The sequence below is a fragment of the Neovison vison genome, chromosome 12 (assembly GCF_020171115.1).
Source record: "Neovison vison isolate M4711 chromosome 12, ASM_NN_V1, whole genome shotgun sequence".
Lineage (NCBI taxonomy): Eukaryota > Metazoa > Chordata > Mammalia > Carnivora > Mustelidae > Neogale > Neogale vison.
Genome location: NC_058102.1, coordinates 72938211 through 73082389, shown reverse-complemented (window position 1 = coordinate 73082389; position 144179 = coordinate 72938211). Strand labels below are relative to the sequence as shown.

The window sequence follows — 144179 nt, the reverse complement described above, 5'->3', positions numbered from 1 at the left end:
TTCATGACTCTTAAAGGTCCGTATGACTAGAATTACTGTCCCATTTCTTTTCCAACTCACCCGTCTGTCTTTTGTTTACCGAGTTACTCCATAGACAACATTCTCCAGGAAGTGTTTCTTGACCTATACCTCTTTGTCAGCTTCAACTCATACCTTCCCTTCCAGAATAATGATGCCTCAATCCTGATCCAATTATTAATCCTCCTATTTCAGCCCGTTTTCCTCCCCATGTACAAGATCAATTCTCTCTGCCCAAGAATTGCAAGTGCTTTCAGAAGGTATTTGTTCCAGTCCCTCAAAGAAACATCTACTGGAGTAGGTAAATATATGGGTAATCTTGCCTCTGGCAGGCTTCCCCTGGAGTCACCTACTTTCTGGTGGGAACATGAGAAATTCAGCAAGTAAGGAAGTACCTTCCCTCCCTCCCTCACAGGGCAGACCCCATGCATTAATACAATAGAAAAACACTGGCCCTCCTATACCAAAGCATAAAACTGACTGCATCAAGAAGGACGCCTGTTGAGCCCAACTGGAGCCAGCCTCATCTTCAGGGATTCCCTGGTATCAGGTAGAACCGGTTGGCGCTTCTATCAGTTTCACTCCTTCTGGCCCCTCCTCACATCTCATGGGAAGAGTTGGAGCTGGACCAGGGGAGGTCATGTCATGCATTCTCCTGACCCAGGACTGTATTTTCCCTGTTGCTCTTTGGATGAACAACACTGTTCTTACTGTTGGATTTAGAGGAAATAAGAACTTACTCCTTGTCCTAAGAAAGACTCCACTGTGAAGGAACAGACAACACAGTTACTATAACTCAGGCATATCCACACAATGGCAAAACTACAGGTGCCTGGGCGCAGTTCTAGATGCGGGGTACAGACAGCTCTGGATGGAGAGACATTCTGCTTGCCAAGGAAGTCTCCCAGAAGATAGTTGAAAGGAGTAGCACATGCTGGCCTGAAGGAAGGAGAATTTTCCGTACCAATGAAATGCGTTAGTCTCAATTCACTGGAACATGAATTTATTAAATGTTCATTAGATTCCTGACCCCTGCGGGATGCTCTGGGAGTGAAAACAGGATACACTACTTACCCAAGATCTATAATCAGGAGCAAAAAAAAAAAAAAAGAAAGAAAAAAAAAAGAAAAAAGAATCACATATCTGTGGTATGCTATTTTTTTAATTTTCAGATTTATTGGTGTATAATTGACATATAAAATTGTGACATATTTACAGTATACACAGTATTAATTTGATATACATATAATTGTGAAATGATACATTATGATTTGCCCAATGGGAAAGCATTATCAATGGAATTTTAATCTCCATGTTTTGTTAAATGAAGGTGAGTGTACAAAGGGCACCTCTGTTTCCCTCACGTCAACTTTACACCTAAAGAGCCTTTATCTGGAGCTCTGGTGTTCAACAGGTGGTCCCTGGACCAGTGGCATCAGCATCTCCTGGGAACTTGTTGGAAGTATAGGTTCTGGGCCCCACCCAGACCTCCTGAATTCCAAACACTGAGGACAGGGTCCAGCAATCTCTTTCCACAAGCGCTCCAGGTGTCATGGCACCCCTGAGGCTCAAGCACCACTGAGCAGGATACTATTCCTAGCCACTCTCCACAGGGCCCTCTCTCACTGGGACCTTGATTAATGAAGTGAAGATATAACACTGAGTGTGCCCAGTTAGCTTCTTCAAATTTTTGTCAGTTTTCCTTTTTTGTCCAGAACAAAACTTCCCACTGGACCCATGCAATCCAACCTGCTCATACAGGAGAAAAACTAATTAAAGAAGTCTCTCTCCTGTGATGGTAGGCCAGGGACACTCAGCACTACTTGTGATGAGTAGTTCTGTTTAATTTAATGACGTAGGATTAGCAAGTCAACTAGGCTGCAGATCTACAGCTGACAGTTTAGTCATCTGTCACTATGACATGATTATCAATAGGTTCCAAACACAGGAGGGGGAAATAGGGTGTTATTTATTGGAGCTCTACAACTCCAACAATGGGTTGTAGTGAAAAGTAGGCAGGATACAGGTTCAGTCATTTGAAGTAAGGTGACCTAATTGAGAGAATAACAGGACAGAAGAACCAGAGGACTCCTAGAATATTTTAAGGAAATGTAACTTGAAAAAGGGATCAGTTGTGACCTCTCCTGCTACACATAACTAAGCAGAGCATGGAAGGAACTGAGTGGCTTCCTGAAGGTCACATTGCTAATTGTGGTGGAAACAGGCCCAGAACCCAGGACATGTGGCTTTCAGCGGTGCACTTTCTGAACAGGTGGGCCAAAGCAGACAACAGTAGAGAAACTTTAATGTCCAAGAATGCAGATGTTGCTAAGAGAAGTATCAACTCAGGGATTTTCGGCATGGACAGTGAGCTCAAAGCCAAAGTGTTTTTTGTCCAGAGGAGAGCTCTGGCTCCAGTCACCCGTGCATGCTCTGTTGACCCCTCACACAGCCAAGGCTCACGCTACACAGCCTGCTCACTGTGCTCTGAACACAACTTTATTTTCCTGTGCTTCTCCTCCTGGTGCTCTCTCTCGACCTGCAATCTCTCCCAGTGCCCAGATGTGGCAAATCCCACCCCTGAAGTGAGTCAGCTCAAAAGCCATTCCTCTACAAAGTCTCCTCTAATTTCACCATCAACCTTCACCTCTGTACCCACCACAAATGATCATCCTCCACCTTGAATTGCCAAGATATTTTATTTTTATATTACTTATGGCAACACATTCTACTTTGTGTTACAGCAATGCTTTACCTCTTGTATTAGATATAAGCTCCTTGAATGTGGAAGCCATGTTTCATCTTTTTTTTTTAGTCTTTTCTTAGCTTCTTTTTCTTTTTTTTAAATGTAAATATAATGAGCATGCAGTGTTGTTGTATTACTCGCAGGTGCACAATACAATGATTCAACAATTTCACACATTTTTCAGGGCTCATAAAGATTAATGTACTCTTAATTCCCTTTATTTAAATCACCCATTCCCCTACCCATCTCCCCTTTGGCAACCATGAGTTTTTTCCCATTATTTAGGGGTCTAGGGTGTTGTGTTTTTTGTTTGATTATTTATTTATTTTGGTATTGCGTTTCTCTCTCTTTTTTCTTTTTTCATTTTGATTTTTTTTTGTTTCTTTAATTCTCCATAAGACTGAAAACATGTCATTTGTTTTTCCCAGACTGACGTATTTAAATTAGCATGATGCCCACCCAGTTCATCCTGTTGTTACAAATGGCAAGATTCCATTCTTCTTTATGGCTGAGTAATAGTCCATTAGATGTACATATAGAATACATCTTCTTTTTTTAAAAAAATTATTTTTAAAGTTTTTTTTAAATTAACTTATTTGACAGGCAGAGATCACAAGTAGGCAGAGAGGCAGGCAGAGAGAGAGAGAAGGAAGCAGGCTCCCTGCTGAGCGGAGAGCCCAATGCAGGGCTCAATCCCAGGACCCTGGGATCATGACCCGAGCTGAAGGCAGAGGCTTTAACCCACTGAGCCACCCAGGTGTTCCTAAAAAAATATTTTACTTATTTATTTGACAGAGATAGATCACAAGTAAGCAGAGGTGGGCAGAGAGAGAGAGAGGGAAGCAGTCTTCCTGCTGAGCAGAGAGCCCAATGTGGAGTTCAGTCCCAGGACCCTGAGATCATGACTTGGGCCAAAGGCAGAGGCTTTAACCCACTGAGCCACCCAGGTGCCCCTGAATACATTTTGTTTATCCATTCTTCTAATGATGCACACATCTGTTCCTTCCATATGCTGGCTATTGTAAATAATGCTGCAATAAACATAGAGGTGCATATATCTTCTCAAATTCATGAAACAAAAACACTTTTGTACAGAAAAGGAAACCATCAATAACAAAAAAAGACAACCTACTGAATAGGAGAAGATATTTGCAAATGATATATCAATAAAGAGTTAATACTCAAAACACACAAAGAACTTCTACAAGCCGATAACAAAAAGCAAAAATCTGATTAAAAAATGGGCAGAGGACCTTAATAGACACTTTTCCAAAGAAGACATACATCTGGGGGGTTTGAAGTGGCGGGGGGGTGGGAGGTTGGGGTACCAGGTGGTGGGTATTATAGAGGGCACAGCTTGCATGGAGCACTGGGTGTGGTGAAAAAATAATGAATACTGTTTTTCTGAAAATAAATAAATTGAAAAAAAATAAAAAAATAAAAAAAAAAAGAAGACATACAGATGGCCAACAGACACATGAAAAGATGTTTAGTGTTACTCATCATCAGGGAAATACAAATGATTACTATACATTAGCTAACTGAACATAAAAAAATTAAATATATCAAACCCTTTTAAATAAGTGTTGTCAGATGTCACTTTATACCTGTCATGAGGGCTAAAATCATAAAGACAAGAAAAACAAGTGCTGCCAAAGATATGGAGAAAAAGGAATCTTTGTGCACTGTTGATAGGAATGTCAATTGATGCAGGCCTTACGGAAAACAGTGTGGAAGATCCTCAAAAAGATTAAAACAGCACTACCATATGATCCAGTAATTCTGCTACTGGATATTTTCTTAAGTAATCTCTACATTCAATATGGGGCTCAAACTCACAGGCCTGAGAGCAAGAGTCATGGTCTACTGACTCTGCCAACAAGGCATCTCCTTCATTAGTGAATATTTAACTAAAGAAAACAAAAACATTTTATCAAGATTCTTCTAATACTAATTCTGTAAAAGTCAGAAAGCAGCTACAGACACAATTGAAGAGTAGAAAGTAAAAAAAAAGGTAGGGGGGCGGAGAGCAAAGACACATCCTTCACTGTACCATAAATATGAAGCTCTAATAGTGTTCCCACACCAATATCTCATAGGAGCCCATATTTCCATTTGCTCAGGAGTACTCCCCATTGTGTAGGGAACCAGACTGCATTCAGGTGTGATGATGTCAAGCCAAATACATATTGGCACTGCTTAGTTCAAGGTCTAGAGTTTGGGTCCATAAGCAGGGTTAAGCTACCCGGCTTTGCTGGATCCCAGAGCTGAAGTAGAAAACAAACCCGATCAGCATCCAGACACCAAATCTGAGCCAGGTGCCAGCTGACATCTGCATTATAAGGCAAACATTCATAAAGATGCTCAGGAGTGGGAGGAGAGGAAGAGCAGGGACCTTAAAGGAAAGGGGAGAGGAGCTCTGAGGCTGTCTCCAGATGACCCCAGTGATCCCAGTGATGAGCACCAGAAGCAGCACAACCACTGTGATCGGCCCTGGGTCTCCAGAAAGCAGACCTGGCCAGTGGGCCAGCACCAGGGAGAGGAGAGTCATCAGCAGAACCAGCAGTGAGGAGCAAACATAGACAACCCGGCCAGAGAGTGGAGTGGGGGTGAGGCTGTCTGGAAAAAATACTCCTTGTAGAGTCAGCTTCTCTGCTGCAGGTGCGGTCTTCTCCTGCATCTGCGCTACATTTCCCCCATCCTCCTCCTGCAGCTCTTCTTCATTTTCCTCCTTCCTCCTCTCAATCTGGTACCTGACAGTAAGAACACAAAAAGCTACCAGGGAATAGGATATCAGGGTCCCAACTGACCTCAGATCCAGAAGATCAGTGAGTCCAAAGAAGAATAACACGATTGCTGTGATAATGCCAAGGATTAGAGTGGACAAGATACGGCCATATGTGTTGTAAATGAACTTGGCAAGGACTGGGAAGAGGAGACCATCCTCTGCCATCATGTATACCACCTGACGTATGGGGAACGTAAAGCCCAAATAGAGGCCAACAAAAAAACTACCAAAAATTGCAAAAACTACAAGATAGTATGCAGGGACCCAGCCAATATGGAGAAATGCCTCAGGCAAGGTGCTCCCAGGTTGAAGCTGGTAGTAAGGAACCATGAGTGTAAGTGATGCAGAGACACCAAAATACACAAAAAAGCAGATGAGCAGTGAAATCACAATGCCCATGGGGATGGAACGCTGGGGATTGTGGGATTCTTTGACTCTGGTAACAATAACGCTGAAACCTATAAATGCATAGAAACAGGTAGCTGATCCACGGAGAATGCCCTCAAAGCCAAAAGGCATGAATCCTCCAGAGCCCAGAGGGCCCAAGCGAGAGGTATCATTGAGTCCGGCCTGTATGTAGTCCTCTTCTGTGAGCTTCCAGTTGTGTAGGTCCCCCTTAATGAAGCCAGAGATGATGCAAAAGCTGAGAACCAAAAGCTTCACCAAAGTAAACCCTTCAAAAACTCTGAGGAAGCCAAGCCGACCCATAGACAGCAGTTCCGTGAACAAAAACAGAAAGATGACAAAAAAGTAGCCTAGATTGTCTGCAATGACTTGGGGAACATACTGTGAGATGGTCTCTTGCTGGGTCTCAGAGATCCGGTTCCCAATGAAGCTGTCAAAAGTTAAGATCCAGGCCTGGACCACAATGAATGCATCAACAACAAAGGAGAGGATGAGGTTCCAGCCAGTGATGAAAGCCCACAGTTCACCTACAGTGACGTAGATGTAGAGATATGCCGAGCCAGAATGGGAGACCCGGGCACTAAACTCCGCATAGCACAGCCCAGCCAACAGTGATGTTAGACCTGCCACCAAAAAGCAGATCACAGTGGATGGTCCTGCTTGATTACCAGCCACCTCATTAGCCAGGAAGTACACACCGATACCCACTGTGCGGCCCACACCCAGTGCCACTAAATCCAGAGTGCTCAGTTTTATGCCAAATCTATACTCATACACTTCTTTCTCCAGCGGACGTCTTTTTACCAGCTTTTGACGAAACCTGCTAAGCACCTGACGCGGCATTCTAGCTGGAATTGAAGAAGATTCTAAGGATCAGAGAGCTGTGGCAAGCCCAGGGACCAAGAATGCTGGATCTGGTTAAGTGAGGCTGAGTTAAGCCAAGTTGGGTGGGGACTGCGGGGTCCTTTGCTCAGGCTTCAGAGCTGCTGCTTCATATTTCTTCTTTTTTTTTCCTTTTTAAAATTTTATTGGATTTTTAAAATTTGTTTTATTTTTTGAGTGTTCCAAGATTCTTCTGGTACATGCTATCCTTCCAGAATGCCTATGGAAACAATAAATATTAACTGAACAATGGTGTTCAACCAATCAACTGAGAATCAAAGGTTGCATATAACTTGTTGCAGCCCAAGTATCACAGAAACTGACACCAAAAGACACCACAGAAAAATTAATCCTGCTTTCCCTCCAGTAAAAGTACCAAATACCTCCCAACATTCTGTTTTGTTTTGTTTTGTTTTGTTTTAATTTATTTTCCAGTGGGCTCCATGCCCAGCATGAACCCTACATGGGGTCTGAATTCACAACTCTGAGATCAAGACCTGAGCTGGTATCAAGTGTTGGAGTCTCAACCAACTGAACCACCCAAGCATTCCAACAATTTCCTTTTTTACACATAACATAATCCCATGTGAGTTCACAAGTCACATAGCTTTCTGTGTTAATTAGGTGGTAAGACAAAGCAGGGTATGGATGTATTGTGCAAGATTTAACATGCGGGATGTGTGCCCACTGCTTGAGCATGAGTTATGACACATTAATTCATGGACTAGATGCCTCTTTGCAATTACAGACCCATTCTTTATATATCATTGGAGTTTAAATACAAATATTAGTTCTCTCTGTCTTAAAACTCTCAGCCCCAAAACCTGCTACCCAAGGTTAGAATCACTTTGGCCCCCTTTCCCTCGTTCTACATCATCTATTTAGCCATACCGATGGCCAAGAATGTACAGTCCACCCCTTCCCTTTACCCATTTGGCCCACTAGGGCGTGTTGCACAGAGAAGAGAAGGGAGATAGGGACAGGACCTTCATAACTACATGCAAGGAGGAGAGGACCAGACTATCTGTGAAGGAAACACTGGAGAAATGGTGGCAGCAGCCAATCCATGATCCATGACTGAGAAGGGAGAGGAGTCAGAGAGGCTATGTTGTGATTTCTGACACTCAGTAAACCTCACCCAAAGCAACCAGACAAAAATTCACTACCTTTTTTATGTCCACAATATGACTGTGTGATAGGTAGGGGGAAAAGAAAAGTTTCACTTAGCCCAGTTGCTCTCAACCAAGAAAATCCTTTTGTTTCCTCCTTCTCTGGGTATTAGGAGAGGTGAACCCATTTGTGCAGACAGTCTCCTCATTGTCTACACTGTGCTCTGTACACACCTCCCTGTGCCATCTGAGGTGTCAGTGCCAGGGGCCTGGAGAACCTGCCTTGCTCTGTGAGCTTATATTAAGCTTGTATTAATACAAGCTTGTAAGCTTGTATTAAACTCACAAGCTCACTCACTTGTGACTCCCTATGAATTTTTCACAAGGAGTTACTTTTAATTCATTCAAACTTCTGTCTGAATTTTTTTTAATTTATTTTTTATTTTCAGTATAACAGTATTCATTATTTTTGCACCACACCCAGTGCTCCATGCAATCCGTGCCCTCTCTAATACCCACCACATGGTACCCCGACCTCCCACCCCCCACCCCTTCAAAACCCTCAGATTGTTTTTCAGAGTCCATAGTCTCTCATGGTTCACCTCCTCTTCCAATTTCCCCCAACTCGCTTCTCCTCTCTAACTCCCCATGTCCTCCATACTATTTGTTATGCTCCACAAATAAGTGAAACCATATGATAAATGACTCTCTCTGCTTGACTTATTTCACTCAGCATAATCTCTTCCAGTCCCGTCCATGTTGCTACAAAAGCTGGGTATTCGTCCTTTATGATGGAGGCATAATACTCCATAGTGTATATGGACCACATCTTCCTTATCCATTCGTCCGTTGAAGGGCATCTTGGTTCTTTCCACAGTTTGGTGACCGTGGCCATCGCTGCTATAAACATTGGGGTACAGATGGCCCTTCTTTTCACTACATCTGTATCTTTGGGGTAAATACCCAGGAGTGCAATGGCAGGGTCATAGGGAAGTTCTATTTTTAATTTCTTGAGGAATCTCCACACTGTTCTCCAAAGAGACTGCACCAACTTGCATTCCCACCAACAGTGGAAGAGGGTTCCCCTTTCTCCACATCCTCTCCAACACATGTTGTTTACTGTCTTGTTAATTTTGGCCATTCTAACTGTTGTAAGGTGATATCTCAATGTAGTTTTAATTTGAATTTCCCTGATGGCTAGTGATGATGAACATTTTTTCATGTGTCTGATAGTCATTTGTATGTCTTTATTGGAGAAGTGTCTATCTATATCTTCTGCCCATTTTTTGATATGATTGTCTGTTTTGTGTGTGTTGAGATTGAGGAGTTCATTATAGATCCTGGATATCAACCTTTTGTCTGTACTGTCATTTGCAAATATCTTCTCCCATTCCGTGGGTTGCCTCTTTGTTTTCTTGACTGTTTCCTTTGCTGTGCAGAAGCTTTTGATTTTGATGAAGTCCCAAAAGTTCATCTTCGCTTTTGTTTCCTTTGCCTTTGGAGACATATCTTGAAAGAAGTTGCTGTGGCTGATATCGAAGAGATTAATGAAGAAGTCAAACTCTCTCTCTCTTTGCAGATGACATGATTCTTTATATGGAAGACCCAAAAGACCCCACCCCCAAACTACTAGAACTCATACAACAATTCAGCAATATGGCAGGATACAAAGTCAATGTACAGAAATCAGTGGCTTTCTTATACACTAATAATGAAAATACAGAAAGGAAATTAGAGAATCGATTCCATTTACTATAGCACCAAGAACCATGAGATACCTGGGAATAAACCTAACCAAAGAGGTAAAGGATCTGTACTTGAGGAACACTCATGAAAGAAATTGAAGAAGACACAAAAAGATGGAAGACCATTCCATGCTCTTGGATTGGAAGAATAAACATTGTTAAAATGTCTATACTGCCTAGAGCAATCTATACTTTTAATGCCATTCCGATCAAAATTCCACCGGTATTCTTCAAAGAGCTGGAGCAAATAATCCTAAAATTTGTATGGAATCAGAAGAGACCCCCGAATCGCTAAGGAAATGTTGAAAAACAAAAATAAAACGGGGGGCATCACGTTACCTGATTTCAAGACTTACTACAAAGCTGTGATCACCAAGACAGCATGGTACTGGCATAAAAACAGACACATAGACCAGTGGAACAGAGTAGAGAGCCCAGATATGGACCCTCAACTCTATGGTCAAATAATCTTCGACAAAACAGGAAAAAATATACGGTGGAAAAAAGACAGTCTCTTCAATAAATGGTGCTGGGAAAACTGGGCAGCTATATGTAGAAGAATGAAACTCGACCATTCTCTTACACCATACACAAAGATAAACTCAAAATGAATAAAAGACCTTAATGTGAGACAGGAATCCATCAGAATCCTAGAGGAGAACATAGGCAGTAATCTCTGTCTGAATGTTTTCTTAACGAAGGACTCCTGTGTATAATTCCCTCTTACTCCTCTTCCCCTGCTTCTCTTCAGATGGCCCTTCCACAAGGGGAGCAAGGCTCTGGATGAACAATTCACAGCACTGCCCAGGAAATGAGAAGTGGAGAACAGAGTAAACAAAGTCATGCAGCCCGCACTCTCCACCCTACTCTTGCTTAAGTCTTACAAGAATTTTAGGAAATGTTCTTAGAAGTTTTTAAAGGCAGAAATATCAGTCAAAATTGGAAGGTCTACTCTATAGATGATGAAAAAATAACCCTTGGGTTATGGATCAGAACTTCTGTCTACAAATCCACCTAGACTAGTTATTTGCTACTCACCAGTTCCAGTGCTATGATTGATAAACAAGCCTAAAAGATAGATAATGAGTGTCAATTCTTAACTCATGGAAACATTTTACACTATCTGAGGTTTTCCCAATCCACCACCAGGCTTCATACCCTTCCATGGTTCCACACTCCCCTTCCTTTATACTCTTTCCTTTGTTCATAATATGATCTGTGCTTATTCCTCCAGCATCCCCTGCCCAGTTCCTGCTGCAGCTGTGAAATTTGACACTCACACTATTCCCTTGCCTCTATTGCTTTCTTGGCCCCTTCATTAGCTAACCCCACTTCTCTTTCAGTTCACAGCTCAGCAGTTACTTCCTCAGGAAGCCTCCCCTGACTTTATGTTGCCCTTCTTATGTGCTCTCCTAGCAACTGGTTTCCCCCATGTGTCATTGATCCTAATGTATCCAAATTCCAGGTCAGCTGCTGGTCTCCTCCATCAGACTGTGAGGTACATACTCAGTAAGTATTTGTTGAAGAAATGACCACGCTGGGAAGAGAAAACTGACAGAGGCCATAATCCAGAATTCTTATATACTTAACATTAAGATACATACTATGTAGCCAACCAATCCTTATAATTCAGACTCATATAGAGATACAAGTGACATTACCTTCCTTGTGGAAGGAGAGCAAAATGAATAGTGTGAAAGGAAAACCAACTGTGATAAAACCTTGACTGCCCATCATTCATCATACAGGTATGAGTCACACTAGGTGATAAAGAATCAGCCTTTGAGGACACTTGTTCAAAAATATTAGGCTCCTGGGAGTTGTGGGCCACCAACCTCCCACACTGCATTAGAGAATCCCTGCTGGTTTGAAGGCATCATGCTCCGGCCCTATAATCTAGGTAGGATATCCTAAGTCAGAGGTTCTCACTTTGAGGGACAGAGGGGGGCATAATATAGATACCTGGGGACATTTCCTAACTTTAGATCCTCTCCCTCTGGAAATACTTGTCCACACGCCTGTACTTGCCATGACTGCTCAAAATCACCCAACTGACAAGAGATTGTCCTCAAATTCAAGGGGAAGAGATTCTAAAATCTGCCTTCACAGGAAGGCAGTGTAGTTCAGTAGTTAGGGTTAAGGCTCTGTGGGTAGACCATTCAGGTTCAAATCACACCTCAGTCTCACACCCAGTAACTGTGATTAAATTAGTTTACCTCTCAGGGCTTTAGTTTTTTAAACAGTCAAATGTGAGTAAAAGTAAGTACCTCACAGGCCAGCTGTGAGGAGTAAGTGAAATCATGCCTGTAAGTATGTAGCTCAGTGCCTAGCAAACCATACGGACTTAATATCATATACCAAGTACTTAATATTGAAATCTGATCCAAAATAACCAAACACTGAAAATCAACCAGTCTTTATAAATGTGCTGGCTCAATATCATCCACAAAAGCTTGAGCTTCTTAGTTCTCCCTCATGAGACAATGAAAACAGTCTTATTCCATATGATTTACCTTGAAATGCTAAGGACTCTAATTAGACACCTTCATCCATGCTGGTGCTGACACATGGGGGTCCTAAGCTCACTGAATTGAATCAGGCATCTAGAACTAAAAGGCTCCATACAATAACAACAACAACAACATCAACAGCAACTTGTCTACAGATGCCTCATCTGGAACAAGCAGTGCTGAGTACCATAGAGAGAAGAACAATGGACACATGGTCAGAAATGCTGGATGTGAGCCCTGGCCCTTCCTCATGATGACATGAACATAGGTAATTTCCCAATATCTCCATGACTCACCCACTAGGAACCTTACTTAACCTCCCTCACTGGATCAACATGAGAATTCCATAAGAAGATACAAATTAATACCCGCTGCTGGTGGCAGTGTCACCGAGGCCATCTGAAGCACAACCTTAGTGGAATTCAGAATGGACACTGTAGTGGTTGAATGGATGAATGTATCTGAAACAAACATAGAACGTAGACTGGAACAGCATTTGTTAAATAACTAAAGAAAGGGCCTCTAGTGAGGAGGGGAAGTGTGAATAGAGATAAGGATGAAAGAGGGTAATAAAATGCATTGAAAGGGGGCTAACTGGACATAATAAAAAATAAAATAAAAATTAAAAAAAGAAAGAAAAGGGGCCTGACAGGAAGTGATGGTGCAAATATGCCATGACTGAGAGTGGTACTGACTCCATTCTGTGCACTGCAGATTCAAACACAAGACTACAGAAGATAATGTTGTTAGAGCACCTGGTACAGAACCTGGTAAATGATGGACATTCAGTTGATTGAAATTGAAAATGGAAATGGAATCCTATAATTGCCAGGATATGGAGAATACAAAAAAAGAATACCTGTTAGAAAGAGAGTGAAGAACAGGAAAGATGGGGCACCCCTGCTACTAGTTCCCACTGAACCCAATTCTTCTCTCTTCCAGCCCCTTTGACTGTCTTTGGAGGCTTTTGTAGTTGTCACTAAGGATGCTTCTGCCATGTTTCTCTCTGAGAACCATCTGCAGCCACCTACCACTCAACAAAGACACCACAGTGGTTCTCAAGATTTGTGAATCACAGACCCCTCTGAGTTGGGTCACTTCAAAAATTAATGTCATACATTCTTCTAAAGTGCATCCATGGACACTGAGCAGGAATCCTAGAGGAGGACCATCTGCATGGCAGGGTAAGAGGGTGGTAATTCTTGATAATTTATATTTCCTTCAACTGTGTTGTGCAGGGTGGTCCTTGTGCTCTTCCCACATTTTCTGAAGATGAGGGAAAGTGGGCCTACCAACAAAGTATTAAGATACCAGAGAAGCAACCTGAAGAACAAAACATCTGGGAATTAAATAATCATGTTTTATGACTCCAACAGGTTCAGGCAGAACAAACAAAGGAACAACCAAATATACAGAAGAGAAAGGACAACCGTGATTGGAAAGCCTGAGAGAGCCTACCACAAATCCAGTTTGTAACAACACAGAGAAACATCATCCTCAAATACCATGTTCAGATATCTGCATTCTCATGAAATAACCTACAGTTATTCCAATGGTTTATATTCAGTCCAAACTCTCTGACCCAGCTGCCAGAGCCCCACGCTAATTCTCCCCCAACCTTCAGATACATCACTTCCTTCCTGACTCAGCTCCTCACATCCTGACTTACCCTTCCTGGGATGAGCCAGTGGCCAGGATAAGTGACCTGCCCTGCCAGGGATACCCTACTCACTCCTTTCTGCCCAGTCTTGACCCTACAGCCTCTCAGCCCTATTCTACAACCTTTCTTGCATCTAGGAAGCCTTTCCTAAGTCACCCTGACCAATCCCCATCTCCAGCCTTCCTCCCCTTCCCACTAGCCAATACTGCCCATTCTGATGGCCAGCTGGAACTAATTTTCTCTATCTGCCAGCTGGTCACCTGAGTGTGTTCCTTACATTCTTTTATAGTCTAAGAGCTTCCAGAGGGCAGGGCCAGGATCTAAATACCTCCTCCTTCTGGATTCCACACTCCCATCTCCCTACAGAGGACAAGGATCGCTCATAATTGTAACAAGCAACCAAAAGAGGCATTTAGAACAGAGAAAATGAATATATATATGTATTTAATAACTACTATAACTTGAGATTCCTCCAAGAAGTGTTGTTGTTTTGTTTTGTTTTGTTTTTGGAAAGAAAGGACAAAAGAGAGGTATAAACAGGAAACTAGAACATGCACCATCATGTATTTCAGGAGTGTCCTGAGGACATTTCCTAGTGAGGGACCTGGGTCTGTGAATCTCAGTTTCATGGGAAAAAGTCTCTCCCAAAAGAGGTGCTTGCTCAGGGGAGGGCAATATGACACTCAAACTGCAATAACTACATGGAAAGCTAGCCTGCAGAAGGGAGGAATGGTACAATAATCAAAGAATTGAATGGTATAGAATAGGATTTCACTTGTTTCAGGGCATTGGGAAATATCCATGAAATACCCTTATGTAGTAAGCTCCCAGAGAAAAGATCCTTCTGTTTTTGCTACCATTTTCCCTATACTGTCTGTAAATAACTACACAGATGGGTTCTATATACTTTGGATTGGGTCTAAACAAAAAAATTCGTTGGTCTCTCAAGTAGAAAACACAGACGTTTCTAAGTGAGAAAGACTAGATTCATTCTATTAAAGATCAAATTTGAATTAAGTATAAATGAATACAAAGACAAATTCCAAATTAGAAAATTCAGCAACTACAGTGATTTCCTGTACAAAAAAACTTCTTGTACAAAAGAACTCAAGCAAAAGTAACATTTTTCTTCCCTCTAATTTATCAACACCACGACCATTATTCCCAAAGCAGCGCACACTCAGTTACATACAGTGCAAGACAATGCTGGCAAATAAGAAAGTCTCCTTTCTGGGAACTTAAATTCAGTGCGTTTCATGAACACCTCCCCACCTGCCAAAATAAGTAAAAGATAGATTAACTATGAACCAGAAAGGGTATTCCTAAGTAAGAAATGAACAATCAAGGCAAGGGTATGTCAAGATTCCACATGGCTTACCAGTTGATGAAAGGTAAGAGTACTAAGGATGACATCTTCTGGTGTTGGAAAGACCAGTGAGAACCTTGTGTGCACTGTGGGTCAGCCTAAGAAGTCTGCATGGAAAGAAGCTGGAAACACCCCATCTTGGAATTGTGTATAACTGTTTCCCACTAACTCAAGCTATATCTTCAGCTTGGCTATGATCCAATAAATAGAGCTAAATAGAGCCTCTTTAAGCATTCCTTCCATGTACCCCACCAAAAACACAAAACAAACTCCACCACACATTGAGCCAGTAAATCTAGTTTGCCCAACTAGTCAGATCCAGTTAAATATTTGGTACAGATATTATCACAGATCAAGGTACTAAGATATAATATTAATGATAATGATATGAATAATAATTCTCAGCCCTAGTGTGTGCATAAAAGGAAGAGGAAACCATTGCAATAATAATAAATGTGTAACTTCTCTCTTAGGGAAACAGAAGTAAAGGTCAGATAAGTTCCCTGAAAGGTTGGCAAGAAAACTGAAGTAATTAAATTCAACCCATACTGAAGAAAATAAATACCCCAACTTATCATTCAAAATTCATGTAAAAACAACCTCACCAAACTGATTGCTTACCAGGCATCCTCCCACCTAGGACCTTACTTTGTACCATATTCTCTTTGCATGTTACTTAGGAGAATTCTTTGTCTCCCTTTCTAATATAAAAACTCCTTAGGTTAAAACCTGCTTTATGTTCTCTCCATGAGGTCTGAAACTCAAATTGTGCATGTATTTACTACATGCAACCAAGACTTGAACTTGAAGGCATGGCAGCTCCCTAGCTGTCTTCACATTAGACCAAGAGGAAACAGACACTTTGTTCAACTCACCTACCTACCCAACTAGTCCCAGCACTATACATCTCAAATCCCACCCCAGTTTAGCAGAAGACAAATTCCAAGCCAAAGAAAACCCATCCTGACACAGACTAACACACAGCAGACCAACTGTAGGTAGACTGAATATACCCACCCTAATGTAGCCCAAAATCTATGTAGATATAGACCAAAACATCTTGCTTCCTTCCCACAAAATATATAGTGACCCTGCTAGCAGCTAGCATACTATGCTAGTATCATTTCACCATCATTTGGATAAAGAATCAGACAGCCAGAGCTTCTCTAGAGGCTGTATAGACTCCAAGTTATCTAGGGTCTTTCTGCAATGGCTGTGAACACGTGCATACTTGTAGTACCTCTGGGATAATTTTAGAGAAGACAGAGTGAAGTGCATGTTCCTCATTCATGATTTGACACATTTACAGGTTGAGATTCAGTCAGTATCCTGTGTTGGATATTCTTAACATTTCCATCACACCAAAACAAGATGATCAACTTGACAAATCAGAAGAGCCTGAGCTTCTGCTTCTAGAGATTTTCAGAAACTGGATGGGCTACCAGATTGAGATTTTCCAAATGAAGCAGGAAGAGAGCTGGAAAAGCCAGGAAGGGGTGAAAGTAAGGAATTAGAAAGTGATGATATACACTGATGTCAACAGTGAAAATCACTTTCTTCTCTACTTCTCCCTATAATTCTCTGCTCCATTTCTCAAACTAAATCCTATCTACACAGAACACCTAATAAAAGTCCTTGGAAAGGAGTCAAGATGGCAGAGAAGTAGCAGGCTGAGATGACATCAGGTAGCAGGAGATCAGCTAGATAGCTTATCAAACCATTCCAAACACCTACAAATCCAACAGGAGATCAAAGAGAAGAAGAGCAGCAACTCTAGGAACAGAAAATCGACCACTTTCTGAAAGGTAGGACCGGCAGAGAAGTGAATCGAAAGCGACGGGAAGACAGACTGCAGGGGTAGGGGGCCAGGCCCCAGCAAGAGGCAGGGCAATGGAGCACAAAATCAGAACTTTTGAAAGTCAGCTCCACTGAGGGACATCACTCCATAGGCTAAGATGGGGTGAAGCCCATGCGGGGATGGTATATTCTCAAATCCCACAGGGTCACAGAAGGATCAGATGTGTTTGAGTGTCACAGAACTTGCAGGTATTAGAGTGGGGAAGCTGGCTACAGAGACAGAGCTGAGGAGTAAGCTCTCAACTCAGGGTTACCTTAAATTGTGATCTGTGGCACAGGCCACTGTTCTGTGAGCAGGGACACCACAAGATCCAGGGAGACCCGCCCGAAACAGCACAGGGATATGCGGGATTTGGAGACTCCAGATGGGGCTATGTGCCAGAGACAGAGATGCTTGGTCACAGGCTGGGTGAGCTCAGAGCACAGCAGGAGGCCAGGGAGATGGGAATGATTGAGCACTTTTCACCAAGGGCGCACCGAGGAGTGGGGCACTGAGCTCTCAGCTCCTCTGGGCCAGAGATTAGGAGGCCGCCATTTTCATTCCCATCCTTTGGAATTCTACAGAAAGCAGCCAGGGAACATGAGCAAACCAGAGCGGATTACTTAACCTGGCCCCTGGTAAGGGTGGGGAAATTCCACCTCAGGCAAAGACACTTGAGAATCAATACAACAGGCCCCTCCCCCAGAAGATCAGCAAGAAATCCAACCAAGACCAAGTTCACTTACCAAGGAGAACAGTGGAATTCCAGAGGAGGAAGAAGCAAAACATGGAATTCAACTTTCTCCCCATGATTCTTTAGTCTTGCAAAATTAATTAATTTTTAAAAATTTGTTTCTTATGCTAATTTTTTTAACTTTTACTCTTTCCTCTTTCAACGTTTTTTAACTAGTTTATCTTAACAATACCTTTCATTTAAAAAAAATCTTTTTGAAACTTCATTACTATAGTCATATTTTATACTTCATTGTATCTAACTTTATTTTTTGTATGCACATAGGGTTCTTTCTTCTAAAAAATTTGGGATACAACTTCTTCTAATAGATCAAAATATATCCTAAATCTAGCACAGGGCTTTGTTCTAGTCTCCAGCCTGAGAAAATTCTCTCCACTTTCTTTTTCTTTTTCTCCCAACCAACTTACTTCATCAACTCTTTTTGTAGAAATTTTTTTTTAATTTTTTATCTTTAGAGTCATATTCCATCACTGTGTTATGTTTACCCTTATATATTTTTTTAATTCCTTAAAATTTTGGGAGGTAGTTCTTCTAAGTGACCAAAATACTCCCAAAACTAAGTGGGTGACCCTGTTCTATTCACCAGTCTAATACATATATTTTCCTTTTTATATTTTTTCTTTATTTTTTTTCTTTTTTTAAATATTTTTTTCCTTGAACTTATTTTTTCCCCTTTCTTCCCCCCACAATTTGGGGTCTCTTCTGATTTGGCTAATGCACATTTTCCTGGGGTCTTTGCCACCCTTTTAGTATTTTATTCCCTCCTTCATATATTCTTATCTGGATAAAATGACAAGGCAGAAAAACTCACCACAAAAAAAAAAAAAAAAAGAACAAGAGGCACTACCAAAGGCTAGGGACTTAATCAATATGGATATTGGTAATATGTCAGATGTAGAGTTCAGAATGACAATTCCCAAAGTGCTAGCCAGGCTCGAAAAAGACATGGAAGATATTAGAGAAACCCTATCTGGAGAAATAAAATCCCTTTCTGGAGAAATAAAAGAACAAAAATATAACTAAGTTGAAATTAAAAAATCTATTAATGAGGTACAATAAAAAATGGAGGCTCTTACTACTAGGATAAATGAGGCAGAAGAGAGAATTTGTGATATAGAAGACCAAATGACAGAGAATAAAGAAGCTGAGCAAAAGAGAGACAAACAACTACTGTATTGTGAGGGGAGAATTCGGGAGATAAGTGATACCATAAGATGAAACAATGTTAGACTAATTGGGATTCCAGAAGAAGAAGAAAGAGGGGAGCAGAAGGTATATTGGAGAGAATTATTGGAGAGAATTTCCCTAATACGGCAAAGGGAACAAGCAACAAAATCCAGAAGGCACAGAGGACTTCCCTCAAAATCACTAAGAATAGGTCCACACCCTGTTATCAAATAGTAAAATTTACAAGTATTAAAGACAAAGAGAAAATCCTGAAAGCCATCTGGGACAAGAAGTCTGTAACATGCAATGGTAAAAATAGTAGCTTGGCAGCAGACTTATCCACAGAGACCTGGCAGGCCAGAAAGAACTGGCATGATACATTCAGAGCACTAAATGAGAAAAACATGCAGCCAAGAATACTGTATCCAGCTAGGCTATCTTTGAAAATAGAAGGAGAGATAAAAAGATTCCAGGACAAGCAAAAACTAAAAGAATTTGTAAACACTAAACCAGCTTTACAGGAAATATTGAAAGGGGTCCTCTAAGCAAAGGGAGAGCCTAAAAGTAGTACACCAGAAAGGAAGAGAGACAATATACAGTAATAGTCACCTTACAGACAATACAATGGCACTAAATTTATATCTCTCAATAGTTGCCTTGAATGTAAATGGGCTAAATGCCCCAATAAAAAGACACAGCGTATCACAATGGATAAAAAACAAAACCCATCAATATTCTCTCTAGTAGAAACTCATTTTAGACCCAAAGACACTTCCAGATTTGAAGTGAGGGGGTGAAAAACAATTTACCATGCTAATGGACATCCAAAGAAAACTGGGGTGGCAATACTTTTATCAAATCAATTAGATTTTATGCGAATACTATAATAAGAGATAAGGAAGGACACTATCATACTCAAAGGGTCTGTGCAACAAGAAGACCTAAAAGTTTTAAATATTTATGTCCCTAATGTGGGAGCAGCCAACTATATAAACCAATTAATAACAAAACCAAAGAAACACATCTACAATAATACAATAATAGTAGGGGACTTTAACACCCCCCTCACTGAAATGGACAGATCATCCAAGCAAAAGATCAACAAGGAAATAAAGGCCTTAAATGACACACTGGACCAGATGGACATCACAGATATATTCAGAACATTCCATCCCAAGCAACAGAATACATTCTTCTCTAGTGCACATGGAACATACTCCAGAATAGATTACATCCTGGGTCATAAATCAGGTCTCAACTGGTATCAAAAGATTGGGATCATCCCCTGCATATTTTCAGACCACAATGCTCTGAAGCTAGAACTCAATCACAAGAGGAAATTTGGAAAGAACTCAAATGCATGGAGACTAAAGAGCATGTTTCTAAAGAATGAATGGGTCAACCAGGAAATTAAAGAATAATTGAAACAATTCATGGAAAAAAATGATAATGAAAATACAGTGGTTCAAAATCTGTGGGTCACAGCAAAGGCAGTCCTGAGAGGAAAATATATAGTGATACAAGCCTTTCTCAAGAAACAAGAAAGGTCTCAAATACACATCCTAACCCTACACCTAAAGAAGCTGGAGAAAGAACAAAAAAGAAAGCCTAAACCCAGCAGAAAAAGAGAACTCATAAAGATCAGAGCAGAAATCAATGAAATAGAAAGAAACAAGCAAAAAAACAAACCTGTAAAACAAATCAATGAAACTAGGAGCTGGTTCTTTGAAAGAAGTAATAAGATTGCTAACACCCTGGACAGACTTATCAAAAAGAAAAGAGAAAGGATCCAAATAAATAAAATCATGAATGAAAGAGGAGAGATCACAACCAACACCAAAGAAATACAAACATTTTTTTTTAAAGATTTTATTTATTTATTTGACAGACAGAGATGACAAGTAGGCAGAGAGACAGGCACAGAGAGAGAAGAGGAAGCAGGCTCTCTGCTGAGCAGAGAACCCAATGCAGGGCTTGATCCCAGGACCCTGGGATCATGACCTGAACCAAAGGCAGAGGCTTTAACCCACTGAGCCACCAAGGCACCCCAAGAAATACAAACAATTTAAAAACTTATTATGAGCAACTATATGCCAGCAAATTTGACAATCAGGAAGAAATGGATGCATTTCTAGAGACAAGTAAACTACAACAACTGAACCAGGAAGAAATAGAAAACCTGAACAGACCCATAACCAGTAAGGAGATTGAAACAGTCATCAAAAATCTCCCAACGAACAAGAGCCCAGGACCAGACAGCTTCCCAGGGGAATTCTACCAAACATTTAAAGAAGAATTAATACCTATTCTCCTAAAACTGCTCCAAAAAATATAAATGGAAGGAAAACTTCCAAACTCATTATAAGGCCAGCATTACCTTGACCCCAAAACCAGACAAGAATCCCATCAAAAAAGAGAATTACAGATTATAAATGCTATGGTCAACATCAATATCCTTGATGAACACAGATGCAAAAATTCTCACCAAAATATTAGCCAATAGGATCCAACAGTACATTAAAGGCATTATTCACCACGACCAAGTGGGATTTATTCCAGGGCTGCAAGGTTGGTTTTGACATCCACAAATCAATCAATGTGATACAATACATTAACAAAAGAAAGAAGAAAAACCATATGATACTCTCAATAGATGCTGAAAAAGCATTTGACAAAGTAAAGCATCCCTTCCTGATCAAAACTCTTCAGAGTGTAGGAATAGAGAGAACATAACTCAACATCATCAAAGTCATCTATGAAAACCCCACCTTGAATATCATTCTCAATGGAGAAAAACTGAGAGCTTTTCTGCTAAGGTCAGGAACACAGCAGGGATGTCCATTATCATCAATGCTATTCAACATAGTACTAGAAGCCCTAGCCTCAGCAATCAGACAACAAAAAGAAATTAAAGGCATTCAAATTGGCAAAGAAGAAGTCAAACTATCACTCTTTGCAGATGATATGATACTCCATGTGGAAAATCCAAAGGACTCCACTCCAAATCTGCTAGAACTTGTACAGGAATTCAGTAAAGTGTCAGGATATAAAATCAATGCAGAGAAATCAGTTGCATTTCTTTCCACCACCAACAAGACAGAAGAAAGAGAAATTAAGGAGTCAATCCCATTTACAATTGCACCCAAAACCATCAGATACCTAGGAATAAAGCTAACCAAAGAGGAAAAGAATCTATACTCAGAAAACTATAAAGTACTCATGAAAGAAATTGAGGAAGACACAAAGAAATGGAAAATTGTTCCATGCTCATGGATTGAAAGAACAAATATCTTGAAAATGTCTACGCTACCTAAAGCAATATACACATTTAATGCAAGCTCTATCAAAATCCCATCCATTTTATTTTTTAAAAAATGGAACAAATAATCCTAAAATATTTATGGAACCAGAAAGGACCCCAAATAGCCAGAAAAATATTGAAAAAGAAAGCCAAAGTTTGTGGCATCACAATTCCAAACTTCAAGCTCTATTACAAAGCTGTCATCATCAAGACAGTATGGTACTGGCACAAAAACAGACACATAGACAATGGAACAGAGCAGAGAGCCCAGAAATAGATCCTCAATGCTATGGTCAACTAATCTTCAACAAAGCAGGAAAGAATGTCCAACGGAAAAAAGACAGCCTCTTCAATAAATGGTGTTGGAAAAATTGGACAACCACGAGCAGAAGAATGAAACTGGGTCATTTCCTTACACCACACATGTAAATATATTCAAAATGGATGAAGGACCTCAATGTGAGAAAGGAATCCATCAAAATCCTTGAGGAGAACACAGGCAACAACCTCTTCGACCTCAGCCACAGCAACTTCTTCCTAGGAACATCACCAAAGGCAAGGGAAGCAAGGGCAAAAATGAACTATCAGGAGTTCATCTAGATCAAAAGCTTTTGCACAGCAAAGGAAACAGTTAACAAAACCAAAAGACAACTGACAGAAGGGGAGAAGATATTTACAAACCACATATCAGATAAAAGGCTAGTATCCAAAATCTATAAAGAACTTATCAAACTCACCACCCAAGTAATAAATAATCCAGTTAAGAAATGAGCAGAGAACCTGAACAGACATTTCTGCAAAGAAGACATCCAGATGGCCGACAGACACATGAAAAAGTGCTCCACATCACTTGGCATCAGGGAAATACAAATCAAAACCACAATGAGATACCACATACCAGTCAGAATGGCTAAAATTTACAAGTAAGGAAATGACAGATGCTGGAGAAGATGAGGAGAAAGGGGAACCCTCCTATGCTGTTGGTGGGAATGAAAGCTGGTGCAACCACTCTGGAGAACAGCATGGAGGTTTCTCAAAAAGTTGAAAATAGAGCTACCCTATGACCCAGGATTTGCACTAGTGGGTGTTTACCCTAAAGTTACAAATGTAGTGATCCAAAGGGGCACACGCACCTGAAAGTTTATAGCAGCAATGTCTACAATAACCAAACAATTGAAAGAGCCTAGATGTCCATCAACAGATGAATGGATAAAGAAGATGTGGTATATATATACAATGGAATACTATGGAGCCATCAAAATAAATAAAATCTTGTCATTTACAATGATGTGGATGGAACTAGAGAGTATTATGCTTAGCAAAATAAGTCAATTGGAGAAAGACAATTATCATATGATCTCCCTGATATGAGGAAGTGGAGATGCAACGTGGTGGGTTTGGGGGGTGGGAAAAGAATAAATGAAACAAGATGGGACCAGGAGGGATACAAACCATAAGAGACTCTTAATCTCACAAAACAAACTGAGGGTTGTGGAGGGGAGGGGAGGGAGAGGGTGATGGGGTTATGGACATTGGTTAAGGTATGTGGTATGGCAAGTGCTGTTAGGTGTATAAACCTGGGGCTAACAATACATTGTATGTTAATTTTTTTTTAAAAGTCCTTGGAAGAAAGCAGTAGAAGGAAATTGATTTGTCTGTCTACCTCATTTTCCAAACTACACCTATAATGTATGTCAGTAGTGCTCCATAGTCATTTTTTCCAAGGAGACTTACTACACCCCTTCAGTCCACCCCTTCCCCGTCCTCCACCCCACCCAACTGCACCACACCAACTCCTTCCTTTCCTTGTAAGCGCAGAACCTAGAAATCCATCCAGTGGTCCCATCCATCACCATACTCTGTTTTCACTTTTAGACTAACAGTTGTGAGTGGTCAGAGCCCATTGCTCCTCCTTCCATGTACTTCCTCCCAGTACACACTCTCAGTAATACACTGCACACAATGTGGCTTAGGAAAGGCCAACTATCTTTCAGGTTTTCTTCCTTCATATCTTTAAATGTATCTTTCTATTCTCCTTTGTATGTACTTAGCTGTCTCTCTTCAACCTATCTCACCAGGCTTGGCTTGGTTCCTCGAATAGCCCTAGGTGGCTGCTCCACATTGCCACCATCTTCCTTGAAAAGTTAATTGATTTGCTTTGGTTATTTTGTTTTGTTTTGTTTCAAAAAGACACCAGATCCTTTGAGTCACATGAAAATTGTATCATGCCTCAAAGTCCGAGCTCTTCTCCAGCTATAGATCTTCTCCACCAAGACCCACCTGCCTCACCCAAGCTCAGACAACATAATCTACAACAACCAGCCTCTGACACCACTTTTTTAACCCACTGAGCAACCCAGGCACCCCTGACACCACTTTTTAAGGGACACTGTGTATCCCTCTTCCTAGTTCTTTCTCATCACCACTCTGCTTTGTGATTTCTGCGATAATCAAAGAAAAAAAGGGACAAGGATAAACCAAATGAATATCATCAAAAAATCATATTTATCAATCTGGAATATAATTGGTGAAGAAATTAGCTTTTCTACATTATTTTGCTTTAACTAAGGTTAAGATGAATCTGCCTTCTGGAAGCACATACACGAATTAATGATAATAGAGAGAAGTAGCCCAAGAACTGTTAGAGGACAAGAGAAAGAAATCAATATTTGCCACATACAATCCAAAAACTGGGTGTCATGCATGGAAAAGTGTTGTCTGGACTTCTGGTGTTGGGGTGTCATCCACTATGTACTTGGCTGTAGGGAGGCTGGAAGGGTGAACAGTTTAAGGTTCAAAGGGCCTTCAAAATTAAAGAGTTGCAAATATGTTTTATGATAGCAGCAAACTGCCTCTCAGTGACTCACTCTTTTAATGATCACCAGGGAGCCACACCCCAGGAGACCTTGGTAATCTTTCCTCCTACAGGCTGACTTGGCCTATAATCCATCTTCACCATAGCTTTTAAAAATTAGGTAAGAAAGGCAGGGAGATACATTTAGTAGCTATAAAATAGATATCAAGCTTCCTGATCCTAGAGGAAGAAGACCCCAAATCCTGTCTGGTGATGGGGAACCCCTTTTCACACTGGACCTGCTATTCTGCAAAGTGCACACCAAAGTCCTCCCACAGTGACTTTCAGACTCTCCATTGAGAAATGAGGCAAAGCATGAAGGAAGCAGCAGAGCTAGATGGAAAATTCTTCATCCATTCAAAGAATGTGTGTAAGCATACTGTATGCGAGGCCCTGTGGAAGGGAGAAAGATGAATGAGGCAAGCTCTGTCCTAGGCCAGAAAGGAAAGGCATCTAAAGAGGGCAGGGGAAAAAAGTGGGAAGGACACTGGAAGAGAAGCACCAAAAATAACCTCCCCTGATTCATATTTTGCTCATGAGAGCTAAGAACCTTTCTGATCCAGAGAAGAGTGTAGGCTTCCAAAACCTTCTGACCCAACAAAACTACCTGCCCTTGCCAAACTCTCAAGGTACTGGTCTACACCCCCCAAACCAAACTCTAGCTCTGGGTCCATGAAATATCCTCTGCTCCAACACCACACGGCGTCTATAGCCAGTGGTATTCCAAGACCAGCCATCTTCTGCCCTGGCTCTGCCTCAGTTTTTCTGACAACGCTATAAACAGGAGAAATAACTTACCATGGACTTTTTCTGCCTCAGAGGAGAAACACTTAGGAAGAAAGTACAAGACGAAACCAGGGACATGGAAGGAGCTCAGCCAAGCAGAGTTAGGACTTGGAGTAGATCTTAAAGTGTGCCCTCAGAAAATTGAGGCCCTGGGGAGGCAAGGTCCTCATGGAGGAGGGGCCTCAGGAGTGTGAGCACTAAGAAGGCTGGGCCTCAGGGAGTTGGGGCCAAAGTGCAGAAGGGGACTGGGAAGGATGTGAAAGTAGGAAGGAGGTGGTTTAGCTGGAATCCTGGAGCAAGGATAAAGGTTGGCAATGGAAGACCAGTGGGGCCCTGCATGGGTGAGGTGGTGGACTAAGGGCTTAAATGGGGCTTTGCCAGAGACTTTGTTGGCATCAAGATGTGAACTTAGAAGTAAAAAAGTTCTACAGGGATCTGGGTATGGAGGAGGTCTAGCTGGCAAGAGAAAAGTGTGGGTACCTGGTGGAGCCCAGCCTGTGGTGATTTGGAGGCCAATCCCAAATCCAGCTAAAGAGCCCACTCAGCAGTCCCATAATCAAGCACAGAAGCACTTCCCCCCACCCAGCTGCCTCTCCCAGAATCTCCTACAGATTCCTCTACCACCACCATCCATCCTGGCTCCTCAGCCACATTTCCAATCACTCCAGGAGTAAAACTAAAAGGGAACTATCTTAAGCTTTACCCCAAGGGATTTCCTGAGACAGTCACTCTGTTCACAGCACATTCTGACTGAATGTGCATTGATCCTTGTGCTGGAGGAAGTATAGAAAAAGACACAGTCCTTGCCTACAGAGCTTCCTGCCCTAGACAATCTTAACATAGCACTTCCAAGACCCTGAAACAATGACTAAAGGAAAGTGTGTTCTCCTTCCAAGAACATTAATATTCAAACAGAAGCAGGACTTCTCAGAGCTGGAGAAGGTAGGCCTACTTAAAGACCTAGGGCTGACTGCACAAGTGATGGGTCCACAAACCGTGGGTCTCGAGAAGGGAGCACCACTGCCTCTACTTGATAATGTTGACATGCCTCTAAACCCTAAATTATGTACCTCAAAGACTGAGGTTAAGGTGGAGGGATGGGAAAGATGGACAGCAACAGGTCCCTAAAGGACCAGAGTCTTTACTAACTACACTAAAACAGAGCATTGAACTTGGAGCAGGAAGAATGTTCCTGATCTCAGCAACAACCTCCAGCTGAGGAGAACCTACAAATCACACTGACCCTGCCCTAACACATCACCTGTGGGCATGGACCAAGGGCACTAACTGAGCACCTTCTGTGTTCCAGGTGTTATGCGGGGTAGGGGATGAGTGGCGCAGCCAAGACCACAGAACCAGAATTCTAAGAGGCAAAGGAGACAGGCAGGACTGGAAGGCTAGCTGTCATGACAGAACAGTAGGGGAGGGGCATCTGGGTATTTGATATGTGTCTGTTCCAACAGTTCTAGGCTGTGTCCCCTGCCTCAGCTGGGATTTCCCCAGATGTGCACCTGCTTGAGGGCAAGAAGGGAACCTACAGGAGGAGGGTCTGTCTATCCGTACATTAGGTCCCCAGAGCAATCCCTTCTCCTTTCTCCCTGTGCCTTTCGCTGCCAGCTGGGTAGAGGGCGGGAGGATGGGGGGAAGGCCAGGGCTCCAGTCACCAGGTAATGAAAAGAACTGGCCCAGGCCCTTCTCTCTATATCTCCCACTGGCCATCTGCTGTGAGCTGGCAGCCTGGAGGCCCTAGTGCCTTACATTAGGCATGGCCCAGCCCAGCAGTTCAGCAGTGGTGCCTTGATCCTTGGCAGTACAGGTCACATGCCTCCTGCCCCTGCTGAGCCTCAGATGTCCCACTGTAATGCAGTCCCTGTTCCCAGTGTTCCCTTGCACGCTACTGCCCACTCTACCTACCCCAAGAAGTGGGCAGCCTCCTAAACTCCTAGCAACTTCAGTGTCAGGCCTAGAACCCCGGTAATTCTGGGCTGAGTTCCAGACCCCCTTCTTTGCCTCCCAGGGGTGTTCCCAGAGTCCATTCCAGGCAGTGCCAGTGCCTGGAGCCACGTCCTGAGGCCTGTCCCCTCCAGATCCACTTGCTCCTCATTTTCCCTGCTGCCCAGGAGTCCACCGCCACCTCTGCTGCCCTTCCTGCTGCGCCCCCAGCCCAGCCACCTCCACAGTGGACACAGCAGCTCTGAAATGCCTCCTGCTGTCCCTACCAGTGTCCTCCACTGCTGTCTAAGCTGAGTCCTGTCTCTGCAGCCACCATCGCTGCAACCACCACTGGTGACTTTGTAGCCACAACCTCAGTGGTGGCTATGGCCCAGGTCACAGCTGCCTGGGAGAAGAAGACAAAGAGCAAGAGACTCTCCATGTGTGCATACCTGTGAGAGATGCAGCAAGGCCTTCCATGATGTCTCCCATCGGAAACCACAGGAGCTGTGGCACTGAGACTAGGAGCCCTGCCGTGCCATGCCATACCGTGTCCAGTGTGCCCACGGCACCACAAGCAGGAGGACCCCGTGAGCTACTGTGTGTGCGCACAGTCCAGGAGGTGCAGGGCACAAGCCCTAGAGCACAGCAGACAGATAGGAGGAGATAGGGGGGAGACACTGACAGGCTCACAGGGTGAGACTCAGACACTTGTGATGGGAAGAGAGGCCCTCTGGCACTGAGGGAGGGTCCCAAGGAGGGGGACAGCCAGAAGGGAGAATTGAGGGCAGACCCAGTCCTGGGACATCTCAGACCACAGAATATGTGTCAGAAACACAGAAGGCCCACAGACGGACAGACGTGCTGACAGAGATGAAGGTGAAGGAGGCCAAGGTGGAAGGAAGCAGACAGGGCTGCAGGGAGGAGGGGCAGGAGCAAACAGAGAGAGAAGGAGGCAGAGGTGCTGCAGAAGGGGGGAGCTAGGCAGGGAGAGAGCTGCATATTTGCTCCAAGGACCTCTTCCCTCTCACCTGGTTCCTTCTGAGCCCGGGCTCCTCTCAGGAGCTGCTGCAGCTGCTGCTGGATGGACCCAGAAAGCTGAGAGGGCGGGGCTGCCTCCCAGTACCCACCTGAGGGTCCCAGAGGCCCTGCATGGATATGAACACTGCCTCCCCTCCCCCCACAATGCTGCCATGCAAAGAGGCCTGAGCTCAGCCCTCACTTCTGAGGGTTCGTGCAGCCTGACATGCCCAGTGCAGGGGAGTGGGGGCCAAGGAGAAAGAGAAACTGAGGCAGGCAGAAAAGGGAGGCCAACAAGCTCGGGAGAAGGTGCTGGGACAGATTGGTTAGGGATGGCATGGAGGAGAGGGAGGAGAGGTGGAGGCCTGGGACTGGGTCTGCATGGAGAGTTGAAGAAGCACCACAAACAGCATGAGCAAATAACCTATTAGTGATTATCCGTTAATTTGGGGTCAACAGTGTAGACACCTTCTGAGCAGTCATCATCCATGACTACAAGGAGCTCCTCACTAAAGGGCCCCCACAAATACACATATGAACCCACAAAAGGAGAAACTGAGGCAGAGAATTATAACCTTGAGATCAGTATATATGCTGAAACCTAGGTTTTAAGGGACCAGTGATGAAGCAATCAGCCAAGTGTGAAGACATAAGACTTAGCATGTCAAGCTGGACCCTGCCTCTTTCCCCAAGCTTTCTTGGTGCTCTGCGAAGACTAGCTCCCCAAGCTTCTCTCAAGGACATGGAGAGAATTAGTGTTCTAAGAATGTTAACTCAAGGGACATTTGGGTGACTCAGTTGGTTAAGCATCTGCATTTGGCTCAGGTCATGATCCTGGAGTCCCTTTGGCTCAGGTCATGATCCTGAGGTCCTGGGATTGAGCCCCATGTCAGGCTTCCTGCTTCCTTTCCCCATCTGCTCATGTTCTCTCACTATCATTCTCTCTCTCAAATAAATAAATAAAATCTTGAAGAAAAAAAAATAACATTAACTCAGGCAATCTAAAGGGAAGTTGTTCTCCCAACCCCCTGCTCTGGCAACTACTTTTGAAGGTCCCAGAGGCCAGATATATGGTTACAACTGGAATCCAGGGAGTCTCTTTAGCAGCAGGAAGGAGGGAGGATATAGAGAGAACCTTCTGAAGAAGTCCAGCAGAGAAGACCAGGAGGCAAAATCCACCATGTCCATTCCACTCCCATGGACAATTAGAAGTTTACTAAAGTTCAAAATATCCAGGGCTTCCATGTTATTAAAAAGCAGGAGCCAGATTTTCTTATCCAAGTTCTTTTCTTCTCCAAGTTTTACCATTTAGCCTCCTCCTCCCCCATGAACACACTTCCTTTATGAAATACAGTGCACCGGAATCTGGACTTTAGAAACTGCCTCCACTAAGGATTTCTGCAAAAGAAATTTTGAATACTTTAGAATGAATTTCCTTAGAGCTGGGGTTAGTAAATGCTAGAACCAGAGAAACACACACACACACACACGTTATAAAGATCATAAATGTTGCTTGTGTCAGTAGGGTATAGATGGCTGACAAGAGAAAATAGGGGAAAAAGCAAGACAATGGAAGCTATTTGTTTCTCTGAAGCTTCCTCAGACACTATCGGATCCTTGGGAACCTTTTTGTCCAGAGCCCACCACCTACAGAACTAGCCCTGGAAAGAGGCTCTGAAACAGAACCAAAATATTTGAGTACTTTCACGTTCAAAGTCAGCTTCTGGAGCTTTCTTTGAGTCTGAGTTTATAATTAGTATCTATTTATACCCAGGAGATAGTGTCTAAGTGTGTTCAACATCCATAATAGAAAAGTAAAATCAAACATTTCAAGGATGTTCTGCTGTCATGGTGAAGAGAGACAAACCAACAGGACATTCGAAGCTACCACAGGAAAGCTGCTGGAGTAGTGGGAAGCATGAGGTTTTGAATCAGGCTGATTTTTGTTAGGATCCAGGATTTTTTTCAAAACTTTATATACATTTCTTAATTTCTTTTAGCTACAATTCCTTCATTTACATAAAAAAGTTATCAAAAGATAGATATAATGCTACGAAAGCACTTAGTATATAATTATACCTGACTATATTACATTTAGCAACCTTTAGCTGTGATTATCATTTTTTAATTGTGCTATGTTAGTCACCATAAAATACATCATTAGTTTTGTTTTTTTTTGGGGGGGTAGTAACTTTTAATATTCAATATGTTGATAGAAGCTTCTACTTTCCACGAGGCACATAGTTTTTAGAGTGTATAAGGCAGGCAGTTTGATTCATTTCTTGGTTTTTGAGTTTATTTTGCAAACAGTATTCCTATGAGGTTCATATTTAACAGAGTACTACATTTTCTTTTTGATGGAACAATGTCTCTTCCCTGGTGATTCTTTATGAATCCAACAAGAAAACAAGATCAGGTAAGGCCAAATGGCTTCCTAGAAGGGATTCTTAAGTTTTGTCACACTGGAATAAAAAATGAATTTAGATATTCTGGGAAAGATGAATTTAGATGTTCTTTCCTAGAGATCCATTCACTTTGGAGATCTTAAAATTGTAGCCCTAAAATGTGAATTCATAGCAAGAAGTATCTTGATATAGTACAGTAATTTCAGGATTTTTTTGTTTTGTTTTTAATGCCACCAAAGAGTTGTATTTTGAAAGATTTTTTTCCTAAACTGCACTCTTTTTAATTAGTTCCATCTGTGTTATTACCAGTTTTCCATTTAAACATGAATCCAGATTTAGGCCAATCATCCAAGTATATCATAATATTATAAAATTGCATAAATCATTCCTTCCATTATAATGCTACTACATAATGAAGTTAAGTAAAAATACAGCAGTAAACACCATTTATTGCTATGGGTAACTTTATTTTAGCTGTCTCTCTGCATTTGGGTTTGACTGAGTAGGTTCCACTTAGATAGAGGTATCTACTGGAGTTGGGTCAGAGTGAGGTCCATGTCCAGAAAATCCTATGATAAGGCAATTTGTTATATAGGAATATTTTCTAGAATCTTTTAAAGAATCTTTTCAGAGTTTCCGGATAGCATGAGGGCATCCATGTTACTATCCTGGCCTTATATAAAGCAAAGAATGTCGATTTTTACATTTTTCTTCCATAAGCTTATGATGAAATCCTCAAATTCCAGATGTCTAGAAATACTGAAACTAACTCATAAGCCTGTGCTTTTTCTCTTTCACTAACCTGCAATCCTCAGCTGAAAATCATTGGTTTATCATAAAAAGAAAAACAAAAAGAAATCATTGAAAAGTATAGTTTCATTCCAGCCCAGTTATTAGTAAAGCAGGTGGTCTATGACACCACTTTCTACCTCTCATCAACTTTAGTGATCCACTGCAGTAACCATGAGGGCCTTGAACTGGGTAATATTATTGGGTTGCTCCCAGCAATGAGGAAGTCTCCTTCCTATAAGAACCTTTGCTACTTGCTAAGCATCTTGAGAGTTCCTTGACATACATTACATCCATTTAGCTCTCTTGGCAGCACTAAGGGACTGGTATTATTTTTTTTTCCTTCCAATTTATTTATTTTCAGAAAAACAGTATTCATTATTTTTTCACCACACCCAGTGCTCCATGCAAGCCGTGCCCCTCTATAATACCCACCACCTGGTACCCCAACCTCCCACTCCCGCCCCCGCCACTTCAAACCCCTCAGATTGTTTTTCAGAGTACATAGTCTCTCATGGTTCACCTCCCCTTCCAATTTACCCAAAAGCACATACCCTCCCCAATGTCCATAACCCTACCCCCCTTCTCCCAACCCCCCTCCCCCCAGCAACCCACAGTTTGTTTCGTGAGATTAAGAGTCACTATGGTTTGTCTCCCTCCCTATCCCATCTTGTTTCATGGATTCTTCTCCTACCCACTTAAGCCCCCATGTTGCATCACCACTTCCTCATATCAGGGAAATCATATGATAGTTTTCTTTCTCCGCTTGACTTATTTCGCTAAGCATGATACGCTCTAGTTCCATCCATGTTGTCGCAAATGGCAAGATTTCGTTTCTTTTGATGGCTGCATAGTATTCCATTGTGTATATATACCACATCTTCTTTATCCATTCATCTGTTGATGGACATCTAGGTTCTTTCCATAGTTTGGCTATTGTGGACATTGCTGCTATAAACATTCGGGTGCCCGTGCCCCTTTGGATCACTACGTTTGTATCTTTAGGGTAAATACCCAGTAGTGCAATTGCTGGGTCATAGGGCAGTTCTATTTTCAACATTTTGAGGAACCTCCATGCTGTTTTCCAGAGTGGTTGCACCAGCTTGCATTCCCACCAACAGTGTAGGAGGGTTCCCCTTTCTCTGCATCCTCGCCAGCATGTCATTTCCTGACTTGTTGATTTTAGCCATTCTGACTGGTGTGAGGTGATATCTCATTGTGGTTTTGATTTGTATTTCCCTGATGCCGAGTGATATGGAGCACTTTTTTATGTGTCTGTGGGCCATCTGGATGTCTTCTTTGCAGAAACGTCTGTTCATGTCCTCTGCCCATTTCTTGATTGGATTATTTGTTCTTTGGGTGTTGAGTTTGCTAAGTTCTTTATAGATTTTGGACACTAGTCCTTTATCTGATATGTCGTTTGCAAATATCTTCTCCCATTTTGTCAGTTGTCTTTTGATTTTGTTAACTGTTTCCTTTGCTATGCAAAAGCTTTTGATCTTGATGAAATCCCAATAGTTCATTTTTGCCCTTGCTTCCCTTGCCTTTGGCGATGTTCCTAGGAAGATGTTGCTGCGGCTGAGGTCGAAGAGGTTGCTGCCTGTGTTCTCCTCAAGGATTTTGATGGATTCCTTTCTCACATTGAGGTCCTTCATCCATTTTGAGTCTATTTTTGTGTGTGGTGTAAGGAAATGGTCCAATTTCATTTTTCTGCACGTGGCTGTCCAATTTTCCCAACACCATTTATTGAAGAGGCTGTCTTTTTTCCATTGGACATTCTTTCCTGCTTTGTCAAAGATTAGTTGACCATAGAGTTGAGGGTCTATTTCTGGGCTCTCTATTCTGTTCCATTGATCTATGTGTCTGTTTTTGTGCCAGTACCATGCTGTCTTGATGATGACAGCTTTGTAATAGAGCTTGAAGTCCGGAATTGTGATGCCACCAACTTTGGCTTTCTTTTTCAATACCCTTTGGCTATTCGAGGTCGTTTCTGGTTCCATATACATTTTAAAATTATTTGTTCCATTTCTTTGAAAAAGATAGATGGTACTTTGATAGGAATTGCATTAAATGTGTAGATTGCTTTAAGTAGCATAGACATTTTCACAATATTTATTCTTCCAATTCAGGAGCATGGAACATTTTTCCATTTCATTGTGTCTTCCTCAATTTCTTTCATGAGTACTTCATATTTTCTGAGTATAGATTCTGTGCCTCTTTGGTTAGGTTTATTCCTAGGTATCTTATGGTTTGGGGTGCAATTGTAAATGGGATTGACTCCTTAATTTCTCTTTCTTCTGTCTTGTTGGTGGTGTAGAGAAATGCAACTGATTTCTCTGCATTGATCTTATATCCTGACACTTTACTGAATTCCTGTACAAGTTCTAGCAGTTTTGGAGTGGAGTCTTTTGGGTTTTCCACATAGAGTATCATATCATCTGCAAAGAGTGATAATTTGACTTCTTCTTTGCCGATTTGGATGCCTTTAATTTCCTTTTGTTGTCTGATTGCTGAGGCTAGGACTTCTAGTACTATGTTGAATAGCAGTGGTGATAATGGACATCCCTGCCGTGTTCCTGACCTTAGTGGAAAAGCTTTCAGTTTTTCTCCATTGAGAATGATATTTGCGGTGGGTTTTTCATAGATGGCTTTGATGATATTGAGGTATGTGCCCTCTATCCCTACACTTTGAAGAGTTTTGATCAGGAAGGGATGCTGTACTTTGTCAAATGCTTTTTCAGCATCTATTGAGAGTATCATATGGTTTTTGTTCTTTCTTTTATTGATGTGTTGTATCACATTGACTGATTTGCAGATGTTGAACCAACCTTGCAGCCCTGGGATAAATCCCACTTGGTCGTGGTGAATAATCCTTTTAATGTACTGTTGAATCCTATTGGATAGTATTTTGGTGAGAATTTTCGCATCTGTGTTCATCAAGGATATTGGTCTATAGCTCTTTTTTGATGGGATCCTTGTCTGGTTTTGGGATCAAGGTGATGCTGGCCTCATAAAATGAGTTTGGAAGTTTTCCTTCCATTTCTATTTTTTGGAACAGTTTCAGGAGAACAGGAATTAGTTCTTCTTTAAATGTTTGGTAGAATTCCCCCGGAAAGCCATCTGGCCCTGGGCTTTTGTTTGTTTGGAGATTTTTAATGACTGTTTCAATCTCCTTACTGGTTATGGGTCTGTTCAGGCTTTCTATTTCTTCCTGGTTCAATTTTGATAGTTTATATGTTTCTAGGAATGCATCCATTTCTTCCAGATTGTCAAATTTGTTGGCGTAGAGTTGCTCATAGTATGTTCTTATAATAGTTTGTATTTCTTTGGTGTTAGTTGTGATCGCTCCTCTTTCATTCATGATTTTATTTATTTGGGTCCTTTCTCTTTTCTTTTTGATAAGTCTGGCCAGGGGTTTATCAATTTTATTAATTCTTTCAAAGAACCAGCTCTTAGTTTCGTTGATTTGTTCTATTGTTTCTTTGGTTTCTATTTCATTGATTTCTGCTCTGATCTTTATGATTTCTCTTCTCCTGCTGGGCTTAGGGTTTCTTTCTTGTTCTTCATCTCCTTTAGGTGTAGGGTTATGTTGTGTACCTGAGACCTTTCTTGTTTCTTGAGAAAGGCTTGTACCGCTATATATTTTCCTCTCAGGACTGCCTTTGTTGTGTCCCACAGATTTTGAACCGTTGTGTTTTCATTATCATTTGTTTCCATGATTTTTTTCAATTCTTCTTTAATTTCCCGGTTGACCCATTCATTCTTTAGAAGGATGCTGTTTAGTCTCCATGTATTTGGGTTCTTTCCAAACTTCCTCTTGTGGTTGAGTTCTAGCTTCAGAGCATTGTGGTCTGAAAATATGCAGGGAATGATCCCAATCTTTTGATACCAGTTGAGTCCTGATTTAGGACCGAGGATGTGATCTATTCTGGAGAATGTTCCATTTGCACTAGAGAAGAATGTGTATTCTGTTGCTTTGGGATGAAATGTTCTGAATATATCTGTGATGTCCATCTCGTCCAGTGTATCATTTAGCGCCTTTATTTCCCTGTTGATCTTTTGCTTGGATGGTCTGTCCATTTCAGTGAGGGGAGTGTTAAAGTCCCCTACTATTATTGTATTATTGTTGATGTGTTTCTTTGATTTTGTTATTAATTGGTTTATATAGTTGGCTGCTCCCACGTTGGGGGCATAGATATGTAAAATTGTTAGATCTTCTTGTTGGACAGACCCTTTGAGTATGATATAGTGTCCTTCCTCATCTCTTATTAGAGTCTTTGGCTTAAAATCTAATTGATCTGATATAAGGAATGCCACTCCTGCTTTTTTCTGATGTCCATTAGCATGGTAAATTCTTTTCCACCCCCTCACTTTAAATCTGGAGGTGTCTTCGGGCTTAAAATGAGTTTCTTGGAGGCAACATATAGATGGGTTTTGTTTTTTATCCATTCTGATACCCTGTGTCTTTTGATTGGGGCATTTATCCCCTTAACATTCAGGGTAACTATTGAGAGATATGATTTTAGTGCCATTGTATTGCCTGTAAGGTGACTGTTACTGTATATTGTCTCTTTTCCTTTCTGATCTACCACTTGTAGGCTCTCTCTTTGCTTAGAGGACCCCTTTCAGTATTTCCTGTAGAGCTGGTTTGGTGTTTGCAAATTCTTTCAGTTTTTGTTTGTCCTGGAAGTTTTTAATCTCTCCTTCTATTTTCAATGATAGCCTAGCTGGATATAGTATTCTTGGCTGCATGTTTTTCTCGTTTAGTGTTCTGAAAATATCATGCCAGCTCTTTCTGGCCTGCCAGATCTCTGTGGATAAGTCAGCTGCCAATCTAATACTTTTACCATTGTATGTTACAGACTTCTTTTCCCGGGCTGCTTTCAGGATTTTCTCTTTGTCACTAAGGCTTGTAAATTTTACTATTAGGTGACGGGGTGTGGGCCTATTCTTATTGATTTTGAGGGGCGTTCTCTGAACCTCCTGAATTTTGATGCTCGTTCCCTTTGCCATATTGGGGAAATTCTCCCCAATAATTCTCTCCAGTATACCTTGTGCTCCCCTCTCTCTTTCTTCTTCTTCTGGAATCCGAATTATTCTAATGTTGTTTCGTTTTATGGTGTCACTTATCTCGCGAATTCTCCCCTCATGGTCCAGTAGCTGTTTGTCCCTCTTTTGCTCAGCTTCTTTATTCTCTGTCATTTGGTCTTCTATATCACTAATTCTTTCTTCTGCCTCATTTATCCTAGCAGTGAGAGCCTCCATTTTTTATTGCACCTCATTAATAGCTTTTTTAATTTCAACTTGGTTAGATTTTAGTTCTTTTATTTCTCCAGAAAGGGCTTTTATATCTCTGGAGAGGGTTTCTCTAATATCTTCCATGCCTTTTTCAAGCCCGGCTAGAACCTTGAGAATTGTCATTTTGAACTCTAGAGCTGACATATTACCAATGTCTGTATTGATTAGGTCCCTAGCCTTCGGTACTGCCTCTTGTTCTTTTTTTTGTTGTGAATTTTTCCGCCTTGTCATTTTGTCCAGCTAAGAGTATATGAAGGAGCAAGTAAAATACTAAAAGGGTGGCAACAATCCCAGGAAAATATGCTTTAACCAAATCAGAAGAGATCCCAAATCGTGAGGGGGGATTTCTCCCCCCTCACGATTGGGTGAGGGATCTCCTCTGATTGGGATCTCTTCTGACTGGGATCTCCCAATATCTTCTGATTGGGATCTCTTCTGATTTGGGGATAAAAAGTGGTTCAAAAATAAAGAAAGAAAAAAAAGGAATTAAAAAAAAAAGAAAACGAATAAAGAAAAGTATAAAAAAGAAAATATATATATATATATATATATATATATATATATATATTAGATAAACTAGTTAAAAAACGTTAAAAAAGAAAAGGGTAAAAGTTGTCTCCGGCCAGGAGCAGCCGAGAGCCCAGGGCCCCGCTCCCCAGTTTGCCCTCAGCGAACAGCTCCTAGTAACTCCCATCTGCCTAACCTCCGGCCGCGCTCCGAGCTCACCGAGCCTGCAACCGGTTCAAGGCAACACCGAGCTGTGAGCTTACTGTCGGCTCTGTCTCTGTAGCCGGCAGTATCCAGCTCTGCAAGCTCTGCAACACTCAGACACCCCCGATCCTTCTGTGACCCTCGAGACCTGAGGCCACGCCGACCCCGCATGGGCTTCGCCCCGGTTTAGCCTCCGGAGCGATGTCCCTCAGCGGAAAAGACTTTTAAAAGTCCTGATTTTGTGCTCCGTTGCTCCACCACTTGCCGGGAGCTGGCCCCTCCCCCCGGGGTCTATCTTCCCGTCGCTTTGGATTCACTTCTCCGCCAGTCCTACCTTTCAGAAAGTGGTTGTTTTTCTGTTTCTAGAATTGCTGTTCTTCTCTTCGATCTGCCGATGGATTTGCAGGTGTTTGCAATCTTTAGATAAGCTCTCTAGCTGATCTCCTGCTAGCTGAAGTAGTCTCAGCCTGCTACTTCTCCACCATCTTGACTCCTCAGGGACTGGTATTATTCACATCATTAGTTTTTGATGCAGTTTTCCAAGATTCATTGTTTACATACAACATCCAGTGCTCCATGCAATACGTGCCCTCCTTAATACTCACCCATTCCCCAACCCCCTCCCTTCTAAAACCCTCAGTTCGTTTCTCAGAGTCTGCAGTCTCTCATGGTTCATCTCCTCTTCTGTTTCCCCCAATTCACTTTTCCTTTCCTTCTCCTAATATCCTCCATGTTATTCCTTATGTTCCACAAGTAAGTGAAACCGTATGATAATTGACTCTCTCTGCTTGACTTATTTCGCTCACGGTAATCTTCTCCTGTCCCATCTGTGTTGATGTTAAAGTTGGGTATTCATCTTTTCTGATAGAGGTAAAATATTCCATTGTATATATGGACCATATCTTCTTTATCCATTCTTCTGTTGAAGGGCATCTTGGCTCTTTCCACAATTTGGTTATTGTGGACATTGCTGCTGTGAACACTGGGGTACTGAGGACCCTTCTTTTCACTACATCTGTATCTTTGGGGTAAATACCCAATAGTACTATTGCAGGGTGATAAGGTAGCTCTATTTTTAATTTCTTAAGGAATCTCCACTTTTCCAAAGTGGCTGCACCAACTTGCATTCCCACCAACAGTGTAAGAAGGTTCCCCCTTTCTCCACATCCCCTCCAACACATGTTGTTTACTATCTTGTTAATTTGGGCCCTTTGAACTCACATAAGGTGGTATCTCAATGTGGGTTTGATTTGAATCTCCCTGATAGCTAATGATGAACATTTTTTCGTGTGTCCGTTAGCCATTTGTATGTTTTCTTTGGAGAAGTGTCTGTTCATGTCTTCTGCCCAGTTTTTCACATGATTATCTGTTCTGTGTGTGTTGAGTTTGAGGAGTTCTTTATAGATCTTGGATATCAGCCCTTTGTCTGTACCATCATTTGCAAATATCTTCTCCCATTCCATGGGTTGCCTCTTAGTTTTGTTGACTCTTTCCTTTGCTGTGCAGAAGCTTTTGATCTTGGTGAAGTCCCAAAAGTTCATTTTTGCTTTTGTTTCCTTTTCCTCTTGAGGCATGTCTTGAAAGAAGTTGCTGTGGCTGATATCGAAGAGGTTACTGCCTATGTTCTCTTCTAGGATTTTAATGGATTCCTGCCTCACATTGAGGTCTTTTATCCATTTTGAGTTTATCTTTGTGTAAGGTATAAAAGAATGGTCGAGTTTCATTCTTCTGTATATAGCTGTCCAATTCTCTCAGCACCATTTATTTTTTTTAAAAGATTTTACTTATTTATTTGACAGAGAGAGAGATCACAAGTAGGCAGAGAGGCAGGCAGAGAGAGAGAGAGAGAAGAAAGCAGGCTCCCTGCTGAGCAGAGAACCCGATGCAGGACTCGATCCCAGGACCCTGAGATCATGACCTGAGCCGAAGGCAGCAGCTTAGCCCACTGAGCCACCCAGGCGCCCCTCTCAGCACCATTTATTGAAGAGACTATCGTTTTTCCACTGGATATTTTTTCTGCTTTATCAAAGATGATTTGACCATAGAGTTGAGGGTCCATACCAGGGCTCTGTACTCTGTTCCACTGGTCTATGTGTTTGTTTTTGTGCCAGTACCATGCTGTCTTGGTGATCACAGCTTTGTAATGAAGCTTGAAATCAGGCAACGTGATGCCTCCCATTTTGTTTTTTTCTTTTTCAACATTTCCTTAGCAATTCAGGGTCTTTTCTGGTTCTGTACAAATTTTAGGATTTTTTTTCCAGCACTTTGAAAAATGCTTCTGATATTTTGATCAGGATGGTATTGAAAGTATAGATTGCTCTGGGAAGCATATACATTTTAACAATGTTTATTCTTCTGATCAATTGGCATGCAATGTCTTTCCATCTTTTTGTGTCTTCTTCAGTTCTTTCATGAGTGTTCTGTAGTTCCTCAAGTACAGATCCTTTACCTCTTTGGTTAGGTTTATTCCAAGGTATCTTATGGTTTTTAGTGCTATTGTAAATGGAATCAATTTTCTAATTTCACTTTCTGTATTTTCATTATTAGTGTATAAGAAAGCAACTGATTTCTTTGCATTGATTTTGTATCCTGCCACATTATTGAATTGTTGTTTGAGTTCTAGTAGTTTGGGGGTGAAGTCTTTTGGGTTTTCCATATAAAGTATCATGTCATATGCGAACAAAGAGTTTGACTTCTTTGCTAACTTGAATAATTTTTATTTCTTTTTGTTGTCTGGTTGCTGTTGCTAGGACTTCTAGTACTATGTTGAACAACAGTGGTGAGAGTGGGCATCCTTGTCCTGATCTCAATGGGAAGGCTGTCACTTTTTCCTATTGAGAATGATATTCACTGTAAGTTTTTCATAGATAAATTTTATGAGTTTGAGGAATGTTCCCTCTACCCATATACTTTGAAGAGTTTAAATCAGGAATGGATGCCGTATTTTGTTAAATGCTTTTTTTTTTTTTTTTTTTTTTTTGCATCAATTGAGAGGACCACGTGGTTCTTCTCTCTTCTGTTATTGATTTGTTCTATCACATTGATTGACTTCTGAATGTTGAACCACCCTTGAATCCCAGGGTTAAATCCCACCTGGTCATGGTGGATAATCTTTTTAATGTACTGTTGGATCCTATTAGCTAGGATCTTGTTGAGAATCTTGGCATCCATATTCATCAGAAATATTCATCTGAAATTCTCCCTTTTGATGGGGTCTTTGCCTGGCTTACCTGCTCGCTTCATAGAAAGAGTCTGGAAGTTTTCCTTCTGTTTCTATTTTTTGAAACAGCTTCAGGACAATAGGTATTATTTCTTTGAATGTTTGGTAGAATTCCCCAGGGAATCCATCAGATCCTGGGCTCTTGTTTTTGGGGAGGTTTTTGATCACTACTTCAGTATTGTTACTAGATATTGGTGTATTTAGGTTGTCAATTTCTTCTTGTTTCAGTATTGGAAGCTTATAGTTTTCCAAGAATGCATCCATTTCTTCTAGGTTGCTTAACTTATTGGTATATAGCTGTTGGTAATAATTTCTGATGATTGTTTCTATTTCCTTTATGTTAGTCTTGATCTCTCCCCTTTCATTAATAATTTTATTAATTCATATCCTTTCTTTTTCTTTTGGTTTAGTTTGGATAATGATTTATTGATCTTATTAATTCTTTCAAAGAACCAGCTCCTAGTTTTGTTGATGCACTCTACTATATCTCTAGTTTCTAAATCATTGATCTCTCCTCTAATTTTAATTATTTCCCTTCCTGTGCATGGAGTGGACTTAATTTGTTGTTGATTCTCCCATTCTTTAAGGTGTAAAGAGAGTTGGTGTATTCTGGATTTTTCAATCTTTTTGAGTGAAGCTTTTATTTCCCCCTTAGCACTGCCTTTGCCATATCCCATAAGTTTTGGACCAATGTGTCTTCATTCTCATTGGTTTTCATGAATTGTTTAAGTTCTTCTTTGATTTCTGGTTGATCCAAACATTCTTGAGCAGGATGGTCTTTAGCTTCCAAGAGTCTGTATTCCTTCCAAAATTTTTCTTGGGGTTGAGTTCCAGTTTCAAAGCATTGTGGTCTGAGAATACGCAGGGAATAATCTCACTCTTTTGGTATCAGTTGAGCCCTGATTTGTGACCCAATATGTGGTTTAATCTGAAGAAAGTTCCATGTGTCCTCAAGAAGAATGAGTGTTCTGTTGTTTTAGAGTGGAATGTTCTTTATATATTGATGAGGTCCATCTGGTCCAATGTGTCTTTCAAAGCTCTTGTTTCTTTATTGATTTTCTGCTTAGATGATCTGTCTGTTGCTGAGAATGGTGCATTAAGATCCCCTATAATTAATGTATTCATATCAGTATGACTCTTTATTTTGATTGACAGTTGACTTATGTAGTTGGCTGTTTCCATAATGGGGGCATAAATATTTACAGTTGTTAGATCTTCTTGATGGATAGACCATTTAAGAATGATGAAGTGTCCTTCTGTATCTCTGACTACAGTCTTTAGCTTAAAATCTAATTTATCTGATATGAGAATTGCTACCCCAGCTTTCTTTTGAGGCCTGATGGCATAGAAGATGGTTCTCCATCCCTTCACTTACAGTCTGGATGTATCTTTAGGTTCCAAATGTGTCTCTTGTAAACAACATATGGATGGATCCTGTCATTTTATCCAGTCTGCAACCCTTGTTGTTTTGGGGGAGCATTTTGGCCATTCACATTGAGAGTGATTATTGAAAGATAAGTTTTTATTGACATCATGTTACCTGTGAAGTCCTTGTTTCTATAGATTGTCTCTGTAAATTTCTGTTCTGTATCACACTTGGGTTCTTTTTCTTTTATAGAACCCCCATTAGTATTTCAACCTTGCCGGTCTTGGAAGGTTTTTATCTCTCAATCCATTTTGAATGTCAGCCTTGTTGTGTTGGGTCCGTTACCAAAGGAATGAGACTGAGACAAAGTTACGCAAAGCCTTATTCTATGCCAAGCATTAGAAGTTAGACTGACTGGCCAGGGAAACGAGGTTGAGACAAAGTAAAAGTTATGTAAAGCTTTATTCTATGCAGCATTAGAAGTCAGACTGACCAGCCACGGCTGCCTCCGAAGAAAGCAATGCCCCTTGGTCTTACAGGCTAGTTTTTATAGGGCACAATCGCAGACATCTGCATATGTGGCTTTGGCTGATTGGATGTCTCCTACCTGTGTGTTTTAGTAACGGTTACCTGGAACCGAAACTAGTAACTGTTGAGGCATTTACTAAACAACAAAATGGCCTTGTTTTAGGTATGTATTTTAGTAATAGTTACCTGGAACCAATAGAAACAAAATGGCCTTGCTTTAGGTGTGTGTTTTAGTAACAGTTACCTGGAACTGATATCAATAACTGTTGAGGCATTTATTAAACAACAAAATGTCTACCTAGGCAATATGGAGTCACTATGGCTAAGTAGGCCGAAGCAGGCCCTAGGGGGTTAACATGTTTTAACGTGGAATCGACCCCAACAGTTGGATAAAGTATTCTTGGCTGCACGTTCTTTTCATTTAGTGCTCTGAATGGCTTGCCAGTTTTCTGTGGACAAGTCTGACATTATTCTCATGGTCCTTTCTCTGTACCTAAGGAATTTCTTCCCCATAGCTGCTCGTGGGACCTTTTTTTTTTTTTTTGGTCTTCCCTTCAGTGTCTTTCAATACATTACTCCATTTTCTTGTGGAACAAAATACGGCATTCAAAAATGTGGATGACATTCTTATTTCTTTTACTTTATATGTCATCTGCTCCTTTTTCCCTAGATGCCCAAGGATTTCCTTTTTTTTAAAATTAATTTATTTATTTTCAGAAAAACAGTATTCATTATTTTTCACCACACCCAGTGCTCCATGCAATCCGTGCCCTCTATAATACCCACCACCTGGTACCCCAACCTCCCACCACCCCCCCCGCCACTTCAAACCCCTCAGATTGTTTTTCAGAGTCCATAGTCTCTCAAGATTCACCTCCCCTTCCAATTTACCCCAACTCCCTTCTCTCTAACACCCCTTGTCCTCTATGATATTTGTTATGCTCCACAAATAAGTGAAACCGTATGATAATTGACTCTCTCTGCTTGACTTATTTCACTCAGCTCTTGGGACCTCTTATCTAAAGTTATGATTTGTGAATTTCAGAATTAAGTGTCTGGAGGTCTTTCTAGATTAGTTGACCTTAGAGGGTGTACTTTCTGCCTCTAGGACACAAACACTATTCCCCAGACTAGGGAAATTTTCATCCAGAATTCATTCAGCTATATTTTCTAGCATTCTCTCTTTCTCCACTCCCTTGGGGATCCCAATATCTCTGATGTCTGACTATTTCATGGTGTCATTTATTTCCCTAATTCTGTTTTCATGGCTTCTAAGCTGTTTGTTCCAGGCCTCCTGCCAATCCTCCTTTTCTCTCAGTTTATCTTCTAGACCACTAATTCAGTCTTCTGCTTTGGTTACCCTAGCTGTTAGAGTATTTAGATTAGATTGGACCTCACTAATACCATTTTTATCCTTCTGACGGATCAGCCCTCACTTTCATCCTTTGAATTTCTATGTTGCCACTGATTGTCTTCTCCAACCTAGCCATTGCCTGGATAATTGTTACCCTGAATTCCCTTTCTGGCACACTGTTTATATCTATATCCAATAGTTCTGTGGAAGAGGGCACAGTCTCTGAATTTTTCCTCTATTGGGTGTTCTTCCTCCTTGTCATTTTGGTGAGAGGTGGCTGGAGACCATTCTGGGTCTGTGGGCTTAGGCCCATGACCATGACAACCCAGTTCCTCCACTTGCCCCTAAACATCTTTTGCTCTGTTTGAGTGCTTTTAACTAGTCTTCAAGTTAATGCTGGTCCCTAATCACAGGACACTTTCGTATTGGGGTATTACTTTCCAATGGGTCACTTCTGATGGCTTCCTTCCCCTTCTGTAAATCCTCAGATTATCAGTCTGAGGATTCCCACTCCACATTACCTCTCCACTGATGTCTTCACCCCTGTAGAAATCCAGATGTGTATAATCTTACATCTCAGGCTGATTTCATGAGTATTCAGAGTGTTCTGGTAGATATTTAGCTCACTTTAGGGGACCAGTTGAAATAGGGTCTCCTACTTCTCCACCATCTTGCCCCTCCTCCTACGGGTTTGTTTGTTTGTTTTTTCCCCCCTTTGGGTAAAATACTCCTTACTGGAGTCATTCATTGGTAATAAGGTAATTCTAATAATTTTTTGAAGAATCTCCATACTGTTTTTCACAGTGGCTGTACCAATTTATATTTTTACCAACAGTGCACAAGGGATCTTATTTCTCCACACTATTACCAACACTGTTATTTCTTGCTTTTTGATTTTAGACATTTTCACTGGTGTTAAGGTAATATTTCATTGTGGATTTGATTTGTACTTCTCTGATGATTATTGATGTTAAGCATCTTTTCATATGTCTGTTACCAGCTATATGTCTTTGGGAAAATGTCAGTCAGGTCCTCTGCCCATTTTTATTTTGGTTGGTGTTTTTGTGAGTTTTTTTTTTTTTATTTGTTTGTTTTTTTTTGGTTACTGAGTTGTATGAGTATATATTTTGGATATCAACCCTTTATTGGATAGATTGTGCCTTTCAGATTAACCATGTATAAAACATTCAAAAACACATTATATATACATTTAACATTTGATTGAAAGATCCATTTTATAACTCTATATCACAAAATGTTAAAGTAATGAATAAGATGATCAAAACACATAACTTAGTGTAGTCCTGTTGTATAAACACATGAGAATCATAACATTGCCTAAAAACCTTGGGAACACAAGTACTCTCTGCCTGGCAGTTTTTAGATCATTTGAATTTAGAATTGAATTTATCTCTTCAGGAAGGAAAAAGGAAACACAAACCAAAGCTGGTGCTGGCAATATGGGCAGTGCCTTGAGACAAGATTGACAATGAAGGCTTGAATCCTAAAGGTACAAAAGAGCTATGTACTAATATACTAGTTAAATCTAAGAAGCAATTTTAAATTCTTAAACCATTTATTAAAGACTGGTCACAAATGAGTCAAACAACTGTGAGGTCACTTTACTTAAAATTCAAAGTGCTAAGACAGAAAGGACCAATGGCACTTGGCCCAATTCCTTACCAAAGTTAAGTGAGTGAATATTTCATTCATCTAAAACTGATTTGTGCCCTTCTTTTTAGTTCCCCAGGCAGAGATTTCCAGACTTGGACCAGAGTGAATATAACTGTCCTGTTTTAAATTAATCTTTTCTCAAAGGTCACTTCACATGCATTATAATATGTCAAAGGTTATTAGATGAATTCTAAATAAAATACATATTTAACACCATAATTGGAAAACAGATGACTTGCTTTTACTCATTTTATTTATTAGATAATTGTTTTTAAATGGTTAAAAGGCGGGACGCCTGGGTGGCGCAGTTGGTTGGACGACTGCCTTCGGCTCAGGTCATGATCCTGGAGTCCCGGGATCGAGTCCCACATCAGGCTCCCAGCTCCATGGGGAGTCTGCTTCGCTCTCTGACCTTCTCCTCGCTCATGCTCTCTCTCACTGTCTCTCTCAAATAAATAAATAAAATCTTTAAAAATAAATAAATAAATAAATAAATGGTTAAAAGGCTGTGATATTTAAATACTATAAGAAGCATATATGAAGTCCTCATCACTGCGTATGATTTCTTTACAACCTTGGGTAGTTTGGAGGGGAGCTGGCTTCATGGCATATCTAATTTTTGTGATAGAAATTATACAAAATCATTTCTTCCTGCATTTTCAGGTCCAAAGATTAATAGTATTTTTAACCTGAGTACTTCAGTTTGGCTCAGTAAACATTATCTCTTATGTACTTGGCACTTTACTGAGGCTCTCGGATATAACAGTAATTTGGCATGGACCTACCCTCAGGAGGCTTTTATTTTATTTATTTATTTATTTAAGATACTTTTTTTTAAAGATTGTATTTATTTATCTGAAAGACAGAGATCATAAGTAGGCAGAGAGGCAGGCAGAGAGAGAGCAAGGGAACCAGGCTCCCTGATGAGCAGAGAACCCAATATGGGGCTCGATCCCAGGACTCTGGGATCATGACCTGAGCTGAAGGCAGAGGCTCTCACCCACTGAGCCACCCAGGTGCCCCACAGGAGGCTTTTATAGTCTCTAGCAGTTGCAATTTTTAAAAACTGTATTTGAAATTATAAATAAGTATGCCCTTGGTGTTACCCGCCAATACAACCACTTGTCCTCTTAAGTTCTGAATGGATTTCTGCTCATTCCTTTCATGCACATAAATTGAGAGGCTTATTTTGGGGCATTTAGTGTGTTTCCATTTTGTAAGAAATTGTAAGAAATATTTTTATTGTATATTTGCATATTGTATGTTTGTATATTGAATTGTATATCTAATGTATTATAATTTGGGGGGCATGTGTTATGGTGACAAATATTTTCTTTTAGTTTTCTCATAAGGTATACATTGAAACTGTGTGTGAAAGTAAAGAAAATCTACCTTCAGGAAGAATTTAGAATTTCTTTTTTTTTGTTTTAATTCTTTTCTATTTATGTGGAATTCAAATTTAATTAAGCATTCTGTATTTTTTTTTAGATTTTATTTATTTATTTGAGAGAGAGACAGTGAGAGAGAGCATGAGCATGGAGAAGTTCAGAGGGAGAAGCAGACTCTCCATGGAGCTGGGAGCCCGATGCGGGACTTGATCCCGGGACTCCAGGATCATGACCTGAGCCGAAGGTAGTCGTCCAACCAACTGAGCCACTCAGGGGCCCCAGAATTTAGAGTTTCTAATAAAAAGTCCTTGCCTTTTCCTAGAGACCATTCTAATCAGTCAGTCACAACTGATAAAGGTAAGTAATGTAATAAGACAAAAAAACAATAACCACTAATTTAAAAGGAAGAAAACTTATTCTTCCTATATTAAGGAACAACTTCAGATTTCCATATAAAATTTAAACATAAAAATTAAAGATGAAACCATTACTTAATAATGTAAGTCATTTAATTTTCATTGCTTAGTCCCCAAATTTCCTAATAATTTTACATGGGGTTTATGGTGCTGTAACCACAACTCTGTGAGCAAACAAAGTATCTTACAGATCAAAATATAAACTAAAAAAACCTTTATGCTGTCAGAGGTGAAGTGATTTCCTCCAAATCAAACAGAGAAAATCTATAAATTTGGGATTAAGAAACAGATCTAATCCCCACTCCACACTTCCTATGAGAACTACTACCATTTGAAGAAATACACTCAACCAAACTGGTATATGAGATACTCCACTGTTTTTGAATTCTTTGAATTTTTCCATGGGAGAAGGTAGTGTTAATTTAAGGGGAAAGCATTGAAAAGTGAGTAATCTTGTCAGACTAAACTCTCAGTGGAGTATGTGTAAGGGCCTACTTAGCCAGAGCGAGCCATTTTGTTGTTTATGCAGTAAACTTAGATTGAACCTGCCCCTTCCCCCCAAGAGGAAAGCGCTTAGAAACAGAACTGGTGAAATATGACTGACCAGCCCCTGACAACGGAGCCCACATACAAGGACGTGTCTGGCCAGATGGAAACGTCCAATCAGTGAAAGCGCACATATTACCTCCCTACTCACCAAGGATGAGCCAGGCCAGCTGGAGATGTCCAATCAAGGGAAAGTGCACTGTATTACCCGCCAAGGAGTGTGAGCCCCACCTTTTGGGCACCAGACAAAGGCGCCAATTCTAGCCAAGGTCACAGGCTGAATTAGATGACTATCATGGGGTAGAATGTAATTCAGTTGGCCACCTGTGTGTGGCCAGGCTCAACCACATGGCCTTTACTCTATAAAAGTTAGTCTGTGAGACTGGGAGGGGTCGCCTCTTTGCAAGAGACGGCCCTGGCCGGTCGGTTTGATTCTCGATGCTTGGTGCGAAATAAAGCCCTGCTTAACTTTCACTTTGTATCAGTCTCATCCTTTTGTCACGGACCCTTTCAGTATGATGTATGAGTACCTTTAAAAAAATAATTTACGAAGTGATTATCAATTCAAATTTACTTTGTTAGAAGTTGTATGTCTAAATTTAAAGGAAAAATGTTTAGAATGCCATAATTTAGGGGTAACAGGGTGATGGGAGTTAAGGAAGGCACGTGCTGTGATGACACTGGGCTATAGTTATCTAATGAATCATTGAACACTACATCAAAAACTATGTGCTAACATAGTTAGTGGCTAACAGAACATAAAAAAATGCTACATTTTTGTAATCCTACTAAAAACAAGGAGATTATAATGTTGATTGTATTATAATTTTAGCAAAGTTGCCTTATAAAAATTAAGGATTTTTTTAACGTTCAATTAGCGAACATATAGTACATCATTAGTTTTTGATGTAGTGTTCAATGATTCATTAGTTGCATATTAATACCCAGTGTGCATCACAGCACGTGCCCTCAATACCCATCACCCAGCTGCCCCAACCCTCCCCACCCCCCTTTCTGTAACCTTCAGTTTGTTTCCCAGAGTCCGGTCTGTCGGGGTTTTTTGTTTTGTTTTGTTTTGGTTTTGTTTTTTTAAGTAAACTCGACATCCAACCCGGGGCTGGAACTCACAAGGAGATCAAGAGTCGCATGCCGTTAACTTAGTCCCTTAAGGGGTGTTATTTTAAAGTCCTGTCCTGCCTTCTTTCTTTGTTCTAGGCATTTATCACATAATTCTACCAACAACTGGTGATTACATTTGAGAATAAAGGTTTTTTTTGTTTGTTTTGTTCTGGTTTTTTTTTTTAAGTGGTATATATATATATCTGTGGAATTGACTAATGAAAAGAAAAACGGCTCTGATTTCATTGTCAGTGCTGCAGGAATTAACACCAAATATAGACCCTTTTCTCTACGGCAACAATGTAAGGTGAAATTTTTTTGTCTTGCTATGATTATTTTTAACAGTTTATTGTCTTAGTGTAAAACTATAACTTCTAAGAAAGCTGAAAATGGGCCCCTGAGTGGCTCAGTCATTGTCTGCCTTCAGCTCAGGTCATGACCCCAGAGACTTGGGATCAAGCCCCACATCAGGTCCCCTGCTCAGCAGGGAGCCTGCTTCTCCCTCTCCCATTTCCCTTGCTTGTGTTCCCTCTCTCGCTGTTTCTCTTTGTCAAATAAATAAATAAAATCTTATAAAATTAAAATAAAACTGAAAACAGTTTAGTTTACAGTCTTTTTTTTGTTTTTTGTTTTGTTTTGTTTTTAAAGATTTTATTTATTTATTTGACAGAGAGAAATCACAAGTAGTCGGAGAGGCAGGCAGAGAGAGAGAGAGAGAGGGAAGCAGGCTCCCTGTTGAGCAGAGAGCCCGATGCGGGACTCGATCCCAGGACCCTGAGATCATGACCTGAGCTGAAGGCAGCGGCTTAACCCACTGAGCCACCCAGGCGCCCTACAGTCATGTTTTATTCGCAGTATTTCATATTCCCTAAACTCCTTAAGTAGTAAACATCCCAGCATCAGTGTCCTCATAAATGAGACATAACGCACAGTTCATTTGTCTAAAGGTTGATGAGACAGACACCTATGAAATCTTAGAAATGATTCTTTTAGAGAAACTTTTTTGTATTTTCTGTCTTTTAGCATTTGAAGCTCAGAAAACTGAGAAATATTGTAATTACAAGTAAATTATAATTACAATTTACTGGTCTAAAGTGTAGTCATATGGTTATTGAGTGTTCTCGATGTTGAAAGTCTTAAGAATTTTTCAGTCAGACGGTCCTAGTAGGATTTTGATTCCCTGGAAATTCAGCTGAGTTGTCTAAACTTTGCAACTGTTTTTTTGTTTTGTTTTTGTTTTTGTTTTTTTTTTTTGCTCTCACTGAAGATCAGCACACCGAGGTATAAAAATTTGACATGTTCTTTTACTTTAGACCAAAAAAGGCATCTTTCGTTTTTCTTCCCACAAATGTTTATCAGGAACATTATTTAGTTTGCTCTGGGAGAAGACGGTGGCCTGAAAGTAGATGCTTCTATGCACACACATCTCTCTGATCTCTGCGCCGCTGGGGGCATCTGCACTGCATCCTAGCGGCCCAGCCCGGTGTGGCAGCAGGTAAGCCGGCATCCATCATCACACCTTTGTATCTGATTTTTCAGATTCCATCTGACCGTAAAGGAGTTGCTACCAGCAAATCCAAATCTCTGGTCTTCCCACTTAAATAGGATACTGTCCTAGAGTTTTTTGTGACATTTTTTAAAAAAAAGAATGTTTCCCTTTTGGTAAGTTATTATATAGTGATGGAACACTCTGGGATGTCATATCCTCAAACACTTAGCACCATGCAGTGGAACTTTGTGATGACAGAAATGTTCTGTATGTTTGCAGTGTCCAGTCAGGTAGTTGCTTGTCTCTGTTGAGCCCTTAAAATGTGCTGAATGTGACCGAGGAACTGAATATAATTTTATTTACATTTAACTTTAAATAGCTGCATGTGTCTAATGGTTACCAAACTGGATGGCACACTTTTAGATGAATAAGCAACATACTGAAGAAGACTCTCAACCCTGATGAGAGTAGTAGATGATGACCCTGCGGGATCCTGATGACCTCAGTTCCATACTTGTGGGAATTAGGACTGAAAAACTTCCCCGTAGTGAACAGCCTTCCTCAGCTGAACAACTCCGTCCAACTGGATGTCCACATCCTGCTGCCCTCACAGTGTTGCCTGCCTCCTGGGAATGGAGCAGAAATCCTCAAGATACTCAGACTGCAGCCTTAGGGGAGGTGGTCTTAGGAGGAGTAGAGACACACGTAGATGTTACAGATAAAAGAACCAGGAAACACGCAGTCAAAGACCAGATCCGCAGGCAGGTTTTACTCCTTCAGATTAACTGTGGAGTGTGAAGTAGCAGAAAGGCTAGATGTAGTCTGAGAGAGACCTTCAACACTGTGTGTGTTGTGACAAACAGCAGAGAGAACAGTAATAGGAAGGGTGCTTTCAGCCTGCTTCTAAAGCGCTGGCTTGTTTTCAATTTCCCCCCTTAGTCATTCTCTGTCAATTCTGCGGACTGTCTTCAACCCTCAATTAGAAATTGGGAATTTATGGATTTGGGTTTGTTTGTTTGTTTGTTTGTTTGTTTTTTAACATTTTTTTCCAATTTATTTATTTTCAGAAAAACAGTATTATTTTTTCACCACACCCAGTGCTCCATGCAAGCCGTGCCCTCTATAATACCCACCACCTGGTACCCCAACCTCCCACCCCTCCGCCACTTCAAACCCCTCAGATTGTTTTTCAGAGTCCATAGTCTCTCATGGTTCACCACCCCTTCCAATTTACCCAAAAGCACATACCCTCCCCAATGTCCATAACCCTACCCCCCTTCTCCCAACACCCCTTTAAACCTTGTAGGATAAATTATATCTTTAATAGGGGTCAGACTCTTCTTTAAGCAATATTCAAAAATAAAGAGGTGTTTCTTGTTTTGAGTGAATCTAATAGACCTGTGTCTTAATTTGTAGAAGCAATAAATAAGTACACTAATTAGTTTTATATGATCCAAGACCCAAACTGGAGGGACTCTGAGGCTGTAGACGGTCAGCAACGGTGCAGCAGTGTAACACTGCTGGCCACCCCGGTGAGCTGTTCTCTAGTGTTGTGCTGTTTGCTCTGCTCCCTTCCCACAGACTCCCCTTCACTTAATCAAACTGATCTTGTTTATACACAGGAGACTGACTTAAAAATAAAAAAAATTATCGGGGCACCTGACTGGCTAAGTCAGTTAAGCATCTGATGCTTGTTTCACAGCTCAGGTCATGATCTCAGGGTTGGGGACTCTGGCTCCATGTCCGGCTCTGCGGTGGGCATTGAACCTGCTTAGGATTCTCTCCCTCAGCCCCTCCCTGCTTGCACTCTTTCTGTCTCTCAAAAAAATATATCACTTCTACCATAAATGCTTGAAAATCACATCCTTGATTGTGGTGGTATTTTTGCACACAAAGGACATAGTTACACAAAGAGGTATAGGTTAGCTTATTTAATTCTCTCAGTAGCCATGGAATAGATGGTGTACATTCAGGTTTCCGTAAAGAAATCAAGTCTCAGTTAATTAACTAAAAATAGAAATTTAAATATGTACAAGAGTTGGTATTTGAATTTCTTGGCTCCCAAGGCAAGTGTTCTATCAGGGATCCCCAAAGCTTTGTAGAAATACAATAAAAGTAGAGGAGAAATTAGTAATGTTGAAAGGCAAGAATTTAAAACAAATTCCTAGGGACACCTGGGTGGCTCAGTTGGTTAAGCATCTGCCTTCAGCTCATGATTCCAGGGTTCTGGGCTGATCTGGGTGATCTGTCAAATAAATAAAATCTTAAAAAAAAAAAATCTGACTTATAAAAAAAAAATAAGTAGTATTCTTACCTTAGTGTAGCCTGAAATATTTTAATTATTTTTAAATGAGCACCTTTTTTTTTTTTTAAGATTTTATTTATTTATTTGACAGACAGAGATCACAAGTAAGCAGAGAGGCAGGCAGAGAGAGGAGGAAGCAGGCTCCCCACGGAGCAGAGAGCCTGATGCAGGGCTCAATCTCAGGACCCTGGGATCATGACCTGAGCCGAAGGCAGAGGCTTTAACCCACTGAGCCACCCAGGCGCCCCTATTTAAATTATTTTTAATGGTGAGTTTATTGAAACATACAGAGTTGGTATCCTCCTTTAATTTTAAAGGCAGTAATTTGTAAAGAACTATCAGATACCAAAATCGGTTTGGTTAGTGTGGACTGGTGACTGCTTCTATGGCAGAGACAATCAACTAGTCCTCTATCTCACTAGATGTAGCCAATCTCAAGGGCTGTCAGCATTGAAGCCCTTTAAGGAATTTTGTAAGGCATCTTTAAAGTAAGAACAATGAAAAATTTTCTCACGTTTTTTTCTTTCAGATGAGGCTGTGGACCCAGGCTAGACAGATGGGATGGTATGCAGTGAAGTGCATGGCTGCGGCTAGTTTACAAGAATCTACTGACAATGGACTTCAGCTTTGAACTGTTTGCTCATGTAGCAAAATTTTTTAACTATAAGGTAAGATTCTAGAAAAGCAAATCAGTGCCTTTTCCTGCTTGTTAGTCTTGTAACCAATTGTCTATTTTCTCATTGATTTTACACGGCTTTCATTAAAATATCACCCATTTCCTAGTTCTTGTAAATCAAGCCTGCTATTATTGCTGGCCTTACTTCCTAATTATTAGAAACTACCTTCCTGGTTTACTATTTTATAATTAAAGGGGAAAAAAAATCTCTTTCAGATTTGTTCCCTGTTGGTGCATTTCTGCACTTACTTGAGATTCATTCTTGCTTTCTGAGGGGAACTCACAGCTATTGTACTCAAGAATGAACCAGGTGCTTTGCCATGCATATTATTTACTCCTCATTACTGAGGCAAGTCTTTTCTTCATAATTTACTGATGAGTAACACAAGTACATAAGGTTTAAGGAGATTAATTTGCTTGTGAAAGATCTAACTCAGTTCCTTATTATATCTTTAAGTCATGACTCTAGGCCAATGTAGTCCAGAGCCTACATCTTTAATTCACTAGGTACTTCTAATGATCATAGAGATTGTGTGGTAGTGTCATCTGTACAATAAATGCAATGTCATTCAGATGTTTTCATTGTGATTCTCTCCACTGACACTTTTAGCTGTAAAATTTTGTGAATAGATTTTTTTGTACTGGCCATTCTAGCATAACACAAAGTAACTGCAAATCATTCCTTTTTTGTATACTCTCTGTATACAGGTCATATTGCTGGGAAAATAAAACCCACAGAGGTTAGATTCAGATCATGAATTAATGCTGGATGTACCAAAGGACAAGAATTCAGCAAAGTCGTCAAGCAACTGGACAAATTATGGGAGCTGTCTTAGTTGGTGAAACTGATTTAGGAGAAACATGAAAACTTAATTTTAAATCAGATGGATCTTTCATCATATGGAGAAGATCTGCTAGATCCAAATATTTGATTTAGAAGATTATATAATTCTTAAAATGCATCTTTTTAATGAAAATGAAGTTCCATACAACACACGAAGTCTCAATAAGGTAAATGCACTGATTTAATGAAAAATACAAAAGTGATAATGATTTGTGGGAAAGTATTAAAATATAAATAAAATTGCAAAGATCACATAATTTAAAGTTACTTTTTCCAATACAAAATTGACTACTTTATATGTAAGGATGTAAGTTACTTCGGATTTAGCCTTGGAGCAGATATAGCTAGGTTATTATGTACTTAGCCAACATCTTGGTCTGGTATGCCCGCCTCATTCTTTAGTTATGACAGAAAGGGTTATATGGTTTCAAGAGGCTTGTTGTTTTGTTTTACTTAAAAGATATAGCAATAGCTTCCTTGCTAATATCATTTGTATTGATAACTTATTCCTTTTACATTTGGATTCTACGGCTGTTAGGAGCTGAAATCACTCCCTTTCTGTGATAGGCCTATGTAAAATATTCCATATAACACTGCTATCAGAAGGTATGTCAAGGGATAAAGGATTTAAGAGATGTGAACTCATTCCTTTTTTGAGAGGGGGAATCTAATTTTATTTTTTTTTATTTTTATTTTTTTTAAGATTTTATTTATTTATTTGACAGAGAGAGATCACAAGTAGGCAGAGAGGCAGGCAGAGAGAGAGGAAGGGAAGCAGGCCCCCTGCTGAGCAGAAAGCCCGATGCGGGACTTGATCCCAGGACCCTGAGATCATGACCTGAGCCGAAGGCAGCGGCTTAACCCACTGAGCCACCCAGGCGCCCCTAATTTTATTTTTTTAATTTAATTTTTTTGCAGTGTTCCAAAATTCATTGTTTATGCACCACACCCAATGCTCCATGCAATACGTGCCCTCCTTAATACCTACCACCAGGCCCTCCAACATACAGAGTTGGTATCCTCCCCACTCTCCTCCCCTCCAAAACCCTCAGTTTGTTTCTGAGTCCACAGTCTCTCATGGTTCGTGCCCCCTCCAATTTCCCCCAACTCACTTCTTAAATATTCTGCATTAAAATTATTTTTCTCCATACTGTAAATTTACATAATTCATGATCTTGAATTTTCAAGTCTTTAATACTTTGGATATAAGTTCCATATGTATAAAATATTAATAAAATTGTCTTAAAACTTTTAACTACAAAATACTGTTGTATGCGTGCATAAACCGTTTTCTTGGAAAATTTAGAAACATTCATGCATCATCAATTTTTCTCTTCTTAGTCCCTGTATGCTTAGACTGCTGAACCGTGTTTGCAGACTTCTGGAAGTTACTTGAATTTTTTTCTTCCCTTTTTTTATCAGCTCCTTCAAAGGAATGACAAGTTTGAGGTGATTCCATCTACAAATAAAAACAAAGCAAAACACTCTGGTCAAAACTCAGCTGTTCCATTTTCTTTCCAGATTAATAAACCCATTCACTAGTCCTTCAATATGAGCCCTATCCTGAAGGGATATGCTGTCAGAGACACAGTGGTACGTGGCATGCTTTTGCAGGCTTGAGAGTTATTTAATATATGAGTCATTGGTTCTCGACCTCTGCTGCACAGGCCAACTTCTCTCAACCAGTGTTGATAAACCAGGGTAGAGTATATCGCAAATTAGACAACACTACAATGGACTTTTCACATTCTAAAAGGTTGAAAAGCCTAGTCTATATTAAAGGTAGACTAGTTTAAATTATTAATAGCTCTACAGAAAGCAAAGGTATGTTTTCTCTCTTCCATGCTCAGATTCTAAGAAGAAAATTGCTTCTCTCTTCTTGTGTTCCACTGGACCCAGAACAGTATCCCTTAAGCTCTGCTGTGTTTTTTTCAGTATGTAGAAATTAACAGGCAGTTACCCTGAAACAGGTTTCTGTGGGCTTCTTTACTTGCATGGTTATGACATGTGCCTCATTGTTCAGAAGATTAGCTTTAGGTCCTATTTTCAAATATGAAATGGTAGCATACGCTGTAAAACTGTAGTCTTCTCTGTGGAAGATAAAGGCCAAAAATCAGAAAGGTTTTCAGAAATTATTTTAAAAAAACCAAATTTGTTTTTTAAAAAACCATAAATGGAATAATTTTAATACACTGATAGGGAATGAAATTTGCACAAAACAAATACTTTCTATAAACTGCATTTTTTTTTTTACTTGGCAGTTAAAGTTGGATTTTATTAAGTAAATTTTATATGGCATTTAACAGTTTTACATGAAACAACCGGAAAACTACTTATTCTGTTGCAGTTATGAGAAACAATCATAAAGACAACACCAAAGGACAAGAAATGGATTTGTATATACTTAAGATACTGCTGTAGAAGAAGGTGTGCAATAATTTTCTCCAGGTCTTCACGAGGAAGTTTGGGAGGAACAACACCTGCCACTCTCAATTTTGCCGCACCCTTTCCCATCCAAGAATCAATCAATTTCAGTGGTGTGAGCTTTTCATTCAGGTCCTCTGCCTGCTTCAGGATCTTGATTAGATCTCTGCAGTGTGCTGTGACATTCTTCCTTTCAAATGCTATAATGAGACCACCAACTGGGATTTAGAAATTAGAGCAAGCACAGGCTAGTCGAAGTAGTTTAAAATGAGTCATCAACATCAGCCACCCTAACTGTTGCATTCTGCATTAGAACTAGGCTATTCCAAAAGTCTGTCACCGAACTAAGTTATAGTCTTTGTAAGACATTATTGAATTTGCAATGATCTAAAGGAAATAAGCTGGTCACCAGAAAGCCTTGGGTATGCTCTATGAACCAGAGTGTGTGCCAGACATGACAGATTTGTAAGGAAATCAGTCTGTTTTTTTGTATTTACTCGGTTTGTGCTCACTAAGCAATATTTTGAAAACTATGGCTTCCTCTGTACTCTGATTTAGAGACAGAATGTCCTGGTCAGATTCCTAATTATTGATTCTAGTACTTTGTTTTATTTTATATATATATATATATATATATAAAATAAACAACTCTCATACAAGTTTCTCTACCTGCAGTTAAAATTACATTGACCTTCACCCAAGACATCAAAACCATGAGGGAACTGGTCAGTCCAACTCTTCAGACACAACACAGGATGAAAAAAGTTAAAATACAGCACCAAAACACTGCTAAATTAGTGTCTGAGTGGTTAGCCATTATCTAGATCAGAGATGATTGACTATAATCTCTCCTTTGTATTAAATTTCTCTTCCCAATCAGTGAGTAGCCTTTTTCTTATAAGAGCATTATACCACTCAGAATTTAAACCTTCCTTCACTTCTTAATAATTTAACATGCCTATAATATAGCAATGTAAGATATGTACATCCACATAGCACTTTTCCTTTTATTTACCTTTGCTTTAAAACCTTTATTACTTTTAAATCTAGAAAATGTTATTCACAGCTTACTTAATCCATTCTGGGGTCTACTATTGCCCTAGTTATATATATTAGCCTGTTAAGTTTAAAGAACAATGAACTAGGGAGTATTCTAGTCCAAGATGGTGACACAGGAGGATCCTGAACTCTCCTCCACCGGCACACCAAATCTTTTTATAGGCAATTCCTCCTGAAAAACAACTGAGGGCTGACTGAACAGCTTCTGTACAAGACAGACCACCCAGAGAACAGCAAGAGAGATTGAGACGTGGTAACAAAGGCTGACCCCACCTCTGATGCTGCAGGCTGCAGTGCACAGAATAGTTTAATGAGGTACCAGGAGCAGATATGTCTACTGTGGGCCACAGAAAATAAAAGCCATGGCTTAAAAGAGCAACCAGAATATAAAGGAACTAGCCATTGAACGTTGCTAACTGGCAAGGGAGCTGTTGCAATGGTCTCTGGGTGGGAGGGTCCAGTGAATGCCACAGTTTATGTTCCCTCATCACCCTGACAGCATAGATGGGAGCAGGGTCCAGGTGTCCTAACCAGCCTACCACCTCAGTGAGATCTGGGCCCCCAACCCACACCAACCCCAGCTGTCCCACAAGGATAGCTCCTGGCCTGTACCACTTTGGCTTCAGACAGCTTTCTAGGGAAACCCCTAGCTGCCCTGCCAGGAAAACCTGGCTTGAACTCACTTCAGCTGTCCTTCCAGGGACACACCCAGGGTCCTCCCCAGCCCACACCCTTACAGCTACAGCTGACCTGCCAGGTCGTCCACTGGACAAAGCACCCAGGGACCTCCCCAGCCAACAACCCACCATAGCTCTAACTGCCCTCACCAGAGCACCTTCTGTGCATGCAAGAATAACCTAATTTATACCCACTTTAGTTTCAGCCACCCTGCCAGGGCGCCCTATGCATAGAGACTCAGGAATGCTCCAGCCCACACCCACTTAAATTCTAACCATTCCACCAAGGTGACCCCACTACAGAGTCCCCTGCAACCTCCAGCCCATGCAAGCCACAGCTGTAGTCCATCAACAAAATTCACCAGGCATATACTATCTACACACACAGGACAACTACAAACCAAGATCATTCCTTCAAATTTGGGATAAGTAGCAGTTACTGGCTAATTTATGGAAACAAATACAAAGTCATGCAAAAAATGGGGAAACAAGGGAATATGCTCCAAATTGAAAAAGACAAAATCTCAAAAAAAGAACATAATGAAATGGAAATAAACAATATGCCTGACAAAGACCTAATGATCTTAAAAATGCTTCCTGGACTGAAGAATAAAAAAACTCTAAAAACTTCAACAAAGAGCTGGAAAATACAAAGAACCAGAGCTGAACAGTACAACAACTGAAATAAAAAATACATTAGAGGGACTCAACAGTTGATTAATGGATGTAGAAGAACAGATCAATGATCTGGAAGATGGATTAATGGATAGCATCCAGGCTGACCAGCAATAATAATTTTTCAAAATGAGGATGTTAAGGGATCTGTCAGATAATATCAAGTAAACAGTCATATTATAAGGGTCCCAGAAAGATAATAAAGGGGCAGAAATTTGAAGAAATAACCGAAAACTTCCCTAAGGAAGAAAACAGACATCCAAATTCAGGAAGCACGTAGAGCCCCTTAACAAAATGGACTCAAGAAGGTCCACACCACAAAATTAAAATGTCAGAGGTTAAAGAGAAAATTGTAAAAGTAAGAAACAAAAAGTTACCTACAAGAACAATCACGTAAGACTACTGGCTGATTTTTTGGCAGAAACTTTGCAGGCCAAAAGAGTGTGGCATGCTACATTCGCAGTGCTGACAGAAAAAAAACCTACAATCAAGAAAACTCAGCAAAACTATCATTCAGAATTGAAGAAGAGAGAGAGTTCACAAACAAAACATCAAGAAGTTAATCATCAATAAACTGGCCTTATGAGAAATGCTTAAGGGACTACTTTAAGTAGAAAAGAAAAAGCCACAATTAGATGTAAGGAAATTACCATTAAAAAGATAGGAGCACCTGGGTGGCTCAGTGGGTTAAAACCTCTGCCTTTGGCTCAGGTCATGGTCCCAGGATCCTGGGATCGAGCCCCACATGGGGCTCTCTGCTTGGCGGGAAGCTTGCCTCCCCGCCCCCCCCATCTGCCTCTCTGCCTACTTGTGATCTCTATCTTGACAGATCTTTTTTAAGAGATCTTAAAAAAAAAAAAAAAAGAAAGAAAGAAAACATGGCAGCATATACATAAACCATGAAGGGAGTGTGAAAAAGAAGTTCTTTTAGAATGCGTTCAAGCTTAAATGACCATCATCTAATATACACTGCTTTGTACTTAGCATGTTATATATGAAGCTCATGGTAACCATAAACCCAACACGTGTAATAGGTAAAATAAAGGGGAAAAAATACAGTATACAGAATATAATCAGTGGTACTGTAACAGTATTGCATGGTGACAGATGGTTGCTACACTTGCGATGGGCAGAGCATAACTTACAGAGTTGCTGAATCACTATGTTGTACATCTGAAACCAATGTAACATTACATTAACTCAAATAAATGAAAAGAAATAAGAAATTTTTAAAAATAGGGACTATCGGTTGGCTTGTCAGTGCAGGATGCAACCTTCAATCTCAGATTGTGAGTTTGAGCCCCAAACTGGGCATAAAGATTACTTTTTAAAAAAATTTTTTAAATAAAAAGGCAAACTTAAATGTGGGAAAAAAAGTAGTGATAGAAAGCCAAACATAACACCACAGAAAGTCATCAATCACAAAGAAAGCAAGAAAACTACAAAAACAACCAGAAAACAATCAACAAAGTGGCAATAAATACACAGCCATCAATAATTACTTTAAATGTAAATGGTTTACATTTTCCACTCAAAAAACATAGGATGCTGGAATTAATTAAAAAAATAAGACAGGGTGCCTGGGTGGCTCAGTTGGTTAAGAATCTGCCTTCCACCTAGGTCTTGATCCCAGGGTCCTAAGACTGAGTCCCACATCCAGCTCCCTGCTCAGTGGGGAGTCTGCTTCTCCCTCTCCATCTGCTGCTGCTCTCTCTCACTCTCTTTCAAATATATAAATAAAATCTTAAAAAAAAAAAAACAAAAAGACTCATCTATGTGCTGCCTATAAGAGACTTACTTCAGGGGCGCCTGGGTGGCTCAGTGGGTTAAGCTGCTGCCTTCGGCTCAGGTCATGGTCTCAGGGTCCTGGGATCGAGTCCCGCATCAGGCTCTCTGCTCAGCAGGGAGCCTGCTTCCTCTCTCTCTCTGCCTGCCTCTGCCTACTTGTAATCTCGCTCTGTCCAATAAATAAATAAATAAAATTTAAAAAAAAAAAAAAAAAAAGAGACTTACTTCAGACCTAGACACATACAGATTAAAAGTGAAGGGATGGAAAAACATAGGCAAAATGGAAGCAAAAAGAAAAGCCAAGTAGCAGTACATCAATCAGACAAAACAGACTTTAAAAAAACAAGGACTGTAACAGAAAGGAACCAATCCAACAAGAAGATATATGAAATGTAAATATTTATGCACCCAACATAGGAGCATGTAAATACATAAATATAACCAAAGAGAGAAACTGACAGTAATACAATAACAGAAAGGAACATTAACACACCACTTATATCAATGGGTAGATCATCCAGGCAGGTCAACAAAGAAACGGTCTTTGAATGACACATTAGATTGGATGGATATAATACATACAGAACATTCTATCCAAAAAGAGCAGGTTACACATTATTTTCAAGTGTACATGGAGCATTCTCTGGGACCTAACACATTAAGGAACAAAAGAAGTCTCAATAAATTTAAGACCATGGAAATCCTCATTCAACTTTTCCAACTATAACAGTATGAAACTAGAAATCAATCACAGGAAAAAAAAACTAGGAAACACACAAATATGTGGAGGCTAAAATGCTGCTATGCAATGAATGTGTCAACAGATAAGGACTTTAAAAAAATACATGGGGACAATAAAAATGCAAACACAACTGTCTAAAATCTCTGGGGATGTCTGTAAACTAAAAATCAAAATAAATTTGAAATAAAAAAATCATCTTTGGACACAGCAAAAGCAGCTGTTTGTTTTGTTTTCTTTTAAGAGGGAAACTTATTATTGATATCAGACTAACTCAAGAAAAAATCTTCAATAAACAATCTAACCTTATACCTAAAGGAGCTAGAAAAAGAACAAAACCTAAGGTAAGTAGAGGAAGGAAATAATGAAAATCAAAGCAGAAAGAAATGATATAGACTCTAAAAGAAAGAAAAGATTGAGGAAACTAAAAGCTGGATCTCTGAAATGGTAAATGAATTTGATAAACCTTTACCCACACATTTTCAAGAAAAAACAAGAGGACCCATATAAAATCAGAAATGAAAGCAAAGTAAAAACTGACACCACAGAAATACAAAAGACTATCAGAGAATATTATGAAAAATCAGATGCTAACAAATTGGACAACCTAGGAGATGGATAAATTGCTAGAGACATGATTTTCTGAAACTGATTCAGGAAAAAACAAAGTCTGAACAGACTACCAGTAACAACATGCAAAAGTGATAATCAATAAACTACCAACAAACAAAGATCCAAGACCAAATGGGTTCACAGATGAATTCTACCAAACATGTATTTCCACAAACTGTACCAAAAAACAGAAAAAGGAAAGCTTCCAAATACAATTACACTGATACCAAACCAAAGACAACACACAAAAAGAAAGCTACAGGCCAATATAACCTATGCATATAGATGCAAAATTCCTCAACAAAATATTAGCAAATCACATTCAACAACACATTAAAAGGATCATTCACCATAATGAAGTGATATTTAAATAATATCATATATTAAATAATATTTAAATAATTTAATATTTAAATAATATCATATATTATCATAATGAAGTGGTATTTATTCCCAGGATACACAGATGTTTCAATATTTGCAAATCAATCAATGTGATACTCATTTACAAGAGACAGAATAAAAGCCATGTATCATCTGAATAGATGCAGGAAAAGCATCTGACAAAATTCAACAACTATTCATGATAAAAACTCCATAGGTGTAGAAAGAATGTACTTCAACATAATAAAGGCCATACATGAAGAATCTAGAGCTCACATTACACTCAGTGGTAAAAAATAGCTTTTTCTCCAGAGTCAGGAGCAAGACAAGGATGTCCACTTTTACTCAATATAATACTGGAAGTCCTAGCCACAGCAAGAAAAAGAAATAAACCCATATTGGTAAGGAAGAAGTTAAAATATCACTATTTGTAGGTGACATGATACTATACATGGAAAAACTTAAAAGACTCCACTAAACTATTAGAATAAATGCATTCAGTAAGTTGCAGGATACAAAATTAATACATAGAAATCAGTTACATTTTTACACACTAATAACAAAGTAGCAGAAAGATAAAGAGACCATTCCATTTATAATTGCAACAAACATAATAAAATACCCAGGAATAAACTTAACCAAGGAAGCAAGAGAACCTATACTCTGAAAACTATTTAAAACCCTGATGAAAGAAACTGAAGATTACACAAACAGATGGAAAGATATTCAATGCTCATGGACTAGAAGAATAGTGGTAAAATGCCTACTACGCAATCTACAAATTCAATGTAATCTCTATCAAAATACCAACACCACTTTTCACAGAAGTAGAACAAATAATCTCAAAATTTGTATGGGACCACAAAAGACCACAGTCAAAGAAATAATGAGGAAAAAACAAAGCTAGTTTAAATCCCAGATTTCAAGATATACTACAAACCAGTAATAAAACAATATGGTACTGGCACAAAAATAGACACAGATCAATGGAAAAAAGAATAGCCCAGAAATAAACCCACACTTAGTATCTGGTCAATCTATGACAAAGGATGAAAGAATATACAGAAAAAGATACTCTCTTCACTAAATGGTGTCGGGAAACCTGGACCACTTTCTTCCCATATACAAAAACAAATTCAAAATGGATTAGAGACCTAAATGTAAGACCTGTAACCATAAAATGTAAGGCCTATAATCATAAAAAAAGAGAACATAGGCAGTAATTTTTCTGTCATCGGCCATAGCAACATTTTTCTGACTCTATCTCCCCATGCAAGGGAAACAAAAGCAGAAATAAATTACTGGGATCAGAGCAAACCATAAAGCTTTTGCACAGTGAAGAAAAGCAACAACAAAACTAAAAGACAATCTACTTAATGAGAGAAGATATTTGCAAATGACATATCTGATAAAGGGTTAGTATCCAAGATATATAAAGAACTTATACAACTCAAAACCAAATAATAATAATAATAATAATAATAATATTACAATTAAAAATAGGCAGAAGACCTGAAGAGATATTTTCCCAAATAAAACCTACCAACAGCCAAGAAACACATGAAAAGATGCTCACCATCACTAATCATTAGGGAAATGCAAATCAAAACCACAGTGAGATTATTACCTCACACCTGTAAGAACGGTTAGAATCAAAAACACAAGAAACAAGCGTCGGTGAGGATGTGGACAAAATGGAACCCTTGTACACTGCTGGCGGCAATACAAACTGATACAGTCACTGTGGAAGACAGTACGGAGGTTCCTCAAAAAATTAAAAACAGAACTACCACATGATCCAGTAATTCCCCTACCAAGTACTTACCCCCAAAAACCAGAAACACTAATTTGAAAAGATACATGTATCACTATGTTTATAGCCAAGATATGGTAGCATCCCAAGTGTCTGCTAACAGGTCTTTGTGGTATATATATATATACACAATGTAGTATTACTCAGCCATAAAAAAGAATGAGGTCTTGTCATTTTCAAAAATATGAATAGACAGAAGGTATTATGCTAAGGGAAATAAGTCAGACAAAGACAATACCTTAGGATTTCACTTATATGTAGAATTTAAGAAACAAAACAAAGGAATAAACAGAAAGGAGAACTGACCCAAATACAGGAAACAAACCAATGTCTGCTAGGAGGAAAGGAAGGTGAGAAAGACGGGTAAAATGAATGAAGTGGAGTGGGGGCACAGGCACAGGCTTACAGTTATGGAAAGAATAAGTAATGGAGTGAAGGCACAGCACAGGGAATAAATAGTCAATGGTACTGTAGCAGCACTGCATGGTGACAGTACCTACACTTGTAGTGGGCAGCACAGTACAAAAACTTACAGAATCACTGTGTTGTACACTTGAAACTAATGTAACACTGTATGTCAAATCTACTTCATTAGAAAAACTGTGAACTCACAAATGTTTTTACAACAATTATCACACATTTTGTTGCATGCTTCTGAATTCCATACTTCATCAAAATGTTGAGCTATCAATACACGGCGACACCTGCAAACACATTTGGAGATACAAATTATTAAATGCCTAGTAAGTAAATGGCTAGTAAATCCCTATTTCAAAACACAAGAGTTATTAACTTATATTAGTTTCCTAATGCTATCGTAACATCACCACAAGCTTAGTGGCTTAAAAGAACACAAATTATCTTGTATTTCTAGAGAAGTCTGACATGGGTCTCTCTGGCTTAAAATCAAGGGATGGACTTCTGGAGGCTCTAAGGAAGAATCTGTTCCCTTGTGCTTTCCAGTTTCTAGAGAATGCATGAATTCCTTGGCTCATGCCTCTCTTTCCTCCATCTTCAAGGCCAACAAGTATCATTCTGACCTTCCTTGGTTCCTTCCACATTTAAAGACACTAGTGATTATACCAGACCCATCCAAACAACCCAGGGGTTGGTTATACCCTATTCTCTGGGGGACTATTCTTCTGCCTACCATATATAGTTTTTTCCATATGTATTTGATAAATACTTCTTTTAAAAGTTGTCTAAGATTCCCTTTAAGATTCAATAATGTGCAAAAATTAAGAGAATTTTCCTGATAGCAAAGTAGTTTCTTGTATTTTAGTAGTTTCTTGTATGTGACACTAAAACCCAAAAGACGCTTCTTGGAAGTCTACCGGATAGCTAAGGAAATTTTCACATTCATATTTCTTTAACTAGATTGTTGCACCACCTATAGGAAAGAGATGACATTTTCTGTCACAGTCCAATAACTGCTTATCGGTTCAAAACTTCTGAGTCCAAGATATATAAAGAACTTATACAACTCAAAACCAACTTATTACAATTTATTAGGTTGAGCAAGAAGAGTATAAAAATGACTAATACTGAAAAAAAGCCATGAGGGAACTATATGGTCTAACTAAAACCACCCTATTTAGATTGAAATTTATTTCTTAAGGAGAAACTTAACCCTGCTCTCAACTATCTCGTCAGCCTATCAGCTGGTGAGATGGTACCTGCTACCAGGCTCAGCTCTCAAAATGCCTACTGTGTATACCTTTTCAAAATTAGTAAAGCATGTAACTATATTCCAGAGCCAGACAGAAAAGGCTTGGGCTTGTTTATATCAAAACTTTCAGTAAAGGGGGATAGACAAAATAAGGTAAAGGGGATTAATATGTACAGTCTTCCAGTTATAAAATAAAGATGACCTGGGGATGTAGTATGCAGCAGAGGGAATATAGTCCTTAATACTGTAACGTCTTTGTAGGTTGAAGAGGGTCACTAGACTCACTCTGGTGACCATTTAATAATGTATATGAATACTGATTCACTATGTTTTACACCTGATACTAATATAATATTGTATGTTAATTATTCTTTAATTAAAATCAGCCTGGGTGGCTCAGTTGGTTAAGCAGCTGCCTTCGGCTCAGGTCATGATCTCAGTGTCCTGGAATCGAGTCCCACATCGGGCTCCTTGCTCAGCAGGGAGCCTGCTTCTCCCTCTGCCTCTGTCTGCCATTCTGTCTGCCTGTGCTCGCTCTCTCCCTCTCTCTCACTCTGATAAATAAATAAAAATAAAATAAAATAAAATAAAATCAGCATCTCAATATGCTTGTTCTATAAAATTAAAAAAACTGCAATAAAATATAGTTTTGGAAGATTATCAGGGAGAGAGAATCTCTCATCTTGAATTAAGGCAGATCCTGCGGGTTCATGTACTGACATTTGCTTTTACAGGTTTGTACTTGATATTCTAGCAGTGTATTTACTTACTGAGCAAGTACCCCAAGTAATTTCACATAGTGCTTATGTTTAAATAACAAGTTATAAAAAGGTATGTGGCTTACTTGCTTATGTTTTGACAGTATGACACCATTTCATAAAGCTTCTGTTGTCCCACGTTCTCCATCACCACCATTGAACTTATTCTGAATATATCTCCAAAGCCATAATACAAAATACAGTCTGCTTTCAAGTCATCTCGACCTGTAGTGTAAGAAATCCTGAGATTGCATAATTACTTGAAAATTTCAAAATATGCAAAAATAATAAGTATAAAATCAGCTGACAATGCTTCATGATCTACATATATCACGTCTAGAACTTGCAGAGAAATGAAAGTTAATTTTTAACAGTGGCCCTCAAATTATAAAAAGAAAAAAAATGACCAAAGAGACCTACCAACAATCCGTTTTATAACCAAAAAAAAAAAAGTGCATAATCTAGTTACTGAAGTTAAAAACTTAGTGAGACCACTAATTAAAACTAATTAAAACTTCAGAAGGCAAAGATGGGCCTCAAATTAATTGCAAAAAAATTTTTTTAATTATAAAAAAGCAAAAATGACTTCATTTTTGTAAAATACTAACTAATAAAGAAGATTAAAAACACAGAATCATTAACACTTATCTATAGTTTATTTTTTAGAAAAGCTTTATTAAAATTTATTTCTGGATAGGAGTTGTACATACCTGCACGTCCACTCTCTTGGTAATAATTTTCAATAGATTTACTCATTGAATGATGGATAACAAACCTCACGTCTGGTTTATCAATTCCCATACCAAATGCAACTGTGGCCACTACTACCTAAAAAGTTTTAACATTTTATGTTAATTAAATCAAGTTAAAATATTTTTAAATGTTAATGAGGCTTCTATTAAAGATATATACTTAACCTGAATTTCATTGGCTGACCATCTCCGATGAACATCAGTCTTATCTTCTGGTTCCATATTGGCATGGTACACACCTGCTTGAATTCCCAGTTTCTGTAAACTAACTGTAACTTGCTCAGAATCTTTCTGAGAAAAGCAATATATGATTCCTGTAGTAAAATACGTTCAAATGTTAGATATAATTTTTAACACACATTTAAGATACTGATTAACATAATGCATGGAAGAAAAAGATTTAGGAAAAATTCCAAGGTTCTGAACACATAATGATTTTCTCATATAAAGATCTGATCAGCAGCTTGCTCTAAAACACAGATAAGCCCTGGGCCACCAGTGTTGTTGTTCCCATTACCTCTTTTTTCTCTCAAGTATGATGTAAAAAGTTTCAAGTACAAATGACTGGGGCTCTGCACTGAACACAGGTAACAGATTTCTCTATTTGCAAGGCTGACCAGAACGTTTTATGTGCTGACTGATACACTCTGGGAAGCTCTAGGAGAGATACAGAGTTGCAGCCTTTCTCAAATTTGACCCTGGAGCTCCTTACACTGCAGGGCACCATTAATATCTCCTAAAAATCTGTAGAACAGCTTTGAAATGCTACTTTTCACAAACTCTGTGCTGCGGTAACACCTGTCTATGCATTAATCCTGGAACAGGTAGATAAATACTCTCAACTCCATCTACCATTAACTCATTCAATACGTACTATTTAAGTGGATAGTTACTAAGTATGGGCTATTGATAATTAGCATTATATCATTAGGTCCACTATTTAAAGCAATTAGGTGCAAATAAACAAAAATAAACAGTTTTATGACCCTTACAATCTGTTCCATGAGCAAATGACACACCCAATTTCTAAGATCACCAAGCAAATTAATTTATCCTATCAAGTATCCTTTTGCCATGCACTAATATTTTTGGTTGCAAATAATTTATCAGTAGATCAATGTAATATTAATTACTTTTCAAAAGTTCTGAATCTTCAAAGATGGTTTGTTTTTATATTACCTGATTGCCCTTTGTATCTCCCATTAATAAGCTTTACAATATCCTCAATAAAATCTTCCGTGTTGGAGGGCTTCTGCCGAATCTAAGAAAAAACTAACTTATTACAAAGTAAATGAATGAGCACCATCCATGTAGTTATTTACTTAACAATTTTCAGCGTGCCATACTTTTATGGGCACAGTGCTTTTTCTCTTATTCTTATATTTACCTGCCTGACTCTTCTTGATTCTTGGTTTTGAATTTACCAGGGAAGAAGAGGCACTTGTAAAAGATGAAGACCTTTTTATTTTCTGGGTTTTTTTGTTTGTTTTAAATAGGCTCCATGCCCAGTGTGGAGTCCAATGCGGCTTGAACTCACAAACAAGATCAAGGCCTAAGGTCAGATCAGGAGTTGGATATTTAACTGACTGACTCACCCAGGGACCCCTATTTCTGATGCTACTTTTATAAAAACATAAACCATGACCTAAATAACTTTGGTGAAAACTCAGGAAAATATTATCTATTCTTTTAAAAGGATTAGAAAGAAAGGAAAAAAAAATAGCTGTTAAGCTATATAATCTAAATTGAGTATTGACAAATCTTTAATGGCATATTAATGTTGTATTATTTTCTAAGTAACTTTAAGAGATGTCATTAGGGTCCTTGGTGTCAATCTATGCCTTCCCTCCACCCCTGCACAAGAATGTGCATCAATTTCACAAGATGATGTCTTTTATTTAACCCAGCAAAGGATTATGCAGCAACAGAGATACACAAAGAAAGCATTAATTACTGATCTGCTTATAATGACTTCCTGATTTTAAAAACTTTTAAGAGTTACTGTTACTCATGTAAGTAAACACAATGAAAAGGCCACCATCGCAGCAATCCTTCATGAAAGTAATAAACTGACATAGGAGTTACACACCTCATAATAAAGATTCGGTCGATTAAAAGAAGCTGTGAAAGTAAAACACTTTTCTACACAGAGTATTTTCTGGACATCCTTCAGAACATGACTTGTCGCGGTTGCAGTCAACCCCATTAGTGCTGTGTTAGGGAATTGCCGCTTCAAGATACCAAGTGCCTTGTAATCTGGAAAAGAGAAAACACCCAGTAGCCCACTTTCTACCCTTAAGGAGTAAATGACACCTTACCATTATGCAGTTGAGCAATGGTTGCTGAATTTTCTTTCCCTGGTTCCCAAAATCTAATCTGCAGTTGCTACCTGGCCTTTCTGAGTAAGCAGGCTACTTCTAACTGGTTCTTCAGAAACCCTGTTCTGGCATGCAGAACTCGCTGCTAAAGAGAGGGAATACTAAAATATTTCCAGTCAGTTGTGTGTTGGTCCACAACCTCTGACCAGTGGCTTCAAGAGGCAGTGGGACTGGCCATAGCGTGTGAATCTCTTACAACTAACAAAAGAGGACATCAGCCAAGCCCTTTCTCCCACCACTATCCTCCAAGTGTGGCAAATTCAGATCACAAAACTTTTGGTGAAGGCACTAGTTTTTACAGGATTTATTTTTGGGAAACCATTCTGGGCTCATATTTATCATGAACGTTTCCATTACTAGAAGAGTTGTCCTCAAGTACTTGAACTACTTGGAGAAAGTGGAAAAAACTATGGTCAAAACTGCTAAATGTAAAGCTAGAGGACTACTATGAAAACAGAGAAGGTTGCTGTTGGAGAAATCATGAAGGTTTCAAGGAAGTAACATTTGAGTTGGGTCCTAAAGGACAAGCAGAAGCTCACTAGGAAGGGTAGGAGAAACCACCAGGCAGAGACACAACACATACACTGCAAAGACACCAGCATGAAATGACGTGGCACAGTCAGACAACAGCTAGTAGGTCTGTTGGGATAACCAACAGTGTCGAGCTGGGTGCATCTACTGTCAACTCCAGGAAGCTGGGAACCACATTCCCTGTTTGGCTCCAAGTGAGAGCTGGCCCAAAAGAGGACCTTGTGCAAGGTGGGGCAGCTAGAAGTGAACCAGCTGCCATGACTCTCTGAAGATCTCTCCAGGCAGATAGGATAAAGGACAGATGTAGAGGTGCTCAGCCAGTTCTAGCCTGTCCTACTTTTTTCCCAGTCTTCTTTCAGTTCTTCTTCCCAAATGTAAGCCTTGCCCATCAACGGGCCCCACAAGATGCTTGGCAGCAGACCCACAGGGCTGACAGATACCCAGAGCTTTACCAGAGACCTCTCATGAGCTTTCCCTTTGTGGCTCCCTCTGGCACAAACCATGCCAGATGAACTCCCCTATAAGCTCCACTGTTCTCCCACACCAGTGCTTCAGGAAACAAGGGATTTTTCTCTGCTTCCCCATCCTTCACATCCCCTACTCCTCACACCATTGTACAGGGTCTACTTCCCAAAATAAATTCCTGATCACCTGCCATTCACAGTAGCTCTGCTTCCCTGCCTACCCCTCGACTGATACCATTACACTGAAGAGCACAGAAAGTCAGGCTTAAGTACTACTGGGAACAACATGGTTCACTGATTCTGAGGAGCTAGGAAATGAGTCACTATGTAATTTTTAAAGCACATAAGGGATATAAATAGACTCATCTTTTGGTAGCAGTGCAAAGTAGGGGCTGGAAAAGACAAAAGACTAAAGAAAGGGAAATCAGTTCAAAGATGGCAGCAACAGACCAGAAACCCAGTAAGAAGAGGAACAAGGCATGACAATGAGAATAGAGCAGAAAGAAAAGGCTGAAGAGAAACCCAAGAACTAGAACCCCTCAGGTTCTGGTGACTACCTGGATATGGGCCCCGGGGGGAGGTTAAGAGCAAGGAGCAGCAGAAGGGAAAGGTAGGGGAAAGAGTCCAAGATTCATCCATTCGTGCCAAGCATGTCTCCAGGCACTGAAGATTAAGTGGTGAACAAAACAAGGATGCTATGCAAATGGAAGAACAATTCAAGCAAAGAAACCGGACAAAACAGAGTAAACCAATAAGTATGTTATTATCAGAGAGTGAGAAGGGCTCCTAGTGGTAAGCCCAGGGCTGCAGGAATATAAGGAGGGAGTAAGGAAGAATAGGAAATTGGACAGAGACAAAGGGCACAGACACATACTGCCTTATGGACCCCAGTTAAGAATATGGAATTTATTCTAAGTATAAAGACAATCTGTCAGGTAGTTTAGGAGGGGAAGTACAGGGTTTGATTTACATGTAGAAAAGACCACTTTGGTTGCTATGTGGGGAATGAACTACAAAAGGGTTAAGACTAGAATCACAGACTAGTGAAGGAGCCATTGTAGTAGACCAATGGAAAGGAACCCAAGTGGATCTAAGAGACAGCAGTAGACAAAGAGAAGTGGACAAACTTGACATTTGGTTCAGAGGAAGAGTGGACAGGACTTGGTGATGTTCTGGTTCTTGCAGAAGCAGGATAAACCAAGCAGGATGTGCCACTATTAGGTTATTTGTCTTCAGCTCCAACTCCACCCTTTTATACCCTGCTTTGCAGCACTGGAGCGGGGAATCTGCACACTCCATTTCTGCTTTGCCAGCTGGCAGTGGAAGGACAGAGTATGAGGCTGGGGGAGGAAGAAGGGTTTTGCTCCTTCCTTTTTGCTTCCTATGGGCTTGCTTGTATTCTCAAGAACTGCGCCCCAGAAGGCTTCATCATCCCTACAGCAGCACTGTGTCTTCAATGGAACAGCTGAATACAGTCGGCTGTTTTTCCAAGCTTTGGGGAGCCTGCTTCATCACAAGTTCCCCCCAACCTCTGCCTCCACTAATAGACACCAGCACCAGGGAGCTATGTCTCCTCTGAGGTCAGAGTGTCAGCTCCACAAAGACCCTTCTCTCAAGCTTATTACTTCCAACCTTATCTTCCCATTTAGGAACAAGACAAGAATGTCCACTCTTACTCCTCTTATTGAAAATTTCTCCTAGCCAGAGAAATTAGGCAAGAAAAATAAAAGGCATCCAAATTGAAACAGAGTAAGTAAAACTGTCACTATTTGCAGATGACATGCAATTACACATAGAAAATTTGCAGAACAAAAAATGAATACAAAAAGAATCAGGGTTTTTTTAAATTATATTTTATTTGACACAGAGAGAGAGAAAGAGAGTATAAGCAGGGGGAGTGGCAGAGGGGCAGAGAGAAGCAGGATCCCAGCTGAGCAGGGAACATAATGTGGGGCTCAATCCCAGGTCCCTGGAATCATGACCTGACCCGAAGGCAAGTGCTTAAATGACTGAGCCACCCAAGAACCCTTGTTGTATTTCTATATATTAATAACAGACTATTAGAAAATTTAGGAAAACAATTCCATTTACAACTGCATCAAGAAGAATAAAATGCCAAGGAAGCAAAAGACCTATACACTTGAAAACTGTAAGACATTGATAAAAGAATTGAAAATAACACAAATAATGGAAAGATATTCTGTGTCTATGAACTGGAAGACTTAACACTGTTAAAATATCCACATACCCAGAGCAATCAACAGATTCAATGCTATTCCTATCAAGAGTTCAATGGCGGGCGCCTGGGTGGCTCAGTGGGTTAAGCCGCTGCCTTCGGCTCAGGTCATGATCTCAGGGTCCTGGGATCGAGTCCCGCATCGGGCTCTCTGCTCAGCAGGGAAGCTGCTTCCTCCTCTCTCTCTCTCTCTGCCTGCCTCTCTGCCTACTTATGATCTCTCTCTGTCAAATAAATAAATAAAATCTTAAAAAAAAAAAAAAAGAGTTCAATGGCATTTTTCACAGAACTAGAAACACAAACCTAAAATTTATACAGAACCACAAAAGGACCCAATAGGCAAAGCAATCTTAAGAAAGAACAAAGCTAAAAGCATCTAACCTCCTAATTTCAAACCATATTACAAAGCTATAGTAATCAAAACAGTATGGTATTAGTGTTAAAATACAAACATGAATCAACAAAACAGAATTAAAAACCCAGAAATAAACCCACCCATATACGTCAATTAATTTATGACAAAGGCATCAAGAATATAAAATGGAGATAAGCAACAGACTCCTCAATAAATGGCATTGGGAAAATTAGACAGCCACATGGCAAAAGAATGAAACAAGAAGCTTATATCATACACAAATCAACTCAAAATGGGTTAGTCTTGAACATAACACCTGGAACCATAACACTACCAGAGAAAACATAGGGAATAAGCTCCAGACACTGATCTTGGCAATGATTTACTGGATTTGACATCAAAAGCAAAGGCAACAAAAGCAAAAATGTGTTAAGTGGGACTACATGAAACTATAAAACACTTGTACGGCAAAGAAAACCATCAACATAATGAAAAAGAAACCTATGGACTAGGAGCAAATATTTACAACTATCTGATTAAAGGTTAACATAAAAACTACACAAAGAACTTGCTTGACTCAATAACAAAAACCCAAAAAATCCGATTGAAAAACAGGCAAAGGATCTGGATAGACATTTTTCTAGAGAAGACATACAAATAGCCAACAGGTACCTGAAAAGGTTTTCAGCATCACTAATCAGCAGTGAAATGCAAATCAAAACCACAATGAAATATCACTTCACACTTGTAAGAATGGCTGTTATCAAAAATACAAGAAATAAGTGTGGGAGAAAAGAGAACCCCAGTACACTGTTGGTAGCAAAGTAAATTGGTACAGCCACTACGGAAGACAGTACCGTTGGGCACGTGGGTGGCTCAGTCAGTGAAGCATCCAACTCATGATTTCAGCCCAGGTCATGATCTTAGAGTCATGAGATCAAGCCCTGAGACAGGCTCTGTGTGGGGAGCCTGCTTCTTCTCTCTGTCCCTCCCTCCACTAGTCCAAGTGTGTGCACTCTTTCTCTAAAATAAGTAAATAAATCTTTTTAAAAAGAGAAAAAACAAGAAACAGTACAGAGGTTCCTCAAAATTTTAAAACAAAACTACCAGATGACCCAACAATTCTGCTTCTGGGTATTTACCCAAAGGAAAGCAAACCCACTATCTTTTTTTTTTTTTTTTTTAAGATTTTATTTATTTATTTGACAGACAGAGATCACAAGTAGGCAGAGAGGCAGACAGAGAGAGGAGGAAGCAGGCTCCCTGCCGAGCAGAGAGCCCGATGCGGGGCTCGATCCCAGGACCCTGAGATCATGACCTGAGCTGAAGGCAGCAGCTTAACCCACTGAGCCACCCAGGCGCCCCACAAACCCACTATCTTGAAAACAATTCTGCTTCTGGGTATTTATCCAAAGGAAAGCAAACCCACTATCTACACCTCTATGTTCACTGGAGCATTATTTATAACAGCCAACACATGGAAACAATCTAAGTGTGCACTGATACATGGATAAGGAAAATATATACACACACATAGATGCACAATACAATACTATTTGGCCTTAAAAATAAGGAAATTCTGCTACTTGCAACAACATGGATGAACCCTGAGAGCATTATGCTAAGTGATGCAAGTCAGAGAAAGACAAACACTAATATATCACTTATATGTGGAATCTCTAAAAACAAAAACAAAAAACCTCAAAGATACAGAGAACACCCTGGTGATTGCCAGAGGTGAGAGATGGGGGTAGGCAAAATGGGTGAAGGGAGTGTCAAAAAGTACAAACTTTTAGTTATACAACTAAGACTCATACAAGGTTGTATGTCAATATGCCTCAACTAAACATTTTTTTAAAAATGGGTACACATTTCCAATAAACAATTAGGAATATAAATTGCAGCTGAAGAGGAAGACGACTAGATATGGGAACAACTGATGAAAGCTGGCAACTAATCTGAAGAGGCAAGGCAAGTGATGGTAACACACAAGCAACGGCTCTCATCCTAAGTGATCAGACCACTGAGGTTGGAAATAGAGGGCAAAGGTGAGAAACCTGGTATTTTCAGTAGCTACAGATAACAACTCTTTGGAGTAGTCTGATTAATATGGTGGGGTCTCTAGTAAAAAGGACAGTATATACACTGCTTAAAGTATTTAAATCAAAATTTAAAAAAATAACTAAATAGCCCCAAATAATTCTGAAGGTAGAGAACTGTGTCTTCAGGCCACGAGTCCACAATGTCTGGGGAAGTATAAGAAAAGGTGAAAACAGATCAGAACCTAGGGAACACTAACATTTAGGGTGGTAGTAAAGGAAGGAGAACAATGGCAGTAAGAATGGAAAGGAACCACATCAAAGCCTCCCTCACAGTAACCACAGGAAGGACAAGTGTTGAGGAGAGAGGTGAACACAGGAAATGGAAAGGAATGCAGATAAACCCCACGGATTAAGCCAGTGAAGAGTGAGGGGGCCACAGTCACCTGTGAGCAGAGTGGTGGAGGCAGAAGTGATTCAATGAATTCAGAAGGGAAGGAAGGTAAGAAACAGACGGTGAGTTTAGAGGATGAGGTGAAAGGAAGAGCAGAAATAGGACAACATCTAAAGGGGTAGGAAAGGTCGAAGGCTATTTCAGTTTCTATCTTTGTTTTTAGGGAGTCTCACAATTCAGGAGTGGCACCTGGGGGCTTAGTTGAGTGTCTGACTCTTGATTTCAGCTCAGGTCACGATCTCAGGATTGTGATATCCAGCCCAGTGATCCGCTCTGGGCTCAGGGCAAAGTCTGCTTATCCCTCTCCCTCTGCTCCTCCCCTTCCTACTTACTTGCTCGCTCACTCTCTCCCTCTTTCAAGTTAAATAAATGCATAAAAATCTTAAGGAAAAAAAAAAGGTCAGATCATGATCCCAGGGTCCTGGGACTGAGTCCCCCCATCAGGATCCCTGCTCAGCCAAGAGCCTGCTTCTTCCTCTGCTCCTCCCCCTTGCTCATACTCTCTCTCTCTCTCTCTCTCATTCACTCTCTTAAATAAATCTTTTTTAAAAATTAAAAAAAATTTGTTTAAAGATGCAGGAGTGAAGACTTTGGCAGAGTGAGATCTTAAGAAGGCAGGAAAGGATGAAGTGGGAGGAGTCATGGTAACCATTACAAGAAATGATCTCTTTTACTCTAAGAAGAAAAAACGAGATTACTAATGTTTGGAAGGAGAAAGAGGAGACGACCTCCAGACAAGTTGGCATCTATTTCCTGGGGACCAGTAGGAGGTGGGACCTAAAGGGAAGTTTAAGGCAGGGAAAGCTTGCTGGGAGAAATGCTTAAAGGAGGCACATCAGGAGTAAGTAAAAGCACAGTGGAATCTGATGACAGCTGACCTGAGGTGGAAATGAATGTAGCCATGCAATTTTTTTCCGGCCAGCGTTTAGTACTCTAACAGCAGGAATGGGGGAAGCAGAAGCCAGGAGGGGTCCAGCAGCTCAGTCTGGCAGAGAGTCTGAGGCAGGTAAAATGCCAAGCAATCCACAAGAAACTGAAGTGGCAACAGCAGAGTATGGAAGGAGGAGAGAGGGACCATCAGGTGGCATCTGGGGTTGTGGACAAATACGAGGAGGAATTAAAGGGGAATACCAGGGGGCTATATGCATGTGAAAGCAAGTTCAGAAAGAAATGACATTGATATCATGAGCTGGATTTCTTAAAATTTAAGGTTATTTTGCGCAGAGCAAGTCTGGGTGATCTGCTTCCAGCTATGACTGCAGGAATAGGTTGGAGGAATAAAGACAGGGTTACTAAAATATCCCACAGCACTGTAATTCCATGGTGGTAGTTGGGTACAGACATGGAAGTGGATACTGGAGACTCTGATGATTAAAGAACACTGCTCTGAAGCAGATATAGATTCCTCAATGGATGCGAGAGAGAACTTGGTATAACTAAACCTTTATGGCTAACCATGGGAGAGAATCATGTTGCTAAGAAACGTGCATTTCACGGGATAAAGGCAATCAGACTAAGTGCTACCATGGGGGGAGTAAAGAGATTGAAGACTGCCACTCGACTCCCCTTATATTAAGGCGAGAGAAAATGAGTAATAACTGGCTGAGGAAATAAGTTTAATGAAACCAGGAATTTCCTTCATGTGAGTAAGAAAATAAGCCCTAATTTCAAGGAGTGTTCTAGAACATCATACATACCGGGTCTGAAATCATGTCCCCAGTGGCTACAGCAGTGAACTTCATCCACAGCAATCCGGGTAAATCTCCTCGCTTCATAGGCTTTCTCTAGTCTCGACATGAACATTTTGCTTTTTGCGATTTTCTCTGGAGTCACATAAATTAGCTTCAGCTTGGAGTTTTTATTTACCATTTCAGCATGAACCCATTTCACATGCTCCTGTTGAAAGCAAAAACAGACACAATGATGGAACTAAGCTTGTAGACTGGCATACTAAGCAGTAAATGAAGATGCCTGTTACTCAAAGCAAGAGCTTTGGACTGCTTTAGCAGATGCTGAGATAATTAAAACTGAGACTATGTCCCAGTACTAAACTTCAAGTCAACTGTAAAAAGCATTTTAGATGTTTACTTGTATCCAAATGTCGATAAAAGAATAATTTCATTTCATGGGTGTGTGTGTGTGTGTCTTTTTTAAAAAGATTTATTTATCTGAGAGAGAAAGAGAGAGAAAATAAGAAGAGAGCATGAGAAGAGAGAGGTCAGCGGGAGAAACAGACTCCTGCTCACGAGCAGGGAGCCTGATGTGGGACTTGATCCCAGGACTGCAGGATCATGACCTGAGCTGAAGGAGCCATCCAGGGGCCCAGAATAATTTCATTTGACAAAAAAAGAACAAAAAATAAAAATGAAGACACTTTGGGGCACTTGGGTAGCTCAGTCGGTTGGGTGCCTGACTCTTGGGTCATGATCTCAGGGTCATGGGATCAAACCCCCATCAGCTATGCGCTCGGTGCTGAGTCTGCTTGTCCCCTCTCTGTCTGCTCCTCCCCACCACTCCTGCTCTCTCGCTATCAAATAAATAAATCAATAAATAAAATCTTTAACCAAAAAAAAAAAAAAAAAACAAGGCCCTGACTCTCCAGAACTTCTGGCAGAGTAAGTGGAGAAGCAAGGTTGAGAAAAGAAGCTGTATTCATAGCCTATAAACTGCTAGTGGAAGCAAACAGAAAACTGGACTTAACCTATCCTTTCCCATTTTTTCCTCCCCAGTTTTTAAAACAGCAGTGATGTGGCATGAATCTCTACTTATCTGCAATTTACAGCTATTTTCGATTATTATTATTTTTCAGGGTTAAGGAAGTACAGTGGTAGAAAGCAACGTTCTCCACATTCACGCTATTGAATGAGACAGCAGCTTGGACATGAGAGTTTAAATAAAACAGAAACAGAAGAGAAAAACTAAAGGAACCATGGCTACCTGGATGTATGGCTGACACCATGTCTGGAAGGAAATATGCAAAATGAGCATGGAGTAACTTCTCATAAAAGCAAGCAAGGAGTCAGAAAGTATGGGATGAAGAAAAAAGATTCAGGGGCCAACCTGAAGAGGTGCTCACTGCCTAAGGACAGGGCTACTTCAGCATAATAAAGAATAATATGGATTAAGATCTATCAAATATGATAATGTCCATAAGTTTATAATGATACTTAAAAAAAAAATCTTACAGACCACCTTTGGAGAATGCTAGGAAAGCAACTCTTTCTGAGAAATGTTAAAGGGAAAGAATTTATAATCTGCAAGAGTTAATAAAGAAAAAGTTCTTTATAGAAAAAGTCTAGCTGATATAAGAGTGACAGAATGAGAAATCATCACTCTGTAACCCCCTAATTAGAGGTGTTTAAGGCAGGCAATAACCATTCACAGCTCTAAAGCCATTAGATGAAAAGGGGACAGAGAACTTCTGTAATAGGCAGATATCACCGAACCCACTGACCGAGCTTAACACCATACAAAATAACCAGGTTATGATGTACCTCCTGAGTCATGCCATGGGAAATATACTGTTGAAAAAGAAAAGAAAAAGGCCAACTACAGTCGAGCTCTTAAAACTAAAAAGAACAAACTGAACAATATTACAAGGAGGTAATCAGAAAATCAAAACCAAAACCAAAACAAAGACCTTAATTTCTTCAACAAATAACTTAAATTTGCATGGGAAAGAAATAAGAAAAAGGGGAACCTACAGAAAAATCAACAAAACACAACATAATCTATCAATCTATTCTGGAACACAATTCAAAAAAAGAGTAAGCTTTGATGAGAATATTTTTATTTGATGATGTTAATGAATCAACACTAAATTTTTTAGGTGTGATGATGTCATTGTAATTTTATCTTTCTCATTCATACTGAAGGAGTTACAACTAAAATAATATAATCTCTGGGAATTGTTTCAAATAAATAAAGCAAGAGGGAAGAGGGTGGGTATACAAATGAAAAAAGATTGGTCCTATGTTGGTAACTGTTAAAGGTGGCTAATGGATAACTGGCAGTTGCATTATGATTCTATTTCTCTATCTTTTCAAAAGTTCAGTAACATCCTTTTTAAAAAAGAATAGGTGAAAAAGGCTATTCAACAGATGAAGGTAAGAGTCCATTCCCAAACAGATGAAATTCCACAGGGAAAGCATACCTTGCTAGTAATGCACCATTTGTATTTAATTATATTCCATAATTAGAAATTCTTGCTTACCATTTTCTAATAGAAAATATAAAACAAGTGAACTAATGTTTACTGTAAAGTGCCAGACAGTAAATATTGGGTTTTGTGGGCCATATAATATCCATCATAACTACTCTACCATTATTCTGTGAAACAGTGTTAGACAACATATAAATAAACAAGCAAGGTTGTATTCCAATAAAACTTTATGGACACTGAAATCTAAATTTCATATAATTTTCACACTTTAAAAAGTACTTTCATTCTTTTAATTATTTTTAAACATTCAAAAATATAATAATCAAGGGGTGCCTAGGTGGCTCAGCTGTTTGAGTGTCTGACTATTAGTTTCAGCTCAGATTGTGATCTCAGGATTGTGGGAGTGAGCCCATGTCAGGTACCATGCTGGGGAGTGTGCTCCCCATCTCCCACTCCCTCTGCTTCTCCGCCCCTGCACGTATGCTCTTTCTTTCTCTCTCAAATAAACAGATAAATCTTTAAATTGTGTGTATTTATTTATTTATTTATATACATACACACCAAGCAGGAAAGACTAGAAAGAAACAAAGAATACCACCAGAACCACCAAGTTTACAGGTAACACAATGGCACCAAATTCCTATCTTTCAATGATCACTCTGAATGTAAATAGACTACCTGATCCAATCAAAAGACAAAGGGTATCAGAATGGATAAAACAACAAGATCCATCTACAAGAGACTCATTTTAGACCTAAAGACACCTGCATCTTTAAAGAGAGGGGATAGAGAACCACCTAACACACTAATGGACATCAAAAGAAAGCCAGAGTAGCCATACTTATACCAGACAAACTAGATTTTAGACCAAAGACTGTATCAAGAGATGAAGAAGGGCGCTGATGTCATAAATTAAGGGGTCTATCCATCAAGAAGATCTAACAGTTATAAATATTTATGCTTCCAACTTGCGAGCACCCAAATATATGAATCAATTAATAACAAACATAAAGAAATTCATTGACAATAATACAGTAACAGTAGAGGGCATTAACAGCAATGGACAGATCATTTAAGCAGAAAATCAACAAAGAAACAATGGCTTTGAATGACACACTAGACCAGATGGACTTATCAGATATATTCAGAACACTTCATCCTAAAGCAGCAGAATACACATTCTTTTAGATGCACATGGAGCATTCTCCAGAACAGAACACATACAGAGTCAAAATCAGCCCTCAACAAGTACAAAAAGATTGAGATTTTCAGCTCACAACACTATGAAACTTGGAGTCAACAAGAAGATATTTGGGAAGATCACAAATATATGAAGTTAAAGAACATCCTACTAGAGAATGAATCGTTCAACCAGGAAATTAAAGATGAAATTAAAAAGTACACAGAAGCAAATGAAAATGAAAACATGACAAACAGATCAACAAAAAACTAGAAGCTAGTTCTTTGAAAGAATTAATAAAATTGATAAACCCCTAGATAGACTTATCAAAAAGAAAAGAGAAAGGACCCAAAAACAAAATCACAAATGAAAGAGGTCACAGGCAACACTACAGAAATACAATTAAAAGAGAATTTATGAAAAATTATAGGCCAACAAACTAGGCAATCTGGAAGAAATGGACAAATTCCTAGAAACAAACTATAAAAACTGAAACAGGAAGAAACAGAAAATTTACACAGACCCATAACCAGCAAAGAAATTGAATCAGTAATCAACTATTTCCCAACAAACAAAAGTCCAAGGCCAGATGGTTTCCCAAGAGAATTCTACCAGACATTTTTTTTTTTTTTTTTTTTTTAGAGAGAGATCACAAGTAGGAAGAGAGAGAGGAGGAAGCAGGTTCCCCACCAAGCAAAGAGCCCGATGCGGAACCCAATCCCAGGACCCCAAGATCATGACCTGAGCTGAAGGCAAAGGCCCAAACCACTGAGCCACCCAGGCACCCTCTACTAGACATTTAAAAGAAAAGTTAATACCTATTCTTCTCATATTATTCCAAAAACAGAAATGGAAGGAAAACTTCCAAACTCATTCTACAAGGCCAGTATGACCTTGATTCTAACACCAAAGACTCCATTAAAAATTTAGAGAATTACAGACCAATATTCCTGAACAAGGACCCAAAAATCCTCAACAAGATACTAGCAAACTGAATCCAATAGTGCATTAAAAGAGTTATTCACCATGATCAAGTGGGATTTATTCCCGGGTTGCAGGGCTGGTTCAATATTTGTAAATCAATCAATGTGATATACCACATTAACATAAGAAAGCATAAGAACCATACGATCCTCTCAACAGATGTAAAAAAGGCATTTGACAAAATATAGCATCCATTCTTGATAAAAACCCTCAATGAAGTAGGGGTAGATGGAACATACCTCACTATCCTAAAGACCATGCAAGAAAGACCCACAGCTAATACCATCCTTAATTGGAAAAAGCTGAGAGCTTTCCCCTATAGTCAGGATCAAGATAGAGATATACACTTTTAAGCATTACTATTTAGCGTAGTAAGGGAAGTCCTAGCCTCAGCAATCAGACAAGAAAAAGAAGTAAAAGACATCCAAATCGGTAAGAAAGAAGTCAATCTTTCAGTATGTGCAAACGACATACTCTATGTAATTGATACTCTATGCAAACGATATGTAGAAAACCCAAAAGACGCCACAAAAAATTGCTAGAACTAAGACATCAATTCAGCAAAGTCTCAGGATATAAAAGCAAGGTAGGGAAATTCGTTCCATTTCCATACACCAATAATAAAACAACAGATAAAGAGATCAAGATAATCAATCCCATTTACAATTGCACCAAAAACCATAAGATACCTAGGAATAAACATAACCAAAGAATTAAAGGATCTGTACTCTGAAAACTATAAAGACTTAAAAAGAAATTGAAGAGGACACAAATAAATGGAAAAACATTCCATGTTCATGGACTGGAAGAAAATTGTTAAAATGTCTATACAATCCAATGCAATCTACATATTTAATGTAATCCTTACCAAAATACCACTAGCATTTTTCCCAGAGCTAGAACAAACAATCTTAAAATTTGTACGTAACCAAAAAAAAAATCCAAATAGCTAACCAACCCTGAAAAAGAAAACCAAAACCAAGGTATCGTGATTCCAGATTTCAAGTTATATTACAAAGCTTAGTCATCAAGACAGTATGGTACTAGCACAAAAAAAAGACACATAGATCAATGAAACAGAACAGAAAACCCAGAAATGGACCCACAAATCTATGTTCAACTAACCTCTGACAAAGCAGGAAAAAGTATCCAATGGAGAAAAGACACTCTCTTCAACAAATGGTATTGGGAAAACTGGATGGCAAGATGCAAAAGAATGAAACTGGACCATTTCATTACACCATACACAAAAATAAATTAAAAAGGGATGACGGACCTAAATATAAGTAAGAAATCATTCAAATCCTAGAGGAGAACACAGTCAGCAGTCTTTGACATCAGCCATAGCCACTTCTTCCTAGACACAACACCAGAGGCAAGGGAAACAAGGGAAAAATGAACCACTGGGACTTCATCATGATAAAAAGCTTCTGCACACCAAAGGCAACAATCAACAAAACTAAAAGGCAGCTTATGGAATGGGAGATGATATCTGCAAATGATTTATCTGATAAAGGGTTAGTATCCAAAATTTATTAAAAAAAAAAAAAAAAAAACTTACCAAGCTCAACACCCAAAAATCTGGTTAAGAAACGAGTAATAGGCATGAACTGACATTTTTTCAAAGAAGACATCCAGATGGCTAACAGACACATGGAAAGACGCTCAACGTCACTCATCATCGGGGAAATACAAATCAAAACCTTGATGAAATACCGCCTCACACCTGTCAAAACGGTTACAATTAACAACATAATAAACAACAGGTAATGGTGAGGATATGGAGAAAGGGGAGTCCTCTTGCACTGCTGGTAGGGCTGCAAACTGGTATAGCCACTGTAGAAAACAGTATGGAGGTTTCTCAAAAAGTTAAAAATAGAATGACCCTATGATCCAGCAACTGTGCTACTAGATATTTACCCAAAGGATAATACAGATTCAAGGGGTACATGAACCCTGATATTTACACCAGCATTATCAACAACAGCCAAACTATGGAAAGAGACCAAATGTCCATCAACTGATGAACAGATAAAGATGGTGTGTGTGGGTGTGTGTCTGTGTGTGTACATATATGTACAATGGGATATTACTCAGATATCAAAAAGAATGAAATCTTGCCACTTTCAAGGATGCGGATGGAGCTAGAGTGTCCTATGCTAAATGAGTCAGTCAGAGAAAGACAAATACCATATGATTTCACTCATATGTGGAATTTAAGAAACAAAACAGGGGTGAGTGACTGGGTTGCTCAGTTGGTTGAGCATCTGACTCTTGGTTTTTCCACTCAGGTCATGATCTCTGGGTCGTGGAATCAAGTCCCGCATCAAGCTCTGTGCTAAGCAGGGTGTCTGTTGAAGCATGCTCTCGCGCTCTCTCTGTCCCTGTGCCCCTCCCCCCACTTGCACTCACTCTCTCTCTAAAACAAATAAATCTTAAAAAAAGAAAAAAGAAAGAAAGAAACAACAGATGAACATGTGGGGGGGAGGGGGAAGAGAGGGAAACAAACCATAAGAGACTCTTAACCACAGAGAACAAACTGAGGGCTGACAGAGGAAGGTGGGTAGGGGATGGACTAGATGGGTAATAGCCATTAAGAAGAGCATTTCTTATGATGAGGACTGGGTGTTGTATATAAGTGATAAACCACTGAATTCTACTCCTGAAACCAATATTGCACTGTATGTTAACTAGAACATAAATAAAAATCTGAATACAGGGGCACCTGGGTGGCTCAGTAGTTTAAGCCTCTGCCTTCAGCTCAGGTCATGATCTCAGGGTCCTGGGATCGAGCCCCACATCGGGCTCTCTGCTCAGCGGGGAGCCTGCTTCCCCCTCTCTCTCTCTGCCTGCCTCTCTGCCTACTTGTGATCTCTCTCTATCAAATAAATAAATAAAAATCTTAAAAAAAAAATCTGAATACACACACACACACACACACAACCATTCTTAGCTCACAGACCATATAAAAATAGGCAGCGGGCTAACACTGGCCCATCAACAGTAGTTTGCAACTCCAGATATAGTTATTTTATAATTTTATAATTAACTCAGTAGAAACCAAGCCTCCTACATCAGTGAAGAGTTAAAAAAAGAACCACAGAAGCATACCTTAGAACTAGAAGCATTTAACATGGTAGCTGAAATTCCTAATTGTTTTAAAACCATTAACTGGTCTTCCATAAGAGAGATCAGTGGGCAAATCACAAGGGTAAAACCTAAAAGAGAAAGTATGTACTTTAAATTTTACACTACCTCCAGAATAAGTTTCAACCACTCACCTGAGGGCATCACAACATCAATATACTACGTATTTCTCATCCTCATTAATAGAAGCGATAGATATAAAGAAGTGACCATTAGCCAAATAAGCAAATATAAGATTAGACAGAAATCTCTTTCCTATTCAGTATTATAAAAATAAAAACATATCATTCTGAATTTTTACTTATCATTATTGGGCATATTAGCAAAATATTGTAAATCTGGTCAAATACTGTCCAGTTATATGAGGAAAAAGTTATTCCAAGGCTTTCCAAAGAAAACACAGCAACCTGTATAATTACAATTGATAGTGACTTGAGTATACTTCTACTTACTGTACCAGATTAACACATGCTGAGTAGAAATCAGTGAACAGTTTACTGACTGAATGAAATGCTGTTAGTATATCCCCTTTCTCTTATTACTGAAATTGTGCATAGCTGTTAAGAGTTATTCTACATTAACTTATGTCTCCATAGATTGTTCCTTAAAATAACCTGAGACAGAGAGCAGACCAATTAAAAAATAGACTCAGATTCAGATTTTATCAGGGATTTGCCATCTCAAATACTCTCTCTGCTGTATTTTCACATTCTCCTTCAACAGTGGTACCTTCTCATTATATTTAAAAACACAGGCAAGCCCTCTCATCTTTAAAACACCCTGGATATCTAATTTAGGGCCCCCTCTTTCTCCCTGCTTAACAATTCTTTGCGAAGACTGTCCCATTCACTAGTTCTACTTCCTCAACTCATCTTCCCTCTCTCCATTCCCACAGAAGTTCTTTCTCCAAATGTATCCTATTTCAGTGAGCAACTTTACCATCTATCCTAGCCTAGAATTTGAACATCATTCTAGACTATCCCTTCTCCTACCAGCCCCGCCAACATACATACAATAAAAACAAGTCCTAGTGAATCTACCTCCTAATTATTTCTAGAATTCCTCTATCTTCTAAAGCACAATCCTAACTAGTCTCTTACCTACATAAAACCCTTCAATGGTTTCCCACTAATCTAAGGAAGTTTTTATATACCTTTCAAGATTCTTTCCACAAGTCTTGCCCCTCACTGCCTGCCACAATGAAATTCTTCCAGGTTACTGAATACCCCCTACCATACATGTTCTTACTTTTGGGCTCAGAAATACTGCTCCCCTACACGAACGCTCTTCCTTACTCCCCTGTTCTAGCTTTGCCTACTGATTCTTCAACATTTAACTTAAATGCTACACTGGCAGGACAGCTTTCTCTAACAGCCCCTGGGCCAGATCTTTGTACTAACTTAATTCCCTATTAAAATCTCTATCACAAAACCTTTATTGCAATTGCTTACAATAACCTATTCTCTAAACTGGGGTCAATACACTAAGGACTAGCTGCTTATCTAGGTAATTCAAGTTTTAATGGAACACAGGCACATCCATTAGTTTACATGCTGTCCAAGGCTACTTTCATGCTACAATGGCAGAGTTTGGTAGCTGCCACAGAGATCATATGGACCACACCTATCCCATTTACTGACTGGCTCTCTAAGGGAAAGACTGCTGACCCTTGCTCTATACCCTTGTCAGTCCCCAAACAGCAGCATCAGTATCACCTGGAAGCCTGCTAGACATGCAAGATTGTGGGTCCCACACAAACTCAGAATCTGCATGTTAATCACATCAACAGTGATTCTTACACGTTACAGTTTGAGAAAGCACTACTTTATACCACGAACTCTATGAAAACTAGAACTTTGCCCATTTTGCTCACTACTCTTACCTCCCGTGCTTAACAACATAGCCGACACTCAGTAAAGATCTGGTACTAGAATCCAGGCCTGTGGATTTTTAATGATGTTTTAAGAACAAGATAAAAGAACTAATTCCACTCAAAGTCTTTAACAGACTCTCTTTAAATGAACCCTTCAAAATGTCTATTAACATAAAGATAAAATAACAATGCACTTAGGTTTTTACACAGGTATGATTAGAAATTACTTTTTTAAAGAATTAAAAGAGAAATGGCATTTCTTCAACTTAAATGAATCTTTATTAATACATACCATCCGAACATAATGCTGGTAATTGGTAGCATAAGCTCTTTCCACCTCCGGTAGGCATAACAAGAAATACCTCCTTTCCAGACATTGTTACATTAATAGTTTCAAGCTGAAGCAGTCTGAACTTCTGCAGTTTAAAGACATTCTGCAGAACATCTTTAACTTTACCAGACCAGGGAAAATCTAGACAGAGAAAAATAAGTTACATATATTAGAACTATTTAGGATTATAAATGAGATAAAAACATGAATGGCCGCTTTTATACTAGAGAAAAACAGGTAAGAATTTATATAAGACTTTAAATACTATTAACAATTTAATTTTCATACTGACAATTTTGAGATTAGTTTAGCTCAGAAAGCTAAGCAAAAACACATTTAATGATAAATAAGAAACAGTACATCAGAAAAAAATAAAAACATTTGCCAGCTGAGAATTAACCTACAAATAAGAGGGAAGTACTTGTCAGGTATTCAAAAAACAATCTGAATGTTGGGGCACCTGGGTGGCTCAGTGGGTTAAGCCTCTGCCCTCGGATCAGGTCGTGATCCCAGGGTCCTGGGATTGAGCCCCACATCGGGCTCTCTGCTTATTTGGGAGCCTGCATCCTCCTTTCTCTCTCTCTCTCTGCCTGCCTCTCTGCCTACTTGTGATCTCTGTCTGTCAAATAAATAAATAAAATCTTAAAAAAAAAAAAAATCTGAATGTTGATCAGGGAATTCATAGTATCATAAAAATCTCAAATATCAAGTTAACAATTACATGGAATTTATGTAAATATCTTGTTTAGAAGTGAATCCCTGGAAATCAAGGCCCTAAAAGTATTGCAATTTTAGAGTCAGTATTCCATTTGAATGTGATAGCTAGTGATAAACATGATGGCTGGCAAGATCTTGAATCAAGAAAGGTGTGTTCACCAGGACAGGAAAATAAACTAGACTTTGGCAAGAAGTCTGAATCTATTTTTTTTTCTTAATGGTTTAATTTTCTTTTAGTTAAAATTTTACAAATTTAGTTAAAAATCTTTTCCAAGCATTGACTGATGCTGTTAGAACTATATTTGGAAAAAAATAAAGAAGTCTGAAAAATAAAGTTTCATTCAAAAAGAACATGAGTAAGAATGGTTTGCCTACTGGCTTCCCATGCCAATAAAAGAGTGGCCAGTTTCCCTTTAAGCCAATGGAAAGCACTGATCCAGGAACAATGATTCAACTCCTACATAAAGAAAAAAATTAGAAACAAAACTAGCAAAGAAAAACAGAGTGAACCTTCTTTATTCCAAGCAGCAGGTAAAGAATTCCATTCACTACTTTCCCCAGCATCAGGAGCCTCTAAATGCTGCTTTATTCGGCTTGTTAAGATGTTCTTTTTCTGAATAAGCTCTTGTTGCCTTTCCAAAAGCTCCTGAATTTGAATGTCTACTGCATGTAGCTCATTGGTTATAGAATCCAATTCTTCAGTTAGACCTATAAGGAAGGGAAAAAAAAGATACAATGACTAAATAATTAGTTTCAGGTTTCCCTACTGATTTTTGATATTCCTCACCATTGAAATTACAGACACCAGGACGCCTGGGTGGCTCAGTTGGTTGGACGACTGCCTTCGGCTCAGGTCATGATCCCGGGGTCCCGAGATCGAATCCCGCATTGGGCTCCCAGCTCCACGGGGAGTCTGCTTCTCTCTCTGACCTTCTCCTCACTCATGCTCTCTCTCACTGTCTCTCTCTCAGATAAATAAATAAAATCTTTAAAAAAAAAAAAAAAGAAATTACAGACACTTATAGTAGTAGAGCAGGATAGTTAAGGGCATGTGTGTTGGGAGTCACAAAGACCTGAGTTAAATCTTGGGTCCCCTTCTTAGCTCAGGCTAAGTACTTAAGTGAGCCTCAATTTCCCATCTGGAAAATGGGGATAATATCTAGCTTTCATAGTATTGTTTTAAAGAATTAAGTGAGATAACATATGGAAAGTTCTTAACATAGTACCTGGCACACAGCTGTGCATTTAATTAAAGATTATTGTTACTCTTACTGTGTTGTGGGACAGTGGTCCAATAACCTTCTAAGTCATTTAAGTAAAGTGATCAGACTTTGAAACAAAAAGAAGGCATTTTAAAGTAATCCCCTAGGGGCGCCTGGGTGGCTCAGTGGGTTAAACCTCCGCCTTCAGCTCAGGTCATGATCTCAGGGTCCTGGGATTGAGCCCCGAGTTGGGCTCTCTGCTCGGCAGAGAGCCTGTTTCCTCCTCTCTCTCTGCCTGCCTCTCTGCCTACTTGTAATCTCTGTCAAATAAATAAATAAAAATCTTTTTAAAAAAATAAATAAATAAAAAATAAAGTAATCCCCTAACTACTTAGATAATATCTCCCAAAAACACTCATATCTGGGTTCGTATGTTAGCATGATAAAGAGTCGGGATTAGAAACAAGCTGATATAACAATTAAAGGAGAAATCAAGTGTGCTACCATAAATAATATTATAATTCCATCATAACTAATTTATAAAGCAACCTTTTAAGCAATCCAAGTATTAAAGCCAAAATGAGATTATGTTTGACACAACAGAAACTAAAAATTTTTTAAAGATGTCCTTAGTGCCTTCTAAAACATCAATCTGCATTAATCCAGCTTGAAGGCTGGAAATTTTCATAAGATGAAACCTCATGGTTATGATTTAAAATAGGATGCTATGGTGGCTTTGTATTATATCAACTACCTGAACTGCCTTCCCTGAAATATTCTGGGTTAGGAGTGGCCACAAGTGAACTCTTGGACCTGGAAGGTAGAAATGAAAGAGAAGCCACCTTTTTCACACTGCATTCATACATTTACATTACATTATTTGCATAATGTCAGGTGCTGCTGGGGCTCATTCATTCTTGGCAGGTGGCAGAAGCCAGTTCCTCCATCTCCTGCTGAATCTCTTTGGGGCAGCAGGTTGGCCCACAGCTTCTTCAGCTTCCCTGAATCATTGGCCACGTTCCTGTACAATTTTCTATGGCAAATGCACCAGCTCTTCTGCAGGGCACCAGCATCTTGGCAATCAGAGCCTTGGAGGCAACGACACACCAACACGAGTGCAAGCGAGAGCCAGACTTGTTCCATTTTCTGCTCACTGGCTTCAGCTCTTTTTTACCCTGCCACACTTGCTCTCCACCTTCGTTTCTACTGCTAGCACTGCTGACTTCAGGACCAGTAATGGACTGCTTAACCACATGCCATGATCATGTAAGAACTGATTCCTATAAATCCCTTATATCACTCACAATGATTCAGCTTCTCCAAATGAACCCTAACCAACACCAAATGTTGTTCCTGAGGAAAAGAAAGTTAAAAGTAGGTTCTCTAAATTGCTTCTATGCCACCTAGAATAGTCTCTGATTTAAAGATTTAAAGGCATTAATGACCCTTGCAGTGGTAAAAGAGACAGTGGTATTCCATGACACACAGCAGACAAAGTTATGTGAATTATAATCTAGACACCAGTAATTAAGTTATCTAGAGAGCGAAAGGCTCTGGGTGGCCAAGTGTTTGCTGTCACAGAACACTTTTTGAGAATAATGGGGTTGACTGCCTGCTCCTAAATATACTGAAGAACCTGAGAGAAATGCAGGACCTGCATAAAGAGACCTCAAAGTCTCTATGACTTTCCTAAAAGAACCTCTTATCTCCTATAGCTACCGCGCCAAGATTACCAAATACCAACATTTTGCAGGGGCTGAATTACAATGTAAACTGAACTCCCAGCCTTGCACAGGCTCTTATGTTAAAGTTAGGGCACTGATTAGGAAGAAGGGAGACTCTGCAATTGGGAAGGGAACATCTGGGCAGATTCCAATGGGGCAGGCAGGGGACCTTAAAATACTAAATTCTGCCAAGTCTCTCTTGCCCTTCCTCTTCTTTCTCAGTCTCCTCCTGTCTGAATGCCTATGATAGGTTTTTTTTGTTTTTCTTTTTGTTTTTTTGACAGTGGCCTTGTAAGGAACGGACTGCTAAGGCCTACTAAGAATCTGCCCTGCCACCTCTCAGTGCTTCAAGACCTAGGAAGCCCTAGACAATAATGTACAAATGACTGACACATGAAAAGACATGAAACACACCAAGAGTTGCACTTACCAATATAGATAAGCATTCCTCATTTTACTGTGCTTCACTCTACTACTGCATTTTGCAGATACCAAGCTTTTTAAGAAATTGAAAGTTTGTGGCAACTTACATTAAGCTAGTCTAAGGGCACCATTTTTCTAACACTCTTTGCTCACTTCATGTCACATTTGGTAATTTCTGCAATTTTTGAAACTTTTTCACTATTAGTACAATTGTTTTGGTAATCTGTGATCAGTACTCTTTGATACTACTACTGTAATTGCTTTGGGGAACCACAAACTACACCCATATAGGACAGCAAACTTAGTAACAGAGGTAATTTTTTACTTTCAAGACTTATTTTTTATAATATAGATTTTGTAAGGCTGTAACTGCCTCAGATAGTGCTTGCTCTGATGGGTCTGGGCAAAATCAACTGAAAACCTCTGGAAAGGATTGTCACTCTAGACGCCATTCAGAAAATTCATGATTCATGGAAAGAGGTTAAAATATCAACATTAACAGAAGTTTGGAAGAAGCTGATTCCAACCCTCATGGATGACTAGAGGTTTCAAGATTTCACTGGTGGAAACAGCAAGAGAACTGGAATTAGAAGTGCGGCCTGAAGATGTGACTGAATTGATGCATTCTCATGACAAGACTTCAAATGAGCAAAGAAAGCAGTTCCTTTTTTTTTTTTTTAATGTGTATTCCAATTAACTTTTTCTGTCATTGACTTTTTTAAAAAATCAACATATAATGTATTATTTGCCCCAGGGGTACAGGTCAGTGAATCATAAGGCTTACACATTTCAAAGCATTCACCATAGCACATACCCTCCCCAATGTCCATAACCCAGCCACCCCATGCCTACCTCCCCGACCCCTCCAAGCAGCCCTCAATTTGTTTTTGAGATTAAGAGTCTCTTATGGTTTATCTCCCTCCCAAGAAAGTAGTTTCTTGAGATGGAATCTAGTCCTAGTGAAAATGCTGTGAAAACTGTTGAAATGACAACAAAGGATTTAGAATATTACATAAACTTAGATGATAAAGTAGCAATAGCAGCTTTTGAGGGATGGACTCCAATTTTGATAGTTCTACTGCAGCAAAAATGTTATCACATGTACAGAGAAATCATTCATGGAAGGAAAAAAAATCTATCAATGTGGTAAACTTCACTGTTTGTAATTTTAAGAAATTGCAACTGCACCTTGATCAGTCAGCAGCCATCAACATCAAGAAAAGACCCTCCACTAGCAAAAACATAAGACTCACCGAAAATTCTGATTTTCTAGCATTTTTCTGCAATAAAACACTTTTTAAAGATTTTTTTTTAATCATTTGAGAGAGAGAGAACACAAGCAAGGGGGAGGAGCAGAGGGAGAGGGAGAAGCAGACTCTCCACCGAGCAGGGAGCCCAATGTGGGGCTTGATCCCAGAACCCTGGGATCATGACCTGAACCAAAGGCAGATGCTTAACCAACTGAGCCACCCAGGCGCCCCAGCAATAAAGTATTTTTAATTAAGTTATGAACATTGTTGTTTAAGATACTCTACTGCACACTTAACAGACTACAGGATAGTGTAAACATAATTTTTACATGTACCGGGAGATCAAAAAATTATTTGACTTATTTTACTGTGAAACTGGCTTTACTGCAATGGTTGGAAACAAACCCAGAATATCACTGAGGTATCCCTTTATCAACAGAAAAGTAGGGAATATGTGTGAGTGGCTCAGGTCATGATCCCAGAGTCCTGAGATTGAGCCCCACATTGGGCTCTCTGCTCAGCAGAGAGCCTGCTTCTCCCTTTCCCTCTGCCTGCTGCTCCCCCACCTTGTGCGCTCACTCGCGTGCTCTCTCTCTGTGCCAAATAAATAAAATCTTTAAAAAAACAATCCACTGTGGTTTAGTGCATTAAATACAGTGGCCAGGAGTGGCTCTAATAATTTACTTATTAGTTGGTTGGCAGAAACCTGGCTGAATGATGAATATCAGAAAGTTGGGATGGAATACCAGAGGTGTAAATTCCAATGATACTGAAGGGCTAGAACTTCCTGGGTGTACACTAAAGGAGGGGATCCAGAGGCTTCAGGAGGTGGGAATGCTAGAGGAGATTATCAGGCAGACTGACCATCCACTCTCCTGCTGTCCCCCAGGATGATCCAGAGGACATTCCTTTCACCAAGGCTGAGAAATATATTCATATATTCATGAGGGCCTCCCCACCCTGGCATCCCTGAAGAGCTCTTCAAGGCTGTTCTCTGTAAGCTAGGAATGACAGTGGGGGAAGTACTGCCTTTGAACTAGACTAAATGAGTCAATGAGAATGATGGATTCCAAGGTATAGTAGTTAATGGTAGCAATTCAGTTCACAACCAGAGAAAAAGTACATGTGGTTGCTATAATAAGCAACACAGCAGAAGCAGTAAACAGAATAGTCCGAACCACAGACCACTCAGAATTGGTTAGTTGACCATGATGTCCTTGAAACAGATTGATTTAAAAATGCAGAATACAGAGGCACCTGGGTGGCTCAGTGGCTTAAAGCCTCTGCCTTCAGCTCAGGTCATGATCCCAGGGTCCTGGGATCGAGCCCGCATCGGGCTCTCTGCTCAGCGGGGAGCCTGCTTCCCTTCTTCTCTCTCTGCCTGCCTCTCTGCCTACTTGTGATCTCTCTCTGTCAAATAAATAAATAAAATCTTAAAAAAAAAAAAAAAAACACAGAATACAAAGCCCTGATTCCAGTACACATAAGTTTGACTCGAATCACTACAAGAGTCACGGTCTTCAACCAGTTCTCAGAAATGAGTCAATACACAGACCCAGAGTCCCTTTAATAAAGTGGAAGTTGGACCCCTTTGAGGAAGGCCTCTATTATACAACTAAAAATTTATGTGGTAAATCTTCATACCACTGTTCTCCAGAGCAACTTATCAGGGTAACTGTGTAGTGGGGAAGGAAAATAACTTCTCAGAAATTATTGGACATTAACTCTTAACTGATAGTTCCTAGACAATTAAAATGTCATGGTGCTCGACCAGTGAGAACAGGGACTGGATTTATCCAAGCGACATGATCAGTGCTGTTTTCCTCAGGTCCATCACACAGCAGGATCAGGAGATTCTTTAACCCACTCTGTGGTTATTTCCGCAGTTCCAGATTATATAGCTCTCAGCTTCCGACTAGAGATGGCAACATAGAAAGAGCCTGAACTCATCTCCTCCAGAGACACAACAAATTAACAGAGCAATTCCTCCTAAAGAAGAATGGGGGATGGACTGCACACCCTAACAAAGGAAACACCCCCCCACCCTCCTCAAATGTTGTGGAATTGCAGTGGGAGGGATAGCACTGAGGGCTGTAAGCAGATTCATCTGCCCTGGGACATAGAAAAAAAGCCACAGTTTGAAAGGGAAACTAGAAAATAAAGGAACCAGCCTTAGGACCCTACTAAATGGCAGGGCAGCTCTTAGAACTCTCTCCAGATCTGAGGGGCTGGCAAGTGCCATGGTTTACATTCCCAGTTCACCTTGACAGCACAGACAGGAGCAGGTTTCAGATGCCATTGCTGGCCTGCTGCCTTAATGAGCCCTGGGCCACACCAGCCCTGGATCTCCTGAGACACAGGAAAAAGGGCCACAGTTTAAAAGAACAACTAGAATATAAAGGACCCAAGCCCTAGAATTCCACCAAATGGCAGAAAAGCTGCTGGAAATCTCTCTGAATTGGAGGAGTTGGTGAGTGCCAGAGTTTACATTCCCCTTGACCTTGATTATGTGAATGGGACCACAGTCCAGGCACCCTAGCTGACCTACTGCCTCAGTGAGCCCTGGGCTCCTAGCCCACATCATTCCAAGACATCCTATCAAGGCAGCCATAGTGCAGTGTATGCTAGGATACTTCTGGTCAGCACTCACTACAGCTAAAGCCATCTTGCCAAAGTGACACAGGCACAAAGCACCCTGAACAATCCAGACTTGTACCATATTGGCTCCATATGACTTGCTAGAATACCACCGTGCACACCACCCCATGACTTCCTGGCTCACACACTCTTCCACTCCAGCCACCCTACAAGAGCACCACTTACACAGAGTGCCACAGGAACACTGGCTTGCCCTCACCCTGGCTACTGCTGCCCTGCCAGGGCACACCCTAATGGAATGTCCTGGGACCCCCCGCCCCAACACACACACTCTGCCTCTGTTCCAGGAGCCCTGCCAAGATACCACATGTGCATGTGCCTCAGTATAACCAGCTCATGTCCACTTCAGGTCCAGCCACACCATCCAGGCACCACCTATACTAAATACCCCAATATAAATATAAATACCCTGGCTTGTACCCACTTCGGTTTCAGCTCTCCTGCCAGGGTACCGTATGTACAGAGAGGCCTAGGACTGTCCAGCCAACGTCCAGTTCAGCTCTGGCTATCCAAAGGCAGCACCAGCACAGGCTGCCCCAGAACTCCTGGCCCACACCAGCCAAAGCTCAGCCAGCCGATGAAAGTCACCAGACACACAGTCTGCACAGCAGACAACCATACATACACAAGACCATTCCTTCAAGTTTAGGAGAAGTAGCTGTTCTACCTCATTCACAGAAACAAACAAAAAGTCAAAAACATGAGACAGAGGCATATGGTCCAAATAAAACAAGACAAAGCCTCAGAAAAAGGACTAAATGAAATGGAAATACCAAATCTACCTAATAAAGAGTTCAAAGTAATGTCATAAAGACACTCACTGGACTGGAAAGAAGAGTGGATGAATTCAGTGAGAACCTCAAGAGATACAAAATACAAAAAGAAGCCAATTAGAGGTGAAGAACAGAATAACTGAAATAAAAAGATATAGTAGAAGGAATCAAGAGATCACAGGATAGGTTAACGGACCTCAACAATAACCTCAAGCACAATAACATCTGCATGTATAGGGGGTCTCAAAAGCAGAGGAGAAAGAAAAGGGGCAGAAAATTTATTTAAAAGAGTAATAGCTGAAAACTTCCCTAACCTAGGGAAGGAAACAAACATCCAAGTTCAAGAAGCAAAGAGAGCCCTTAACAAGATGAACACAAGGAGGGCCACATCAAGACATATAATAATTAAAATGGCTACCATTAAAGATAAAGAGAGAGTTTTTAAAGGAGCGAGAGAGAAGCAAAAAGTTATATAGAAGGGAAACTCCATAAGACTATCAGCTGATTTTTCAGCAGAAATTTTGCAAGCTAGAAGAGAGTGGCATGCTACATTCAAAGTGCTAAAAAGGAAAAAAAAAAAAAAACCCTAAAACCAAGAATAGTCTACCCAGCAAAGCCATCATTCAGAAGTGAAGAAGAAATAGAGTTTGCAGACAAAGGTAAAAAAAAGTTCATCGCTACTAAACTGGCCTTATAAGAAATGTTAAACAGAATTCTTCAAGTGAGAAACAGCAAGTCATAATTACAAGTAAAAAATCATAAAAGGAAAAAATGTTATGAATGAAACTGAACATACAGTAAGATAATAGAGAAATCACTTATAAAGCTAGTATAGTTAAAAGACAAAAATAGTGAAATCAATTTTATCTAAAAAATTAAGGGAAAAGAAAGAACAAGAACAGTATGATACTCTCAATAGATGCCGAAAAAGCATTTGACAAAATACAGCATTCCTTCCTGATCAAAACTCTTCAAAGTGTAGGGATAGAGGGCACATCTATAACATCTATAACATCTATAACATCTATAACATCAATAACATCAAAGCCATCTATGAAAAACACATTGCAAATATCATTTTCAATGGGGAAAATCTGAGAGCTTTTCTGCTAAGGTGAGGAACATGGCAGGGATGTCCATTATCATCACTGCTATTCAACATAGTACTAGAAGTCCTAGCCTCAGCAATCAGACAACAAAAAGAAATTAAAGGCATCCAAATAGCAAAGAAGAAGTCAAACTATCACTCTCTGCAGATGATATGATACTATAAGTGGAAAACCCAAAGGACTCCACTCCAAATCTGCAGAACTCATACAAGAATTCAGAAGTCAGGATATAAAATCAATGCAGAGAAATCAGTTGCATTTCTTTACACTAACAACAAGACAGAAGAAAGAGAAATTAAGGAGTCAATCCCATTTACAATTGCACCCAAAACCATAAGATACCTAGGAATAAACCTAACCAAAGAGGCATAGAATCTATAATCAGAAAACTATAAAGTACTCATGAAAGAAATTGAGGAAGACACAAAGAAATAGAAAAATGTTCCATGTTCATGGATTAGAAGAACAAATATTGTGAAAATGTCTATGCTACCTAAAGCAATATACACACTTAATGCAATCCCTAACAAAATCCCATCCATTTTTTTCAAAGAAATGGAACAAATAATCCTAAAATTTATATGGAACCAGAAAAGACCCCAAATAGCCAGAGGAATACTGAAAAAGAAAGCCAAAGTTGGTAGCATCACAATTCCAGACTTGAAGCTCTATTATAAAGCAGTCATCATCAAGATAGTATGGTACTGGCACAAAAACAGACACACAGATCAATGGGAACAGAAATGAGAGCCCAGAAATAGACCCTCAACTCTATGGTCAACTAAACTTTGACAAAGCAGGAAAAAATGTGCAATGAAAAAAAGACAGTCTCTTCAACAAATGGTGTTGGGAAAATTCGACAGCCACATGCAGAAAAATGAAATTGGACCATTTCCTTATACCACACATGAAAACAGACTCTAAATGGAGGAAGGACCTCAACGTGAGAAAGGAATCCATCAAAATCCTTGAGGAGAACAGAGACAGCAATCTCTTCGACCTCAGCCACAGCAACTTCTTCCTAGGAACATCACCAAAGGCAAGGGAAGGAAGGGCAAAAATGAACTATTGGGACTTCATCAAGATCAAAAGCTTTTGCACAGCAAAGGAAACAGTTAACAAAACCAAAAGAAAACTGACAGAATGGGAGAAGATATTTGCAAACGACAGATAAAGGGCTAGTACCCAAAATCTATAAAGAGCTTATCAAACTCAACACCCAAAGATTAATCCAATGAAGAAATAGGCAGAGGACGTGAACAGACATTTCTGCAAAGAAGACATCCAGACGGCCAAAAGACACACAAATAAGTGCTCCACATCACTCGGCATCAGAGAAATACAAATCAAAACCACAATGAGATACCACCTCACACCAGTCAGAATGGCTAAAATTAACAAGTCAGGAAATGACAGATGCTGGCGAGGATGTGGAGAAAGGGGAACCCTCCTACACTGTTGGTGGGAATGCAAGCTGGTGCAACCACTCTGGAAAACAACATGGAGGTTCCTGATAAAGTTGGAAACAGAGCTACCCTATGACCCAGCAATTGCACTACTGAGTATTTACCCTAAAGATACAAATGTAGTGATCCGAAGGGGCACATGCACTCAAATGTTTATAGCAGCAATGTCTACAATAACCAAACTATGGAAAGAACCTAGATGTTCATCAACAGATGAATGGATAAAGAAGATGTGGTGTATATATATACAATGGAATACTATGGAGCCATCAAAAGAAATGAAATCTTGCCATTTTTGATGACGTGGATGGAACTCGAGGGTATTATGCTTAGCAAAATAAGTTAATCGGAGAAAGACAACTATCATATGATCTCCCTGATATGAGGAACTGGAGATGTAACGTGGGGGATTTGGGGGTTGGAAAAGACTAAATGAAACAAGATGTGATGGGGAGGGAGACAAACCAAAGAGAACCTTAAACTCACAAAACAAACTGAGGGTTGCCGGGGAAGGGGGGTAGGAAGAGGGTGGTAGGGTTATGGACACTGGGGAGGGTATGTGCTATGGTGAGTACTGTGAAGTGTGTAAACCTGGCGATTCACAGACCTGTACCCCTGGGGCTAATAATATATGTTTATTTAAAAAAATAAATTATTAAAAAATTTTTTAAAAAAAGAATCCCAATTATTACCCCAAAAAAATTTAAAAAAAAACTAAAGGAAACTCACAAAATAAAGAGATGTAAAATATAACAACACACACATAAAATGTGAGGAAGGATAGTAAAATTGAAATTCTTCTAGAATGTGTTCAAACTTAAGTGACCATCAACTTTATAAAAATTGCTATACACATAAGATGTTATATATGAACCTCTGGGTAACCACAAAACAAAAACTTCTAGTAGATACATAAATAATAATAATAAAAAGAGAGAGCTAAGTATAACACTAAAGAAAATCATCAATCACAGGAAAGAGAGCAAAAGAACAGAGAACAAAGAATCACAACAACCAGAAAACAAGTAATGAAATGGCATTAAGTATATCTCTATTAATAATTACTTTAAATGTGACCGGTCTAATTGTTCTCAAATCGAAAGACATAGGGTGACTAAATGTATACAAAAAAAAAAAAAAAGACCCATCTATATGCCTATATGCTGCCTACAAGAGACTTACTCGGACCTAAAAAGACTAAATGACGGTGAGTAAAGAGATGGAACAAGATATTCCATGCAAACAGAAACAAACTGGAATAATTTTATCATACATAATTTTATCAAACAAAATGGACTTTAAAACAAAGAGTATATTATAAAACGAAGAACGAGGACACCTGGGCAGCTCAGTTGGTTACGCAGCTGCTCTTGATTTCAGCTCAGGTAATGATCTCGTGGTCCTGTGATGAGCCCTGAGTCAGCTCTGTGCTCAGCCAGAATCTGCTTGAGCTTTCTCTCCCCGCCTTTGCCCTTTCCCTTGATCATACATGCATTATATGTGTGTGTGTGTGCACGTGCTCTCAAATAAATAAATCTTAAAAACAAACAAAAAGAACAGAATTACATGACGATAAAGAGATCAATCCAACAAAGGGCATACAGCAATTGTAAATAACTAGGTACCCCAAACTGGAGCACCTAAACACATAAAGCAAATACTGAGACATAAAGAAAGAAATTGATGGTAATGCAATCATAGTAGCAGAATATAACATCCCATTGACATCAACAGACAAAGCATCGAGACAAAAAAAATCAATAAGGGTACAGTATCTCTGAATTACACATTAGAACAATGGAGCTTGCATACATACAGAACATTCCAGCCCAAAACAGAATACACATTCTTTTCAAATGCACATGGAACGTTTTTCAGGATAATTCAACACATAAGGTCACCAAAAAGCCTCAATAAATTTAAGAAGATTAAAATCTTATTATGCATCTTTTCTGACTACAATAGCATGAACCCATAGATCAATTACAGGAAAAAAGGAGGGTGGGAGAATAGGGAAAAAACCCACAAACACATGGAGCTTGAAAAACATGCTACTAAACAACTAACAGTTCAACAAGGAAACGAAAGAGGAAACCAAAAGCTACATGGAGACCATCAAAAACAAAAACACAAAGGTCCAAAATCTTTGGGACATAGCAAAAGAAGTTCTAAGAGCAAAATTTATAGCACTAGAGGCCTGCCTCAAAACCATGATAAATCTCAATCTAACAATCTAAAGGAACCAGAAAAAGAAAAATGAAGTCCAAAGTTAGTAAAAAGAAATAATTAAAACCATAAGAGCAATAAAAGAAATAGAGACTGCCTTCCACCCAAAAAGGAAAAAAAGGTTAAAAAAAAAATCCATAAAACTAGTGGTTTCAAAGAGCTGATTCTTTGAAAAGACAAAGAGTTAATAAACCTTTAGCCAGACTCATCCAAAAAAAAAGGGGGGGGGGCAAGAGTGGGGGGCAGGGGAGAGAACCAAATAAAATAGAACAAACTAAGAGAAATGGATAAATTCCTAGACTTAAAACCTTCTGAACTGACCAGAAAGAAATAGAAACAGACCAATTATAGGTAACACATTAAAAATTAGTAATCAAAACACTACCAAAAAAGGAAAATCTAAGACCAGAATTCACAAGTGATTTCTACAAAGCATTTTTTTTTTTTTAATATTAAGCATTTAAAGAAGAGTCAATACCTGTTCTCTTCAAATACTCCAAAACATAGACAAGAAAGTAAAGCTTCCAAATACATTCTACAGGACTGGCATTATCCTCATACCAAAGCCACACAAACACTACAAAAAAAAAAAAGAAAAGAAAGAAAGAAAGAAAACAAACTACAGACCAAATCCTTGATAAATACAGATGTAGAAGTCTTCAATAAAGTATCAGTAAAGCACATTTAACAGTACCTTAAAAGGTTTTTCACCATAATCAAGTGGGACTTATTCCAGGAATGCAAGAAGGGTTCAATATTCACAAATCAACCAACGTGATATATCACATTAAAAAAATGAAGAATAAAAATCATACAATTATCTCAACAGATGCAGAAAACGCATTTGACAAAATTCAACATTCATTCAACAATAAAAACTCTCAACAAAGTGGATTTATAGAGAACACACCTCAACATAATAAAGGTCATACAATATAAAGCCACACTAATGTTACACTCAAATGGTGAAAAGCTGAGAGATTTTCCTCTATTTCCAGAAAAGGCAGGGTGCCTGGGTGGTTCAGTGGGTTAAGTGTCTGCCTTTTGCTCAGGTCATGATCTTGGGGTCCTGGGATGATCAGGATCCCTGCTCAGTAAGGAGTCTGCTTGTCCCTCTCTCTTTGCCCCTCCCCTTGCTCTAGCACTCTTCTCCCTGTCTCAAATAAATAAATAAAATCTTTAAAAAAAGAAAAGGCAAGGAAGGATGTCCACTCTCACCACTTTCATTCAACGTAGTACTGAAAGTCCTAGACACAGCAATCAGACAAAAAAAAGAATAAAAAGGCACTCAGTCCCATTTACAGCTGCACCAAAAATAAAATACCCAAGAATAAATTTAACCATAAAGGGAAAGACCTATATACTGAATATTAGAGAACACTGTTAAAAAAAATCAAAGAAAACACAAATAAATGAAAAGATATGTTCTGCTCAAAAACTGGAAGAATATTAGCCAAATGTTCATAATATCCAAAGCAACCTATAGATGCAATGCAATTTCTACTAAAATCCCATCAGTATTTTTCACAGAACCAAAAGAAGTAATTCCAAAATTATAAAACCACAAAATACCCTGAATAGCCAAACCAATCTTCAGAAAGAAGGACGAAGCTGGACAATCCCAGATTTCAAGATATACAACTGAAGTAATCAAAACAGTATGCTATTGTCACACAAACAGACACAAATTAATAAAACAGAGAAGAAACCCCAGAAATAAAGCCACACTTACTCAATTGATTAATCTATGACAACAGAGGCAAGCATATACAAGGGGGAAAAGACAGTCTCTTCAATAAATGGTGTTCAAAACACTGGGTGGCTACATGCAAATGGATGAAACTGGACCACTTTCTTAAACAATACACAAACTCAAAATGGACTAAAGACCTAAATGTGAGACGTGATACCACACAACTCCCAAAAGAAAACAGAGACATCAATCTCTTAGATACTACCCTTGGCAACATATCTAAGATTATGTCTTCTCAGGCAAGGAAAACAAATGCTAATTATAAACTACTGGGACTACGTCAAAATAAAATATTTTTGCACAGCAAAGGAAACCATCAATTAAACAAAATGGCAACCAAGTAAATGAGAGAATATATGTGCCAATGATATATTTCATAAGGGATGAATATCCAAAATTCATAAAGAACTTACACAAGTTAACACCCAAAAAAATCCAATAAAAAATAGACAGAATACCTGAAAACGCATTTTTCCAAAGATGGAGATGGCAAAAAGACACATGAAAAGATGTTCAATATTACTAACCATCAGGGAAATGCAAATCAAAACCACAAAAAAACAAAATCACCTCACACCAGTTCAAACGGCTAGTATCAAAAACAAAGAAGTAACAAGTGTTGACAAGAATGTGAATAAAAAAGAGCCTTCACACTCCGCAGTGGAAATGTAAACTGGTATAGTTACTATGAAAAATAGTACGGTGATTCCTCAAAAAATTAAAAATAGAAATATCATATAATCTAGCAATTATACTTCTGGGTATTTACCCAAAGAAAATGAGAATACTAATTCAAAAAGATGTAACATACACTGATTGCAGTGTTATTTAAAATAGCTAAAATATGGAACCAATTCAGTGTCCTCAACTGACAAATGGATAAATTAAGAGTCGTGTGTGTATGTGTGTGTGTGTGTGTGTGAGAGAGAGAGAGAGAGTGTGTGTGTGTGTGTGTGTGTGTGTGTGTGTGAAGGAATATTACTCAGCCATGAAAAAGAATGAGATCTTGCTATTTGAAACAAGATGGATGGACCTAAGAAGTACAAGGCTAAATAAAATAAGCTGAGAGAAAGACAAAAACCGTATGATTTCACATGTGGAATAATAAAAACAAATAAACAGGGGCACCTGGGTGACTCAGTTGGTAAAGCATCTGCCTTCAGCTCACATCATGATCTCATGATTTGGGGATCAAGCCCCACATCTGGCTCCCTGCTGATGCCCACAGGTGCACGTTCTCTCTCTCTCTCTCTCTCTCTCTCTCTCAAATAAATAAATAAAATCATCAGAAGAACAAAAAAACTCTTAAATACAGAGAATAAACTGGTAGTTGCCAGATGGGAGGTAGGTAGAGAGAATGGTGAAATAGGTGAAGGGGATTAAGAGGTACAAACTTCCAGTTATAAAATAAATAAGTCACACAGATGAAATGTACAGCTTTGGAATGAAATCATTAATATTATAACCATGTAGTATGGTGACAGATAGTGACTACACTTACCATGCTAAGCCCTGATTAATGGACAGAATTGGGTAATGTGTCATACTCTAAAACTAATATAACATATATTAATTGTACTTCATTAAAAAAATAAAAAATCTTTGCAAACTAAAAATATTTGTTGAAAATAATACATCTATGTTAATTTGAATAGAGGGATTCAGAGTGATTTATTATTTTCTACTTTGTGATTTCTTAGGCTCCTTTAATGCTGTCAAAAAACACATCATGCCTTGGACCCCTTTTGCATTGCAGGTGGGAATGTAAAATGAAACAGTGAGTATAGAAAATAATACGGCAGTTCCTGAAAAATTAAAAACAAAAATACCATGGGATTCAGCAATTCTACTTCTAGGTATACACCCAAAAGAACTGAAAACAGAATCAAACACATCTGTACGCCAATGCTCATAGCAGCATTATTCACAATTGCCAAAGACGAAACAACCCACATGTCCACTGACAGACAAACTGATCAACAGAAGATGATACATACATACACTGTAATATTATTCAGCCTTAAAAAGAAAAAATGTTACAAATGGATAAAGCTAAAAAAGACATTATGCTGAAGGAAATAAGCCAGACACAAAAGGACAAATACTGTATGAGGTCACTTACATGAGGTAGTCAAATCAGTCGAGTATAGTCAAATTCATACAAACAAACGTTTTTATGATTTATGTTTCTTTATTTTTGTTAAGACTTTCCTGTTAGAGCACAGGTTCACAGCAAAACTGGGAGGAAAGTACAGAGAAAAACAATTTTTTTCAAAGAACATGCACTTAAAAACAAAACCAAATGTACTAAATAAAATGTAATCATTTCCACTAACCTGAAATGGATGCCATTCTAAAACTGAATTGTTGATCCAAATGTCTTTCTAAAAATGAAAGAAAAATCATAGAAAAAATTTTAAACCATACTATATTGATAATGCCTAACCAACAATAATTTTTCACTACTAAGCATGAAAAATACTACAAACTAAATTATATATTGTAGTGACTTTTATGCTTTTCTTTTTTTAATGTAGGCTCCACACCCAGTGGGAGCCCAGGTTCAAGGGGGCTTGAACTTCAGACCCTCAGACCCTCAGATCAAGACTTGAGCTGAGATCAAGTCACATGCTCAACCAACTGGGCTACCCAGGCACCCTTACCATAGTGACTTTTAAAAGAAGGTTTACATGATTATTCCCACACTAATTTTCATGAAAAATTCTCTAGATTTCAGAGAAGTGTCCAAAGATCACACTAACAAGTGATAACATCAGTAACACTTAAATACCACATAGAAAGTGATTAGCAAAAAAAAAAAAGCAAAGAGACTAAACAGTGTTAGCACTAAATTACCATATGATCTCAGAAAAGTTAAACAACCTGTTCCTCTCAGCCTCTTTCCTTACCTGTAAAATTGGGATGATAAAACCTATCTTACAAATAAAAGATTAAAATGCCCCACATTAGGCAAAATCCATCCACATAATTACTCCAATTAATCATTCAACATTTTATTGAATACTTGCTTAAAGAGCTACAATTTCAGTTAATCATAAAAGAGGAACTGGCATTTTATAGAGGGATTAGATTTCAAGAGAGAACATGAAAAGGTCAGACATAGGGAAAACACAAGATATGCAATTAAGAAACTCTAAATACCTCTAAACAGCTAAAATTTAAGAGCACACATGAGCAAATGGAAGGAGAGGAGGCTTGAGGGTTGGAACTTCTTACTATATAAACTGCTTTATAACAATATACCTCTGAGCTTCCATGTTTTGGTTTGAATGCTCCTGGTTTGCAAACTTTTTGGTAGGTGCACAATAAACTTTTACTGATTACTACTTCAATGATTCATTGGTTTTACTTCTGTTATTTCCAAACTTTTGACAATTTATGGTATAAAAATGGGATTCAAACAAGACACGCCCTCAATTCTGAGGCTATGGTGATGGAACCCATAGAATCTACTGAGTTCACTGCTTTCTCAGTGACCCTAGAGTCTGGAGGTCTCTCCTATATCTGAGCTCTGTTCTTTCCATTTTGAGCTGACTTTAACTTGCATACCTACATTTTGTTTGTTGAAATTTCTTGGAAAATCATCCTATTCTGTTCCAAAGGGAGGAGGGAAGGGAAGCACATGGTTGGTTCCCTGTGTTTTGGAACAGCTTTTAGAAAACAGGGTCCCTCATAGTTAAGAACTCTTAGGGAATCTATAAAGACAAAGATGGGTTCCACCTAATCTATGGGCCAGGATTTTGTGCCTTTTTGGAAAATGGGTGAACTTGTGGAATTGTAGTGGCCACCGTAAGGCAACTTTAACTTAGAGAAGTGGATCTTGAGCTGTGTCTTTGACAAGAGAGGATTTCAAATCTCTCAGTGACAATAGAATGCATTCTTTGATTAATAAGCAGACAAAATGACTGCAAAAATAGCTTTAAAAGATCCTTATAGGAGTGCATGGGTGGCTCGGTCAGCTAAGCATCAGCCTTCGGCTCAGGTCCTAGCCCCACATTAGGCTCCCTGATCAGCAGGGAGCACACTTCTCCCTCTCCCTCTGCTGCTCCCCTGTTTGTGCCAGCAAATAAAAAAATTCTTCAAAAAATTAAAAATTAAAAAAAAAATCCTTACATCATGTAAACAAAAGAAACTTCACTGGAAAAAAATCCATTCTACTACACAAGCAGTAACCTCAACTTAGTCCCTCTGCCAGAAATACAATTGGGATCCAACTGTTCTTTTATGAACTAGTGAGTTTTGCATTATTATGGCTATCAGCTCATGACTAAATTTCTCTAAACAAAAGCTATAAGATCCATTTGCATCTATCTGTATGTTTCTGTATGTCTATGTATACACATTATAGATGTGTGATATTTTTCTAAGTCCAGATGGTATTGCCAAAACTAATGTGTAAGGAGCTCTATACAACTGTCTTAAAGAAAAATAAGCACTCATAAAGTATTCTTGAAACCCTCAGAAACAAAAACGAACCCAAACGTTTTTCAAGTTCACAGGACTTGACATAACCTGCATAAAGTAAAACTTAGTTTAAGTTTGTTGGCTTAATAAAAGCATGTCTTCAAAATCTGTCAGTAAGAAAAATAATTTAGGATGTTGGTTATCTGCTTAATGTCTAATCCAAGCATAATTGTTAAAAACAAATAATTTAAATAAATGTAAATAAGAAAAGTCTGTACCAAGTTAAACTAAATAATGAATATTCCTTGAATATCTAAATCACTTCCAAATGAGCTAATATACTGAATCACAAAATACCAAACATAAGTTTACCTACTTTGGGCTTTTTTTTTTTTCTATGCAGTATTGTAGTACTATTTTTTTTAAAAGATTTTATTTATTTATTTGACAGACAAGGATCACAAGTAGGCAGAGAGGCAGAGAGAGAGAGAGAGAGAGGAAGGGAAACGGGCTCCCTGTTGAGCAGTGAGCCCAATGCGGGGCTCAATCCCAGACCCTAAGACCATGACCTGAGCCGAAGCAGAGGCTTAACCCACTGAGCCACCCAGGCGTCCCGAGTACTACTAATATTTTATTTAAAGAACTAACTTTAAACTTATACTGAAATAAAACTATACATTACTACCAAAAATGGAAAAAAAAAAAAAAAACCTATCATTTGCTTGAGTAAAACACAACCACACCTGTAACTGTAATAAATATAAACCAATGATATTTTTCCTGCTGAAGTTTGGAGATTGCGGTAATACTCTTTTTGTTAAAATGAATCATTAGCAGGTATAAGAGAATTACTAAAGACAACTAATAACTTTTCCGTAAAACTAATAAGGATTAAAAAAAGTTAAAAAGGAAGTAATTATTGCTATGTGATCCAATATACTTTTTATCATGTCCGGGTGCCAACTAAAATTGACCTCAGTGAATCAGTATTTTGGAAATGCCATTTAAACCCATTTAAGTTTGCTCTCTGAATTGGTTCCTGTCATGGTTATCTATCAGTACTACCGCACTGACGCAAATCTACCTTAGAATGAACAATTTTTATTAAGCACCTCCCTTGTGCTACTATGCAAGGTTCTTATTTATGTTTAATTTCATTGCATCATCTGCTACAAGGTAACCTAAATCTAGTTCTTCATCTTCTAGCAAAATAAATTCTGAATAAATTCAAGCTATGGCAACTATCCCTTCATTTATAAGAAATCACTATATTCTATTGGCACCTGCCAACACTTTTACCCTACCCTGGCTTGCTCATACAGTCTTAAAAGTCACTCATGCTTTAGTAGCCTACGATTCATCAGAACACACCAACTTTTGACTTTTTAATATTTGCAGAGAGAAAAAAGATACTTGGGTCTATTAATAACCATGTCCTTTGCCACATTAAAAACTATACTATTAAAAAAAATATGTCTCTAAAAAATTTTTATAACTGTGTATTTATAAATTTTCCAGTCCACAATTGCTTACTTCTTTTTACTAGCAACTAAAGATTCTAAGAGTTAAGAATGCTAAATAATATATGTAATTAAAGCTCATAGAGATAATAAAGATGAAAGAAAACAATAGTATATGGAAGGGAGTTAAAGAAAATATAACGTGTTTTTTGGACTAAGAAATACATGAAAAACATAGGTTTTGCTGTTGTTTTGATAAGGGAAAAAGGAAAGTAATTTTGTCTGAAAGTAAAATAATTCCAGAATGAGAAGGGGAAAAAAATCAAGTAAAAACTGGGTGGATATAAAAAATTGTAGAGGGTGCCTAGGTCGCTCAGTCAGTTAAGTATCTGCCTTTGGCTCAGGTCCTGATCCCAGAGTCCTGGCATCTAGTCACACATCCTCAGGCTCCCTGCTCAGTGGGGAGTATTTTTCTCCTCCCTCTGCCCCTCCCTCCTGCTCTGCACGCTCTCTCTCTCTCATTCTCTCTCTCAAATAAATAAATAAAAAGGTTTTTTTTTAAAGATTTTATTTATTTATTTGAGAGAGAGGGAGAGAGTGAGAGAAAGCATGAGAGGGGAGAAGGTCAGAGGGAGAAGCAGACTCCCCATGGAGCTTGGAACCTGATGGGGGACTCAATCCGGGGACTCCAGGATCATGACCTGATCCGAAGGCAGGTGCCTAACCAACTGAGCCACCCAGGCGCCCCAAACAAAATCTTTTTTAAAAAAAAGTTGTAGAAGTCTTTTTTTTTTTTTTAAGATTTTTTTTTATTTATTTATTTGACAGACAGAGATCATAAGTAGGCAGAGAAGCAGGCAGAGAAAGAGGAGGAAGCAGGCTCCCTGGGATCATGACCTGAGCCGAAAGCAGAGGCTTTAACCCACTGAGCCACCCAGGCACCCAAGTTGTAGAAGTCTTATGGAGAAGGGACTAAAAAAGGAATTTTATGTGTGGTCTAGCTAAGATTCAAATGGACTTAAGTTTTTGCAAAATTGTTCCCACAAAAGTGCTTTATCTCCAGAGACTCATGGAAAAGACTCTGACAAATAGAGGTTTCTGTTAATTTTACTATCATGACACTGAACTGAGTAAGAATTTCTAAAAATCTAGTGGAAAACTGATTCATAAAATTATTAATCCAAGATGAAGCAAAACAAGAATTATAGGAGACTCAATGAACTAATGAAGATGATTATAATTTTTTATTACTTCATTTAAAACAATGATGGTTCTTCAGTGTTTTGTTTCCCAGATTTAAGTCTCTCTTTATCTTTTAGGCTATTGATAGCTTATAATGGTGGCTCAGTAAAACCTACTTCTGTCATCAACAGTTGAAACATTTATCTTTTTCTCCCTACCTAATACTGCCAGAATTTAGAATCCCTTATTAAATATTCTTATTTTTCATGACAAAATATGTATTTACATAAACTCCATCTGATTTCCTTGTAATAGGACAATATTAGACAAGTTCTTAGCTTGGCTGCTTTAGCCCAAAGAGCCTTGAAAAGTTCAATCTAATTTTTTTTTTCTTTTTAAGATTCTTTATGAAAAGTTCCAGCAAAGTAGATTTAAAAGAGCTTATATCATCACCATTTCTGCTACACTTAATATAAATAATCAGGCCAAATTTATTGAAACTAGACTCAGTTTGCAAACACATTAGTCTAACTGTAGTTATCTTGATAGAAATGGGATGATTATAGAGAAAAACTATGTTTCAATAATACACTTCTGTGGCTATCAGATTCTACTGCTGGTAACTGCCCTTCAGGTTTTATTTTCTACTTATAAACTGGGCTGGATCCTAAATTCTAGTTTCCTCCAAAATCTGGCTAGAACTCTAAAAACTAACATTTCCAATTTCCTCCCACTCTTCTGACTTGGAATCACTATAAAAAAATAAAATGGCCCTTTTCCCAAAGCCATGCAAGCTAAAGCTGGACAACTGGATATAAACTTCAGAGAAAGGACCCAAAAAAGTGCATGTGAGGAGGACAATGTGCCTATGCTATCTGGTCACTCAGCGTAATCACCTCTGGGGAATCTCCTCTGGGAATTTCTCCTTAAATCATATTTACCTCTCTAATGTGCTGTATACTCTCAAGGGTTTTAAAGACGGGTCAGCAGCCACTCCCATGCCAAACAGTATCCATCAGATCAGACAACTGGATGAAATCAACAATAACCCCATAAATGATGAAGATGATGACATGATGCCTGAGCCTAATGACTCAACTAATAGCAACAGCAAAAATGTGACTCTTCAGCCTGAATACATCAACAGAGGAACCTGAAAATTACACTATACTGGTTGATCAGAATAACCAAAAAGGGGGAATTGTTAAAATAAAAAGCAAGCCCGTCTTGAAAATTCCCGGAGCAGACAAAACCAGTTTGGTCATACAAAGCTCGAGTGAGCTTATTTTCTAAGACTATCTTCAGCTAGACAATTACTTGTTTATACCGTTGGAAAACACAAGCAAAAACCGTTTCCCAAGGTTGATATGAGTAACCACTAACCAATTCCCTGTCACCTCGGGAAATGTTCCTATCCTAATCCCCGCGGAGACTGCTTACTCTCTAAGCTGCTTGGCAACAACATACCCCTGATCCTCCTTCCCGTTTTGGCTTGAGCGCTCCCGGTTCCCCAGCTGTTCTGTGGTGGGTGCACAACAGACGTTTACTAATGACCACTTCAGGGACCCACTGGTGTTCCGTCTGCTACTTCCGAACTCCCGACAGCACCACAGTAAATACTTCGCGGGGTCACAGCCGGTCATCGGGCCTGGAGCAAACACCGCTGAGGAACCACAGGCTAGAGCAGACGCCCGCCCCCCTCTCCCCAGCACCGGCCTTTAGGAAACAACAGCTCCCCTGTGCTCGTGCGTCCCCCGGTGGTGCTGCCCGTATACAGACTCCGGTTACCTAGCTTCCTGCGTGGACAAAGCCAGAGATTTGGGGGGGGGGGGCAGTCCGACGCACCCCTCAAGGACCAAGTTCCATCAGAGACCGGCGAGGTCCCCGCCCGTCTCTCTCCTACCGAAGTATCAGAGAACGGAAGTGACCGCGACACACCTTTCCCTCTTTGAGGGAAAGGCAAAATGAGCCCTCTCCGAGCAGATTTACCCCGAACTTCTCCCCAGGGGTTAAAGGACCCCTTCACTCCACCCAGCCCAGCCGCCTCGCTCTCCGACCTCAAAGTGCCGGCCCTCCACACCACTACTTACCGATTTCAGCCGCACTCGCGTGAAAACTTCCCGCCACCAGCCTTTCCTTTTCCTCCAGCTGCGAGCACCCGCCCTTCCGGTTAGGTTTCCTCAACCAATAACAAGTGGCACCCTTCTCTAATTGGTGAAGAGGTGCAACCACTGGCTGCGTCATCGAACAAGACTACGGATTATTGGTTCACTTTGGGGGCGGGCTTAGCCAATGGGAAGCGGTCTTGGAGCTGGGGTGGGGGAGGCTGCGTGTTTCCGGAAGACGTGGCGGCTCTGCCCTGGGCTGTTTCCCGGCTTCTCTTCTCCCGACTTTGCTTCACGCCCTGGGCGCCCGGAGGTCCGGTAGCCGCTGCCCTCACTGCCGCAGCCATGATCTCCTTAACAGACACCCAGAGTAAGGACTTGTCCCCGATCCTCTTATACCGGTTCCTTGAGCTCGTCTCCCCCCGCCCCTCTCTCCAGGTCAATGAATGAAGCTCGGCGTTGGGGGCGGCGGCCTGCGGGACTGAGCAAGGGATGCGGGACCAGGAGGACTGCCTTGAGGGGACGGGAGCTGGATTTGCAGTGGCCGACGTGGGAGGGGATCTGGGGAGGGGGAAGTCTTTGCTGAGCCTTGCACCAGGGTCCCGCTGTTCTCACTCCCAGTGAGATGGGGGCTTTGTTCCTGCAGGTGGTCACAAGAGAAAGTTTGATGCGCGGTGCCCGTGGTTCACACTTGGGAATATTTGTGCACATGACAGGCTGGGGGTCCTCTACTGGCCGGTTGTTCGGGAGGCGGTATTTTAAGTGTCACCTAGTATGGGTTTGGGTCTTTTAAATACATACAGATATACATAACCATATACATATGTATACATATATATATGGTTACACTTAAATATTTCGAGTATTTCGCCTTTTGCCACCTCTGGGAGCGACCTTCCAAAGATTCCTTGAAACGACTTCACCCTTCTACCACCTAATGTTTCCACAGTAGTAAAAAAGCCACCTTGTGTTCAGTGAAACGATTTCTTTTCTTAATATTGTGTATCTTGTTTTATTATTTTAGCATCTCTTTCTGCCTACCACAGAGTTCTCAAGGCCTAGCTTATGTCTCTTAGCGTTGTATGTTTCCGTTTCTTTCGTTATAACAGTCTTATTTCTACCCTTGTGTCAACCTTAATCATTTTCGTATTTACATATCTGCCCAACCGTGTGGGTCCTATCTTTTAATGATCGTGATAGTCTTTTTGTCTCACATTGCTTTATCTGCTATGATCTTCATTTCTTATTCGGCTTAACTTAGTTTGATTTTCAAGATTTTAAGAAATAAATAGTCTGTTAAAAAATAGAATTTCAGGAACGCCTGGGTGGCTCAGCTGGTTAAGCGGCTGCCTTCGGCTCAGATCCCAGCGTCCGGGGATCGAGTCCCGCATCGGGCTCCTTGCTCAGCAGGGAGCCTGCTTCTCCTTCTGCCTCTGCCTACCACTGTCTGCTTGTGCTCACTCTCGCTCCTCTCTCTCTCTCTCTGACAAATAAATAAAATCTTAAAAAAAAAAAAAAAATAGAATTTCAGGGGCGCCCGGGTGGTTCAGTGGGTTAAAGCCTCTGCCTTCGGCTCAGGTCATGATCCCAGGATCCTGGGATCAAGCCCGGCATCACATCAGGCTCTCTGCTCCGCGGAGAGCCTGCTTCCTTCTGTTTCTCTGCCTGCCTCTCTGCCTACTTGTGATCTCTGTCTGTCAAGTAAATAAATAAAATCTTTTTTTAAATAAATAAATAGAATTTCATTGTAAATGCCCTACTTTAAAGTGGAGCCTTAAGGTTTGTATAGAAGTCATGGCTGACTTGAACTTGACAGAACTTCTCAGGTCTCATATACACTACCAACTCAGTCAGGCTCTTCTCATTCCTGTGGTTGGATGGGTCTGCACTTTGGAGCTACCTGCACTGGCCCAGGAAGGGTACCTGTTTTGGTCTGTTGGCCTGTTCTGATCAGAAAACACAAAGTCCCGGGGCACCTGGGTGGCTTAGTGGTTAAAGCCTCTGCCTTCGGCTCAGGTCATGATCCCAGGGTCCTGGGATTAAGCCTCACATCAGGCTCTCTGCTCAGCAGGGAGCCTGCCTCCTCCTCCTCTCTCTCTCTGCCTGCCTCTCTGCCTACTTGTGATCTGTCTGTCAAATAAATAAAAATCTTTAAAAAAAAAAAAAAAAGAAAGAAAAGAAAACTCAAAGTCCCTTTCTTTCTTTCTTTCTTTTACTGTTATAATAGGAACTAGCAATTGTATGAAGGCAACGTCTTTCATTTTACCAAGTGCTTTCAATATAAATCATTACTTTTTTATAACAGCCCTATAAGGCAGGGAGGAGTATAGCTCTTTTATACATTAGAAGAGGCTCAAAAGAAATTCATTGTATGGTCATAAGGAAAATGACAGAAAGAAAACTTGAACCCAGGTCTGCTGGCTCAGAAACCTTTGTGTCCACTGTACCCTACTAGCATCTAAGAAAACTGGGTATAAACTTTATTTGAGATCTGTCTTAGAATACTGTGGGTCTTTCATGCAAAAATAGATACAACATTAGGTATTTATCTATAAAATTATGCATTGATTTTTTTTGATAGATTATATAGGAAATTCAGAATCTATTGTCTTTGTGATAGCATCCTATTTCTCTTGATTAAAACCCAAATTTAAAATTAGGTTGTCCAAGAAAATTAGAATTGTATACATAAATTGCTAAAACTTATTTCTAATTCTAATAATTAGAGAAAGTACTTAATCTTTACACAGCTTACCTATCAGTGAAGTATTATTACTTCTCCTTTCTGAGTCTGATTATTACATAGATAAAATATGAACTATGTATCCTTTGCATAGAGATTTTCTTCTGTTGAAGACTTCTTATAGGGACAAGTGCCTGATTTACATTCTTCCAAAATCCAGAACAAAGGGAATGGATTGGAATGTGGGCAGAATAGGGAGCATCCTCCTTCATTAAATCGATGAAGAAGATGAAATTATATTCTTTGTTGCTCATTTGCCAAATGTTTTGGTAGGACAGTGGATTGGAACACAAAATGGTTAGTGAACCAAAAGCTCTTTGGATTTCAAATGCTGCGTGTGTGTGTGTGTGTGTGTGTGTTTCACTGCAGAAACTGACCATCATTCAAGTGATTTACCAAGATTATTCTGGGATTCTGATTCTGGAAGAGAGTGACCAAGCACTGAACAGAAAAAAAAGCAATTCATAATTGTTTTAAGGGACTCTGTAATAACACTCTCCCACCCCCCCCCCACTTCATAAAAACACAAGATTTATTGAGGGGGACAGAGTAAGTTAGTTCCCATGCTGCCTGTAGATCTTTACTTCATTATGTCACATTGCTTGGAATTTTATCATGATGTTCAGTTGAGTTGTTCAGCTTGGTTGATATTCAGTCTAGTTGTTTATTATGAAATTTTTTATTTTTTAAAACACATAGTAGGAAAGAAAAAGCTAATATTAAAATTTTCAACTAAGATATCAAAATGCTAACAGTCATTGCTTTTGGATTAAGCATCTTTCCTTGTAAAATTTCCACAAAAAGGTTTTTTTTTCTTTCATTTTAGATAAATTGTATTAAACTGCTTTTAGCAAATTGTTCTTTTAAGTAAAAAGTTCTCACAAATAGACAAAAGGAATGCAGGTTTGATAATTGCACCAGAGAAAAATAAATTTATTTTACTGGGTATGATTCTGGTGGTGAGCAGGCAACTCTGTGTAGGGCTTTGCTTATGAATGCATAGACAGGGAAAAGGGAATTCGGGAGATGAGAAAGGGCACAGTGAGTCCAGTTAGAGACTTTTGACCCCCTTAGGCCAGGAAATACTTGGCAACATCATGCCAGTGCGAGTTCTGGCAAATATGTTATAGGCAACTGTCTCCTCCTGGGCTTACACAGGATGAAATAGTACAAATGTTTTGGTCCCCATGTTACAGTTGTAAGCTGTGCAGTCCAAAAACTGAGCTTGAATTCTAGCCTGACTCCCCACAGCCACCACTCTTCCTGCCCAGCCACTGTGCCGTCCCCCACCATGCATACACGTACATACATTTGCTGATTTTATGAGCAAGGATAAGTTACAAATCTCTGAGTCTGTGAACTATGGGGCTGGTGCTACTTTTCACCTCACAACTTTGTTAAAGGAATTGCAACATATTTGTATAAACATTTCAGTGAATGTGAAACCATATCCAGATAGTGTTTTTTTCACTCCAGTCAATTTTTAATACTTCTACTAATACCTACTTAGTTGTTAGATAACAACTAATCCTATTAAACTTGAATCATCTAAGGGTGCTTCCCCCAGATGTCCAGTATGCTCCAGTGCCCTTGAGTTTCATTTAATCAAACATATTTAACCTGAAAAAAAAAAAAAATCCTGTAGGAAGCAGTATGATGTAATAGTTCAGCATAGGGACTGAGTTCAAATTCTCAACCAGAAGTGTGACTCTGGGCAAACAAAGCTGTTTCTCCAAACCTCAGTTTCCTCCATTTCTAAAAGGATGTAATCTCACCCACCTTGCAGTAGTATGGGAAGGGTTAAGTAATAGAAGGTATGTAAAGTGCCCCATCATGGATGATTCATGGCAAATCCTCAGTACATAGCAGGTGTACTAACATATAATTTCCTGTCTGATAACAAATATCTCAAAAATTTGGGGGTGCCTGCATGGCCCAGTCCCTTAAGCATCCAATTCTTGATTTCAGCTCACGTCATGATCTCAGGGTCATGAGATTGAGCACTTCGTCAGGCTCCCCACTCAGCACAGAGCCTGTGTGAGATTCTTTGCCTCTCCCTCTGCCCCTCCTCCCATCCAAGCTGTCTCCCTCCCTCTCTCTCTAAAATAAATAAACTCTTGAAAAAAAAACCAAACAACTCAAAATTTTTATGTAATCATTAGGATAATTTATGAAAAGGTAGAAATTAGTCCTATTTAAATCACTGAACTGCCAGTGACTAAATCCTAACCACTAAATAGTTATACAGTGGAATTTTACGTGTTCTTTTGTCCATATTTTCTTCCAGGAAACTATGACAGCTCAACAGTCATTTTGGTCAGTTCTTTTAAGGGATTTAAGCATGGAAGCATTAGCCTCACATTTTCGTAGGATTTTGTCTGTTGGATACACTTATCTTTGTCTGTTGAATACACTTACAATATTTATATTTATATATAAATATATATATTTATATACCAGTACCTGAATTCTTTTAGGCTAACTTTGGGGGGAAAGGTTGTTGGAATGGAAGGCAGTAGTTAACTATAAATTGAGGAGTTCAGGGATGTAGAAAAATAAATGACAGAAGTGTTCAACTCTGTTATTTTACAGGGACATTTTACACAGCTTAAAAATTTTTTTGAGTAGCTTTGACCTAGATTTTGGCTTTCTGAAGCCAAGGCCAAAAAGTTAAGTAACAGATCAGAAATCATAAATAGTGTATTTAAAATTGGGTTTCTAAAAATATGATAGTTTCTGCTCTGTTTCATTATTTCATGTAGATAGTATGTTTCTGGGTAAAATAAGATTTGGTAAGTATTTCCTGAAAGCAAAACTAAAATGATCAAAGAAGTGACTTAGTGGCTTAGGCTTTTAGCATTAACAGAAAAGGACAACTGTAATCCTAGAAAGTTAAGAATCCTCAGAATAAAAAGATAAGACCAAGAGAATGTAAAGGTAATAAAATCATTGGTTTTATATATGGATGAACATAAACTTCAATGCTTACACTTCGATCACTGCTATATGCTCCATACCTAGAAGAGATGCTGGCATCTAGGAGTTGATTCTTTGTTTTTGAATGAAAAGAATAAAACCCCAGCACATTCATATTAAGTAAAACTGTTCTTTGAAACGTTTGGAGAGCTGATATTAGTACTTAGACACTAATTGTGTGAATGGATTCATGGGTTAGATAATTTATAGATGATAAAAACATATCATCAAGAAGTTAAAATTGACGCCTAACCTCCTGAAAATTAACTATTGAGGAGACAATGATGTGCTTCTCAAAATACTGCCCTTGTGAGAAGCAGTATGTCGTGGAGTGAAGTATATTGTGCTGACCTATGATAGCATTTCTACTAGGTTAAAGAAGGTCTTAATTTAAGAGGGGATGGAGGTAACTGTAGATATTGTATAAATAATTGTCCTAGAATATGAAAGGAGATAAATAGTAAAAGAAAACCCATATAGTTCTGTTTGATGCCAGAGGGGTTCTTGGGAGGGAAAAAGTATATAATCAAAGGTTTAGAATCCTGATGATCTTTCTCTGTCATGCATATGTTTATGAGAAGTGCTATTTATCATATAAGGATTAGAGATTTCCATTTATATCTTAAATGTTGAGGTTATTTGCTGCTATTAGTTTAATCTAGTATAGATCTTAATGAATGTCATAAAGTTAACCTGCAATGCTGAGACCTACTTTCTTATATCAGCCAAAAGAAAAACTAAGAAATTTTCTTAGTTTACGGGGATCTTAACGTAACTTATATTTTTCTCTGCCCTTAACTATATAACTTATATTGCAGAAATTGGAATGGGATTAACAGGATTTGGAGTGTTTTTCCTGTTCTTTGGAATGATTCTCTTTTTTGACAAAGCTCTACTGGCTATTGGAAATGTGAGTTTTTCAACATATATTTTAACTGAAGTCATAAGGAAACTTGAATTACAAATGAATTATTGCCTGCTGTTAAATTTGGGGGGAAATAATTCACTGTTACTCATGTAAAGATTCCTGTTGTCTTCTCTGTTTACATTAGTAATAAAACCTATTTCGGCCTGGGTGGCTAAGTTGATTAAACACCTGCCTTTGGTTCAGGTCATTGTCTCAGGTTCCTGGAATGGAGCCCACATCAGGGGCTCCCTGCTCAGTGGGAAGCATGCTTCTCCCTCTCACTCTGCCTGTTCCTCCCCCTGCTTGTGCTCTCTCTCTGTGTGTCATATAAATAAAATCTGTAAAAACAAAACAAACAAAACCTGTTTAAATAAAAGGTAAACACTTAAAGAGGTTTTTTTTTTTCATTTATTTTTTTATAAACATATAATGTATTATTAGACCCAGGGGTACAGGTACCCTCCCCAATGTCCATAACCCCACCACCCTCTCCCTACCCCCCTTCCCCTGGCAACCCTCCATTTGTTTTGTGAGATTAAGAGTCTCTCATCGTTTGTCTCCCTCCCTTCCTCCCCCCACAAACCCCCCACCTTGCATCTCCACTTCCTCATATCAGGGAGATCATATGATAGTTATCTTTCTCCAATTGACTTATTTCACTAAGCATAATACCTCTAGTTCCATCCACGTTGTCGCAAATGGCAAGATTTCATTTTTTTTTTTAAAGATTTTATTTATTTATTTGACAGACAGAGATTACAAGTAGGCAGAGAAGCAGGCAGAGGGAGAAGAGGAAGCAGGCTCCCTGCTGATCAGAGAGCCTGATGCGGGGCTCGATCCCAGGACCCTGGGATCATGACCTGAGCCGAAGGCAGAGGCTTTAACCCACTGAGCCACCCAGGCGCCCCAAGATTTCATTTTTAAAGAGGTTTCTGAATGACTACCCTGTTGAGTGTTTGATATGTAATACACAATAGATTAAATCAAGGCTGCCTTTAGTTAAGAGTTCAAAGTAGATGACTTGGTATCCCCCATGTCTTGGTAAATTTATTAATATGTCTAACTTAGAACATATGACGTGAAACATTTGGTTCAGTAGCATAAAATAAATGGATTTTTAAAAACCATTTAAACCTCTTAATATATCTGTATATTAAGAGTCGATTTGCTGAGAAAAGTATGTTTATTGTTTATTTGGAATATGTACTTTGTTGTCTATGTGTGAAGGTTGTGCAGGAGTTCTGGAAATAAATCATAATCCTTTTAAGAAGACAACAAAGTTACTGAATAGTGTTAAATATCTTCGAAGTATACATTATTATAGAGCTTTTAATTGAAAATTAGAAAATATAAGGTTAACAAAACTATTCCAAATTGATGTTTTAGTTAATAATATAAGCGCCATTGCTCTCTGAGAATATGAAGCTTAACTGTTTAGGCTCAAACATTAAAGATAGTTACAAAGGCAAGTATTAGGATTAAAACCTGGGGGAAAAGCAAGCTTTTAATAGATGACCATTTTTTGCACGCTATCTGAAAACATACAAAATATGTGTATATTTGAGAACATACAACTTTATTTTTATTTCTGCTGCCACCATAGATTCTGAAATAAGTAAGACTAAATCTTCTTCCTGGCTTTGCATGGTTTCCTCTATCAGCTTGGCCATGTCAGTATTTCTCCCATCCATAGGAACTCCTGAAGCCCATGGTGAAGTGTATTTCCGGGTGACATGTTTATGGGCCGCCTTCCTCTTTTGCTCTGCCACTCCTCAGCTTAACTAAAGCCCTCTCCATCTCACTTACCTGGGAAAACACTGCATATACATCTGCCTTTTGGTAACATCTGATCTTTCTTTGATACTCTTTTTCTCCATTTAATCAAGATAGAAGAGGACTGAGAAGAGTGGAATCCAACTCCAGCTTTCCCGTGCTTAGCCCACTCCTTGATTCTGCCTCTTGGTGTGCATCATAGTTTCCTCCAGCCAGTTGCCCCCATTGAGAGCCAGATGTGCTGCTTTTTATTATATTTAGCTTTGACCTTGCTTTGCAAATTTATGCGGTATGTTTGACTACTTTTTCTATCTTGCATCTTCTTTCTCTTCTAGGTTTTATTTGTAGCTGGCTTGGCTTTTGTCATTGGTTTAGAAAGAACATTCAGATTCTTCTTCCAAAAACATAAAATGAAAGCTACAGGATTTTTCCTGGGTGGAGTATTTGTAGTCCTTATTGGTTGGCCTTTGATAGGCATGATCTTTGAAATCTATGGATTCTTTCTCTTGTTCAGGTAAGGCAATTATTTTATTTTACTTTTTCTCTTTCAATAAACTAGTAGGCCAGATAATTAATTATTATAAAAACCTAGACATTTGCATCAGCTGAGTACAAAGACCATAATCTCAAATGGATTTTTTTTACATTGAATCTTTTATTGAATCTCTTATTAGATAATTCAGTCAACTATAAAAATGTTTATTAAATGTAGATGATTGCCAGTAGGGTCACTGTCTTGTATTTTCAACATGATAAAATTGGTTTTTATTGGGAATTTAAAGCATTATCTTTCTATTGAAGGCACTTTGCATTTAAGGCACTTTGTTATTTTTAGTAAGGAAACAGTGATACATACATACATACAGTATTTTAATTCATAGAACCTGATACTGCATAGTTACTGCCACTGGATGACAATTCTTTTAGTACATACACATATTAGAAAATTTTGTACCAAACACGGTATGGTAGATTTTGATCAGTGTTTTACAAATGCTAGTTACTAAGTGAATAAACAACAGTATTCTATGTGAGAAAATACCTTTTAAATAAGGTTGGTTTAATTATTTATTCAAGACACATATATCCTTTGTCTTCTATCTGCCAAATACTGTGTCATTCACGGGAGGTATAAAACCAAAGTAAGTATCAAATCTGCTTTAGAGAATGTCTCATTTCTATAATGGGAAATAGACTATAAAGAGACCAGGAGGGTATAGTAGTAATGTGTTATAGATGTATAAGCACAATACTGTAGAAGTATAATAAAGAAATGAAATCCAGGGAGAGGTAAGAAACATTACCACTACAGGTAACATTTGAAATTTGAAATCTCCAGAACGTTCAAAAGTTTAACTAGATCTTTTCTTTTTACTTGGTTAACAGTTGATTTTGGTAATAAGAATCTGTAAGTTCTGAGAACCATTTTTTCCTTTTTCCTAGGGGCTTTTTTCCTGTGGTCATTGGCTTTATTAGAAGAGTGCCAGTCCTTGGATCCCTCTTGAATTTACCTGGAATTAGATCAGTAAGTTATCATGTATTAGAAATAAAATTTGTAAACCATCAAAATAGTACTCTTTGATGCTCCTCAAGGATTACAATAATCAATACCTGATTGATAAGTTTTTTATTATTATATAAATTGTTACATCACCATAGATCATGGTTACCATGAATATCAGAGAAAATAATCATTGCTAACTGTAAAAAACCTGAAATTTTGTTTCACTATGTCCATTTTTAATATTCTTGATTTTTTAAAATGTAACTCAGAATGATATGCTATGCCACCTTTCTCTTTGAGAGTTCAAGGTTCTTTACAATTAACTTTTATATGATTTCTAATCTTAGAAGTCATTATGTAAAAAGGACATCATTATTTCTTTTTTCTTTTTTTTTTTTTTAAGATTTTATTTATTTATTTGACAGACAAGAAATCACAAGTAGGCAGAGAGGCAGGCAGAGAGAGAGAGGGAAACAGGCTCCCTGCTCAGCAGAGAGCCTGATGTAGAGCTCGATCCTAGGACCCTGAAATCATGACCTGAGCTGATGGCAGAGGCTTAACCCACTGAACCACCCAGGCACCCCAGGATGTCATTATTTCTAATAAGATTTTCTTTCTTAGACTGTATCACCAGATAGTGTGCATTAAGACAATAAAATCAATCACAATCATACTGGAAGTCAGATGATAAAATTCTGTTTCCAGCTCTCTCCACAGTTTGAATGATCTCACAAATCTGTTCCTTCAAGATGGGCCATCAACTTCCTAAAGTTGTTTACAGACGTTTGTAGATGTTTGTAGAGAGATAATCCGTAGCATTAACTGGTTTCTCAGAGAGCTAAAGGATCTCTTACCCACTGAAGAATGGGTTTTGCTGTAAGACAAAATCTCATTTCCAACCTCAAGTCAATTTTCTCAGTCAGAATCTTATAGCCTAGACAACCTAGATATTTGAAGTTACCTTTGGGGAGAGAATGTTTTGCTTTCTCTCCTCCTAAATTTCCTTTAAAATCCTAATGAATCCATAGTACTTTCAAAGCAGCTTTTAGTTTTGACGTGCCAATTACGTATTTATAATGATATAAAATGTTGGAATTTGGGCTGATAGGGGGTTATGTCCAGATCTCATTTACATTAATCTCCAAACTCATACTGTAGTCATGTTGTTTTTACTTACGAATTTTACTTTTGAATTTTTACAATGGCTTTTGAATTTATTGAAACTTCTAATTATACAGTTGTAAACATTATTCACATTCTTAATTTAAGGATTCTTCAGTATTTGCGTAAATGGACAGCCAGTACTATAAATTGTGTTTCCTATTATCATTACTTCATTATAATAAATGGTTCAGTAAAAATGTGAATAGTGAAATGAAAGGAAAGGTTAAATGATTGCTAGATTTTGATAGTATTATGACCACTTGGGTTACATAACTTTTAATATGTCTCCACTAATTATTTTGTTTTAATATTTGCATCACCATCTGGAATGCTGAAGAAGGCCCAGTTGCTTTACATTTGGGGTGGAGTAGCCAAAGTAAATAACCACTTACATTAACGTGTGTTAAAATTTATATTCAATAACTATAAACTTGTGCTTGCCTCATTACATCTGTTTTTAATGTCATTGCCACTTTTAGTCTGAAGTCCAGAATACACATTTAAAGTATTTTTAGTCAATAGATGTTGTTAATTACTGAACTTAATGGAGTTAAATCTGTTTGTTCAAAGACTACATAGGCCCAGAAGAGATCCTCAGTAATGGTCAGTTGAAATATCTTATTGGGTTCATTAATGCATGAATGGCTGACATTTCAGCTTTTTTTTTTTTTTTTTTTTTGTTAAGCTAGCAATGTTAACTTCATTTTATCCAATTTTTTTATTCATTGTGTTGCATTTCTCGTGTTGTACCCTTAAAGTCATATGCATAACATGTCATGCAAAAACAATCTTAGCAAAGAAAATTTTTTTATACACATTTACGTGTCAGGAGATTGTGGTGAGTAGTACTGGATAACCATTGTCAGTCACACCTTAAATTTCCACGAATCTTATATAGCTGGGTATTTTAATCAACATTAAAAATGTTGATACAATGTTTTCATAATGCTGTGGGTTTTCTTTTAATTACCTGTTTTTCTTCTCCTTTCAGTTTGTAGATAAAGTTGGAGAAAGCAACAATATGGTATAACAACAAGTGAATTGAAGACTCATTTAAAATATTGTATTATTTATAAAATCCTTTGAAGAATATTCAGCACAAAATTAAATTACATGAAATAGCTTGTAATGTTCTTTACAGAAGTTTAAAACGTGTAGTCTACAGAGTACCAATAGCAGTTAATAAAGAGGCCATGAGAACAGGCTTCTAATCAAGTGAGCTAAGAAGTCAGCAAGCAAACTAAAGGAGATGAATCTATGTTACAATACTTATTGAAACTCTGGAAGGCGATTTTTATTGTTTATCCACAATATGCGAAACACAGCCATCCTTGGAGAACTGTGGGGCCTGTTTCTTTTCTTCTTCTTTTGAAGGCGCAAGAGCACCCATAGGCATTTGCTTTTTAGAAATATCCACTGGAGTGGCAAAAGTATTTCCAGTTGCACTGTGTGTCTGAAAGTGATGCATGAGTTAGATTGGATTATGTCATTTAATGTATTAAAACTAAGGAAAACCCAGTTTTGATGTATTAATCACTTTTTTTTGTAAACATATGGTTAAAATAAAACATTTGTGGTTCTTCTGATTCTTAATATTTTAAAGCCAGATGAAAATCTGAACTAGATATTCACTGACAGAATATGCAAAGGTCATTCTTTATAACTAAACACTCCAGAACTACTCATACTTCTTGAGAGTCTGACCTAATTATCTGTATCCTTCATTACATGTAAGCATCTAACAAAAACCATTAAGTAGTCTGTTACATACCTTTTTTCATTGAATAGTCCTTTATTTAAGATACCAAATGATGCAAGCCAAATGGATTTTTCCGTCATGGTGTAGTTTTTCTTTTTTGTGTTTTGTTGGTTTTTTTTTTTTTTACTTTTGTAGTGATTTTATCATTTTCCTTTTCATAAATTAAGTAACTATTGATAATATTTAAGATGTAACATGTTAAAAGGTTAAATTTACATTTGTTAAGAGCTTTCCATATAAAGCTGAGTTTTCCTTTATTTTTAGCTTTTTCCTAACATCAAAATCAATATTCATGATGAATCCTTCATAAGATCACTCTTTGTCTTGAGTTCATGGAGAAAATATCTGAATCCACATGCTAAAGTTAGTTTACTATAATTAAACAGACTATAATTTCTTAAAAACATGACACTAAAAAATGTGTTGTTTTTTTCTACCATTGATGCTTGTCTGGCAGAAAGAAACAGTGGCCATTTCTTCATTAGTTTTCTGAGGTGGCTGCTTTTCTGGTAGATGTAAGAACACGTTTCAACAGTTATAGTACTACTTGTTTTACCACTAATGATTGCACTATTTACTTTTTTTTAACAGTTGCATAGCTTTTTAACGTACAAAATCATAACTGAAATTTGTGATTTTTATTTACAAACATGTCTACAAAATATATCAGCTTATGTTTTTAGTTAAATCTTGATGCAGAGAGAACACCCATCCTTGCTGGTCTAAAGAAGAAAAGACTTGGTATATAGTTCAATGGTTCAGTCTTGTGGATTACTGCCTTTTGGTACTGGCATTTGACTTATGACATAATCTGTGAAACTAGATGATATTGATGAAATGAGACTCCTACCTCAATAGTTCATGGAATAATAAGAGATCTAGTGTTGTGTCTAATGTTCTTCAAAAAAGTAATATCCTCATTTGAAGAGTGTCAAGTATATACATATTTTGGGGATCGACTTATACAAGTTGCCCTTATACGACTTATATAAGAGCCCTGTAGGACTCTTATACATATTTTTGACCGATCCATATTATTTTCAGTGGCTAGATAATTCTACTTTTTAGAACAAGAACTGTATCTGTTAATGTAAGGAACATCTATATTATTTAACTCCTTTGTAGACATGAATTTCTATCCAAATGTTCTTTGCACTGTAACAGATCTCTTTTTCAAAATCTTACTTCAGAATTGTTATTAGAAGTTGTGTAAAGGATTTGATAATCTCCCAGTCCTTAGTAAGATTGAGAGGCTAGAGCAGTTTTCAGTTTTCAAAGAGTCCACAGTTAATTTCAAATGTGAGTTTGGGGCTGCTTGGCAGCATTGTATATTTCTTCTCAGAACCACTGATGAGGCTCTGTTTTTAAACATACTAGTCTTCTGACAGAAAGCACTGTACATTATATTGTTTCTTTCTTTCCAAAGTTAGCCTTCTGTCTTTGTGACAAAAATATACTTTGATTATTGCTATGAAGATGGAGGAAAAGGTCTAATACTACTTAGCCTTAAGTGTACCTGGCATTGTTCAAATGTATTTTCTGTAACAGAAACATACTTGCAATGTTTTTCTTTTCCCCTTATAAACTGTAATTTCTGGAATATTGCTGCTTTAAAAAGTCTCACAGTCAGATTATATGATCTAACAATTGAATATTGTAAATACACTTGTCTTACCTCTCAATAAAAGGGTACTTTTCTATTAATTGGTGGTTGTCTTAGCTCGGGCTACTCTAACAAAATTCTGTAGACTGGGCGGCTTAAACAGACACTTGTTTCTCACAGTTGTGAATAATGGGAAGTACAAAAAGAAGGTGAGGGTAGACTCGGCTATTGGTGAGGACCCTCTTTGTAGCTTTCAAACAACTGCCTTCTTGCTACATCTTCATATGGCAGAGAAAACTTTAGTCTCTTTGTCTTAAAAGGACATCAGTCCTGTCATGGGGCAAGGGGATTCATCTTCATAATCCTAATTGCTTCCCCAAAACCCCTCCTCCAAATACCCTCACATTGGTGGTTAGGGCTTAAATATATGAATTTGGGGAAGATATATATTCAGTCCTTAACCATGGTCAAATGTATCTTTATAATGAAATTCAAAAAAAATAATTTAGCATTGCACAGTAACTCACCTCATTTTTTAAAAAATTAGCCTTATATGCATTTTAAATAAAATGGTCATCATATTTTCCATTTCTAAATTGTTTAAATGTAATCATAAATAGAAATGGATTTCAGGTTAAAAAAAAGTGGGCAGTGAACTTAGAAATAGTGGAAAAATGTTTAAATATTTTTTTCTCAAAATGAAAAGAATTGGCTAACAACATTGATGATAATAATTACATAATAAGTATTTGTGACAGACAAAACCACTTCACTGTCTTGATTATAAATTTTGGTATGGCTAAAAATCACTAGCCATGTGTACCACTTAAAGTACCCTATAACTATTTGTTGAATCCAGTACTTGAACTGCAGTTCTTGACTATTATCTGGTGAGCCAGAAGTCTTAAATCTTTTTAATAGATTTCTAACTTTGTCCTCTGTGCTGAAAAGTTTCCAACCTCTACCCTTCTGCTACCTGTACCCCAAGGAGGAACTAGGACACAGAAGTAGGATGCCCAAAATCCAACGACTGGCACACTTCTCCACAACCTTACCTCTACTAGCTCTCTAATCAAAAGGTCACCTCTGTCATATCACTCTTGACTCACTATAGCAAAACAGCTGGTCCATCCTTGTCCTCTCATAGAAACTTCCACTTGTTTAAAGACTTTGATTACAAGAAGAGAGATTTTTCGAGATTCAAAGCCTGGAGGAGGAAGACTGTAGATGCTGACCAATGAGTGGGAATTTTTATTTTGGAGAGCAGGCCTTCTCTGTGCCCCTGAATGACAGGTAGCCCTTTGAGGAAGTGACTTCTATTTGTGAGACAGCTGGCTGGCCTATGGGGCAGACCCACCCGCCCTAGCATAGAATAAAGCAAAGTTAGGAGAATAATCCAATGACCTCATTCATATTATACCCAAATCGTCTGTCATCAAAGGAGTAATTTGGATCTTTTATTATCATAACAGCCATTATCCAGGTAATGACCTGAGATAGGAGTGTTTTCTATGTAAACACAATAATCACTAACCTTGTAAAATACAATTTAAACAATGACCATTATTGTGTAAATGGACCTGGGCACAATTCAGTCAACTGGAAGAACTTATACAGGCAAAATGGTCTCCATTGAGTATGCCTTTAAAAAAAGGTGTATCTTAATTTGTCCAGTGCCCACTGCCTGGTCATAATATCAGCAGAACAAAATTCAGTGGTTTTATCCGTCAAGAGCTTCTCTTTGCCCATCTCTAAGTTTGGACCTGTTTAAGTCCTAGAGTGTTGTGATTTAACAAAATTGTATTAGGAGGCAATGCCATTTTAGACAAATGCATTCTAGCATGTTGCTTTTGATAAGACTACAATATTGATAATATGTCAAAACCATTCTCCTCATTTGTGCATATTATGCTGAAAATGGCAGCTTTGACGTAAAGCATCTTCTTGTGAATTCATTAGCTAAACTCTTATAAACAAATCACATTATGCCTTTTCCTTAAAAGTGTAAATTCAAAACATGGTTTTTTCAGTGATTCATTTTCTTGTCCCCCTTTCTAAAATGCTTATGTGTTTTTGGTATGGGGAGGGGGAAATAGGTATTTTGCTTGTTTGTTAGGTGACCTAGCAGTTGGGTTTCACTTACGAGTTTGTTTGAAACAAACTCATGTATAATTTTATTTCTTTTATTGCCCTTTTTTTGGAAGTTGCTATAATTCCTTGAAATTAAATCCTAAAACTCTGAAGTCTGATATTTAAAGAAATGTTAAGATTTTATCCAGTTTCGGTGTTAACCTATTAGTCCATGGTTTTTATTCTTTCCTGTCTTCTAAGATTGTGGGAAACACTACAGTAACGGCTTTGGCTCCTTCTTGCTTGACTTATGCTTTAAAGGGAGTAAATAGGGGCACCTGGGTGGCTCAGTGGGTTAAGCCTCTGCCTTCGGCTTGGGTCATGATCTCAGGGTGCTGGGATCAAGCCCCACATCGGGCTTTCTGCTCAGCGAGGCGCCTGCTTCCCCTCTCTCTCTGCCTCTCTGCCTGCTTGTGATCTCTCTCTCTCTCTCTGTCAAATAAATAAGTAAAATCTTAAAAAATAATAATAATAAAGGGAGTAAATATTCCACAAGTTTCTACGTATAGACAACTTTCTTTATTTCACTCTCATTTACTAACCAAACCTCATGTCTTCACAGGCTGGCAAGTCTAAATATCAAGCATCCAAATCGCAATCTCTCTTACACGAGTATTTGCAGATAGATATCATCAGCCCCTCAAACTTCAATCCCAGATCAAATTTATCTGTTCTCTCCCCGTACTCCTTAATATTTCTATGGTAACCATTCTCTCAGTCACAGAGAATCTGAAGCTCCATTTTTATCACCTACATCCTCTAAAGCCTTACTACTCAAAATGTCCTATCATCAGTGGCTTAACATCCATCAGCGTCACCTGGGAGTTTATTAGAAATGCAGAGTTTCAGTGGTTTAGACGCTTAAGTTCCTACCTTAGGCTCAGGTCATGATCCCCCAGCCCTGGGAAGGAGGCTCTGAGGCAGGCTCCCTGCTTGGTGGAGAGCCTACTCCTCCCTCTCTTTCTGCCCCTCCCACCCACTCATGCTCTCTTTCAAATAAATGAAATCTTTGGGAAAAAAAAAAAAAGAAAAGAAATGCCGAAGTTCAGATGTCACCCTACCTGTACTAAATCAGAATCTGCCTCTTTACAAGGTTCCCAGGTGATTGGTTTGCATATTAATTCCTGAGGAGCGCTACTCTAACTTTTAGAGGAAAGGGATTATCTTTCTTACCTAGAGTACCTTAGCCTTTGGTGGGTACTCAGGTCCTTCAGTATCTGCCTATGTATGTAACTGTTTCACCTGGGTATTGATATACTTTGCATCCTCTCCCTCTTGCTTTCTACACATTCCTTTTGGCAGTAACTTTCTCTTCAGCATCATCGATGTTTCCTTCTCCTGATCATCACCATCAGCATACATGTTCTGCAAATGGTTTGTTAGTTGTCATCAGGAGAAACCAACTAACCTGATTTTAGTCGGACACTGCGGTTGGTTTCCCCATCCTGCAGTCTGACATAAGCACCATAGGCAGTATTGCCCCTGCAAACTCAAGCCTACCACAACCGCAGCTGCATCAGAAAATGTCTCTCCCGAGTCCCACTTTCCTCCATCCTAGCTCCAGACTTCCCATCCAAGTGAGTCTGTCTGATTGGTGAAGACTGTGTCACATGCCAGCACCCTTCCTGAAAGGGAGGCTGGGAAAATGCGTGTCTGACATTTCCGCCTTGTAGAACAGAAGTCAGGTTCTGCCTCCCACCAAGATTCATAATGCCATAATTCATAATTTAAGGAATTTTAGGAATTCCCTAAAAATGAAAGGGTTCAGTTGTTACTGAAAGGTCAAAAAAATTGTAACATACTTCCACCACACTCAAGCATTTATCTTTAAAAAAAAAAAAAAATTCATTTTTCCTTTCCCCCTTTCAGTGAAATGTAGTGAAGCTAACTTTATTTTTTTTTTAATTTTATTTAATTATTTGACAGAGATCACAAGCAGGCAGAGAGGCAGGCAGAGAGAGAGGAGGAAGCAGGCTCCCTGCTGAGCAGAGAGCCCGATGTGGGGCTCGATCCCAGGACCCTGAGATCATGACCTGAGCCGAAGGCAGAGGCTTAACCCACTGAGCCACCCAGGTGCCCCAAAGCTAACTTTAAAATGCTATCTGCGGGCGCCTGGGTGGCTCAGTGGGTTAAGCCGCTGCCTTCAGCTCAGGTCATGATCCCAGGGTCCTGGGATCGAGTCCCACATCGGGCTCTCTGCTCAGCGGGGAGCCTGCTTCCTCCTCTCTCTGCCTGCCTGCCTCTCTGCCTGCTTGTGATCTCTGTCTGTCAAATAAATAAATAAAATCTTTAAAAAAAAAAAAATAAATAAAATAAAATAAAATAAAATGCTATCTGCACTTGTCTTTATTTCCTCATATATTCTTCACTTTCAACCCACTCCTGTATAGCTTATGTTCTCAAAAACGATTGTATTTCCAAATCCAGTGCACACTTCTTGGTGCTCATCTACCATGACCTCTCAGGGTCAATGAATATTTGGCTGGTTTCCACGGCCTCATGGTCTCCAGGAATTTCTCTTTCTGATAGCTTCACTTCAACTTGCTTAGCTGGCTCTCCCTCTGCTCACCTCTGCATGTTTGTTTTCATAGCTCTGTTCCTGATTCGCTTCTTTAATTCCATTCACTCTCAAACTGTTCTCGTTCAATCCCAATCCCTTTCCTGCCTTAAAATTCTTACAATTCTTAAATTTGACCATTTCTGCCTTTAGAAAAAAAGCTGTAGGCTGGTGGCCTCTTTGCTGAGCTCTGTAGAGTTTTGCATTTCCAACTGCCTACTTCACACTTCGATTTAGATCCTTAATGTATATTTTAATTTTAATATTCAATTTAATTTCTCTCTCTAAACTGGCTTATTATGAAGTCTCCCAATTTCAGTAAATGGCTTTATCATACACAGTGTTTAAGCCAGAAACCCAAGACTCATCCTTGATTTATTTTTCTTATACATTTATATCCCATTTAACCACAGGTTCTAAATTTTATACCTCCAATTTATACCTCCTACCTTATCCCAAATTCATCTACAGCTCTCAATTTCCTGCAAGTCCTTCCTAAGTCTAAGCCATCATTATCCTTTGCTTGTAATCATGTTTCCATATGAACCATTTTTTCCTCTATGACCTCATTTCAAATTACTCTCCCTTATCACCCCATGACCACTCAGTTTGGCCTCATTGGTCTCCCTATTCCTCAAACAAGCCAAGCTCTTTGCCATCCCAAGATTTCATTTTTCTTTTTTCCTCCTATTATCCTAATTCTCACTCTGATTCATCTCATGTCTGACTCTACCTGATTTTTCCAGAAACCTCTCAACTGCTACCTTCCCTAAAGTATTCTGCTACTTATCACATCACCTCACTCATTTTTGCTTTATAAAGCATTTAAAATGTCTTAAAGTTACCTTGTTAACCTGTTGACTAGTTTACAGAAGTTCTCCCCTGACTAGAAGATAAGCTTGATCACGGCAGAGACAGTGTCCTTTTAATGCATGGCTGTCTCTTCACCTAGAAGGAGAAATGTCTGATACATAGTAGGGATTCAATAAATGTTTGTTAAATAATTGAATGGGTACGGAAGTGAAGGAATGATGTGGAATTCCACTGAGATTCCCTAACCTTTTTATTTCTACCCAAAGATTCATGTTTAGTCAGTCAGCAGCTTGATAACAAGCTACCCAAGACAAGTTTGCTTACTTTCTTTGTTTACTTTTGATTCAACTCAGGCTTGTTAATCATTTTCTCTACTACTAATAATAAATTGGGAAGCTAGCGGGAAAGGTGAAAACAATGACGCCGATATATTCCTAATATCTCCTGGCTGATGTGGTCAGTATCTAAGTAAATGATGTCCACTCATCAATCATTTCTTTACTTCCTGCAAATGAATCTCCCTGGGAAAATTGTCAGATCCTCTCAATCTTGAATACTGACAAGAAGTCCCTATGGACTCCCTAACTCTAGTGAAGATCAGGAGGGGTCATTGACACTAAGATTTAAAAGCCCCAGTCTCAGAACAAGATTAGAAAACTGGTAGGTAAAGTTACAGTTATTGCAGTTTCTGGAAAGGAGCTGAACATGAAGGTAAGTGAAAGTTTTATTTACTTGAGACTTTTAAGCTGTTTATGAAAAGTTTTATAGCTTTTTACCTATTTTACCTTTAATAAGCATTTTATAGGCCAAATGATATTTAAACAATACACCTTAAAATATCAGAATCATTTGATTTTGCTGAAAAAAGATTACTCATTTTGGACAAAGTAATGAAAGTAACATATTTCTACAAAAATTTTTAAAAGGGAATTCTTGTGTGGTTTAAGTATAAGGCAGCCTCGGTAATCCCCCTCTCCTCTACATACTGAGTATTATTAAAACAGAGCACATGGAAAAGTTAAGAAGTTTGTAATTTTCCAGGTGTCACAGAAGTAGAAGATCCCATAAGAAATTACTTTCTTTGCTCTTTTCTTATAGAGACTCAAAAGTCTGGTGGCAACAACCTTGGCTCTTTTATTAGTGTTTTCTTTCTTGGGAAATTCCAGGAGTGCGCCACAGGTAATCAAACGCAAAAACTGGGGCTCCTGGATGTTGTTTCTTTCTTGTTCCTTTCCTTCCTTACTTTCCCTTTTCCTTCCTTCTGTTTCTTCTCCCTTCCTTCCTCCCTCTCTTCCTTTCTTTTTTCTAACAGAGGACTACGCTACAATGTCTTACTAACTGCTTTTCTCTTCTCCCTGGGTTGTAGGGACTCTTTGAGAGACGGAACTGGACTCCTCAATCTATGCTCTATCTGAAGGGTGCACGTATGTTCCAAATACTTTGCTTTTCCTACAGCAATAAAGGAGGAACCTTCGGGGTGCATGAATCCATGGGATAGATGTGTGGGGAGAGAATAATATCGAGTGTGTTCCCTTAAATAATCGAGGTCAATCTGGTCTCCGTCAAAGAAAAGGGATGGGGGGGGGGTCTGGCAGGGAAGAGAAAGTCTCCCTGATTATTAGAACCTTTCCATTCTGACTAGGTGGGTAGCTGGCTCTTGCCTGGGAAACGCAGCAAGGACCCTTGCACCCGACCTCTGCTCAGAACCCATTCGCTGGGGCTGGCAGGGCGCGGGCAAGCGCGGGGACAGGGCGCTGCAGGGCGCGGGCAGCGCAGGGGCAGGGTGCGGGCAGGACACCCGCAGAGCGCCGGGTCCAGCCCGGGGCTGCAGGGGGAGCGCCGGAAAGCAGGCAGTCCCGCCGGGACCCCTGCCGCGGCACCCCTCCGAGCCTGCCGACCCGAGGCGCGGAGCCCAAGTTAACCCCGGTTGTTGAGGACCTGGCAGGCGCTGAGCCCCGCGTCTCGCCTCTGCAGAGGGGCGTCGCTTCATCTCGGACCAGAGCCGGAAGAAGGACCTCTCCGACCGCCCGCCGCCGGGTGAGTGAGCGAGGGAGGAGGAGACTGGGGCGGCGACCCGTAGCAGGACCCAGCAGGCGGGCACGCTCCGCCTCGCGCCCGGCTCACAGCGGCTCGGCTCCCGCAGGGACGCGGCTCCGGGGCCGCCCTCGGGGAGAGCCGGCCAAGGCCGAGCTTAAGCTGGCAGCCGCGGCGCCTCTCACTAAAGCCGAACTCGGTCTGGGCCGTTCGGACCGCCCTCTGGCCGCCGGGGGTGCAGAGGTCCCGGGGGAGTTATCCGAGGACAGGCCAGACCTGGGGGTTCACCTAACAGGAGTAAAGGAGGGGGAGCGAGAACCGTGCAACTGCTCCCCAAATGTACCTCCCCGTTTATGCCAAGATGTTTAAACGGTTTCCTCTTAAATGTTTTTGTTGTTATTACTGATTTACGTGGAAACTTCAAATGTACGCCCCTATTACATTATTAGAAGGGGCTATAAAGCCGTTCAAAAGCAGAAATAGTTATGGGGCACCTGGGTGGTTCAGTGGGTTAAAGCCTCTTGTCCTCGGCTCAGGTCATGATCCCAGGGTCCTGGGATCAAGCTCCGCATTGGGCCCTCTCCTCAAAGGGGAGCCTGCTCCCCCACCCCCTGCTGTTCTGCCTGCTTGTGATCTTTGTCAAATAAATAAATACAGTCTTAAAACACACACACACACACACACACACAGAAATAGTTAATAGGTAGGGACCATTAAGAATGGGCCAGGGACTGATATGAGCCTTATGCGTGGCCAAGAATGCAGATTATTATTTCAAACAACTTTGGACAGAAGGAGAGAGGAAGTAGCCCAGGCTCCCAAGAGTACGCATTATGTCTAAATGTTTCTGCCCAGACACTCCATTTTAAGCTCTGAGGGGTGAAATCATTCAGGGTTCTTTACCTCAATCCACCCTCCATTCATGTTGTTCTGTGTAGTCTGTAGTTTAAATTCTCTTCCATACCTGTAATACATACCATAACCAATTGTAAGTAACATCTACAGGAAATGTAAAATGTTTCAATTCCTAAAAATCAGTCTTCTGTATAAAGCACGGGGGGGGGGGGGGGGGGGGCTTTGCTAACGGATCAAAAATCTATTTCATAAAGGTTTTTCTATTTATAGCATATCAGACTAGGGGTACTTAAATGGTAATAGAATCTGTACATGCTTTTGTTTCTCCAGAAAGACGCAGCCCAAATCCCCAGCTACTAACTCTTGGAGAGGCAGCAGCTCTGCTCTTGGCTTCCTTGCAGAAACCACAAGAAGGTACAAGTCTAGGGACTCCTTTCAGCTGCAGGACAGGGAAACTTTGATTACTTTGGGGATTCTGTGTTGAATACAACAAAGTTGCCTTTATTCAGATTTTTAAATATAATTAACAGTTGTCCCCTGACTCCAGAAACTCAAACATGTTTATTATATAAACACTAATACATTTCTCACTAAGGAGAGTCCCCAGGAACACAAAAACATTTCTTTGATGACACTGGGGAATTTCATATTAATTTCATAATCCAGAGCCTACTGTAACCTTATTTCACTTAGAACCAAATGATGGAACCAAATGATATCTATTTGAACTGGGGTGAAGAATGAATGTAATTTACTCTTTGTCTGAGAATCAGGAAGATGCCTTCTGGATTGGCAGCAGAGGGATGACGTGGTGAAGGAGGATGGATCTGATCATGGCACAGGGAGTAACAATAAGAACTGTAACAATAGCCACAGTATAGGAAGGTCTGCTGTGTGTCAGCTATGGATGTGAAACTCTCTAGCTCAGAAAACGGAATCTTCATGAAGTGTGTTTACTTTCCCAAGGTGACACCATTAGTGAAGTTGGGATGTTGGGATTTTAACTCAGGTCCATGTGACTCTACAGCTCGCTCCATTATGCCATGCCAGCTCTCAAATGCATTGTGTCCAAGAGGAAAGGCCCATAGAAGGGAATCAGGGAGAAGCCAAGGAACATGACAGGACCCCACAGGAGTGAGGAGAGGAGGTGCTGTCAGTCATGGGAATCGGTGGGGAAGCTCAAGTCCGAGGGATCCTGGAAGGAAGAATGGATAACATAGATAGCTGTTTACTGGAGGTATAAAAGGGAATCCAGAGTCCAACACATTTTGAAATGGTGATACTGGTGATGAATGAACATTTATGTGGATATAATTAAGGTTCGGTTTGAGGTAACAGAAATGATCTAGTGAGTAAAAGTGTGTAGGTCAGCGGTTCCCAACTATCTGCCTATGGACTGGCTCCATCGGAGTTAACTGGAAGGCTTACTCAAAATACAGCTTTCTCAGCCTTAGACCCAGGGGTTATGATTCTGTAAAAGTTGAATGACCTCACAATCTGTATCCTTGAGAAGTTCCCCCAAATGATTCTGATGATCAGTCCGATATGGGAACAACTGGAAATTCAGAGCCAGTTACTAAACGCTGAAATCATGAAAATGGACATCTCTTCTAGGCCTCAAATAGAGCAGGAGAAAGGCACGTAATAAAGGATTTGCCTTAGAGAATACCTAGAGATGAAGGGAAAAGGAGGACCGTCCTATCAGTGAAGGGACGTTCCGAGGAGAAGGCAGCAATGCAAGAGGAGAACCAGGATAACAGCATTTCCAGAAAGCAAGGGTGGAGAGTTTCAAGGAAAGAGTGATTAAAGCAGCACATGTAGCAGAATAGTTAATGAGAGAACATAAGTCAATAGGAAAGGAAGATCGTGCTGGCTATGAGAGGTCATTGAGCAGCAGTTCACAAGATTTCTGCTCAGTTCCTGCCCAGTGATATTACTTGCTACTGCCATGCCCCTCCTGAAACCTTGTTTAGAAGGAATTTGTGAAAAGAAGAGAGCAGGTACTAACCAGGATAACTCTCAGAGCTCTTGCAGTGAAAAGGTAAGAAATGTTTGCTAATGGGTAGAAGATTCTACAGCCAAGGTGATCTTTTCTGAATTCCACATTCGGTACGTTTACTATTTGTAAATGAACTATTTACTATTTACTATTGTTGAAATAGTAACTATTACTATATAGTATAGTAATAGTTATAATCTAGTTAATAGTAATAGTATAGTAATAGTAATAGTATACTTATAGTATTACTATACTATATAGTATAGTAATAGTTACTATAGTATAGTCATAGATACTATATAGTTACTATACTATATAGTATAGTAATAGTTACTATTACTATAGTACTATTTACTATTTGTTGAAATCAGTAGGAGGAGAGTGCTGGTGAAGATGGGTCGAAAGGGAAGTTTTAGACTTGGTTGCTGGGAAGAGGTATGGATCAAGGGGGGGGAAGTGAAATAAAATGGAATGGGGAGAAGTTCATTTTAAGAGGGGAAGAAGGATTTTCATTAGCAACTTTAAGGAGGGCTCCAGAAAACCAATACTGCACTATATGTTAACTAACTCAAATTCAAATTAAAAAAGAAGAAACTTTAGGGAAGAGTGTGTGTGATTATAGGTCCCAATTTCAAGTCTTTTTTGGGAAAATAAATGTAATTTTTTTATCACTAAAGCTTCCAGAGTAGCTTGGTTCTGATGATGAAATAAGGAAACAAAATCTACTAGTTTAAATTGAAGGAAATGTTTTTGATTTCCATATGATATATTCATTACTATTTTAAATACCTTTACTATTTTCATTCTAGAGTCCCTAAGCATTAGTAGGCTTTTATTTTATATAGTGAGTTTTTATTTTAGTGACCAATGTAAAAAGATACCCTTCTTATTGAGTTTTTTTTTTCTTTCTTTAAAGAACAGTCCACCATCTGTTGTATTCTACAATGTGCCAGCAATTCAGGTTAAAATGTAACTCAGACATGCAAATTATATTGTAACTAACTGAAGGAATGTGGTTTTACGTAGAGGTAACCTTGGAGAAAGTTAGGAGAGGCATTCTCCTCTGGCAACTTCCCCTCACTACCTCTGGTAGGTTTTAGCTCTTCTATTCATTGTTACAGTCCCCAGAACCTGCTATAGTCTGACTGCTTACTCACTCTGCCCCTAAGTAATACCTCATGTACTAAAGTTTTCCAATCCCGTCCAGCTAACAAGTGTCCTTTCCTTTTGTCTCATTTCTTCCCCAGGTCTATTCTAGCTCACCTAATAAGAGAATATAAGCAAAAGTATTCCGGTGTCATGTTTCCCAAGTAAGATGCATTATTAACAGGAAACAGAGAGGCAGAACCTTGATGCAATTGAATGGTTCTTGTGCTGGATTTTAAAAACCTGAAGGGGCACACTTAGAGCAGTGTGGCACTTGTCAAGAGCAATAGGCACTTGTCATTTATTATGATTTAAGTTGATTTTCTAGATGGTGCATATGTTCAGTTTATTGAGATTTTACTCATCTGACATAGAGGTATACATACTGACTATTTAAACATTATGCTTATTCCAAGACTCTTTTAAAACAACATATGAAATAATTCTACCCACAACTAAATAGAACAATCTTACTATTACCTCTACATGAGGCCTTTTCAGATTTCTACCAAGCATAACACATTATAGTTTCATTCATTCTGGAGAGTCAGATGTGAAATGTGAGTTCCCCTATGTGTCTTGAGCTGAGGAGGAAGATTTTTAAACCAAAATAAACAAAGCACACTTTTTTGGATTCTCAGTAGCAAAGTGTAGGAGTTAACATAATTTAGGAAACTAAATGTTTATTTCTTAGGGTTCTCTACATCTTATCCTTTTCCCTTTTAAAACACAGAGAAGTGTGTTTATTTTATGTGCTTTTTCTTTTTTCTTACAGCTGGAGAAGAAAACTTTGATCAAACCAGAGTCCTAGAAGACAGTCTACTAAACTGGTGAAAGTAGACCAAGTTATATTTAAATACAGTTCCATTCTTGTTGAAAATATGAACCATGTAAATAAAGCCCTTGGACCCTTTTTACTTCAGTTGTAATGTTAGGAACATGCATAACCAATTTTATCCTTTCCAGAAGCAAAAGAATGTAGGGTTCTTAGCTGGAAACATCATGGCCTTCTTTCAGGGCTTCAGGTCCTGTTAGGTCACCATGTATCTTACTCCCATTTGTTAATTATAAGACTGGAGACTCTTTAGAATGTGTTTTCTATTTGTTACAAGTATCTGCCTTGATCTAGTGAGTCTTAATTGTTGGATTTTGCATTCCTTTACCCTTGCATTGTCCTGCACTCAGTGCAAATCTCCCTCTCTTTTTCTGCCTCCCCCCACCCCCCCAGTCTCCATGGGGGTTGAGGGGAAAAGCAAGGCTGGAGGGGAAAGAGCAGAGTGTATTCTCTTAGTTCATTTTAGAGTAAGTTGTTAAGAAGGGAAGGGGAAGGGAGGTGACTGGGGAGAAGCCCGTGATAAGAACACTTCACTGTAGTTGCTGAAAGTAGGGGGAGGGGGGAACCTGTTAGGCCAGTAGAAGGTTCCGTAGTGGGGATCTCCCCTTTGTGCTCTTTGGGGATCTCCCTGAATTCAGGGAGTTACTGGGAAATAAGCAGATGGAGACTCACTCTGCTTCTGGGTACATTGCATAAAAGAAACAAACCAGTTTTTCAGAGGTAACTCTTGTTCCACAGCTAAACGGACTCAAAGACTCTGCTTCTTGTAATTGACTAGAAGTCTAGGCTTTATTTTACATTAAAACATTATATAAAGGCACCCTGATAACATCAGTACACAGTGATATGCCTCATCTGCTCCTTCTGAAAACTTTTAAAACTATCTGAAAACACACACACACACACACACACACACGTCCACAGTGAGCATAATAACCCATTTATTTGGAGTTACAATATGATCAACATGTTAATTTTTTGACCTAATTAGTTGAAAGTTGTTATTGATAAATGTCATAAGTGGTAAGTATTGTTAATTCTTATTGTTATCAGTATATAGCTATTATTCAGTAGCTAAAGGATATCTTTATGTGAATGGATCTGTACCTGGGAATTACAATTTCACTATGTTATGAAGTCAAAACCCTGCTTATAAGATTTGTCTGTATCTTGTATCGTAATTGAATAATGAAACTATATTCAAGTAATTGTAACACTGATCTCTTGCAAAAATAAAATGCTAACATTAAAAAAAAGTGGTATCATAATAGGCATTTGTCATTTATTATGATTTAAGTTGATTTTCTAGATGGTGCATATGTCCAGTTTATTGAGATTTTACTCATCTGACATAGAGGTGTACATACTGGCTATTTAAACATTATGCTTATTCCAAGACTATTTTAAAACAACATATGAAATAATTCTACCCACAACTAGATAGAACAATCTTACATGTTTCACACTAAAACAAAGTTTTTAAAAACTTTCTAAATGACCAAGAACTATTAAAATAATTCAGTGTCATATTAGAAGACTATTAGCATTGTATATAATATCAAGTATTATTGATAGGTGCTTGAATTCCTTGGATGTTGTTCTGCCATACAGATGTGCTGATTAACACAGTAGGTGCAGGCCACCTGGGGGGCTCAGAGTCAGGCTGCCTGCTCAGCGCTCAGCGGGGAATCTGCTTCTCCACTCCCTCTGCCCCTCCTCCCACTCAATCCCCCTTCCCATGCAAATGAAAAAAAAATAGTAAAAAACAACAACAAAAAAGCATAGTAGTTGTATACAGGCCTCTATGCGCACTTGCTACAACATTCTGTCCCTCTTGGAATATCTTTGCAATTCTCTTTATTTCTATCTTTTTCAAAATTGAAGTGAACAAATTGTATGCCTTATATTTTAAAAATGGGAAATACCTGCCCACAAGGCACATTACTAGAATACCTCCAGGTGGGACTGGTGGCCCCTCTGATCGCAGCTCCTGCTGCTCTTAGGCTCTTTGTGTCCAAATCCTTCCTCCCCATGGCTATCTGTCTTCCAGTTGGGGCTCTCAATTACTTTGTTTCCTGGGGTCTCCCCAGTGGATGCTTCCTCTCCCTCCCTCCACCCCAACAGCACCATTATGATCCCAAGAGAGGAGAGAAGGCAGAGGCTCTAGACTGTTAAAATCACCCTCCAACTTGCATTTCCCCTTTATCTGGTTATGAGAAATAAAAGTCTATATCCTATACACCTTGAGTTACACTGTTTGCTTCAGCCACAGGAAACAGGGAAGTTGGGTATGTAACGCATTGGTCCCCTCCTACTGGACTATGAATTCCTTTAGTAGGAGCTTGTTTCTACTGTGATCTGATCCTTATAACCAGCATGTGAAGCCAGCACTTGTAATGTGACTTCACAGAAGTGTATCCTCACCCTTTGGACCTCCCCACGTGCCCTCCACCAGTCCCTCTCCTGAGTCCTCTTTGTGCCGTGGGAAACTACTAGCAGACCACTTGTAACACTTTATATTCTCATCAGTACATGTAAAACCTTCTCTGTTCACCCTAACTCTTGAACATGGAAGGCAGGTGGGACAATGCATTAAGAAAAAGTCTTCTGGGGGCTGGTCAGGCACACATTAACTACTTTCTATAGTTCTTTTACTTCAACTTATGCATACATACATTCTTTAAAAACACCGATTTTTTTGTACCTCTATTTCTCCCAATAAGACCATCCATTTGTGCTGCTACTGTGTATAAGGCACTGGGCTAGACACAGACATCTATGAACCATCCTTACCTGTTGCTCTTCACATGGCTTTGTCAGTCTTGGGGAAGGAGGAAGGATTGGAGCAAGGGGATGGAGTCCAGTGGCAGCAGCTGTCTGAATTGGAGGGGCGAGTGCAGGGGAGAAACACGCCCTTCAACACCCAGTGTTTGCAAGTCTGTGAGTTTCCATCTGCTCTATCATTTGTACTCCTTTCTAATCAGAGAACTGTTCTTTCATTCGAAAAAAGCACTTGGATTTTCAAGTTTTATATTAAAAAGCTATTTTTCTGGGGCTCCTGGCTGGCTCAAAGGAGCATGCCACTCTTGATCCGGGGTCACGAGTATGAGCCCCATGTTTGCTGTAGAGAATACTTAAATATATATATATATATATATATATATATATATATTTCTTTTTTTTTTACTGAGCCATTTTACTGAGCAAAACTCGTGCTTTCAATAACAGTGGACCAACCAGGTACCAACCAAGGGTATCACTTGAATACACACATTGTGTCACTTTACTAGGAATATATTTTCATAGTTATTGTAACTTTGAAACCCCTTTTTATCATGAGATCTTCCTGACACTTCTGCAAATGTGTATTTATAATAAAAGACATAGCCATGTCATATTTTCTGATTTCCTTGGCAGACTTTCCCAAACTGCTCTGCAGATGTTGGGTTAATTGGCATTAACAGGCATTTTTCAAGGGTTAGGTTTTAGGTAATTTATTTCTCTCCTTTCTGAACCTCTAAATGAGGTGAGTTCACAACCATCTTCCACTCTGGCCTGATTTGAGGCTTATATCCACCAATCTTCTACTTTTTCTGAACAATGGGACAGGCAGTAGGAGAGCTGGATTAATATCTTCTACTAGTCCTGAACCACCTCACACATGGCCATTGTTACTCTTCCCTTGTTACCATCAATAATCCAGCACTGGGCAGGCTAAAAATTTTTCTTTTTTTTTCAAAGATTTTATTTTTAAGTAATCTCCACATCCAATGCAGGGCTCAAACTTACAACCCTGAGATCAAGGGTCCTGTGTTCCACAAACTGAGCCAGCCAGGCATCCCAGACTAAAACTTTTTAAAAAACCTTTGCAGACTCAGGTGAACTGGTATGCCAATGAAGGTATTCATTATTATCTAAGTGTAACAATACTCAAGTTGTGGAAAAGAACAATCCAAGAGGGAAGGAGGGTTTTTTGTTTTGTTTTTTGCCTACTTAGATTTCATTATAAACATAAATATGTTAAACTACAATCATGCAACAATGTCTCTAAGCACATCATGGATGTGTTAGAGACACTGTCCTTATTATAATTAGGAAGACTCTATATTATCTTTTTGCTAATTTTTTGAAGGACAGCTTTAAATATAATCCTTTATAAGGCACTATTTCATAGCAGGTGTTTATACAGGTTATCTCATTTAAATGTCTAAAGAATTGTAAATAAGACATCAACAAAAGCTTAATACATTGATATGGATATTAAATTATATATCCATATATTAGTTCATTTGGGTTTAACAATTATCAGTTATAGGAGATTGATCAAGTTTTCCAGAAAGCTTTCCTTTTAAAGAACAGAAAAACTGTTATAGTCAGATGGTATAGCTCAGATGGTAACATCTTCCCACCGTTAAA

General features: G+C 39.2%; 4 protein-coding genes across 5 annotated transcripts; 2 read left to right on the top strand and 2 right to left on the bottom strand.

Moving 5' to 3' along the window:
- Positions 1-5000: 5000 nt before the first annotated feature.
- LOC122891961 (cationic amino acid transporter 3-like) lies at positions 5001-6800 on the bottom strand. The gene has a single exon (XM_044228018.1). It carries the CDS (start codon positions 6798-6800, stop codon positions 5001-5003), a length of 1800 nt encoding a protein of 599 aa, XP_044083953.1.
- Positions 6801-56183: 49383 nt separating this feature from the next.
- RECQL (RecQ like helicase) lies at positions 56184-113027 on the bottom strand. The gene is made up of 15 exons (XM_044229292.1): positions 112951-113027; positions 106130-106177; positions 89720-89917; positions 88454-88633; positions 86253-86359; positions 78513-78711; positions 70448-70614; positions 69538-69619; positions 68524-68672; positions 68317-68434; positions 67693-67831; positions 65792-65883; positions 57413-57632; positions 56969-57098; positions 56184-56467 (listed from the first exon to the last, which is right to left on the bottom strand). Exons 2-15 carry the CDS (start codon positions 106143-106145, stop codon positions 56321-56323), a joined length of 1944 nt encoding a protein of 647 aa, XP_044085227.1. The 5' UTR covers positions 106146-106177; positions 112951-113027; the 3' UTR covers positions 56184-56320.
- On the top strand, positions 112825-127495 carry GOLT1B (golgi transport 1B). Its single transcript, XM_044226365.1, has 6 exons — positions 112825-113029; positions 113081-113335; positions 119503-119594; positions 121700-121878; positions 122808-122889; positions 125024-127495. Exons 1-6 carry the CDS (start codon positions 112825-112827, stop codon positions 125060-125062), a joined length of 852 nt encoding a protein of 283 aa, XP_044082300.1. The 3' UTR covers positions 125063-127495.
- A 6019-nt stretch (positions 127496-133514) lies between these two features.
- SPX (spexin hormone) lies at positions 133515-140919 on the top strand. 2 transcript variants are annotated; one of them, XM_044227282.1, is made up of 6 exons: positions 133515-133605; positions 133993-134073; positions 134261-134318; positions 134869-134931; positions 136114-136197; positions 139704-140919. In XM_044227282.1, exons 1-6 carry the CDS (start codon positions 133600-133602, stop codon positions 139760-139762), a joined length of 351 nt encoding a protein of 116 aa, XP_044083217.1. In that variant the 5' UTR covers positions 133515-133599; the 3' UTR covers positions 139763-140919. The 2 variants fall into 2 exon arrangements, with proteins under 2 accessions (XP_044083217.1, XP_044083218.1); XM_044227283.1 differs by lacking the exon at positions 139704-140919 and adding an exon at positions 138699-138934.
- The last annotated feature ends 3260 nt before the right edge of the window (positions 140920-144179 follow it).

Coding starts and splice junctions, on each gene's coding strand:
- LOC122891961 (XM_044228018.1), bottom strand. CDS start 6,800: ATGCCGCGTCAGGTGCTTAGCAGGTTTCGTCAAAAGCTGGTAAAAAGA.
- GOLT1B (XM_044226365.1), top strand. CDS start 112,825: ATGAGCCCTCTCCGAGCAGATTTACCCCGAACTTCTCCCCAGGGGTTA. Junction 119,595..121,699: donor CTCTACTGGCTATTGGAAAT/GTGAGTTTTTCA, acceptor TTTCTCTTCTAG/GTTTTATTTGTAGCTGGCTT. Junction 122,890..125,023: donor ATTTACCTGGAATTAGATCA/GTAAGTTATCAT, acceptor TTCTCCTTTCAG/TTTGTAGATAAAGTTGGAGA.
- SPX (XM_044227282.1), top strand. Junction 134,074..134,260: donor ATTCCAGGAGTGCGCCACAG/GTAATCAAACGC, acceptor CCTGGGTTGTAG/GGACTCTTTGAGAGACGGAA. Junction 134,319..134,868: donor GCTCTATCTGAAGGGTGCAC/GTATGTTCCAAA, acceptor TCGCCTCTGCAG/AGGGGCGTCGCTTCATCTCG.
- RECQL (XM_044229292.1), bottom strand. Junction 88,634..89,719: donor TGCTGCTTGGAATAAAGAAG/GTTCACTCTGTT, acceptor TTCTCTGTCTAG/ATTTTCCCTGGTCTGGTAAA. Junction 70,615..78,512: donor GGGACATGATTTCAGACCCG/GTATGTATGATG, acceptor TCTCTTTTCCAG/ATTACAAGGCACTTGGTATC.